Here is a 144,179-nt window from a genome sequence, read left to right as displayed (position 1 = left end):
CTGGCCTAAAAACTCGAGTATAGCGATGAAATTCGGCATAAGTAAGTTTCTTACGAACGAAGACCTCTTTATCAATTTTTTTTAGGATCAGCCCATAAATGACCCTATCCCCCATATAAGGTCCCCTTCTGAAAATGACTTTAACGTTCATTACTGGCACAAAAATACGAAATGACGAAATTCGACAAAAATAAGTTTTATGCTAACCAAAATCTCTCTACCAACTTTAGGGAAGATCGGTCCATAATTTACCCTACAGCCCATATAAGCCCCCTTTAGAAAATTACATTTACGCTAATTACTGGCATAGAAATGCAAGCACAGCAATGATATTCAATGTAAATAAGTTGTATATGGACCAAAATCGGTCTACAAATATAGGATAGGTAATTGACCATACCCCTCATATAATATCCTCTTTCGAAAATTTGATGAGGAAAATTCAGAAAATTACTAGTACAGCGATGAAAATCGACATAAAAAAGTTTATACTTAGGAACATAATACTTCATTCCGAATTTAATGAGGACTGATTTATAACTGACCCTAGACCCTATAAAAGGTTCCCTTCAGAAAAGAGTTTTGGTTATTAAAATAGTAGAGTTTTCCTTATTTAAAATACGAGTATTGCGATGAAATTTGACATAAACAAGTTCTATACAAAATGAATGTACAAAATTTTATCAGTATCGGTTCATAATTGACGCATATAAAGGTCCTCTTCAGAAAATTACTCATACGCTCACGGTTTAAAAATTGAACAAAAATATTTTGTTTTTAAAAATTAATATTTTGTTGGTTCATAAAAGCTCGGTCCATAATTGACTTAAGCCATATTTCAAATATCACCCTGATGTTTGTAGGAGAGCGTTCTTTTTATGGCATACGGTTTGATGGTGGGTATTAGAGTGCCCCGAGGAACAGCCTTTTTTAGAATTTCATGTCGGAATATCACTCAATCGATGCGTATTAATGTACTGAACACGAGAAAAATAAAAAAATCTTTTTTTTCGGAATGGTCCTCAGTACCCTACCAGCGATTAAAAATCCTAACCTTGGGTGTCAAAATTTTCGTAATTTTTAGCTCATACAGAAAAATATTTAATCAATAGTTTGGCATTGATTTAGTCCATTTCAGAATTTTTTTAACTTTTTTAAATTTATATGCCCCTTATAATACAAAAAAGTCCTTTGCGGACCAGAAATATACTAATAAAAATTTTAATTATTTTTCCCGCAACAAGCTCAAAATTACGTAATTTTTTACACCCAATTCGAAAAGATTGCAGAAAAAATTTTTTGAACATATTGTACTGCGATCAAGATTTTCAATCGCAGATAGGGAACTGAGGTCCTTTCAAAAAATCGTTTTTTTATTTTTCTAGTATTTAATACATTGAAACGCATCGTTTTAAAGGTATTCCGCCTAAAAAGTGTTCCACGGGATACCCTAGTGGGTATATGAGATTCGGCACAGCCGAATATAACACTCTCACTTGTTCATAAAAATGTTTTACTTAAACGAAAGTTTCGTTTTATTTATAAAACGATGTGGTTAATCTCAGCAAAATTTTATCATCATTATAATTATTGTTAATATTTAATTAAACTTATACTTTTGTATCAATATTATTTTTTGTTAAATGAATACATTACACAAGTGGATCAGCAAACCAAAAAGAAACTGTGAATAATTAATAACTATAAACATTTAATAACAAAAAAATTTGCATATTAAATTATAAAAATTTTAATTTTTTATACACAATAAAATAATTTACACCAAAAAATCCAAATAATAACACGACGGGGAATTAATAAAAAATGCATGATTTATTATTTAAGCATTTAGTATTGTTTATTTGTTTGTATTGTATTTAATAAATTATTAATTAAAATTTTTAAAAATTAATTTAGTTGTTTTAAAATAACGTTTAAGAGCAAAAAAGAGAACAACTATTTCATATTTAATAGTTTGTTTTTTTTTTTTTTAACCAAAAACGACTTTAAAATAAAATGTGGTTATATTTATATGCATTTATTTATTTATTTATTTATTTATTCATCACGTAATCAAAAAGCCTTTAAGGCCAAAAAAAAGATTATCCAGCTATTACAATTTTAAGCACAAGTTGACTTAAATAACATATAATAATAAAGTATTTATACTACTTAATAACTATATAAAAGGTATCCCTAAGCACGAAAATCGGGAAGAAAAAAATAGGCAATTTTATCAACAGCAATTACAACAACAAAAATATTATATAATGCTCATAAGCAAATTTTTAAAAATTTCAACAGAAGCTGAAAAATTTCTGTTGCTATAAGGTAATAGACTGTTCCATAGTTTTATAACTCTTATTGTTGTATTAAAATGAGGACAAGTAAGAGCACATGTTCTAGATGAGTTAGAAAAATGAAATCGATTCACAAGATATGAAGGGGTACCGAATTTAAATGTTTTATAAAAAAGAGTAAGCAATCTTACATTTACAAAGTCATTAAAACTGCAACCCAAAAAGTCTATGGTGTATCCGGATACATGATCCCAAGGGTGTAAATGGTATACATATCTAATAATTCTATTGAAGCATTCCTTTAATTTACAAAAATTAGTTAAGTTAGTTCCAGAAAAAATTTCAAGACCATATAATATTATAGGCATAAGTATAGTATGACCAACAAGTTTTCTAATTTTAAGCGGTAAACTGTAGCATGTGCAATAAATTCTTCTTATAGATATAACTATTCTAGAGATAACGAAATTAATATGGTTAAGAAATGTTAAACGATTATCCACATATATCCCTAGAATCTTGCAATATGATACAAAATTAATGAATTCGCCATTTATAGAAATTGTGGGTATATCATGTAAACCAGATTCAAATGCTATTGCCTTAGATTTAGAAATATTCAATAAAATAAAATTATCATCACACCATTTTTCTATATTCCGCATCTCGTTATTAATAATATATTGTAATTCACTTGATGAGTTTGAAATAGCAATAAGTTGTAAATCATCTGCATATAAATAACCAGTTAAATGTGTTAAGTGATCCAAAATATCATTAACGTATAGTAAAAACAATTGAGGCCCCAAGATAGTTCCTTGGGGAACTCCTCGATAAATATTTTTACATGACGAAACTCTATCATTTATTTTTACAAATTGACTTCTGTTTGTAATGAAAGTATCAATTAAACGGCAAGCAGAAGTAGAAAAACCATAAAACTCAAATAATTTATTAAGTAACATTTCATGAGAAACAGACTCAAAGGCTCGACTAAAGTCTAAACATATTATTGATGCATGTTTCTTTTTATCGACAGCATTTCTAATTTCATCTGTTATATTCAATAGCAGAGTAGTTGTGTTATGACTCTTTCGAAAACCTGATTGATTATCAGAAAGTATATTGTTATCAAAGACGTATTCAGTCAACTGGTCATTAATTAATAGTTCAAGTATTTTAGAGCAGACAGACACAACACTTATAGGTCGAAAATCAGACATTGTACGTTGATTTTTAATTTTTGGGACAAGAACAACTCTAGCGCATTTCCAAGAAGTGGGATATTCTGAAGTTGTTAGTATACAATTAAAAATGTGAGTAATGTGAGCAGAAATTTTTGTAAAAATAAGCTTTAAAAATTTGATGGATAAACCATCTGGACCAATGCAATTAGATTTTATTTTCATGATTGAATTGAAAACTTCTAAATCGTTTATATTTCTAAAAGAAAAACGATTGTTCAAGTTACTTGCTTCTAGTTGATAAGAAATAGAAGGTGGGTTAGGTAGAGGGGGTAAGATAAAGAAATCATTACATTGCTCGACATCGAAATTACAATTAAAATCATTATTTGTATTAGCTACACCAATATTCTTTAGTTCATCCCATATCTGACGAATATTAGATGATGAAAACAAATTATTACAATATTTAGCTCGAGCTCTTCTAATGCATGATTTCAATTTGTTCCGATATTTGCAATAGACGTTCCAACTTTCATCCGTTCTTAATTCCAGGTAAGCCCTATAAGACATATCCCTATTTCCTTTGGCAAGAAGTATAACCCTACCCTTCATCCAATCACTCCTTGTCCTGTGTTTTATTATTCTTGTTGGAACATGTCTGTCATATAATTCCAATAAGTGCTGAGTTAAATAATTTACTTGAAAATTAGTATCAGAGGTATTATAAATAGGTGTAAAATCAATTTGTTCAATATCTTGTTCACAATTGTTAATATTAAAACGAGAATAATCTCTAATAATTATTCTATTAAAATCTCTAGATATTTCAATATTATACGATAAATATATTGCAGCATGATGAGAATTTAGGCTTGGAAATTGGAACTGACCATTAGTACATACCCTATTAACAGACGAAACCAAAAAATAGTCTAATAGTGAAGTACTGTTATAATGTATATCCAAATGGGTTGGTATCACATTATGAATTAAATGGAGACCAAATGAAGAACACAGTGTTCTTAATGGTGCACTACTTCTAAATAAATTTATATTAAAATCGCCAACAAATACAACATGTTCATAGCGAGATGATAGATCACCCACATCCGCCTCACAATAACGAATATTACCACTAGGTAAATAAATAACACCCACCAGAACCTTCTCCATTTCATTACACGAAATTTCTACAAATAAACCTTGACAGTTAACTTCATCATCAATTGTATGTATTATTTTCGATCTAATGCCATTTCTAATATACATACATACTCCTCCTGCCTTAATAATTCTCCTATCATTTCTATGTATGTAGTATCCCTCAATAGAAACTGCATTATCTTGTATATATGGTCGTAACCAAGATTCGGAAACCGCAATAATATCGAAAGCAGAATTAACAAAAACGTTTCTAATCTCATCTAATTTGGTCGATCTGGGTCCAGGAACTAAGCTCTGAGTATTCATATGAATTATATTCAAGTTGTTTAGATTAAGATTAATATTTCGCAAGGAATCGCTGCTGATAATTTCACCCATATTATCCATCATCACTAAATAGATATACTTCCCTAATTCGTGCAAAAAAATACCATTTAAGAATTATGTAAGTAAATACTAACTTAAATTTAATTTTATTTTCTTTAAATTTCATTATTAATTGACAAAAAACTAAAAAAAAAACTCTCCGTAGAAAAGTAATAAATGAAGAATTAAATTGTAATATAAATTGTAAAGTTATTAAAAAAATATATATAAATAAAAAACCAATTAAGTACAAAAATAATGAACAAATTTAGAAGGTATTATAAACTAACAACCTGTGTTGTACCGATGCATTGTTGTACACATTTTTAATCATGTTTCAAAATATTTAGTTAGAACAATATAACAGTATGACACAGATTGTAAATTAGAGTATATATGAATACAATTTAGATAATAACATAAGCTTCAAAAAAGAAATAAATGCATAAGAAATATAAATCTAAACACTAATTCATAATAAAATGCATAAATATATAAACAAGTGTATAGGAACATAAAAAGTTATTAATAAAAAATTAAGTATATTGGATAAAAATTAAGCAGCAGAAGTAATTGTAACAGCATCTTCAGTCACTGATGACTTAAGCAGCAAATTAATTTTATCGAGGTTTACAAATTTAGAATCTCCATTTGGTAAAAAAAGTTGAGCTTCCGGAACATCTTTATTAAAGAATTTATACTTCACTATTTTGCCATCTTTAAGTAGTTTGCGACATAAATATTTGAGCTTAGACGCATTTGGAGTGAGGTTATCATTGATGTAAATTCTAGATTGGATATCCGTACCAATAATATCGCAAAGTTTTAACTTTTCAGCTTTAAAATATCGTTGCATAAAAACATCCCTCTTGTATACACTGTTGAACTTTACTAAAATTGACTTCTTTTTTCGTATATATGTGCATATATTTATATCATAATGATCAATTTCAAGATTAAAAAATTTTGCAATTTTAAATACTGCATCATATAATTCATCTGCTGACAGATTTTCAGAGAGCCCATATATAATAACGTCGTTTCTGTTGATTTGTCTACGCAGACTGTTATTTTGTTGCTCCAGGTGATTAATCTTTGATGATACAAACTCTTCAGTTGACTTATTTTTTTGGGAACAGCTTGCAACCTCAGCTTTAATATCCTTTAGTTGATTTATGATGTCTTCAGATATAATTTTTGATAATTCTTTTATGGTAACTTCTAGTTCACTTAATTTCATAGAAATTTGATCATCACAAGGTTTAGATTTTTGACACGAAGAACATTTGAAAACGACTACACCTTTGCTTTTATTTATTGTATCAGCAATAGATTCTGTTAAAGTTGGATTTTTTTGAGCAGCACATTTAGTATGAAAGTCTAATCCACAATCATTACATTTAATAAATTTAGAATTTTTGTCAGTTTGTTTACACTCGACACATTGTTTAACAGGTGCCATTGTATATTTTAAAGTTTAATGTAGGCTTATATGAAGAAAATTAAAAATGACTTATTTCTTTTTATTATTTTTCTTTACTTCTTTTCTTTATTCTTATAATTTTAATAAAATATAACTGTATAAACTGGTATTTAATGTCTCACTAAAAATTATTGCAGTATAAGAGTATTTAAAAAATGCAAATTTGCATATTCATATTTAATAAAGTGGGATATTTCTCAGTTCAACACTTATTTTTCTATTCTCTTTATTTCTTTTAATAAGTTTTTTTTTTTATAAGTTTTTATAGATTTGAAATATAAGTTATAAATATATTTAGTTAACTATTATAATTAACAAGTTATTATTTGATTTTTGTAATTCAATTTATATCACTTGTTTTTAGATTTACAAAGCTCCATTTGAACCACTTAAAATACCACTTTAAAACTAATTTTTATTATTTTCTACGGACAGTAAATAAAACACGTCTACTCTCGTGCCATAACAACACACAAGCCCTGGATCTATGTGGTTACAGACAGACTATTGGAAAAAATACTGTACCCAACCTGCCTTTAGGTTGTTTTGTATTTTAGCTAAAAGAAAAACTTGAATATTGAATACATTTGTTTATTTATTCATACATGCAGTTGCAAACTCCCTATACAGGAGAATACGCATTCATTAGGAGTGATATGAAAGACTCTAATTGTTATAAATTTGAAAAATATCAAAAATTTTAACAATATCCAAGCAATAATGCTCAATATTTTCTTTAAATATTCTGATACTTAGAATATGGTAATGTATTTTGGTACCATCCTAACTTTTGTAATATGTATGTATATACAGACGTATGTATATAAATATGCAATGTATTGAAGTAGTTTATGTCCTTTGCAAAAGTTTTAACTGTATTCACTGATCCATCCATTCAATTGTACATTTATTCTCCAACCAAAACCAAAAGCTGTCAATTTAAAAAACATGTAAAAACAGAAAATAATAGATAGATAGATTGGGAGTTGAAAAATAAGCGTATGCCAAAAGAAATGGCTTGAATAGTAGATTTTTTTAAAAATCATATGTATTTTATAAGATTTCTTAGATATTTAAGATTCAAAACTACGAAATCATACACAACAAAGTTAATCGCAGATTTTTACTCTATAAAACAGAATTTTATTGAAAATCCTATAGAAACTAAAACAAGTAAGGGTGTTATATTCGACTATGCCGAATGTCATATACCCACCATCAAACACAGGGTTGATATTTGAAATAGGGCTTAAGTCAGTTATGGTCACATCCCTTTCGGATTAACAAAATATTAATTTTTAAAACCAAAATATTTTTCTTCAACTTTTAAACCATATGGGCGGTCAATCGGGGTCAATTATAAACTTGGATAGAGAGATTTTGGCATGTAAGAAACTTACTTCTGTATATCGAATTTCATAGCTACACTCGCATTTTTAAGCCAGTAATATGTGTTAAAATCATTTTCTGAAGGGGGCCTTACATGGGTGATAGAGTCAATTATGAACCGATTCTCATAAAATTCGCAAATTCAGCAAAATTTCAGCTATCTAGCACCTCCTATGTGGATCTATAACCAATATTTCGATGTGTTACAAACGGAGTGACAAAATTAATATACCCCCATCTTTTTTCGGTGGTGGGTATAAAAGGTATGTCAATTTTCTCTCTCATTATCTCTATTTATTCCTTCAACTTTATAATGATGATACAAATTGTTATTCAACTTTTTTTTTATTTCTCTGTTTATTTTCCGGACGTATATTTTCATTCCATTTGTAACTTTTCCCTGCATTTTATTTTACGTTTTTGTTGATATAAAACATTGCCATTGGACAATACGGATGGAGTTTTAATGGTTTTCTAATGACTTCTTCTCAGCTTCATGCAAAAATAAATATTTGTAATAACTTGGAATCAAAAAAAGAATAATGTCGCTGAAAATAGACAATAAACTAAATTTATGGTAATAAATATATTCTTTGGTAATAAATATGATTTAGTTGAGAGAATTGTGTAATAAAGCCAAATAAATACTATGTTTATGAGCATACAGCAGATTTTGAATGACTTTTAAATGGATTTTTCTTTGTTTGAAATATTTTCAAAAACAAATAAATGTTGAGAAAGTGTGTGTTACTTACGCCAATATCATTTAAGGGGTTTCTTTTTAATTTAAAGCTGTTTTGAAGGTTCCTTTAAGAGAATTGTTTTAAAAAAATAACTGGATTTTTTGTTTGATACTATCTTTAAAAACAGTTTTTAACCTAATTACCAAAATTGAGTGCTATATGACAATGTTAATTTAATTAATTAAAAACGAAATAGCTTTACATTAAAAAAAATTACATGTTTTACAGTTTTTTTTAACCATAAGCATGAAAATCCTTTTGACAAATTGTCTACACTGATTAATTAAAAAACACGTTTGCTTCAAATGTCATAATATAAATACGTTTATAAAAAGTAAAATAATGATTCTGGTGTATTTGTTTATGCAGAGCTGTAGCGTACATGGCCCCTGCAATTAAACTAGAATAACTTTGATTTTATTTTTGAATTAATAAGGGTTTTCACTTAAACGCTTAAGTTTCCCATTTGTGCAAGAGGGCAAGTTTATTCGACTTCTTTCATGAAACCCCTGTTCAAATTCTGTTCAATTACAATATTTATAAACATTTCAAAACAACGTCAAACGAAATCAAAATGTAAAAAATAAATTATTTTAACAAAAAATTGTACAAAATATGTTTAAAATGTGAATATTTAAGTCTATTGATTCAAAAGTGAACAACAGTGAACGGATTTATTAAATGCACAATGCGATTGCTCGAGTTTGCCAGTCTAAATAGTCGCTCAAACTTATAAGGGCTGTGCAAATCAATTCCCATACAATTTAATTGCGAGAATGGAAACATGCACAGGTTGCACAGTTTACGAGGGTTTTGAAAGTTTAAATGAAAACCCTTAATATTTATTATTAAGCATAATTTAATTAAAATTTACAATTGAAGGGCTTATTGCAGTAACTCGATATGCCACCAACCATCACAATTCGATTTTATATGCTTTTTGAGTTGCTAGGAACCATATCTAATGTCCCTAAAGAGATTTTTAGCTTATTATGGTAAATTGGCGATGCCTCTTTTTCCATTTAAACAATTTGAAAAAAAATTTATTTCATAAACTCTATATGCCACATATATTTTTTACACTTTTTAAGAAAGTCCTTTATAATGATGGAGATAAAAGCGGAATTGATATTTTTTTATGTTACTGTGATAGAACAAGTTAAGACAAGTATCATTATACGAAGAGAACAATTTTTTGCTCGAAATATCGGGAGATATAATTTTTTGAAATTAAAGTGGCTTACCTTGTTACTGCATAAAAATAATTTCATATATAATTATGTTGCTTACCAAGTTCTTGCTGATAGGAAAATTTTCGATTGCAAAACATCAAAAAAATCTTATATAATGTTCAAACTATGTGCATAATATAAAGTCATATTTATCATACCAAATTAGCAAAGACATTGCAGCATATCCTATAATCTTTGTAAAACATATCACAATCATCAGCATATACAAAAAGCATAATATTATAACGCCTGTTATATAAAGTGCATATCGAAACCTCTTTTGAACAATGGACTTGAAATTTCTAAAATCCGTGCAAGACTTCTGACACAACATGCTTTGAAATTGGTTCAGATGTTTAAAATGATGATCAAGAAGCAGAAAATCAACTATGCTGAATAAACGCAATATTATCTCAAATTTTAATCCGAATTTTAATCAGTGCAAAACCCAAAACAATGTGTTTTGTCATTATATTTAAAATAAACCACAGGACCTGCCTTTTACTGCAGAATACTTTAGCTAAGTATATTTAGCCAAATTTATTCTCATATAAAAAAATAACTAAAAATATAAATTTCATATTGAAAATAAAATTTATAAACTTTTTTGTAGCAATAACATGATAAGCCACTTTGAAAATGTACTAGAACTTGTTTTTTGAAAATAAAAAATGTTCAAATATTGTTAGGCAATAACTTGATAAGCCACAATTTTTTGCTAAAACAGTGGTTTTCACTTTATTTATTATATCCATCTATTGGCATACGATAGTTATCGACCTTATATGATTATTAGGCGCGTTTAAAGTACAAATTAAAAAAAACATTTTTTTGAGAATTTTTTTAAACTTTAATGTCGATTTGTGGCCTCCGGTAGGTAGTGGCCTCCGGTAGGTTAGTGGTTAGTGTTCTAGTCTGGTAGACCGGAGGTGGTGGGTTCGATTCCCACCTGAGGCACTGGTTAAGGAGCGCACAACAGGCCCGATAGAGGCCTAGGTGTATTTCTTCGGATTTGATGTATATACATCCTCCTTTCAAACTAACTAACTAACTAACTAATGTCGATTTACTCAAAATTTTATTTTTGTGGCATATCGAGTTACTGCAATAAGCCCTTCAATTCATCATCATTTCATAAAGGATTTTGATACACATACATCTAGCCCAATTTGTGCGTGTGTGTAGCTCTATTCATAATAGTGTTGGTTTATCTCTTACACTTTCTAGTGCAATATGTAAATCTTAAATTTCTTTAGAGCTGCTGTATTGTTACACTTTTTGCTAAGTTTAAAAAAAAAAACATTTTTTTCAAAACATTAGCCCTTGGAGTGAAAATTAAAAAAAATATATATATATATATCTAAAAGTTTACAGTTTTTAGGGCTAGATTTGGTGACCAATATATTAACTTAAGAAATTTATCCGGCATTTCGAAACCCACATCTTAGCATTTACTTACTTTTTATATTCTTCACGATAAGGATGTTTAAAAATTTTTTCGATTTTTCGACCAAATACTTTTATATGTATATACACTGGATTCTTGTATATAACGCAGTCATATCTGTCTTTCCGTCCGTGTATCTGTCCGTCTTTCAAGTCATTTTTCTGATTTGAGTAAAATATTTTATATCCTTCACCTTCTTGATAAGGTTTTACTGATTTTCCAATCCAATATATTTATTTATATCCAACATCCTTATATATAACACAGTCTTATCTGTCTGTCCGTCCGTGTGCCTGTCCATCTGTCTTTCAATCAGATACGCTTGAAGGGTAAATAAGATTCGACACAAACTGTTTAATTTTTTTACTCCACATTTTGTCTTATTAATTTCTTTTTGAATTTAATACCTAAATTAATGCAACACACCATATTCTTTTCGCTCTGCTATAAATGCGAGACAACATCAAAAACAAAACATAAAATGGAGTATCAAGTTTCCAAAGAATGTGTCTGTTAACAAACTCATCACTTTTGTCATAATGAGCGAATGAGTGATATATTCGGCTATGCAGAATCTAATATACCCACCATCAAACCGTATGCCGTAAAAGGGATGCTCTCTTATAAACATCCGGGTGATATTACTCATCAAATTTATTGAAGAGGACCTTATATGAGTGGTAGGGTGAATTAATGACCATTTTTCATAAAATTTTTCATAATTTTTTTACACCTTGGGGGTAGGGTCAACTACGGACCGATCCACGTAAAATTTGCTAGAGCGGATTGTGCTCGTAAGAGACTTACTTATGAAAAATTTCATTGCTATACTCGTATTTTTAAGCCAGTAATGAGCGTTAAAGTCGTTTTTTGAATGGGACCTTATATGAGGGGTACGGTCAATTATGGAGCGATCCACATAAAATTTGATAGAGAGATTTTGACTCTCATGACACTTATGTGCGTCCAATTTCATCGCTATATTCGTATTTCTAAGCCAGAAATGAGCGTTAAAGTCATTTTGAAGGGGACCTTATACGGGGGTGGTGTAGGGTCAATTATGAACCGATCCACATAAAATTAAACAGATTTTGACTCGCATGGAACTTATGTATGTCGAATTTCATCGCTATACTCGTATGTTGAGGCCAGTAATGAGCGTTAAAGTAATTTTTTGAAGGGTACCTTATAAGGGAGTGGGGTCTATTATTGACTGCTCCATATAAAATTCGGTAGAGAGATTTTGACTCACAAGAAACTTATAGTGATTTTCCTAAGGGGACCTTATATGTGGGGTAGGGTCAATTATGGACCCATCCTCATAAAATTAGGTATGGAGATTTTGGCTCATATGAAACTTATTCGTGTCTAATTTCGTACTCGTACTTTTAAAACAGATATGCCCGTTAAAGCTGTTTTTCGTGGGTCCACATGTATGGGAGCTATCCGAAAACGTGGACCGATATTGCCCATTTTCAATACCAAACGAAATTTATCAATAGAAAATATTTCTGGAAAATTTCAATCCTCTAGCTCATTCCGTTCGAACTCTATCGTGCTCTCAACAGACAAACAGACGGACGGACGGACGCACATGGCTAGATCGTCTTTAATAAGGACCCAAAATATACATACTTTTGTGGGTCTATGATCAATATTTCGATGTGTTACAAACGGAATAACAAAATCAATATACCCCCATCTTTATATGTATAAAAAACAAATAAGGAAAAATATATTAAATTAGACCCTAAAGGTAAATTAAAACAAGTATACCTTTGTGTACGATACACTGTGTACAACAAATGCTGATGCTTTGAGTTAAAGTAAGAGAGGGAAGGCGTATGAGTATTATTTAAGCGGATTAATACGTATACGTTAGGCAGCTTTTTGTAAATAAAAATTTTATTCGATTAAAGTTGAAACATTTTGTTATTTTTATTAAATTCAGTGGAAATAGATTCTTTTTATAAAACATTTTAATAACACAATTTGAATCAAATTAAAAGATCTTAGATAAACTTTGTTTAATTTGTTATGAATTTTTAATCTTTTTTAAAAAGTAAATTTCATTTATTTCAAATTAATAATAGTTGTGTTTTGTTGCTATCAATGAGTGTTAACGCTTAAAGTTAGCAACAAAACGAACATTACCTGACTTGGCATCACTCCACAGAAGAAATCTGCTAAATCTTGAAATTATTTACATTTTCTTAAAAAAGGTTTTTTAATTTGATATTTTTTTTGATTTAAATTTTATTTTAAAATATTTTTTTATTGTTTGACATAAACACATTAATATTTGTATTTTTATTTTTGAATTGGTAGCACTTTTATCGACGTTAAAATTAACTTGTATAATTTTACACGTTAACTCCTAACGTTTATAAATTTTAAATTTATATGAAATTGCCTTTGAACGTTAGCAACAAAACACAACTAATGTTATAATTTGAAAAATTATATCAAAATACTGTTTATTGAGTTTGTCGCAATTAAACGACTTGATAAGTAAAATAAACCGCTATTTAATTTAAACATAATTTTTAATTTAAATGAATAAATTGTGAGATTAATATCGTTATAATTCAATGTATTTGTTTGTAAATATTAAGATTGCTGTTGTTATGAAAAAATATTTTTTTAAAACATAATTTATATTGTAAAAAAAGTTTATGAAAATCAAAATCTTTAATAAATTTTTAGTGAGCCGATTTAAAAGGTGGTATTTGTTAGTTTTTTTTTTATAAATATTTACTACTGTAGTACCCTACTACTCTTTCGAATTCACTACTTTACCTGCCACATAAATTTCATATTCAACCAAAATAAATTGTATTTTATTTTAATAATAATGAATCCATCTGTCGCAATGATAATTTCCAACGTTTATATAAATCATTTTTATTATGAAATTTTTTAAACAAAATTACAACATTTGGTAATATAAACCTGCCGCAACTACAATGTCATTACACTACTAATATTAATGTTTTTAAAAAAAGACAAAAACACACACAAGTACATGTGTATAAATATTTTTAATAATTATTTATAAACAATAGGATTGCTTCGTACAAAAGTTGTAAATGTTTAACAAACAACTGCGAAATTATTTCACATTGAGAGCCAACTTTTCAATAATTAAGATGTTTCTCCAAACAAACAATAGAAGGGCTTATTGCAGTTAGTTTGTTGTGTAAATGAGTTAAATTAATCCTTTCGGTGAAATTTACATATTGTAAAACTGTAGCATATTTAAGAGATCCTACTATTAAAAATTTTTGTTTTAGAAACAAATACCACAAATAATATAAAATATAAACTACAGCAATAACAACAACAATTTATGAATAATTATAAAAAATCATCAATCAACAGAAATAATGATGTCTCATGACACTGATTTTCATTTTTTACATTTTATTTGTTATAGAATAAATAAAATAAAAAAAAAAACATAAATAAAATGAACAAAAATGTGTCCTTTGAGAATAAGAAACAAAAAAAACTGCAGCAAATAAAGATAGAAACGAAAACGAATCAAAATATAATATCCGTTTGACCTACAAAAAGTGTAAAGAATTCAAAGAACATGTTTGTATCATGATGTTAAAAGTCCAAATGGTAAGAATCCATCAAGGAAGAGCTCAAAGACATAACTGTATTTTCTTAAACAAAAAAACATTACAAAGCAAAAACCCTTAACTACAAAGACAAATGTAAGAAATTGATTTTTCTTTTAATTTTATTTTCGGATGTAAAGAATCTTTTTGAATTTTATTTAATTAAAAAAATATTTAAATTTTTTTTATTTATTGCAAAAATGTTGCTAAAATTTTCGATAATTTTGAAAAATAGGAAATTTTGAAACAATTTTTGTAAAATTTTGTATAAAATTTTTCTTTATTAAAAAAACACAAAATAAATCTACCTTAAATCCCTCACAGTTCTCCAGAACATTATACAAAACTACCAGAAATAAAGGAAACGCAGAATTACAATAAACTCTCCTTAAAAATCCTCTATAACAAGTTTTAAACAAACAAAAGCAAATGATGCCAACCGTTAAAATCAACAATGACATGAAATAATATGAAAACAATATATCTTTGTTAACGGTAAAGAGCCAAGGTTGCCATTAGCTCACCTCCAAAAGAAGCAAAGAAAAACCAACAGAAATATCAACCCAAAGAAAAGCGTAAATAAACAAAAACGAAAAAAACCCTAAAAGGGGGAAATAAAGGAAAACAAAACCTTAAACTAGACAATTTCCCGAAATGCTTTAAAAGAATACAAAACAATATTTTACAAGAAGAACCAAATTTGTTTTAGAAAAACTAAAATACATATTTTCTATGAAAATACAAAAAGAACTCATTAAAATATTTATCTTAAGGCGATCTATTGTTAGTTTAACAAAAGGGTACAGAAACTATATTGTGCACTTAATAGGAAGGTATATTATATACACAAAAAATTACAAAGAACAATTACCCTTATTATAACATAAACAAATGCAGGAAAATAATATTGACAATAGTTAAGTAATTGTTAAGTATATATTTTCGAAATCAGGCTAACCCATTACCCTCTAAGGTCAATCGTCGATTTTTTATAATAAATGGAAAATTTAAAAGATAATACCGAAAAAGCTTTAGGTCGAATTTTGCAGTTCTCCCTAAGTGAAGAAATTTTATTAAGTTTTGAAATTTTTTACTTTTGTGAAATTTCTTCTCTCAGGCAGTTTTTTTAAATTAAGCGTTAATTCTTAATATCTATAGTAAACAACACATAAATTCTAAGTAACTTTTATTCAAAATCCCATTATGCATTCCTATGTCGAGTTTTTTTTTAAATTTTTTTGGCAATAAAAAAAAATAATAATAAAGTTAAAGTCTTTCATATATGTACATACCCAACACTTCTTAGCATTATTAAATACATCTTTCAAAAAATGTCTTTAAATCTCTTCAACTAAAACGAATGATAATATCAAATTTTATGTTACAGACTCAAAGAAAGTTATCAGACTATACTCTCCTATGGGGATATACATTTTTGTTTTATTGTTTGAGTTTTTTAAAGCTTTTATATTGCGGTTTTTATACAAAAAAAAAAAAAAAAAAACAAAAGTGGTCTTTTTATTGTTATATTTTAGCCACTCTACCGTAGAAAAAAATAAAAATATGTTTATCGAAGTATTTAGTATCAAATTAATCGACTTCATTAAAATTGACTTTTCTGTAGGAATTAGGAAAACACATCACTAGATAAAACTAGACATCTATTCAGGACTAGCTAGAAAATAGGACTAGACTAGAAAATAGATAGACATAGACTACCTATAGAGACTAGACTATAGAGACTGACTATAGACTAGACTATAGACTAGACATAGACTAGACTATCGAGACTAGACTATAGACTAGACCTAGAGACTAGAATATTAGACTAGACTATAGAGATAGACTATAGAGACTAGACTATAGAGACTAGACTATAGAGGGGACTAGATATAGAGACTAGACTAATAGAGAATAGACTAAGGGACTAGACTATAGAGCCTCGACTATAGAGAACTATACTATAGGGACTATGACTATAGACTATAGACTAGACTATAGAGACTAGACTATAGACTAGACTATAGAGACTAGACTATAGAGACTAGACTAGAGACTAGACTATAGAGACTAGACTATAGAGACTAGACTATAGAGACTAGACTATAGAGACTAGACTATAGAGACTAGACTATAGAGACTAGACTATAGAGACTAGACTATAGAGACTAGACTATAGAGACTAGACTATAGAGACTAGACTATAGAGACTAGACTATAGAGACTAGACTATAGAGACTAGACTATAGAGACTAGACTATAGAGACTAGACTATAGAGACTAGACTATAGAGACTAGACTATAGAGACTAGACTATAGAGACTAGACTATAGAGACTAGACTATAGAGACTAGACTATAGAGACTAGACTATAGAGACTAGACTATAGAGACTAGACTATAGAGACTAGACTATAGAGACTAGACTATAGAGACTAGACTATAGAGACTACTAGAGACTAGACTATAGAGACTAGACTATAGAGACTAGACTATAGAGACTAGACTATAGAGACTAGACTATAGAGACTAGACTATAGAGACTAGACTATAGAGACTAGACTATAGAGACTAGACTATAGAGACTAGACTATAGACTAGACTATAGACTAGACTATAGACTAACTATAGACTAGACTATAGACTAGACTATAGACTAGACTATAGACTAGACTATAGACTAGACTATAGACTAGACTATAGACTAGACTATAGACTAGACTATAGACTAGACTATAGACTAGACTAGACTAGACTATAGACTAGACTATAGACTAGACTATAGACTAGACTATAGACTAGACTATAGACTAGACTATAGACTAGACTATAGACTAGACTATAGACTAGACTATAGACTAGACTATAGACTAGACTATAGACTAGACTATAGACTAGACTATAGACTAGACTATAGACTAGACTATAGACTAGACTATAGACTAGACTATAGACTAGACTATAGATAGACTATAGACTAGACTATAGACTAGACTATAGACTAGACTATAGACTAGACTATAGACTAGACTATAGACTAGACTATAGACTAGACTATAGACTAGACTATAGACTAGACTATAGACTAGACCTATAGACTAGACTATAGACTAGACTATTAGACTAGACCTATAGACTAGGACTATAGACTAGACTATAGACTAGACTATAGACTAGACTATAGACTAGACTATAGACTAGACTATAGACTAGACTATAGACTAGACTATAGACTAGACTATAGACTAGACTATAGACTAGACTATAGACTAGACTATAGACTAGACTATAGACTAGACTATAGACTAGACTATAGACTAGACTATAGACTAGACTATAGACTAGACTATAGACTAGACTATAGACTAGACTATAGACTAGACTATAGACTAGACTATAGACTGAGACTATAGACTAGACTATAGACTAGACTATAGACTAGACTATAGACTAGACTATAGACTAGACTATAGACTAGACTATAGACTAGACTATAGACTAGACTATAGACTAGACTATAGACTAGACTATAGACTAGACTATAGACTAGACTATAGACTAGACTATAGACTAGACTATAGACTAGACTATAGACTATAGACTAGACTATAGTTTGACTATAGACTAGACTATAGACTAGACTATAGACTAGACTATAGACTAGACTATAGACTAGACTATAGACTAGACTATAGACTAGACTATAGACTAGACTATAGACTAGACTATAGACTAGACTATAGACTAGACTATAGACTAGACTATAGACTAGACTATAGACTAGACTATAGACTAGACTATAGACTAGACTATAGACTAGACTATAGACTAGGCTATAGACTAGACTATAGACTAGGCTATAGACTAGACTATAGACTAGACTATAGACTAGACTATAGACTAGACTATAGACTAGACTATAGACTAGACTATAGTTTGACTATAGACTAGACTATAGACTAGACTATAGACTAGACTATAGACTAGACTATAGACTAGACTATAGACTAGACTATAGACTAGACTATAGACTGACTAGACTATAGATTAGACTATAGACTAGACTATAGACTAGACTATAGACTAGACTATAGACTAGACTATAGACTAGACTATAGACTAGACTATAGACTAGACTATAGACTAGACTAAGACTAGACTATAGACTATAGACTAGACTATAGACTAGACTATAGACTAGACTATAGACTAGACATGACTAGACTTGAAGACTATAGACTAGACTATAGACTAGGACTATAGACTAGACTATAGACTAGACTATAGACTAGCCTATAGTCTAGCCTATAGTCTGTGAGATTTTCGTTTGAAATTTCGACAATAAGTATAATTTGTGCTTGAGAGCAAATGACATTCTGTTGAAGCAATATCGAAATTTATATCCGTCGTTCTGAGTTATTTTTCGTTCTCAATCATTTAAAGTTATTTATTTAAAACTCAGATTAAAAATTCAAAGACTAATCTATAATCAGTTACATAAATATTAGGGAGATCGATTATTCGACTTTTTTCAAAAACCGGTTTTCGGTGTTACCGGAAAATGGCATTTTCAAAAAACCGGTTTTCGGTTTATCATTATACCCTCCACCAACATCAGTGGTGATAGAGGGTATATATAAGTTTGTCGTTCCGTGTGTAACACGAAGAAATATTCATCTAAGACCCAACAAAGTATATATATTCTGGGTCCTTATCAAATTCTGAGTCGATTTAGCTATGTCCGTCTCTCCGTCTGTCTGTCTGTCTGCCTAAAACACGCTCACGTATAAACAAAGCACAGGAAATCAGCTAAATTCACCCAGAATATTTTTTATTATCCTAAGCAATTCGGTATTGAAAATCAGCAAAATCGGTTCACAATGAAAAAAGTTATGAACAAAAACTTCAGACTACCTCGAAAAAAATTACGTTTTTTTCATAAGTCTTTTAAAGTTTTCTCAGAAACTATCAAAGACATTTCGATGAGTTTTGTCACACATCAGGCCAGTGATCAATTATGTGAAGATCTTTACAATCGATCCAATATTTCCCATAGCCCCCATACAAAGGTATATATTCCCGGAAATTAGTTTATCGTTAATAACTCCCTCAAATATATCATACTATCAACGTAGATCTCAGTCGGTCCACAATTGGTCATAGCACCCATATAAGGTCCACTACCGATAATCACATAAACCCAAATATTTCATTGATGAATAAAGCTATAATGATAAAATTCAAGGTAGATATGTTTTGCGTGCATACAAATCAATCTACCATTTTTTACGGATCGGTCCATTATTGGTCATAGCTCCCATATAAGGCCCACTTCCGAAAATCATTTAAAAGCTCATATTTCATTGTCAAATAAAACTATCTTGATAAAATTCGACGCAAATATGATTAGTCTAAATATAAATCACTCTACGAAATTTTTTCCGGATAGGCCCATAATTGGTCATAGCTCCCATATAAAGTCCACTTCCGAAAATCACCTAAACGCAAATATTTCATTGATGAATAAAGCTATTGTGATAAAATTCGAGTTAAATAAGTTTTCTGTACATACAAATCAATATACCAATTTTTTTACGGATAGCCCCATAATTGGTCATAGCTCCCATATAAGGCCCTCTTCCGAAAATCACTTAAAAACACATATTTCATTGTCAAATAAAGATATCGTGATAAAATTCGACATTGATATATTTTGTCTAAATATGAATTACTCTACTAAATTTTTTCCAGATACGCCCATAATTGGTCGTAGCTCCCATATAAGGTCCACTTCCGAAAATCATTTAAAAGCTCATATTTCATTGTCAAATAAAGCTATCTTGACAAAATTCGAAACAAATATGTTTTCTTTATATGAGTCATTCTACGAAATTTTTTCCGGATAGGCTCATAATTGGTCATAGCTCCCATATAAAGTCCACTTCCGAAAATCACTTAAACGCATATATTTCATTAAATTCTTAAACTGTAAGGATAAAATTCGACTCTAATATATTTTGTGTAGATATAAATTATTCTGCCAATTTTTTTTTCCGATCGGTCCATTATTGGTCATAGCTCCCATATAAGTCCCACTTCCGAAAATCACTTAAACGCACATATTTAATTGTCAAATAAAGTTATCTTCATAAAATTCGACACAAATATGTTTTGTCTTTATATGAATCACTCTACGAAATTTTTTCCGGATAGGCTCCCATAGAGGGTACACTTACGAAAATCAGTTAAACGCATATATTTCTTTGAATAATGAAGCTATCGGGATAAAGTACGACTGGAATATGTTTTGTGAGCATATAAATCATTCCGGATTAGTCCATATATGGTAAAAGCTCCTATATAAGGTCCATTTAAAAAAAATCACTTAAATAAAGATATATTGTCAAATAAAGATATCTTGATAAAATTCGATACAAATATGTTTTGTGTAAGTTTTCGAACTGCATATATAGCGATGAAATTTGACATAAACATGTTTTAGAACAACCAAAATCTGTCTGCCAAATTTTGTGAGGATCGGTCTACAATTGACCCTACGACCCATATAAGGCGCCCTGCAGAAAATGACTATAATATTACTAAGTATATAGCTGTGAAATTCGACATTAACAAATTTTATTGGAACATAAAACTCTTTGTCAAAATTTATGCGAATCGGTTCATAATTGCCCCTACCCTTCATATAAGGCCCCCCTCAGAAAATTACCATAAAGCTCATAATTTACTTGAAATTTATTGCACATGATTTGATGATGGGTATATAAGATTCTTCATAGCCGAATATAGCACTCTTACTTGTTTTATTTTAAAAAAAAGGTTAAAAAATCCGGCTTATGCCGGATTTATATATAAAATAAAATAAAAACCTTAATATTATAAACATATTTGAATAGACATATTCATATTGTATGTAATGTACAAAAAAGAGTAAAATATATAAAAACCGGTTTTTTGTCATAAAAAAACGGATTATTCGATATTCGGAAATTGACAATTTTCAAAAAACCGAGTCACCAATGTTCAAAAAACCGATAAAAACCGGTAGAGAAAAACCGAGTCGATCTCCCTAATAAATACCTACATATGTATATACGGTTTCTTTCATACGCTTTCATTTTGTGTTTGTATTAAGTTGTTGTATATGTTTGTAACTGTAATTGTTTTGAATTTTCCACCTGTTTTTATTTTTATACCCTCCACCACCATCAGTGGTGATAGAGGGTATATATAAGTTTGTCGTTCCGTGTGTAACATCAAGAAATATACATCTAAGACCCAACAAAGTATATATATTCTGGGTCCTTATGAAATTCTGAGTCGATTTAGCTATGTCCGTCTGTCCGTCTGTCTGTCTGTGTAAAACACGCTCACGTTAAAACTAAGTAAAAGAAATCAACCAAATTCACCCAAAATATTTATTATTATCCTAAGCAGTTTGGTATTGAAAATCAGCAAAATCGGATCACAAAGTAAGAAGTTATGAGTAAAAATTTCAGACTACCTCGAAAAAATTACGTTTTTTTCCTAATTCTTTTGAAGTTTTCTCAGAAACTACCAAAGATATTGCGATGAATTTTGTCACACTTTATTTTTTTTAGGGCAGTGATCAATTATGTTCAAAATCTTTACAATTGATCCAATATTTCCCATAGCCCCCATACAAAGGTACATATTCCCGGAAATTAGTTTATCGTTAATAACTCAATCAAATATATCGCTATCAACACCAAATTTTGTACATACAAATATAATATAAACAGAAATCATACTACCAACGTAGATCTCAGTCGGTCCACAATTGGTCATAGCTCCCATATAAGGTCGACTTCCGAAAATCACTTAAACGCATATATTTCATTGAATTATAAAGCTATCGGGATAAAATTCGACACAAATCTGTTTTGTATACATACAAATCTTTCTACCAAATTTTTTGCGGATCGGTCCATTATTGGTCATAGCTCCCATATAAGGCCCACTTCCGAAAATCATTTAAAAGCTCATATTTCATTGTCAAATAAAGCTATTTTGATAAAATTCGACAGAAATATGTTTAGTCTAAATGTAAATCACTCTATGAATTTTTTTCCGGATAGGCCCATAATTGGTCATAGCTCCCATATAAGGTCCACTTCCAAAAATCACTTAAACGCACGTATTTCATTGATCAATAAAGCTATTATGATAAAATTCGGGGTGAATATGTTTTGTGTATATACAAATGATTCTACCAAATTTTTTGCGGATCGGTCCATTATTGGTCATAGCTCCCATATAAGGCCCTCTTCCGATAATCATTTAAAAGCTCATATTTCATTGTCAAATAAAGCTATTTTGATAAAATTCGACAGAAATATGTTTAGTCTAAATGTAAATCAGTCTATGAAATTTTTTCCGGATAGGCCCATAATTGGTCATAGCTCCCATATAAGGTCCACTTCCAAAAATCACTTAAACGCACATATTTCATTGATGAATAAAGCTATTATGATATGTTTTGTGTACATACAAATCATTCTACAAAATTTTTTACGGATCGGTCCATTATTGGTCATAGCTCCCATATGAGGCTCACTTACGAAAATCACTTAAAAGCACATATTTCATTATCAAATAAAGCCATCTTGATAAAATTCGACACAAACATGTTTTGCCCAAATATAAATCACTCTGCAAAATTTTTCCCGAATAGGCCCATAATTGCTCATAGTTCCCATATAAGGTCCACTTCCGAAAATCACACGCATATATTTCATTGAATTCTTAAGCTATAGGAATAAAATTCGACTTGAATAAGTTTTGAGTACATACAAATCATTTTACCACTTTTTTCTCGGATCGGTCCATTATTAATCATAGCTCCCATATAAGGTCCACTTCTGAGAATAACTTAAACGCACATCTTTCATTGTCAAATAAAGTTATCTTGAGAAAATTCGACACTTATATGTTTTGTCTTTACATAAATCACTCTACGAAATTTTTTCGGGATAGGCCCTTAATTGCTCATAGCTCCTATATAAAGTCCACTTCCTAAAATTACCTAAACGCACCTATTGGAGTAAAATTATACTTGATCTTTTTCGGCATTATACGAAATTGTTTCCTGATCGGTGCATAATTGGTAACAACTCCCTTATAAGGACCATTTCTGAAAATTACTTGAACGCACATTTTATACATAGGTATACAATTTTTTCTGAATCGGTCCGTATTTGGTCACAACTCCGATAGAAAGGCCATTTCTGAAAATTATTTAAACGCACATTTTATACACATTTAGGTATAAAATTTGACGTAAATGTGTATTTTGTATATATGTATATAAATCATTGTACGGAATTTTTTCCGAACCGGTCCATATAAGGTTAATTGTTGAAAATCACTTAATACCACTTAATTCGTTATTAAATTATTATATCCGGATAAAATTCGACATAAGTATGTTCTGTGTATAGATAAATAATTCTAAATTTTTCTGGACCTAATCAAAATTAGTTCGACAAAAATTTTGGCGAGTTATCTAAAAAATAGATAGTTAGATGGGTTTCAATATAAAGTAGCTTGCTGGTGGAGGGTATTTAAGATTCGGCATAGCCGAATATAGCACTCTAACTTGTTTTGGTTTTGTTTTATTTTTTGCTGTTATTCTCGTGGTAGAGTGATTTTTTGTTTGTTTTGTTGTCAAAGTTATTGTTGTTGTTGCTGCTGTTGTGTTGTATTGTCTGTTATGAGGGCTCCCCAATGATTCAACAGTGGTTGCAATCGTCAACAACAATAATAATAACAGCAGCAGTGAAAAATTCAGCAGCGGTGTGAGTAGCAAACAAAAAGTTGTTGAATGTTTTGTATACTCCACACAGTGTTAGACCCTGCAGTTGGGGGTAGCTGTCTCAAAATAATAAAATAGATGAATGCTTTACTTCGATAACTAATGGAGAGTTGGCTGGGTAATTGTAAGCAGACAGTTAGTAACTTAATGCTAGGTTAATTGCTCTTTACATATCATACTTTGCATACGACAAGTAAAACAAATATTAAGCAAACAGTAAAGTGATTATTCCTTGAGAAACTGCTGATAAACTGAGAGCTCCTTTACATTCATATTTACCAGAATAACATAACATATATATGCATATTTGTTGAAGGGATATTTTGTGTTGCTTAAAAAGTCATATACATTTACATTTTAATTTATCAAAATATTTAATACATAAGAAACTGACTGCTTTCCTGTTACAGCCTTGCTGTTTAAAAAATGAACATAAATTAAAAATAATATTAAAATATTAAAAAGAATACAAATACACTTAGTATAAATTCAAATTTAATGAGTACCTATGTATATATTTATTAATTGTTTAAATTTCCTTTTCCTTGTTCCATTTGTAGGTGGTTTAGCTGATGGTGGCCGTATTTGTTTTGGTGATAGCAGCGATGTAGGACATGGCGGTATTATAGCCACACCAAATGTATTATGTTCTCCGGCATAATTTCGTTGCAATGATGGTAAATGCATCCTCAATGTGGGTGTGTAATTATCAAAAAGATTGCGAGGGTGGTGAAGATGCACAGCAATCGCGTCTTAAGTTTTAAACATAAATATTTGATTAATGTCTGTTATTTGTAAAAAAAAACTCTTTCATATTTTATTTGTTTTGTTTTGCAGCACCCCCTGAATGTGAGCCGGGTCAAATAAGTTGCGGCCAATATGTGTTTAATAAAACTTATTGTATACCACCGCATTTTCGTTGTGATATGATAGAAAATTGTGGCAAATCGGATGAGGCACAGTGCAGTAAGTGTGACTCTTTGTATTTTTTTTATATTATACATAAATCATATTTATTTTTATTGAAAAAGTTGAAAAGTTGAAAAGGAATCTTGAATCTAATTCAAAAAATAAAATCCTAAAAGTATGATATGTGCAAGTACATGATGCAGTACATCGTGCTAAGGGGCGTATAATTAATAATTATAAACAAAATAAATAATACGTATAGAGGGTCTTCAATAAACGTATATGATGATTTGGATGGTATAGTATCCTACTCGAGGATTATCGATTGTACTCAGTTCTTTGTCCTGGTATAAATATTCCGTACTTACCAGAGTGTTTATATGATAGAACTTGCTCTCTTCTATATTTATTATCTTATAAATTTACAAATGCTTAATAATGAATTAATTAAACAAAAAGTTATGACCAATTTCAATTACATTCAACTTAATACCATTTCCTTTAAAGTTGCCTTTATTGATTGTACTTATGGGAAACTTATAAAAAGGGGTTAATTTCTTTGAAAATTTATTATTGTTTAATGACTGCAAAAATGTTTTCTTCTTACGTGCTGCTTTCAACAAAATATAATAAAGTTTTATAAAGGTTGTTGTTTGTTTGCTATAAACTTTATTACTTTCATCTTTCTTAAAACCTTTAAGGGTGGCAATACTTCTTTTAGTTCATGTGGCTGTCATTTCAAGTGAATTCTTATTTTAGAAATACATAATTCTTGGTATTAAAAACCCTTAATGCAGTACATTTTATTTAAGGAGCTAAATAAATTACTTGTTTTATTATTATTTAAAATTATATAAATTGTCTTTTATTTTAGCACGTAAATTTAGATAAACCTAAAAAAACATATTTACAATTAGGGATGTTTCTTATGATTTGAATCTAAAATCTTAATGAATCTCTCAACTCTCTCTTCTTTGATTACTAAGAGCCAGTAGAGTATACTTTTCTGGCTCTAAAACTCTAATTGACTTGTTTATTAACAGTTACCTTAAATTGTAATTTCATTAGTTACATATTTGTTTACCTGGGAACAGTTAAGTATCAAGCTAAAGTTTTGTATATATTAAAAGTTTTGAATTGTAGAGTTTCAGAAGGGGTTCATTCTTAATAACGACTAAAGCTAAAGTAAATCTGTATAAAAATATTTCTTTGGGATTTATTTTAAAATAACTAAAATTTTCAACAACAACTTTTCTACGTTTCTTTCATTACAAATGCAACATCCTCTAACATGTTCTAAAAAATAAGCAGAATTGTGTAAATAATGGTGTTACATTTAAATAACAACACGTAAAATAAAGTATAACAATTGAAAAACCTTTATCCAAGATTTTCCAACAGATCTTCCCTCCACACTGTACAACATTTTAATATTGTATATTTTTTTCATTATTTATTCTAAAAAGCTTAAAGCAGAACATTAAGAAATCTTTACGTTTTTCACAATAAAGAATAAAAAGTAGAAAAATTTATTTATTTTTGCAAACAGCTTGAAATAATTCAAAAAATAAAAGCCCAAAAATATGCTACGTATATGCAAAAATGTAAAAGTAATGCTGTACTTTGTGCTAGGGGGCGTATAATTAACAATTATTTTAAACAAAATAAACAATACGTATAGAGGGTCTTCAATAAATTTTTAATAATTTATTCAAACTCATATCTTCTATTTAATAATCTAATATCTCGACCATTTCGGTCTCTAATTTATTTATAATGTTACAAACTATTTAAACAATGATTATTCTAAAGTAAAGTATTTATAGAAACATTAAATATTTAACTCTAGCAAATATTCAAGTGTTTGACTTTGTTTATTTATTTACTCATATAATTTACTCGAATAAAATCTTATTATTGTTACAAATTGTTTAAGCAAATAAACAGTTATTAAATAATACATTTACAATATGAAAATTTCATTATTTATTTTGATATTTACAAAAATAAAATAAAAGAAAATATTACTTGACAAAACTTTATTTATTTACTTAAAGACAGTACAGAAGCAACTTTTTTTACGTTATTCAACCAGAATAAGAAGATGAGACAAAAGAACAACAATATGTATGACAATTGTCTTTTTATTGCTGCTGCTGTTCCTATAAATTTCATTGTTGACAATATGTGTATGTCTGCCTGCCTTACATGAGTACTATATACTGGCATAAAGTATTAAAGTCTGCAACAAAGATAAACTTTTAAGGAATATTTTTACAAATACATAATGTTGTAGATATTCCTGCAACTATGTAAACAGTAGAAGATAAATACAAGACAAACAATAACAACAACAGGAAGATATTGTATGCAATCAATCCTTTAAGTTTGTAAATGTTGACTGCACTGTTACATCCATATGGATGTAAACTATAAACATTGTTATCCATGTATATATATATATGTAAGTATATATGTATATGTAGATAAAGTAATGCGTATATGCGATATTCAGTAGCATAGACTTACCTTCACCTGTTTATCGGTTTGCATTTCATGAAATCATATCAGTTACTTCTTTGTATTTGCTGCCTTTCAGAAAACATTTCTTTTCACAAGCATAAATATGTATTGCCCATCACTGCAAACAGTTGTTTATAAATGTATCATAATTTATGTATAATGTTTGTGTGCAAACATTTGTCTTAGCAATAGATGCGTGAACTTATTCTACAGGATGTTGAAATATTAAATATGTTAAAGCTTTTCCGTAGGAATAGTATTTCTCCATAGCTATAGCATTACTTTAGAAGAAATACCACCGCCCCTTTGTGAGTCTTGTATGCAGGTGGCAATTTGCGTACCTAGTTCTGTTTGTCCCTGTACAAGCACTTTGCTCGAGAACTCGAGCTATCTAATCTCTGATCATTGCTGCCCCGTTGGGTAACTTCCGAGATGGCATTTTTACAACCTCGAGGAGAGGATGGCCTCTGTTGATTCGGCAAACAGCACATAGAGACGTGATTCAAAACATGACCGAAATAGGAATCCATCAAATATGCCTAGGACTTGTTCTCACCCAGACTGTGGTAAATCTGGTATGAACAGAGTAAAACCTAAACATACCCAGACAAGGAAGGAAAATTCAAAGATTTGTATAATTTCTATAAGAAACCTTTCATCCATCACCCTTCAAAGTAATACACTTCTTATATATCCGACATATTCACTCTAGTTATCATGGTGGATTAAGGTCGTATACCCTTTCATCCGTGTCATATACACTTGACACCAACACATTTCTAACGCTTAGCTCCATAGTCATTCCTCTGCTGTGTAATTTACCGACCCTATATGTATACTCTAGATCCTTATAGATAGCGGTGCCGATTAAGCCACGTCCGTCTGTCTGCCTGCATGTCTCTTGAAATCAATTTTCTGAAGACTCTAGATATTAATTTTATAAGACATCAGCAAAATATCCGAGCACCCTCATAAAATGTTGCAAGAAAACTACAACAACCCACAGCTTCTTATGGTATATGTTGTTATACCCGTCAGCAAAAGAGGTATATTGATTTTGGGGGGTATATTGATTTTGTCATTCCGTTTGTAACACATCGAAATATTAGTCATAGACCCACAAAAGTATATATATTATGGGTCCTTATTAAATTCTAAGACGATCTAGCCAAGTCTGTCTATAGATAAGAATTGTTTGACATTCAAAACGGCAAAATCGGTCGAGGATTTTGGATAGCGCTCATACAAGTGGACCCCCGAAAAGAGCTTAAAGGGACATATCTGTCTCAAAAGTACGAGTATAGTGATGAAATTCGACATTATTATACCAAATTTTATGAGGATCGGTCAATAATTGACCCTACCCCGTATAAGGTCCCCTTCAAAAAATTACTATAACGCTCATTACTGGCTTAAAAATAAGAATACAGCGATAAAATTCGACACACATAAGTTTCATGCAAGTCAAAATCTCTCGACCATGTTTTATATGGATCAGTCAATAATTGACCCTACCTCCTTATAAAGTCCCCTTCAGAAAATTTAACCCTTATTACTGGCTTAAAAATACGAGTAATTTGACATAAGTCTCTTACGAGCAAAATCCTCTTTACCAAATTTTGTGTGGATCGGTCCAAAATTGACCTTACCCCCCCATATAAGGTCCTCTTCAGATAATTACTTTAACGCTCATTACTGGTTTAAAAGTACGAGTATAGAGATGAAATTTGGCATAAGTAATTTTATTACGAGCCAAAACCTAAGAAAATTTTATAGGAACGTAAATCATTCTACCGAATTTCTTGCGGAAAATGTCCGGAAGTCATATTCTATGTAAACTTCAAGCTTGGGGGTAATGACTACATTTTCAATTACAATTACATGTAATTGTAATTGAAGTTTTGCCAATTACAATTATTTTTAATTGTAATTGAAGTTTTGCCAATTACAATTACTTCCGACTGTAATTGAAGTTTTGCCAATTACAATTACTTGTAATTGTAATTGAAGAAATTCCAATTACAATTACTTGTAATTGTAATTGAAGAAATTCCAATTACAATTACTTGTAATTGTGAATTTTTTTCCTTATAATTACATGTCATTTGTAATTAGTAATACCTAAATTACAATTACAAGTAATTGTAATTGAAAATTTCAATTACAAATACAAGTAATTGTAATTGGCAAAACTTCAATTACAATTACAAGTAATTGTAATTGGTTATTGTTCAATTACACATTACAAGTAATTGTAATTGACCTTTTAATTAATTGCTTTGTGTAATCATTACCCCCCATGTTTAAAAAACATGTTTTATATAAACCAAAATCGGTCTAAAAAAATTATGAAAAATTTAATGGTGGGTATATGAGATTCGGCACAGCCGAATTTAACACTCTCACTTGTTATACCCTCCACCACCATCAGTGGTGATAGAGGGTATATATAATTTTGTCATTCCGTGTGTAACACCAAGAATTATTCATCTGAGACCCAACAAAGTATATATATTCTGGGTCCTTATGAAATTCTGAGTCGATTTAGCTATGTCCGTCCGTCTGTCTGTCTCTCTGTCTGTGTAAAACATGCTCACGTTAAAACGAAGCAATATAATTTAACCAAATTCACCCAAAAATATTCATTATTATCCGGTACAGTTTGGTATTAAAAATGAGCAATTCGGTTCACATTGGGAAAAGTTATGAATCAAAATTTAAAACAACTCTGAAAAAAATAAGCATTTTTTACACATTCTGATGTAATTTTCCGGTTCAGTTTGGTATTGAAAATGAGCATAATTGGTTCACGTTGGGAAAACTTATGAATCAAAATTTAAAACAACTCCGAAAAAATAAGCATTTTTTACACATTCTGATGTAATTTTCTCGAAAACTATGCAAGATAATTTCAGTCAGAAAGTCATCATAAATTCGTTTCTACACAAGATCTTGATTCCTGCTGAAAATTGCCAGAATCGGTCCATAATTTCATATACTTCCCATACAAAAGTACATATTTCCGGAAAATGAGTTTTTTGTTAATAACTTCCGTCAGAATGGTCCATGGATCGGATGGATCGGTCCATAATTGGACATAGCTCCCATACAAGGTCCCCTCCCGAAAATCACTTAAACGCGCATAACTCATTACTAAATTGAGATATCCATATAAAATTTGGAATAAGTATTGCTCATATCCACAGAAATATTACTGAACAGAAATTATCCGATCGGTCCATAATTGGTCATAGCTCCCATACAAGGACCCCTCCCGAAAATCACTTAAACGCACATAACTCATTACAAAATATTGATATCCATACATTTAGCACAAATATTGCTCTTATATACATAAATTACACTACAAAATTGTTTTGCAATCGGTCGATATTTGGTCATAGCTCTCATACTAGGTCCCCTCCAGTAAATCACTTAAATGCACAATATTCATTGCCAAATAATGATATAGATACAGAATTTTTAAATTTTGTCTTTAATTGGCCGTAACTCCCATACAAGGTCCTTTTACGAAAATCTCTTAAACGCACATTACTCATTACCAAATAAAGCTATTGATACAAAATTTGGCACAAATATTAGTTTGGTATACAAAAATTCTATTTCAGGATTTTTTCACTATCGGTCCATAACATGGGTGCTGTCGGTCCCATGCAAGTGTCCCTTCTGAAAATCACTTGAACACACATTACTTATTACTAAATTACGATATTGATACAAAATTTGACTGAAATTTATGTACAGAAATTTAGCTTAAAGAATATTTACGATCGGTCTATAATTGGTCATATCTCCCACACTAGGTCCTGGCCCTAAAAGCAATTTAACCGTATTTAACTAGTTGCATTATCAATTTGTGTATAACAAAATTATATATATGTATTTTGAAAATCCTTAAATCTTTCACACACATGCATACATGCACATTATTAAATATCGTTAAAGCATATCTAAGGGCGCTATAAAAATATAAAAGAAAATGGCTTTTGTAATGTTCAATAAATCTTGGAATTGTAACAGATTTAAGCTGTTTAAATCTTGGGGTTTTTCTATTTAGGACATGAGAAAACTTATTTCTACAAATATTTGATCAATTAAAAAAGTATTAATATAAAAGTAGCTGGTGGAGGGTATTTAAGATTCCGCTCAGCCGAATATAGCACTCTAACTTGTTTTTGTACTTAGTTTGCTGAAAACTGAAAACAGCAAGAAGAATACGTAACGTTTGTTGTTATTGTTTTGTTATTGCTAAGTTACGGAACGGGAAGTTGTGTAGAGTTGGAAAAATTTTAGCACACTTAACTCTGGTGAAGGGTATGTAAGTTTCGGCATAATCTGATATAGAACTCTTACTTGTCCTCATTCCATTTATGTTCACTCTTCGAAAGGATGTTAATCGTTTTTGGCAATAAAAGCATTCATATATGCAAATAATTATGTAGACATTTCCATACGTTTCAACTGTTTTCAATTGTTATAGTTTAAATAGCGTAATGTATTATACTCTTAATAAATTTAATATGCTTATTAAGAAGTTTATAAATTCCGTAGATACACACATACACATATTTGGATATAAATTATTATACTTCCCCTATAAAATATATGCAATACTAAATATATAACTTTATGCCTAGAAATATGTGTTAAAATTAATATTTTATAAAGCATTATAATTATTAATACTCTGCTGTTTTGCAATAAAAATGCCCTAAAGTATGTTAGCAATACACATCACTTATAATAAATTAATGATTTTATGCATAAACTTTAATACAGAAAACATTTTAAAATTGCATACTATTAAAATTATTTAATTTTTACATAATCACATACATACATACTTATGTTTTGTTTATACATACATATTATTTGTGTGGGTTCTTTTTGTCTAAGTATGAGTTTTTTGTTTTTTCTTATAGAGCAAATTATTTTGCATTCTTTGTTGCCTGCTTATGGGTATTATTTTCCAATAACAATAATTTATGATCAAAAGGATATTTAACATTTTTTGTTGCTTCTTTTGTATTGTAAATTTAAATTTCATTTGAATTTGTTTGATAATTTTTATTATTTAATTTTATATTTTCATAGGCCCAATGGGATGTTAAATGCAAAGGACCAAATATGTTGCTATATGTTGTGATTTTAAATTAATTTATTTTTAAATTGAGTAAAGTCTGTTAAATTTTATAAAATTAATTTAATATTTATAAAATTTTTAATATCTTACTTTATTTAAAAGTAATTTTCAAAGTTAAAACTTTTTTCTACAATAAAAGGTTATAACTCTCACTAACAACAAGTTTCTTACATTTAATTATTCTCTCAAACACTGATTTGTTACTCTCATAACTCATTTGTTACTCTCTGCCTATACTTGATGTAGGGTATTATACTAACAAACATATATTTTTCCTAAAAACGATTTAAAAAAGAGTTTTATCTTGTTAAAAATTACACATAATGTTTATTTCTGTCCGAAATCCTAGGTCTCAGCATACAATTTTGGTTACAGCCCTAATATATAGACACTTATACATTTAAATAAACTCTGAAAATCTTCGAACAAGTCTACCATGTTTAATTACGTTTTTTTCAAAATGTATGTAGGTATTTCATGTCCTGTTTGTTAAGCTGTACATATACAATTTCATGTGGTAAAGTGGGTGAAAATGACAAAGCGGGACATTAACTCTGAGGAGGTAAGGGACAGAGTTATTGTGTCAGAGAGAGTTAAGTAAATTTATTATCATTTAGACATATGCCTGTCAATGATACTATAGCATACAAACAAACAAACACACATTTCAGAAGACAGAAAATTGTACAGCTTGTTGCTACTGATATTTGATTTTGACCATCTACTTTATTTACTCTTACACGCACATACTTAAACTTAATATGGAAATGTAAATATGTACATAAACTCTCATATATGAGTATGTTAAAACATGGTACATTACATGTTTGGTTTAATGTTTATTATGTTCGATACTTATTATGTACAAGCACTTCAACACGCTTTGTAATGAACGTATATGCCCTCTAACTATCTAACACTATTTATTGAGGAAAATGTAGAACAAAAATACTTACTAGGCCCCAAACTACAAATTAGTCCAAAGGAAAAGTTTAGCCAAAATGATCCTCTGTAGATTTTGATGAAATTTTCCTCATTTTATATTATATGATTCTATTTTGACAGCATATAATAAACGCACTAATTAGTACTATCTGCAATCGATAGTCATTTTCATATTTTTCACAATTTTTTCCAATTTATTAAATTTTTTATTTATTTTAATAAATTTTCTTATTTTATAAATTTTCTTATTATTTGATCTTCACAATCATATGGTCGTGAAGGTAATTTTTTGTTTTGATTTTGTTGTTTTGATTAATGTATAAGAATGATTGATTAAGCTGGAGTATAAGAGTTTTTGTCTTAGCTAAATACAGTCAGGGTACGGAACTTTCTATGGAAGTTTAAATGTCTCAAACAGTGGAAAAAAATAAAAAAATATTAAATATAAACTTATGTTAAATTTATCGAATTTTACATATTTCACCTTTATATTATGAACCGCATACATTATTTTCATTATAAAAATGAAATGAGTAGATGCATTTTTTTTTTGTCAATCAGTCTGAAGACTGAAGAAACAGACAGCATGAATGATTGGAGTTTTGTGTTTATTAGTAAATTATTTATATGGCAACGTGATAAAATATGACAATGTATTGACATTTATTGTCAAAAATGTACTAAATCTTATGAACAATAAATTTCTTTGTAAGAAGAATCTTTGGAATAATCCTTTTCCGTTGAAACTTTGACCTGAAGACATCAAACAATCATATTATTGGAGATAATCAAAATTTTCCGAAAGCATCTAATAATAATTTGATCAAACATTTAAATAAAATTGTCTTCAATCCCAAAAAATACTCAGGAACAGGTAAATTTATTACATGTATTGGTATATAAAATAGGAAAATTAATATATACTTAAATGTAATAGGAAAAGAAAATTGTCCGGAAAACTCCATCCAGCTGCCTTTGAAGCCACACTGTTTGCTTTGTTTTTTTTTTGGGGTAAAAGATACCACATTTTTATGAATGCAAACTTTTAAGAAAAGTTCATTCAACAACTCCAATTTAAGACCACAATTCCCAGACCTGACTGGGGAATCCTCTTCCAGGGGATTCCTTTGAATGACTCATCTTATTTATCTTTTGCCGGCAATTGCGGGGTAACCTCACTTTCCACACATTATTCTCATATGCTACACTCATCTTTCATCACGAAACTCATCCGAACAACAACAAATACAACCTTAACAAGACCAACACCATAATTACAATAGTTCAACAAATACTCAATTTCTCCAGCTTCACGGTTCTCATTTAACCAACAAAAAAATCAAAAAAAAAGAAAAAAAATTGTTCCAATAAAAAAAATGAAACAAAACAACAGATCAGATCAGAAAGAAAAATGAATTGCTAAAATAACCAAAACAAAATAGTGTTTCCCAAATGTGTAAAGGAACCTAAAAAAAAAAAAAAACTGTGATTCCCAAACTTTCTCTGAAAGTAATTCAAGTGTTTTAGAAAAAAAAATTTAAATATATTAATCTTGATAGAAATTTTTGAACAAACTTATAAATGATTTATTAACTAAACGCTTTAAGTGTTAAGATATAAGATTAAAGTAATTAAATAAATAATTTGGTTCCGAATGTGTTAATCAAAAAGAAAAAGAAAATCAAACAATATCAATGAACAAGAGAATTGTGCACCCTATGTTCGGTGTTACTTGCCGTGGTGAAAACCATAATTAATGATATTTAATTAATATTTAAATTAAATATTTAAATTAAAATTTGCTAAAAAAAATAAATTTTTAATTAAATTTGTGTTACTTAACTCTAATATCACAGTTAAACATGTAGGCTACTATCACAGAAGAGAATGTTTTCCAAAGATAAAATGTGAAAATAAAAAAACCATAATGATTCTAAACCATTTAAAAGATTACGCATTATAAATGTAAAAAAATTAAAAAGATAAAGTTTTAAAAGTTTATTAGAAATATAATTGATAGATTTGATGTTAAAATTTTTATTATTACCAAACATTAAAACAAATTATTAATAATTTCAACTGAAAAAAAAAACCATTAAACAGATTAAAAATCAACCCCATTGTCTAAGTTAATAATATGCAAGAAAATATTTTATAAAAGAAAAAAAATCCACAAACAATTATAGCGCACCTAACGATGCTGGAGAAGGCCTTCTACAGACTGTGTATTTGGTGAGTGATGTAAAACCTTTTGTTTTCCTTTTGGTATTATTTATATTATTTCCAAATTTATTTTTTTGCATTCCTTCCAAGATCAAAAGAAAGTAAACAAACAACCAAGAGCAAAGTTTATTAAATTTCGATCAAACATGTTGTGTTAAACGTAAATCAAACTAGTTGTAACCTAAATCGGAGTTAAAACCAGCACACAAAAGAGAATCAAACTTAACCTACTTTTGAATGCAACTTCACTGATCAAACTAAAGTTCAATGAACTTTATACAATCTTTGCTTTGTTTATTTGTTTGTTTTCTTTGACAAAATTCCACAATGGGTCTGATCATTTTAAAATGATATTATTTTTAAAATTTTTCTATTGTTAAAATTTGATTTATTTGTTATTATTTGAAATTTATATTTCATAAATTAATTAAAATTATTAAATAGTCCATAAAATATGTTTATTTCTTAATAATTAATTTCTTTCAAACTTTTAGTATCGAAATTTTTTTTGTTCAAATTTAATGAATTTTTATTGACACAGATAAAAACGAAAATTTGGATATACATATATATATATATATATATATATATTATTCTTTTGTTTAGTTTTAATTTAATTTATTTCAAAATGCATTTTTTTTTATTTTCTTTTCTTAAATGAAATTTTGTTAGAAAAAAACAAAATTATATAGTTATATAATCTTAATTCAGTACTTATGATGAATTAATTGTTGTAAAATAAAGTTCCAATATGAATAAGTAAATTTAAACCTTTTGGTCTTCTTATTTGTTGCGAATGTGAGAATTTTAGGATAAGAGTTTAGTTTAGGGGTTCTAAGAATTTTATAAATGCTATTAGAACTATGGTTGGCGAGGGTTATGAGGCATTGGTACCCATTAATATCTGGGTAGCCGAAAGTTTGGCAACTATGTAGAAAACGTCAACAATCTCTTTGAGTAAATTTCACTTTTAACTAGATTTGGGGCATTTGATAATTTGTAGTTTAATTTTATAATCTAGTTTTATTGTTTTATTAAATTCCAATGGTTTTCTTTGAGTAATTTTTTTCTCGGGAGTCTGTAATACAGAGCATGTAATCAACATTGGAAGCTAATGAATTGGACCCGAACCTCCCCACCCGACTCCTAGCTAGCTTATCGATGGCTCCCATTGTCCATTTCTTTAGTTTTCACCTACCGGAAATCGAGATATTAAACTTTTATTGACAACAAGAGCCTTGCTTAAAATTATATTCAATGACACTTTTGATTTCCTGGGTTTGGATAGGGCCTTTTAGTATAAGTTGAATTTTTTCTTAATTTATATTATTTTGGTTCATGTCTAAATATATGAAAATACAGTCTTATTTTAAGATTTCGTTTGTGAACATTACATATAAATGGCGCCCAACGTGGGCCCGAAGGAATAGCTCGATTCTTTCTGGCTCAAAATATATATTTTTTTTAATTTCGTAGATTTCATGTTTTTCTTAATTTTGAAAAGTTTTGCATTACTGTACACTTCATAATGAATAACTGTTGGAGCTTTACTGGAAATTTAGCTATTTGAGGTTTCAAGGTTTCGAATAGGCTAACCGTTTTGTGTAAAATAGTACTTTCTTTATCCTGTGTGAAGCAAGGCATAAAGTTTCAATTTTAAAATGCTCTATATTAGTTTCTTATAGTTTAGTATTTGTATTCCGATTTTTAGCCCATATTTTATTCAAGGACTTCATTAATTTGCTGCCTGCAGTTGGTGACCGGATGTAAATATGATATACCTGTAGGAACAAATGTATATTGCTAGTGGTATCAATTTTCTAAACATATTTACCTAATAAAGAGCTCCATAGACTATTTGTGTTTTCCATTTAGTTGATAGTTTTCTTATTTTGCCAAATTTAACCAATTCTTATCCTTTCTCCATTTTAAACTTTAAGAAGACCATCTACTATTAACATTTTCATTACTTTGATTTGGAATCCGAATCTTTAATTATATTTAAAAAGTTTCTTTGAAATTGTTTGATTTTTTTTTTCTTAAAAAGAAAAGGAAAAATAAAGGGAAAAGAAAAGCTACTTATTGTAAGGGAATATAAACATTTCAACTGTTAGAATTTTTTTAAACCGATTTTATAGATATCTAATTTCATTACTTGAAATTCATTAATGAATTCATTACTTTAAAAATCAATCTTGAGTGGTTCGATTATTATAGATTAATAAATGATTTTCTTTTATTAAATATTTAAATTTTCTATTGTATTATTTAAAACGCATTTTAATAATCTTAATCTCTCATCTAGTGGAAATTTTTTTTTAAATAAATTTCGTTTTTCTATATTTTAACTAATTTGCATTTGCTTGTTTAATCTATTTGGTTTGAAACCTAAATCTTAAATGTTAAGACCAATATTCTTTTTCGGAAATTGTTCTGATTTCAAAAAAAAAAAAAAATAACGATTATATTGATATAAAAAATTTTATGTGTTCTATTAAACTTTACTAACTCTGTTCGGTAAATGAATTATATGAATTCACCTCCTCCTTAAGATTGAGAAACTATTTTTGCTTTTGTTTAAGAGTTTCAAATTAGTCATACAATTTAATATTTAACTACGTTATAGAATTGTTTAGATTTTGGTTATATATTGTCCATTATGGCATCCGAGCCAACTTCTCCCGCAGGTGCAATACCACCACCTTTGCCTACGGCTCCAGTGGTCATAGAACCTTCTGTTTGCCATATTTGCAAGAAATCTATGGAAGAAGGCCAGGAATGTCTGATTTTAAACCAATGTAGTCATCCTTTTCACGGCTTGTGTATTGAAACTCATTTAGCTACCTCTTCCGAATGTCCTGTGTGCAACCGTAATTGTCAACTGTCAGAATTAAGAAAATTGGTAATACAACAAAGAGGTTCTTTACCAAGACCTTCGGGTACAAAACCAAGAGGTGCAATGGCACGCCATTATCAAACGAGAAGCGTTAGTAGGAATTTAGGACAGGAGAATTTTGACACGAATCAGAATGTATATTCTACAGATCAACAAGTCAGAGCTCCTGAAGCTAACAACCAAAACGTAGCAATTGAGAATTCTGCTCAACAAAATATTAACTCAGCTAATGTTAACAATAGTGGTGTAGACTACAGTGAAATCAATAGATTAATTGAACAAAACCTAACACGACTTTTAGGCAATTTAAATATACTTCCAAATACAAATCCAGATCAGTCACAAAACCCTAATCGACCACCTAGTTTGAATAATTCCAATTTACACTTATTTGATCAGCCAAATGTAAACATTTTAAATTCCCCTATACGTCCCAATTCAGCCGGTAATTCATACCATAGTACATTAAATGCTGATAAGATATCTTTAATTATTCAGAATTGGAATGTCAAATTTGACGGCACTTCTAACGGATTAAATATCGAGGAATTTTTATACCGCATTAGGACTCTGACCAAGGACTATTTTAATAGTGATTTTTCAATTATTTGCCGAAATTTGCACATTTTATTGACAGGGAAAGCAAGAGAATGGTACTGGCGTTATCATAAACGGGTACAAATAATAGAATGGAACGAGTTTTGTGAAGCGATTAGATGCCAGTATCGAGAGTTCAAGTCGTCATTTGATATAAGAGAGGAAATTCGTAACCGAAAACAAAAACCTGGTGAAACGTTCGATTCCTTCTTTGAAGCCGTTTCTACCATCATGGATAAACTTCCTACTCCTATGTCAGAACTTGAGCTTATTGAAATTTTAGCTAGGAATTTGAGACCTGAGACCTTTTCCACGTCGTATCGCAGAACTTTCAACCGACGATTTTAATGAAACTGTACAATTTTCTGAAGAATTAGATCCCAATTTATCTGTAAATGCAATCCATAATGCGGAGTTTAATGGCAAGTGTTGGAACTGCGATGAAATTGGCCATCACTGGCATGATTGCATGAAAGACAGAACAGTCTTTTGTTATGGGTGTGGTGAGAAACAAATTTATAAACCGAATTGTGTAAAATGCGCATCAAGAAAACAAACACTGTCAAAAAACTTAAAACCTCCATTTTCAAAAGAGACCAAACCATAACAAATGAACATTTCTCTACTCAAAACTTTCCTGATATTGAACTCGGCAACACTAAATTGGACAATGACTTGATCTGTGAAAATGATAAAATTGAAACTCGGCATAAAGGCCATGATGATATCCCAAATATACCAGATAATGACCCATTTGAAACTAAACATGACTATGACTTAGATTCTGAATTTGATAAAATTGAAACTCGGCGTAAAGTCCATGATAACCACAATAACCTTGATGAGGACCTTTGCAAAACGGAACACGACAAGGAAATCGATTATAAATTTGGTAATGTTGTAATTCGGCGAAAAGACCAGGATACAAATAATAACTTTAAAGACCACAGATCTATAGCTCCTTATCCTCGGTTACCATACCACAAACGTTGGGAATTATATATAGAGAAAAGAAATCAAATTTTTAATGGTTCATCCAGTTCACTACCTTTATACAAAAAAAAGCAAACGTGCAACAATACGAATGAGGAATTTTTATAAACTTAGGAGATTTTGTAGAAAATATTTGGTATCAACTATAGTGTCAAATGGCAAAGACATGAGATATTATGCGAAAGTTAAATTTTTGAATTTTGAGGAATATGGACTGTTAGATACAGGTGCAAACATTAGTTGTATTGGTGCAGAGCTGGCAATGTATGATTTCTCGAAATTTACTAATTTCAATAAGTGCAAATCGTATGTCAAAACTGCTGATGGTAAATTACAACCTGTCATAGGCTGGCTAGATGCAATTATTTCATTCAAAAACTTGACAAAGCCGTTAAAATTATTTATAATCCCCAGTATTTCACAACGTCTTATACTTGGGTTAGATTTTTGGCGTTTATTCAACCTCTGTCCAGATTTTATTGGATCTCCTAACGTGATTGCACTTAATAATTCCACAAATAGTCCGGCAGAACTTCATAGTATGACTGATGTCTTATCTGATTTTGCCAAAAGTAATGATCCTCTAGTTGCAAATTTTTATCCTCTAAGTTTAGAACAAAGAAACCAGTTAGATTCTATAATAAGTTTATTCCCAAATTTTGATAAACAAGGCCTAGGTAGGACGAAGTTAATTGAGCATAAAATCGATGTAGGTAACGCTACTCCTGTTAAGCAGAGATTTTACCCCGTTTCTCCGGCCGTAGAGAAGCTAATGTTCGGGAAAATTGATAGAATGCTAGCTCTAGGCGTAATTGAACCATCATCGTCTCCTTGGAGCTCACCTATGAGACTAGTAGTTAAGCCCAATAAGGTGCGATTATGCCTAGATGCTAGAAAATTGAATCAGGTTACTAAAAAGGATGCTTATCCGCTCCCTAATATTAATGGAATATTTGCCCGGTTGCCTAAGGCAAACTTAATTACCAAGCTCGACCTTAAGGACGCGTATTGGCAAATTGGCCTGAACGAAAGTTCAAAACATTTAACTGCGTTTACTGTACCTGGACGTCCTTTGTACCAGTTTGTGGTAATGCCCTTTGGGCTTTGTAATGCGCCACAAACAATGTGCAGATTAGTTGATGAACTCATTCCCCCAGATTTGAAAAATTCAGTTTTTGGTTATTTGGATGACATTATAATCGTTTCTGAAGATTTTGAAACCCATATCGAGATTCTGGTAAGACTAGCATCCCAATTTCGAAAGGCGAATTTAACGTTAAATGTTGCAAAAAGCCAATTCTGTGTGACTAAAGTAAATTATTTAGGGTTTGTGATAGGGGATGGTGGAGTTACAACGGATCCTGAAAAAATCAGTGCGATTGTCAACTGGCCTGTTCCTAAAAACCTGAAACAAGTGAGAGGATTCCTTGGATTGGCGGGATGGTACCGCAGATTTATCAAAAACTTTTCATCGGAAGTAAGTCCTATTACTGATGTAGTGAGCACTAAAAAACGATTTTCTTGGACGAGTGAAGCTCAAGTTGCCTTTGAGAAAATAAAAAATCTGCTCACAACAGCTCCAGTCCTCACTAATCCTGACTTCTCCAAAAAGTTTTTCCTGCACTGTGACGCGAGTGATTATGGCATTGGCGCAGTTCTGGTGCAATTGGATGCCCAAGGAGAAGAAAAGCCCATTGCATTCATGAGTAAAAAGCTTAATGCAGCGCAGCGTAATTACTCCGTCACAGAGCGGGAATGCTTAGCGGCTTTGGAAGCGATTAAGAAGTTTAGGTGTTACCTGGAGATGCAGGAGTTTGAGGTTGTGACAGATCACTCAAGTCTTCTATGGCTTATGAAACAACCCGATTTAAGTGGCCGTCTTGCTCGATGGGTATTCAAATTACAACCATATAAGTTCACAATTAGCCACAGAAAGGGGAAAGAACATATAGTACCCGATGTGTTATCTAGAATACTCATTGATGAAATAAACGCGTTAGAAATTATAGAACCGGAAGTTGATTTAAATTCACCCTATTTCAATGACGCTGAATATAATGATCTTAAGGCAAAAGTAAAGGATAATCAAACCAAATATCCGGATATAAAAGTAGAAGAAAAGTATGTATATATTCGCACAGAACATTATTCAGGTGAAGAAGAGCAAGAAAATCGTGCATGGAAGTTATGGATACCTTACCGGCTCCGGGAAGAAACCATTAAACGAACCCATGATACACCAACAACTTCACATGGAGGAATGGTAAAAACGTTGGAGTTGCTGCGACGAAATTTCTATTGGCCCGGTATGGTAAGAGATGTCCGGAATTACATCAGAAACTGTGATGTTTGCAAGATGACTAAAGCTCCTAATGTAATAATGAAACCGCCTATGGGGAGCCATATTATTTCTGAAAGACCTTTTCAGCGATTATATATCGATTTATTGGGACCCTATCCTAGAAGCAAGTCAGGATATATAGGATTGTTAATAGTGCTTGATCACCTTAGCAAGTTTCACTGGCTATGTCCTCTGAGAAAATTTACATCAATTAACATTCAAAATTATTTAGAACACAACATTTTTCATACATATGGTGTTCCAGAGGTCATAGTCAGTGATAATGGCAGCCAATTTAAAGCCAACGATTTGAATGCCTTTTTTACAAAATATGGTATCAAACATGTTTACACTGCGTATTATTCCCCCCAATCCAATGCGTCTGAAAGGGTTAACCGTTCACTGATAGCTGGAATAAGAGCCTACCTCAAAAATGACCATCGACTTTGGGATGAACAACTCAGTGCTATAAGTTGTGCTCTACGAAACTCCTATCATCAGGCCATAAACAATTCACCCTACCATGCGCTTTTCGGTTTTGATATGATCACACATGCTTCATCCTACGACCTCCTTCGAAGATTACAGCTATTAGATGAACCCTTTGCCAAAATCTCAAGGGATGATAATCTTCAGCTTATTAGGAAAAATTTGCGAAAATATATAAAGGAAGCATATGGGAAAAACCAAAAACAATATAACCTACGTTCAAAACCACAAACATTTGGCATTAACCAGGAAGTTTTTAGACGTAATTTTGCTCACAGCAATATGGAAAAAAACTTTAATGCTAAATTGTCTCCATTATTTGTCAAGGCTAGAATTCGGGAAAAATTAGGAAACCATTATTACGTCCTAGAGGACTTACAGGGAAAATTAGTTGGCACATATCACGGAAAGGACATTCGGGCATAAACTTTAGTTTCTATCTATTTTGCTAAGTGAAAACTTGCAAAATATATAGTTTTGTAATGAACGTATATGCCCTCTAACTATCTAACACTATTTATTGAGGAAAATGTAGAACAAAAATACTTACTAGGCCCCAAACTACAAATTAGTCCAAAGGAAAAGTTTAGCCAAAATGATCCTCTGTAGATTTTGATGAAATTTTCCTCATTTTATATTATATGATTCTATTTTGACAGCATATAATAAACGCACTAATTAGTACTATCTGCAATCGATAGTCATTTTCATATTTTTCACAATTTTTTCCAATTTATTAAATTTTTTTATTTATTTTAATAAATTTTCTTATTTTATAAATTTTCTTATTATTTGATCTTCACGATCATATGGTCGTGAAGGTAATGTTTTGTTTTGATTTTGTTGTTTTGATTAATGTATAAGAATGATTGATTAAGCTGGAGTATAAGAGTTTTTGTCTTAGCTAAATACGGTCAGGGTACGGAACTTTCTATGGAAGTTTAAATGTCTCAAACAGTGGAAAAAAATAAAAAAATATTAAATATAAACTTATGTTAAATTTATCGAATTTTACATATTTCACCTTTATATTATGAACCGCATACATTATTTTCATTATAAAAATGAAATGAGTAGATGCATTTTTTTTTTGTCAATCAGTCTGAAGACTGAAGAAACAGACAGCATGAATGATTGGAGTTTTGTGTTTATTAGTAAATTATTTATATGGCAACGTGATAAAATATGACAATGTATTGACATTTATTGTCAAAAATGTACTAAATCTTATGAACAATAAATTTCTTTGTAAGAAGAATCTTTGGAATAATCCTTTTCCGTTGAAACTTTGACCTGAAGACATCAAACAATCATATTATTGGAGATAATCAAAATTTTCCGAAAGCATCTAATAATAATTTGATCAAACATTTAAATAAAATTGTCTTCAATCCCAAAAAATACTCAGGAACAGGTAAATTTATTACATGTATTGGTATATAAAATAGGAAAATTAATATATACTTAAATGTAATAGGAAAAGAAAATTGTCCGGAAAACTCCATCCAGCTGCCTTTGAAGCCACACTGTTTGCTTTGTTTTTTTTTTGGGGTAAAAGATACCACATTTTTATGAATGCAAACTTTTAAGAAAAGTTCATTCAACAACTCCAATTTAAGACCACAATTCCCAGACCTGACTGGGGAATCCTCTTCCAGGGGATTCCTTTGAATGACTCATCTTATTTATCTTTTGCCGGCAATTGCGGGGTAACCTCACTTTCCACACATTATTCTCATATGCTACACTCATCTTTCATCACGAAACTCATCCGAACAACAACAAATACAACCTTAACAAGACCAACACCATAATTACAATAGTTCAACAAATACTCAATTTCTCCAGCTTCACGGTTCTCATTTAACCAACAAAAAAATCAAAAAAAAAGAAAAAAAAATTGTTCCAATAAAAAAAATGAAACAAAACAACAGATCAGATCAGAAAGAAAAATGAATTGCTAAAATAACCAAAACAAAATAGTGTTTCCCAAATGTGTAAAGGAACCTAAAAAAAAAAAAAACTGTGATTCCCAAACTTTCTCTGAAAGTAATTCAAGTGTTTTAGAAAAAAAAATTTAAATATATTAATCTTGATAGAAATTTTTGAACAAACTTATAAATGATTTATTAACTAAACGCTTTAAGTGTTAAGATATAAGATTAAAGTAATTAAATAAATAATTTGGTTCCGAATGTGTTAATCAAAAAGAAAAAGAAAATCAAACAATATCAATGAACAAGAGAATTGTGCACCCTATGTTCGGTGTTACTTGCCGTGGTGAAAACCATAATTAATGATATTTAATTAATATTTAAATTAAATATTTAAATTAAAATTTGCTAAAAAAAATAAATTTTTAATTAAATTTGTGTTACTTAACTCTAATATCACAGTTAAACATGTAGGCTACTATCACAGAAGAGAATGTTTTCCAAAGATAAAATGTGAAAATAAAAAAACCATAATGATTCTAAACCATTTAAAAGATTACGCATTATAAATGTAAAAAATTAAAAAGATAAAGTTTTAAAAGTTTATTAGAAATATAATTGATAGATTTGATGTTAAAATTTTTATTATTACCAAACATTAAAACAAATTATTAATAATTTCAACTGAAAAAAAAAACCATTAAACAGATTAAAAATCAACCCCATTGTCTAAGTTAATAATATGCAAGAAAATATTTTATAAAAGAAAAAAAATCCACAAACAATTATAGCGCACCTAACGATGCTGGAGAAGGCCTTCTACAGACTGTGTATTTGGTGAGTGATGTAAAACCTTTTGTTTTCCTTTTGGTATTATTTATATTATTTCCAAATTTATTTTTTTGCATTCCTTCCAAGATCAAAGAAAGTAAACAAACAACCAAGAGCAAAGTTTATTAAATTTCGATCAAACATGTTGTGTTAAACGTAAATCAAACTAGTTGTAACCTAAATCGGAGTTAAAACCAGCACACAAAAGAGAATCAAACTTAACCTACTTTTGAATGCAACTTCACTGATCAAACTAAAGTTCAATGAACTTTATACAATCTTTGCTTTGTTTATTTGTTTGTTTTCTTTGACAAAATTCCACAATGGGTCTGATCATTTTAAAATGATATTATTTTTAAAATTTTTCTATTGTTAAAATTTGATTTATTTGTTATTATTTGAAATTTATATTTCATAAATTAATTAAAATTATTAAATAGTCCATAAAATATGTTTATTTCTTAATAATTAATTTCTTTCAAACTTTTAGTATCGAAATTTTTTTTGTTCAAATTTAATGAATTTTTATTGACACAGATAAAAACGAAAATTTGGATATACATATATATATATATATATATATATATATATATATATATATATATATATATATATTATTCTTTTGTTTAGTTTTAATTTAATTTATTTCAAAATGCATTTTTTTTTATTTTCTTTTCTTAAATGAAATTTTGTTAGAAAAAAACAAAATTATATAGTTATATAATCTTAATTCAGTACTTATGATGAATTAATTGTTGTAAAATAAAGTTCCAATATGAATAAGTAAATTTAAACCTTTTGGTCTTCTTATTTGTTGCGAATGTGAGAATTTTAGGATAAGAGTTTAGTTTAGGGGTTCTAAGAATTTTATAAATGCTATTAGAACTATGGTTGGCGAGGGTTATGAGGCATTGGTACCCATTAATATCTGGGTAGCCGAAAGTTTGGCAACTATGTAGAAAACGTCAACAATCTCTTTGAGTAAATTTCACTTTTAACTAGATTTGGGGCATTTGATAATTTGTAGTTTAATTTTATAATCTAGTTTTATTGTTTTATTAAATTCCAATGGTTTTCTTTGAGTAATTTTTTTCTCGGGAGTCTGTAATACAGAGCATGTAATCAACATTGGAAGCTAATGAATTGGACCCGAACCTCCCCACCCGACTCCTAGCTAGCTTATCGATGGCTCCCATTGTCCATTTCTTTAGTTTTCACCTACCGGAAATCGAGATATTAAACTTTTATTGACAACAAGAGCCTTGCTTAAAATTATATTCAATGACACTTTTGATTTCCTGGGTTTGGATAGGGCCTTTTAGTATAAGTTGAATTTTTTCTTAATTTATATTATTTTGGTTCATGTCTAAATATATGAAAATACAGTCTTATTTTAAGATTTCGTTTGTGAACATTACAGCTTGGCGTACAAACTCTAGACAATATTTTTAACCAGTATTTATTCTTTTGCAAGTTTTTACATATTTTTTTTTACCACTATAAAAACATACAACTACAAAAGCAATCTGTTCATAATATTGTGTATATATGTACATAGAAAATTATTTACATTCATTGTCCTTTTATACAGAGAGGAACCCATATATACACACAGTTTAACATGTATGACAATGTTTTAACATACATATCCATACATATCTGTGCATATTAACACACTTAACGCACATATATTTACCTATTTATATTGTACATTCATGTACACATAGAATAGTTAATATGTGTATGTACAATGTACTTAGTATATGCCAACCATATCATTTCCTATCTGTCGTGTTGACATAATATAAACTTGATTAATTTTCATGTTCCTCCCTAGGGAGTTTTTGTGGTGTTGAAGGGAGGTCATTTTAAAGCTTCAGTTTTTATAATGCACTTGTATTTGTATGTACTGTGAATTATGCTCAAAGAAAAAATGCAGTAAATAAGCACAAAAACTAAAGCTTTACTACAGAAACTTACTTTCGCTAGTTTAAGAACACATACATTAACTCATTCTATCCTACAGAAAGACACGTTTGTTACCTCAGACTTTTTTTACAGGAGTTTCGCTACCTACATCGCTATAGTGGGGAGGGTATTATGCGTTTGTGCTGATGTTTGTAATACCCAAAAATATTGGTCTTACACCTTAAAGTATACCAATCGGCTCAGAATCACTTCCTGAGTCGATTAAGCTATGTCCGTCCGTCCGTCTGTCCGTCTGTCCGTCTGTCTGTGTGTCCATGTAAACCTTGAGCGAACTGTACAGGTCGCAATTTTTGAGATAATTTGATGAAATTTGGAACGTATACTTCTCTTGGTCCAAGGAATGCTATTAACAATTATTGAAATCGGTCCATTATGAGTTGAATTACCAAAATTCACTTATAAATATTAGTAAAACGATGTAATTCGGCACAAATAAGTTTTATATAAACATAAGTCCCGACATTAACCTTTATAAGGATCGGACCAATATTTGCCTTAGCCCCTATACTATATAATTATAAATAACACATGTCGGTTCAGGCCGACATGTATACCGTGTAAACCTTGTGTGCATGCAACAGCTCGCAATTTTGAATATAATTTGTTAAAATGGGTCACATATTATACTCTGGATCCAATAACGAAGGCTGTTGAAAATTATTGAAATCGGTTTTTTATTTCTCCTAGTCAGCATACAATCGTACATGAACAGACATTATTTGAAACCTATATAAGATTCGACATAAATGCTTCATTATTGAAATTAATCACATTTAATATTCGAAATTGGTGTAGGGTATCATATGGTCGGCCACGCTCGACTATGATTTCATACTTGTTTTTAATAATCCTGTGTTTTGGTTTCATATTATAGAACATACAAAAAGTACCATTTGATGAAAGTAAAAGTACCAAAGATTCACTTCCGATATATTATCATTTAATAAGGACCAAGTTTCATATGTTTCGGTTCTCTACAATAGAAAATTCATAAGGTACCATTTGAAGAATGAAAAAGTTCCAAAGAGTCCCTTTTCTAATTCAGTTAAAACATATGTTACTGGGTTTAATATTATAGTACCATTTGAGGTACGAAAAAGTCCCAAAAAGTTCTCTTTTAAATAATATATTTCAGTGTATGTTCAATAATCTTGTGATTTGGGTTCATTATATAGAATATTCAAAAAGTATCATTTGAAGAAGAGAAAAGTACCAAAAATTTACCTCTGATAGATTTTCATTTAGTCATGTTAAATTTTATGTTCCTAGGTTCAATATTAAAGAATGTACAAAAAGTACCATTTGATAAAAGAATAAGTACCAAAGATATCCCTCTTATAGATTCTTATTCAATCATGGCCGCGTAGAATAAATATGTACACGTAATTTTCAATGATCGTTAAAGTAATTTTCTAAAGGGGACCCTATATGCGGGTAGGGTCAGTTATAGACCGATCCTCAACAAATTTGGTAGAGAGATTTTGAAGGGGACCTTATATGGGGGGTAGGGTCATTTATAGACCGATCTACATAAAATTTGGTGGAGAGGTTTTGGATTGTAAGAAACTTACTTATGTCAAAGGCTCATTTATAGGCCGATCTACATAAAATTTGGCTCCTAAAAAACTTACATATGTCAAATATCGCTCGTATTTTTATGCCAGTAATGAGCGTTAAAGTAATTTTCTGAAGGGGACTTTATATGGGGGGTAGGGTTTTATGAACCGATCTTCATAAAAATTGGTAGATAGATTATGGCTTATATAAAACTTATTTATGTTGAATTTCAACGCTATACTCGTACTTCTTAAACAGATATGCCCATTAAAGCCGTTTTTCGGGGGTCCACTTGTATGGGGGCTATCCGAAAACATGGGCCAATGTAGCTAGATCGTCTTAAAATTCAATAAGAATCCAGAATATATATACTTTTATGGGTCTACAACCAATATTTCAAAGTGTTACAAATGGAATGACAAAATCAATATACCCCAATCTTTTTTGGTGGTGGGTATAAAAAGTGCGAAACAGTCTCTCTCATTTACTCAAACTGTCTTTTGAGAACTCTCATTTTCCTTATATTACATATTTTATTTTTTCTCGAGTGTATTTAACAACTTCCTGCATTTTATAACCTATAATCGAGACGTTTGTAGATTTTGCTAACGTTTGTAGACTTACTTATTCTCAATGTAATATAGTTGAATGTTTTTGTCCTTCAATCCAGTAGTAGTCATTTACAGTTGTGAGTAGTTGTTATTAAAGAGAAGATAATATATTTTGCATAAATGATTATCAGCGTAAACGGATATCCTTTTGTCTTGATTTTAACACCATCTTATACTACTTAATAACAAAACTTTCTTTTACTTCCTGCCATGAATTTATATGTATTCCCCACTGGCAACACCATTTGTCTATTTGTGTGAGTGTTATAATGAGAATTACTTACATATATGAGTTTGTATAATTTTGGATTCTATTAAAGGCAAATATTTTTTCATTTCTATCGTTATTGCTCTTTTTGAAAACCGGAACGAATACTAATGAAATTTATTATGTTATAGGCTAAAACACATACACTCACCTATCATTTCATTAAGTCGCTGAAAATTCAGAGGGAAACAAAAAATATTGTTAAATCATTTTTTAAAATTTTTACTCAAAACAAATTCATGTCTAAATTGCTAGAAGTTTAGTGTTAAACAAATATGGGGGAGTTGCTTGTTATTTGAAATTAAAATTAACCCTTTTAAGCAAAATATTAAACAAAATGTTACTTTGACTTATTATTATTTCAGCAGCTTAAAAGGTTGGTAAACTTATTAAGAATTTTCCCAACGTTTTAGTCATTTAACAATTTTTATATTTCGTTTTTCTTCATTAAATCCTTGGGGTTATTTACCACATTTTTTTGCAAAGAATTTACGTATGCCACACTAACTTTTAACCACTATTTACTTTAACGTCTAGCTCTTGGCAACGCAACCTTTTTTAGATTGCCACACTTGGGTGTATTTATGTTGACAATAATTAATGGTATTAGGGTTAAAGAATGTCACAAACAATTAGTGTTCTCGTAGTCAGTAATAGGAAAATAGTGTTTGTTGGATTTGCTACTATTGCTTTTGTCACCAGCTGTTGTTGGATATTACTACTGTCTGCCTTAACCATAGTTATGCAGTCGGTCTGACAATCAGCCAAGCCAACGTTTGAGTGACTGACATTCAAATTGTATTTAACTGTATTAACAGATGTTACCAGTGGTAAAATTTATTGTTTTTTTTAATGTATGAATATTTTCAATACGCACTATAGAATTAATTTAAATTCATAAATGAGTAAAAAAAATATATTTTAATAAAATTTTAATGTTTTTAGACAAACTATTTAGTTTCAATAAACTGTGGAATTTTATGCTAAATTGATTTTATAGAATTTATTATTTATTTAGAATAATATTATTATAAAATTATTATAGAGAAATTATTTAAAAAATTATTTAATTGATATAATAGATTTTGAAAAAAAAAACAAAAATATTTATGTTATTTGATATTAATAACAAATGGAAATACATATTTTACAAAGTGAAAACTTTGAAAAAAATTTGTCTCAGCTTTGCTCACTATCTCGTTTTGTTAAACATTCCTAACGGAAAAGACTCTCAGAAACTTTCCTATGGAAGTAGACTTTCACTGACTTATTCTTTTCTATATGATTATACTCTTACCAACTCAAACTTTTTATACCCACCATCAAAAAAGATGGGATAGCCCCCATACATGTGGACCCCCGAAATAATAAGTTTCATGCGAGTAAAAATCTCTCTGTCAAATATTATGTGGATCAGTCCATAAATGACCCAATCCCCCTTTTAAGGTCCCCTTCAGAAAAAGTTACTTACAAGCCAATACCTCTTTACTGCATTTTATAAGAATCGGCTCATAATTGACCCTACCCTCCACATATGGTCCACTTCAGAAAATTATTTAAACGCTCATTACTGGCTTACAAATACGAGTAAAGCGATGAAATTCGACATACATCAGTTTCATATGGGCCAAAATCTCTCTACCAAGAGTAAGGAAATACAGTTATGAAATTCGACATAAGAATTTTTTATACGAACGTTAGTCTTTCTACCGAATTTCATGCGGAATGTGTCGGAAAATTACTTTAACGCTAATCACTGGCACAGCGATGATAGCCCAGGTAAACAAATTTAATATTAACCATAATCAGTCTACAAACTGTTATGAGGATCGGTCGATAAATGACCCTACCCCTCATATAAGCTCCTCTTTAGAAAATAACATTCGGCATAGCCGAATATAATACTCTTACTTGTTCAGATTAAGATTTTTAGAAAAAGATTATCGCTACTTCAAGCTTTTGCTATTGGACTCTTTCTTGCAAAAAATGCCTCCATAATATCTTTCACATAGGAATAGAAACATTACTTGTTCAACCTTTTAATAGAACAGAATATCGCTGACTCAAGATTCCTATAAGAAAAATTTCGCTAACTCAATCTTTCCTATTTAGTTAGTTAGTTAGATTGTTCGTTAGTTAGTTAGTTAGTTAGTTAGTTAGTTAGTTAGTTAGTTAGTTAGTTAGTTAGTTAGTTAGTTAGTTAGTTAGTTAGTTAGTTAGTTAGTTAGTTAGTTAGTTAGTTAGTTAGTTAGTTAGTTAGTTAGTTAGTTAGTTAGTTAGTTAGTTAGTTTGTTAGTTAGTTAGTTAGTTAGTTAGTTAGTTAGTTAGTTAGTTAGTTAGTTAGTTAGTTAGTTAGTTAGTTAGTTAGTTAGTTAGTTAGTTAGTTAGTTAGTTAGTTAGGTAGTTAGGTAGTTAGTTAGTTAGTTAGTTAGTTAGTTAGTTAGTTAGTTAGTTAGTTAGTTAGTTAGTTAGTTAGTTAGTTAGTTAGTTAGTTAGTTAGTTAGTTAGTTAGTTAGTTAGTTAGTTAGTTAGTTAGTTAGTTAGTTAGTTAGTTAGTTAGTTAGTTAGTTAGTTAGTTAGTAGTTAGTTAGTTAGTTAGTTAGTTAGTTAGTTTGAAAGGAGGTTAGTATATATGTATATACATCAAATCCGAAGAAATACACCTAGGCCTCTAGTGCACCTCAGGTGGGAATCGAACCCACCATATCCGGAACCCACCATATTCGGCCCTTTATAACGATTTAACTAATAAACATATTAAGACTTTTCTTAATATATTAAACATGTCTCTCAAAATTATCAGACACATATTTCGTACCTTTTTAAAATTCAGTCCTTTTTGGGTGTAAACGGGAGAAAACAGTATTTTTGGTATTTTTTAGCACATAAAGAAAACAAAGAAGTTAGAGTGCTTTATTCGGCTGAGCCGAATCTTAAATACCCTCCACCAGCTACTTTTATATTAATACTTTTCTAGAAAAAATCCCAAGATTTAAACAGTTTAAATCTATTACAATTCCAAGATTTATTGAACATTACAAACGCCATTTTATTTATATGTATTTTTATAGCGCTTAGCGATATTAAATAATTTGCATGTATGCGTGTGTGAAAGATTAAGGATTTTCCAAATACATATATATAATTTTGTTCTACACAAATTGATAATGCTAATGATAACTAGTTAAATACGGTTAAAGCACTTTTAGGGGCAGGACCTAGTATGGAAGATCGTGAAAATTCTTGAAATAGAATTTTTGTATACAAAACTAATATTTGTGCCAAATTTTGTATCAATAGCTTTATTTGGTAATGAGTAATGTGCGTTTAAGAGATTTTCGTAAAAGGACTTTGTATGTGAGCTATGACCAATTATATATATAAAGACAAAATTTAAAAATTCTGTATCTATATCATTATATGGTAATGAATAGTGATTTTCATTTTCATTTAAGTGATTTTCTGGAGAGCTATGACCCAATATGGACAGATCGTAAAACAATTTTATAGTTTAATTTATATATATAAGAGCAATATTTTTGCTAAATGTATGGATATCAATATTTGGCAATGAGTTATGTGCGTTTAAGTGATTTTCGGGAGGGAACCTTGTATGGGAGCTATGGCCAAGGATAGACCGATCGTGACAAAATTTTGAAATAAAATTTATGTGTACAAAAATAGTATTTATGCCAAATATTTTATGGGTAACACTATCTGGTAATGAGCTATGTGCCTTTAAGTGTTTTTCTGAAAGGGACCTTGTATGGGAGCTATATTTAATTATGGACCGATAGGAAAACAATTTCACAGTAATATTTCTGTCCATATAAGCAATACTTGTACCAAATTTTTATGTGGATATCTTAATTTAGTAATGAGTTATGCGTGTTTAAGTGATTTTCGGGAGGGGAACTTGTATGGGAGCTATGACCAATTATGGACCGATCCAAAAAAACTTTCTTAGTAAAATTTCTGTATATAAGAGCAATACTTGTACCAAATTTTATATGGATATCTTCATTTACTAATGAGTTATGTGGTTTTAAGTGATTTTCTGGAGGGGACCTTGTATGGGAGTTATGACCAATTATGGACCGATCCGAAAAAACTTTCATAGCAATATTTCTGTATATAAGAGCAATACTTGTACCAAATTTTATATGGATATCTTAATTTGGTAATGAGTTATGCGCGTTTAAGTGATTTTCGGGAGGGGACCTTGTATGGGAGCTATGACCAATTATGGACCGATCTGAAAAAAATTTCATAGTAATATTTCTGTTTATAAGAGCAATACTTGCACCAAATTTTATATGGATATCTTCATTTACTAATGAGTTATGTGGTTTTAAGTGATTTTCGGGAGGTGACCTTGTATGGGAGCTATGACCAATTATGAGCCGATCGGAAAAAAATTTCGTAGTAATATTTCTATATATAAGAGCAATACTTGTACCAAATTTTATATGGATATCTTCGTTTGCTAATGAGTTATGTGGTTTTAAGTGATTTTTGGGAGGGGACCTTGTATGGGAGCTATGTCCAATTATGGACCGATCCAAAAAAGTTTTTCTTTGGATCAATTCTGTTGACATAAGATTTTAATTTGTAAAATTTTGTGAAGATGTCGACATTGTGACGGAAGTTATTAACAAAAAACTCATTTTCCGGGAATATGTACTTTTGTATGGGAGGTATATGAAATTGTGGACCGATTCTTACAATTTTCAGCAGGAATCAATATCTTGTGCAGAAACGAATGTGTGGTGATTTTCATGGAAGTACCCTGCATAGTTTTCGAGAAAATTACATCAAAATGTGTAAAAAATGCTTATTTTTTTTGCTTAGGGCGATGATGAATATTTTCGGTGAATTTGGTTGATTTACTTTGCTTCGTTTTAACGTGAGCGTGTTTTATACAGAGAGACGGACAGACGGACATAGCTAAATCGACTCAGAATTTCATAAGGACCAAGAATATATATACTTTGTTGGGTCTCAGATGAATATTTCTCAGTATTACAAACGGAATGACAAACTTATATATACCCTCTATCACCACTGATGGTGGTGGAGGGTATAAAAAGGGGAAAGAGAAATTTAGTCTTATTCATATTCATTGTTAATTTATTCCCAAACAACAAGCTAATGGTGAATTATTTTAGAATTCGGGTACTAAACACGTGAAACCTATTCCTTATTAAATGAGAATTTATAAAACGGAGATTTTTGGTTCATTTTTGTCCTTCAGATGGTACTTTTTGAATTTTCTTTAATATTGTGTATAAAAATATAAAATTTAATATATAGAGGCCTGATTGAATGACAATCTAAAAGGAGAAACTTTTTCATTCTTTAATAAATACTTTTTGAGTTTTTTATAACTAACCGTAAACTGACTTAATTTCCTCTTAAAGCCCTCATTAGATAACAACAATACTTTTAGTTATAAAAACTTAGGTATAATTTATATTTATAGTACTAAATAAATTCCAGAATAGTTTAAAGTAATCCTACACTAATAATTTATTTTCTATTTAATTATAAAGACTAATAAAAAAAACATATATTACATTAATTGTGTTAATTACTTCTCTTTTTAATGACATTAAAACGTGATTTGAAAACAAATAAAAACACCAACCTCAAACATTTAATTTTAATATTATTTATAACAATTCACAAAAAAATACACCACCCTCTATTACTATTTGTACAACTAAACGTATGAGTGTTTTTTAATTCATATTTACATTTCATTCAAATGTATGTTACACATACGTCTATATAGTTGCTACTTTTAATTATAATTAATTATTATTTCTGCTGAGTAATTAACTTTAACATTATCTTATTAAGTGTCTTTTTATTATGTATGTACTTCATACTTCATACATATTGCTTTCATTTTTCTTATTTCGTAAACACCAAAACATTTGTTTAACAATAAAAACTCACAAATGTGTTTTATTGCAAAAATATAATATAAAAAGCATTTGAACAAAAAAAGTAAAAGAAAATTCTTAAAAAAGTTTTATTTAGTTTTTAAGTATAGAAACTCTTAAAAAAGCTCGATTTTCAAAGGAGAAACAAGACAACTACTTAACTATAATTTATTAGACTCTATATACTTATTTCTCATGCCCGCCCATTAAATGATACTAAATTCTTCTTCTTTTACAATATTCGAAAGTATTTATTTCATTGACTTTAAGGTCAACATTATAAAAAGTTTGCTTTCTTACTGCGTTTGAAACTTTCAAACGCTTTTTGTGTGGGAGTTTGAGTGTCTCCTGAAAAGTATGTACATTTGATGACAGACAACTTAAGTTGTTATATGAGCTTAAAATGTAATGATTATTTACTTGAAAACAGTCATAACTAAAAAATATAGTTTTTATACCCTCCACCACCATCAGTGGTGATAGAGGGTATATATAAGTTTGTGATTCCGTTTGTAACACTGAGAAATATTCATCTGAGACCCAACAAAGTATATATATTCTTGGTCCTTATGAAATTCTGAGTCGATTTAGCTATGTCCGTCACAATGTCGATATCTTCACAAAATTTTACAAATTAAAATCTTATGTCAACAGAATTGATCAAGAGAAAAACTTTTTTGGATCGGTCCATAATTGGACATAGCTCCCATACACGGTCCTCTCCCGAAAATCACTTAAACGCACATAATTCATTACTAAATTAAGATATCCATATAAAATTTAGTACAAGTATTGCTTTCACATACAGAAATATTGTTATGAATTTTTTTTCCGATCGGTCCATAATTGGTCATAGCTCCCATACAAGGTCCCCTCCCGAAAATGACTTAAACGCGCATAACTCATTACTAAATTAAGATATCCATATAAAATTTGTCACAAGTATTGCTCTCATATACGAAATTTTGTTCTGGTCGGTCCATAATTGGTCATAGCTCCCATACAAGATCCCCTCCCGAAAATCACTTAAAACCACATAACTCATTAGTAAATTAAGATATCCATATAAAATTTGGTACAAGTATTGCTCTTATATACAGAAATATTACTACGACATTTTTTTCCGATCGGTTCATAATTGGTCATAGCTCCCATACAAGGTCCCCTCCCGAAAATCACTTAAAACCACATAACTCATTAGCAAATGAAGATATCCATATAAAATTTGGTACAAGTATTGCTCTTATATACAGAAATTTTTCTAAGAAAGGTTTATTTGGATCGGTCCATAATTGGTCATAGCTCCCATACAAGGTCCCCTCCCGAAAATCAAATAACTCCCCAGTAAAAATTGGAGCTTACATGTAAGCAGGTTTGTAAGGGAACGAAGCTATTTTCTCCCAAACCTGCTTCGATAAGGCATGATTTTTATATAGCGAATTCCCACTTGGAAGCATTCCCACTAGTAAGCTTAAATATTATTTAAATATTTCACTTACAATCTGCTTCTCTGTAAGGGATAGTAGTAAGCTTTTAATTTTTTTCAGCTTACATTATGAAATTACTCCTATCATTGGTATTCCCTTATTTCCTGCTTCTCAGTAAGGCTGAATAGTAAGCGAATACAGATGCAGTTACTTCCCTTTTTAGCTTCCTAAAGTATAAAAATTTTTTACTGGGTCATTACTAAACAAGTAAGAAAGTATAGTCGGGCTTGGCTGACTATATGATACCTTACACCAGTTATTAATGTGGGTATATTGTTTTTGTCATTCCGTGTGTAACACATCGAAATATTCATCTAAGACCCATAAAAGTATATATATTCTGGATCCTTATTAAATCTAAGGCGATCAAGCTATGTCCGTCCGTTCGTCTGTCTGTCTGTTGAAAACACGATAGAGTTCAAATGGAAGTAGCTAGCGGGCTGAAATTTTGCACAGTCATTTTATATTGATGCAGCTTGTTCGGTATTGAAAATGGGCAATATCGGTCCCCCCAGGAAATTACTTTAACGCTCATAACTGACTAAAAGAAACATCTATAGCGATGAAATTCGATGAAATTTAGCACAGTCATTTTATATTGATGCAGTTTGTTCGGTATTGAAAATGGGCAATATCGGTCCCCCCAGGAAATTACTTTAACGCTCATAACTGACTAAAAGAAACATCTATAGCGATGAAATTCGACATGAACATATCTTATAGAAACCTAAATCGCTCTGTAAAATGTTTTAAGGATTGGTCCATAATTGACCCTACCCCCCATATAAGGTCCCCTTCAGAAAAAGACTATAACGCTCATAACTGCCTTAAAGAAGCAGCTATAGCGATAAAATTCGACATTAACATATTTTGAAGGAACCTTAATATCATTGTAAAATTTTATAAGGATCGGTTCATAATTGACCCTATCCCGCATTTAAGGTCCCCTTCAGAAAATGAAGGTAGCTGTGACGCTCATTACTGCCTAAACTAAAATCGTTCTAGAAAATTTGACGAGGATCGGTCCATAATTGACCAAAAAGAGCAATTTATTGGCGAAAAACTTATTTTCTAAAAGAGGCTTTATATGGGGGATAGGAGCAAATGTGGACCGAACCCGATAAAATGGGCTGGATAGATTTGCATTTATATAATATTTATATAAAATATATAATATTTGTCTGTGCTAAATTTGATTGCAATAACAGTGCTAATAAATGAATTGCGGATATTCAAGTCACTTTCTGAAGGGGGCTTTGTGTGGGGGCTAGGGTCAAATGAAGTCCGATCATTTCGAAATTCGGCAAGGTCATCAAGGCTTGTATAAAACTTAGTTGTGCGAACTTTCATCGAGATACATTTATATTATACATAATTATGAGCTCAAAAGCCCTTTTCGGGTGGTTCAGTTGTATGGGGGCTAGGTGAAATAATGGACCGATTTTAACCATTTTCAATAGGCTTCGTCCTTGGGTCAAAACAAACGTGTATTCTAAAATAAATCGACTCAGAAAGTGATTCTGAGCTCAAAAGTGCAAGATGTCTACTTTTAAGAAAAGTAAAAAAATTGTTAAGAATATGGAGAGAACTATATCAAGTCATTGGAATGTAAAAGTAAATCTAGCCAACAATGTAGGGGAAATTATATGTATATTTTTTGAAGCATACTTTTATATAAAAGAAAAATTAAACCAAAACTATTAACACGTTGAGTGTGCGTTTAATTGAAAGAGATACAAAAAGATTTTCATTAAATTGGAAATAAATTGAATTTCTTGTTAACATAAACTTGTTTTCAAAAATGTACAATTTTTCAATTTTGAGCCCAGAAATTTATCACAAGAATTTGAAGAAAATCAAATATCTTTGCCTTAAAGTAGACAATTGTTTTCATTTGTAATTAAACTAAAATAAATTTTCTTTCGTTCGTCTGCTGCCGCAATTAAGCAACAATGTTTCTTCAGTATTATTCTGTAAATGGTTGAAAATTTTTCAAATACTACACTCAAGCATTGACAGCAAAAAAAAAAAAAAAAAATAAAAAAAAAATTTTTATTTTAAAATTGCAATTTTCAGTGCATTTTGTGTTAATTACAATTTCGTTAATTTTATTCCTACAATTCTCATTCGCAAAACAATGTAGTTAAACACTGGAAGTGTCTAAACGTCTTTAGTGTACTAGAGTAGTGTTGTTTTTTTATATGGGTCTTTTTTATTACATAGTTGTTATTTTAGTTTCCTCTTTATTTTCTCCTTTAAACACAATTCCACTCAACACATTATTGTCATTGTTTAAATGTTAGTTTTTTGGCTCTTTTTTCCGGTTGTCTGTCCTTACACATATATATTTATTCTGTAAAAAATATACATTAAAGTTAACAAAAACAAAACATTAAACATAATAAGACAAAGACAAACTTTGCATATTTATAGTAATTTAAACCTTGCTTAAAATTCTTTGAGTATGTTGGATTAAACTGGTAGAAAAGGTTTATGTCTTTACTTTTCTCTCTATACATACATATCCCTCTCTCTCTCTCTCCTTGTCTATTAAGTTTACTATGTAATGGAGTAGATATGAGAATGTAAAGTGTAAAAACCGCATTTCTTTACACTTATTTTAAAGGTTGTTAAATTATTCAGACAACAACAATGAAAACAAGTAAGAAATTATAGTCGGGCGAGACCGACCATATAATACCCTACACCTTTGACAAAAATATAATGTGGTTTATTTGCCATAATAAAGCATTTAAATTGAATTGTACCTTGCTTCAGATATAAATACTTAAGCCGTTTATTGTTGAATAAAATTGTGGACATTTAAGTGAAATTTTGATGGGGGCTTTTCATAGGGGCTAGGGTCATATGAGGACCTATTATTATTCGTGAGGGTCATCAAATCTTGTATAGAACTTGGTTTTTGCAGCTTTTTGTCGAGATATGAGTATATTAAACATAATTATGAACTTAAAAGCCCTATTTGGCGGGCTTAGTGAAATAATGGACCAATGTAAACCATTTTCAACAGGCTTCGTTTACGGTACCATAAAAGATCATGTGCCAAATTTCATTGAATTATCTCCAAAATTGCGACCTGTAGTTTGATTACAAAGTTTAAAAGCCCTATTCGGGGGGGAAATAATGGACCGATGTTAACCATTTTCAATAGACTTTGTCTACGGTACCATAAAAGATCATGTGCCAAATTTCATTGAATTATCTCCAAAATTGCGACCTGTAGTTTGATTACAAAGTTTAAAAGCCCTATTCGGGGGGTTCAGTCGTATGGAGTCTAGGTGAAATAATGGACCGATGTTAACCATTTTCAATAGACTTTGTCTATGGTACCATAAAAGATCATGTGCCAAATTTCATTGATTTATCTCCAAAATTGCGACCTGTAGTTTGATTAAAATGTTTAAAAGCCCTATTCGGGGGTTCAGTTGTATGTGGGCTAGGTGAAATAATGGACCGATGTTAACCATTTTCAATAGGCTTCGTCTACGGTACCATAAAAGATCATGTGCCAAATTTCATTGAATTATCTCCAAAATTGCGACTTGTAGTTTGATTACAAAGTTTACAAGCTATTGGGGGGTTCAGTTGTATGGGGGCTAGGTGAAATAATGGAACGATCTTAACCATTTTCAATAGGCTTCGTCCCTGGAACAATAGAAGATCATGTACCAAATTTCATTGAAATATCTTCAAAATTGCGACCTGTAGTTTGATTACAAAGTTTACATGGACGGACGGACGGACAGACGGATGGACAGACGGACATAGCTAAATCGACTCAGAAAATGATTCTGAGCCGATTGGTATACTTTAAGGTGGGTATAAGACCAATATTATTGTGCGTTACAAACAACAGCACAAACACAATATACCCTTCCCACTGAAGTGGTGTAGGGTATAACAATGAAATTGTATTAAAATTTATAATACATTAAGAACAAGAACAACAACAGGAATAAACAAGTAAGAAATTATAGTCGGGCGAGGCCGACCATATAATACCCTACACCTTTGACAAAAATATAATGTGATTTAGTTGCCATAATAAAGCATTTAAGTTGAATTGTACCTTGCCTTAGATATACATACTTAAGCCGTTTATTGTTGAATAAAATTGTGGACATTTAAGTGAAATTTTGATGGGGGCTTTTCATAGGGGCTAGGGTCATATGAGAACCTATTATTATGGAATTCGTGGGGGTCATCAAGTCTTGTATACAACTTGGTTATTGCAGCTTTTTGTCGAGATATGAGTATATTAAACATAATTATGAACTTAAAAGCCCTATTCGGCGGGTTCAGTTGTATGGGGGCTAGGTGAAATAATGGTCCGATGTAAACCATTTTCAACAGGCTTCATCTACTGTAACATAAAAGATCATGTGCCAAATTTCATTGAATTATCTTCAAAATTGCGACCTGTAGTTTGATTACAAGTTTTAAAAGCCCTATTCGGGGGTTCAGTTGTATGGGGGCTAGGTGAAATAATGGACCGATGTTAACCATTTTCAATAGGCTTCGTCTACGGTACCATAAAAGATCATGTGCTAAATTTCATTGAATTATCTCCGAAATTGCGACTTGTAGTTTGATTACAAGTTTTAAAAGCCCTATTCGAGGGGTTCAGTTGTATGGGGGCTAGGTGAAATAATGGACCGATGTTAACCATTTTCAACAGGCTTCGTCCCTGGAACAATAGAAGATCATGTACCAAATTTCATTGAATTACCTTCAAAATTGCGACCTGTAGTTTGATTACAAATTTTAAAAGCCCTATTCGAGGGGTTCAGTTGTATGGGGGCTAGGTGAAATAATGGACCGATGTAAACCATTTCCAACAGGCTTCATCTACGGTACCATAAAAGATCATGTACCAAATTTCATTGAATTATCTTCAAAATTGCGACCTGTAGTTTGATTACAAGTTTTAAAAGCCCTATTCGGGGGTTCAGTTGTATGGGGGCTAGGTGAAATAATGGACCGATGTTAACCATTTTCAATAGGCTTCGTCTACGGTACCATAAAAGATCATGTGCTAAATTTCATTGAATTATCTCCGAAATTGCGACCTGTAGTTTGATTACAAGTTTGAAAAGCCCTATTCGAGGGGTTCAGTTGTATGGGGGCTAGGTGAAATAATGGACCGATCTTAACCATTTTCAATAGGCTTCGTCCCTGGGACAATAGAAGATCATGTACCAAATTTCATTGAATTATCTTCAAAATTGCGACCTGTAGTTTGATTACAAGGTTTACATGGACGGACGGACGGACGGACAGACGGACGGACAGACGGACGGACAGACGGACGGACATAGCTTAATCGACTCAGAAAATGATTTCGAGCCGATTGGTATACTTTAAGGTGGGTGTAGGACCAATATTATTGTGCGTTACAAACATCAGCACAAACCCAATATACCCTCCCCACTAAAGTGGTGTAGGGTATAAAAAGCAACAACTTTAACTATTATGGGAAAAAATTGCACACACAACTCATGTTGCATGAAATATTGTTAAAAGATACACATTTAACTGCTTTAACAGCTAAAATGGAATAAATGACAATATTTTAATTAAGGAAAACATGTAAAATGAGTTTTGTTTTGGAAAAAGTTTTAAAATACTTTAAAATTTCGAAAGTAATATTTAAAGAAGTAATATTCTAAAGTAGATTATTAAGACAGTCGACCAAAGAGTCAACTCACTTGGTTCCATATACTTGTCTCGTTGTACCTCTCATAGATTTTCATTTAATCAAAAATTTAATGTTTCTATTTTCAATATTATAGAAAACTCAAAAAGTATAATTTGAAAAACGAAAAAGTTCCTTCTTGTATATTCATATTCACTCAAGTTCCTACATGTTTAATTTTATATTTCTATGTTCAATACATAGAAAATTTAAAAAATTACCATTTTAAGAATAAAAACAAGTAAGAAAGTATAGTCGGCCGTGGCCGACCATATGATTCCCTACACCAGTTGTGAATATTAAATGTGATTTATTTTTCATAATAAAGCATTTATCTTCAATATTTCCTTTGGGGCCCGATCTTTATGAAATTTGGCAGGGTCATCAGGACTTCTATAAAACTTAGTTGTGCCGCATTTTATCGATATACCTGTATATTTAACATAATTATGAGCTCAGAAGCCCTTTTCGGGGGGTTCTGTTCTATGGGGGCTAGGTGAAATAATGGACCATTTTCAATAGGCTTCGTCCTTGGGTCAAAAAAAGCGTGCATGCCAAATTTCATCCAATTATCTTGAAAATTGCGACCTGTACCTTGCGCACAAGGTTTACATGGACAGCCAGCCAGCCAGACGGACGTCCGTCCGACTCAGAAAAGATTCTAAGCCGATTGGTATACTTTAAGGTGGGTATAGGACGAATATTTTTGTATGTTACAAACATCAGCACAAACCCAATATACCCTCCCCACTAAAGTGGTGTAGTGTGTAAAAAGTACCAAAAATCTCACTCTTAAAATTCGTATGTTTCGGTTCTCTACTATAGAAAATTTGCAGAATGCAAAAGTACCATAAAATCCCATCTTACAGATTTTTATTCAGTAAGTATCCTGCATGTTAAAATTTACATATGTTTCAAGATTCAATATTATAGTATTAAGAGCAATACTTGTACCAAATTTTATATGGATATCTTCATTTACTAATGAGTTATGTGGTTTTAAGTGATTTTCTGGAGGGGACCTTGTATGGGAGTTATGACCAATTATGGACCGATCCGAAAAAACTTTCATAGCAATATTTCTGTATATAAGAGCAATACTTGTACCAAATTTTATATGGATATCTTAATTTGGTAATGAGTTATGCGCGTTTAAGTGATTTTCGGGAGGGGACCTTGTATGGGAGCTATGACCAATTATGGACCGATCTGAAAAAAATTTCATAGTAATATTTCTGTTTATAAGAGCAATACTTGCACCAAATTTTATATGGATATCTTCATTTACTAATGAGTTATGTGGTTTTAAGTGATTTTCGGGAGGTGACCTTGTATGGGAGCTATGACCAATTATGAGCCGATCGGAAAAAAATTTCGTAGTAATATTTCTATATATAAGAGCAATACTTGTACCAAATTTTATATGGATATCTTCGTTTGCTAATGAGTTATGTGGTTTTAAGTGATTTTTGGGAGGGGACCTTGTATGGGAGCTATGTCCAATTATGGACCGATCCAAAAAAGTTTTTCTTTGGATCAATTCTGTTGACATAAGATTTTAATTTGTAAAATTTTGTGAAGATGTCGACATTGTGACGGAAGTTATTAACAAAAAACTCATTTTCCGGGAATATGTACTTTTGTATGGGAGGTATATGAAATTGTGGACCGATTCTTACAATTTTCAGCAGGAATCAATATCTTGTGCAGAAACGAATGTGTGGTGATTTTCATGGAAGTACCCTGCATAGTTTTCGAGAAAATTACATCAAAATGTGTAAAAAATGCTTATTTTTTTCGAGGTTGTTTTAAATTTTGATTCATAACTTTTCCAGGTAAGAACCGATTTTGCTCATTTTCAATACCAAACTGCTTAGGGCGATGATGAATATTTTCGGTGAATTTGGTTGATTTACTTTGCTTCGTTTTAACGTGAGCGTGTTTTATACAGACAGACGGACAGACGGACATAGCTAAATCGACTCAGAATTTCATAAGGACCAAGAATATATATACTTTGTTGGGTCTCAGATGAATATTTCTCAGTATTACAAACGGAATGACAAACTTATATATACCCTCTATCACCACTGATGGTGGTGGAGGGTATAAAAAGGGGAAAGAGAAATTTAGTCTTATTCATATTCATTGTTAATTTATTCCCAAACAACAAGCTAATGGTGAATTATTTTAGAATTCGGGTACTAAACACGTGAAACATATTCCTTATTAAATGAGAATTTATAAAACGGAGATTTTTGGTTCATTTTTGTCCTTCAGATGGTACTTTTTGAATTTCCTTTAATATTGTGTATAAAAATATAAAATTTAATATATAGAGGCCTGATTGAATGACAATCTAAAAGGAGAAACTTTTTCATTCTTTAATAAATACTTTTTGAGTTTTTTATAACTAACCGTAAACTGACTTAATTTTCTCTTAAAGCCCTCATTAGATAACAACAATACTTTTAGTTATAAAAACTTAGGTATAATTTATATTTATAGTACTAAATAAATTCCAGAATAGTTTAAAGTAATCCTACACTAATAATTTATTTTCTATTTAATTATAAAGACTAATAAAAAAAACATATATTACATTAATTGTGTTAATTACTTCTCTTTTTAATGACATTAAAACGTGATTTGAAAACAAATAAAAACACCAACCTCAAACATTTAATTTTAATATTATTTATAACAATTCACAAAAAAATACACCACCCTCTATTACTATTTGTACAACTAAACGTATGAGTGTTTTTTAATTCATATTTACATTTCATTCAAATGTATGTTACACATACGTCTATATAGTTGCTACTTTTAATTATAATTAATTATTATTTCTGCTGAGTAATTAACTTTAACATTATCTTATTAAGTGTCTTTTTATTATGTATGTACTTCATACTTCATACATATTGCTTTCATTTTTCTTATTTCGTAAACACCAAAACATTTGTTTAACAATAAAAACTCACAAATGTGTTTTATTGCAAAAATATAATATAAAAAGCATTTGAACAAAAAAAGTAAAAGAAAATTCTTAAAAAAGTTTTATTTAGTTTTTAAGTATAGAAACTCTTAAAAAAGCTCGATTTTCAAAGGAGAAACAAGACAACTACTTAACTATAATTTATTAGACTCTATATACTTATTTCTCATGCCCGCCCATTAAATGATACTAAATTCTTCTTCTTTTACAATATTCGAAAGTATTTATTTCATTGACTTTAAGGTCAACATTATAAAAAGTTTGCTTTCTTACTGCGTTTGAAACTTTCAAACGCTTTTTGTGTGGGAGTTTGAGTGTCTCCTGAAAAGTATGTACATTTGATGACAGACAACTTAAGTTGTTATATGAGCTTAAAATGTAATGATTATTTACTTGAAAACAGTCATAACTAAAAAATATAGTTTTTATACCCTCCACCACCATCAGTGGTGATAGAGGGTATATATAAGTTTGTGATTCCGTTTGTAACACTGAGAAATATTCATCTGAGACCCAACAAAGTATATATATTCTTGGTCCTTATGAAATTCTGAGTCGATTTAGCTATGTCCGTCACAATGTCGATATCTTCACAAAATTTTACAAATTAAAATCTTATGTCAACAGAATTGATCAAGAGAAAAACTTTTTTGGATCGGTCCATAATTGGACATAGCTCCCATACACGGTCCTCTCCCGAAAATCACTTAAACGCACATAATTCATTACTAAATTAAGATATCCATATAAAATTTAGTACAAGTATTGCTTTCACATACAGAAATATTGTTATGAATTTTTTTTTCCGATCGGTCCATAATTGGTCATAGCTCCCATACAAGGTCCCCTCCCGAAAATGACTTAAACGCGCATAACTCATTACTAAATTAAGATATCCATATAAAATTTGTCACAAGTATTGCTCTCATATACGAAATTTTGTTCTGGTCGGTCCATAATTGGTCATAGCTCCCATACAAGATCCCCTCCCGAAAATCACTTAAAACCACATAACTCATTAGTAAATTAAGATATCCATATAAAATTTGGTACAAGTATTGCTCTTATATACAGAAATATTACTACGACATTTTTTTCCGATCGGTTCATAATTGGTCATAGCTCCCATACAAGGTCCCCTCCCGAAAATCACTTAAAACCACATAACTCATTAGCAAATGAAGATATCCATATAAAATTTGGTACAAGTATTGCTCTTATATACAGAAATTTTTCTAAGAAAGGTTTATTTGGATCGGTCCATAATTGGTCATAGCTCCCATACAAGGTCCCCTCCCGAAAATCAAATAACTCCCCAGTAAAAATTGGAGCTTACATGTAAGCAGGTTTGTAAGGGAACGAAGCTATTTTCTCCCAAACCTGCTTCGATAAGGCATGATTTTTATATAGCGAATTCCCACTTGGAAGCATTCCCACTAGTAAGCTTAAATATTATTTAAATATTTCACTTACAATCTGCTTCTCTGTAAGGGATAGTAGTAAGCTTTTAATTTTTTTCAGCTTACATTATGAAATTACTCCTATCATTGGTATTCCCTTATTTCCTGCTTCTCAGTAAGGCTGAATAGTAAGCGAATACAGATGCAGTTACTTCCCTTTTTAGCTTCCTAAAGTATAAAAATTTTTTACTGGGTCATTACTAAACAAGTAAGAAAGTATAGTCGGGCTTGGCTGACTATATGATACCTTACACCAGTTATTAATGTGGGTATATTGTTTTTGTCATTCCGTGTGTAACACATCGAAATATTCATCTAAGACCCATAAAAGTATATATATTCTGGATCCTTATTAAATCTAAGGCGATCAAGCTATGTCCGTCCGTTCGTCTGTCTGTCTGTTGAAAACACGATAGAGTTCAAATGGAAGTAGCTAGCGGGCTGAAATTTTGCACAGTCATTTTATATTGATGCAGCTTGTTCGGTATTGAAAATGGGCAATATCGGTCCCCCCAGGAAATTACTTTAACGCTCATAACTGACTAAAAGAAACATCTATAGCGATGAAATTCGATGAAATTTAGCACAGTCATTTTATATTGATGCAGTTTGTTCGGTATTGAAAATGGGCAATATCGGTCCCCCCAGGAAATTACTTTAACGCTCATAACTGACTAAAAGAAACATCTATAGCGATGAAATTCGACATGAACATATCTTATAGAAACCTAAATCGCTCTGTAAAATGTTTTAAGGATTGGTCCATAATTGACCCTACCCCCCATATAAGGTCCCCTTCAGAAAAAGACTATAACGCTCATAACTGCCTTAAAGAAGCAGCTATAGCGATAAAATTCGACATTAACATATTTTGAAGGAACCTTAATATCATTGTAAAATTTTATAAGGATCGGTTCATAATTGACCCTATCCCGCATTTAAGGTCCCCTTCAGAAAATGAAGGTAGCTGTGACGCTCATTACTGCCTAAACTAAAATCGTTCTAGAAAATTTGACGAGGATCGGTCCATAATTGACCAAAAAGAGCAATTTATTGGCGAAAAACTTATTTTCTAAAAGAGGCTTTATATGGGGGATAGGAGCAAATGTGGACCGAACCCGATAAAATGGGCTGGATAGATTTGCATTTATATAATATTTATATAAAATATATAATATTTGTCTGTGCTAAATTTGATTGCAATAACAGTGCTAATAAATGAATTGCGGATATTCAAGTCACTTTCTGAAGGGGGCTTTGTGTGGGGGCTAGGGTCAAATGAAGTCCGATCATTTCGAAATTCGGCAAGGTCATCAAGGCTTGTATAAAACTTAGTTGTGCGAACTTTCATCGAGATACATTTATATTATACATAATTATGAGCTCAAAAGCCCTTTTCGGGTGGTTCAGTTGTATGGGGGCTAGGTGAAATAATGGACCGATTTTAACCATTTTCAATAGGCTTCGTCCTTGGGTCAAAACAAACGTGTATTCTAAAATAAATCGACTCAGAAAGTGATTCTGAGCTCAAAAGTGCAAGATGTCTACTTTTAAGAAAAGTAAAAAAATTGTTAAGAATATGGAGAGAACTATATCAAGTCATTGGAATGTAAAAGTAAATCTAGCCAACAATGTAGGGGAAATTATATGTATATTTTTTTGAAGCATACTTTTATATAAAAGAAAAATTAAACCAAAACTATTAACACGTTGAGTGTGCGTTTAATTGAAAGAGATACAAAAAGATTTTCATTAAATTGGAAATAAATTGAATTTCTTGTTAACATAAACTTGTTTTCAAAAATGTACAATTTTTCAATTTTGAGCCCAGAAATTTATCACAAGAATTTGAAGAAAATCAAATATCTTTGCCTTAAAGTAGACAATTGTTTTCATTTGTAATTAAACTAAAATAAATTTTCTTTCGTTCGTCTGCTGCCGCAATTAAGCAACAATGTTTCTTCAGTATTATTCTGTAAATGGTTGAAAATTTTTCAAATACTACACTCAAGCATTGACAGCAAAAAAAAAAAAAAAAATAAAAAAAAAATTTTTATTTTAAAATTGCAATTTTCAGTGCATTTTGTGTTAATTACAATTTCGTTAATTTTATTCCTACAATTCTCATTCGCAAAACAATGTAGTTAAACACTGGAAGTGTCTAAACGTCTTTAGTGTACTAGAGTAGTGTTGTTTTTTTATATGGGTCTTTTTTATTACATAGTTGTTATTTTAGTTTCCTCTTTATTTTCTCCTTTAAACACAATTCCACTCAACACATTATTGTCATTGTTTAAATGTTAGTTTTTTGGCTCTTTTTTCCGGTTGTCTGTCCTTACACATATATATTTATTCTGTAAAAAATATACATTAAAGTTAACAAAAACAAAACATTAAACATAATAAGACAAAGACAAACTTTGCATATTTATAGTAATTTAAACCTTGCTTAAAATTCTTTGAGTATGTTGGATTAAACTGGTAGAAAAGGTTTATGTCTTTACTTTTCTCTCTATACATACATATCCCTCTCTCTCTCTCTCCTTGTCTATTAAGTTTACTATGTAATGGAGTAGATATGAGAATGTAAAGTGTAAAAACCGCATTTCTTTACACTTATTTTAAAGGTTGTTAAATTATTCAGACAACAACAATGAAAACAAGTAAGAAATTATAGTCGGGCGAGACCGACCATATAATACCCTACACCTTTGACAAAAATATAATGTGGTTTATTTGCCATAATAAAGCATTTAAATTGAATTGTACCTTGCTTCAGATATAAATACTTAAGCCGTTTATTGTTGAATAAAATTGTGGACATTTAAGTGAAATTTTGATGGGGGCTTTTCATAGGGGCTAGGGTCATATGAGGACCTATTATTATTCGTGAGGGTCATCAAATCTTGTATAGAACTTGGTTTTTGCAGCTTTTTGTCGAGATATGAGTATATTAAACATAATTATGAACTTAAAAGCCCTATTTGGCGGGCTTAGTGAAATAATGGACCAATGTAAACCATTTTCAACAGGCTTCGTTTACGGTACCATAAAAGATCATGTGCCAAATTTCATTGAATTATCTCCAAAATTGCGACCTGTAGTTTGATTACAAAGTTTAAAAGCCCTATTCGGGGGGGAAATAATGGACCGATGTTAACCATTTTCAATAGACTTTGTCTACGGTACCATAAAAGATCATGTGCCAAATTTCATTGAATTATCTCCAAAATTGCGACCTGTAGTTTGATTACAAAGTTTAAAAGCCCTATTCGGGGGGTTCAGTCGTATGGAGTCTAGGTGAAATAATGGACCGATGTTAACCATTTTCAATAGACTTTGTCTATGGTACCATAAAAGATCATGTGCCAAATTTCATTGATTTATCTCCAAAATTGCGACCTGTAGTTTGATTAAAATGTTTAAAAGCCCTATTCGGGGGTTCAGTTGTATGTGGGCTAGGTGAAATAATGGACCGATGTTAACCATTTTCAATAGGCTTCGTCTACGGTACCATAAAAGATCATGTGCCAAATTTCATTGAATTATCTCCAAAATTGCGACTTGTAGTTTGATTACAAGGTTTACAAGCTATTGGGGGGTTCAGTTGTATGGGGGCTAGGTGAAATAATGGAACGATCTTAACCATTTTCAATAGGCTTCGTCCCTGGAACAATAGAAGATCATGTACCAAATTTCATTGAAATATCTTCAAAATTGCGACCTGTAGTTTGATTACAAAGTTTACATGGACGGACGGACGGACAGACGGATGGACAGACGGACATAGCTAAATCGACTCAGAAAATGATTCTGAGCCGATTGGTATACTTTAAGGTGGGTATAAGACCAATATTATTGTGCGTTACAAACAACAGCACAAACACAATATACCCTTCCCACTGAAGTGGTGTAGGGTATAACAATGAAATTGTATTAAAATTTATAATACATTAAGAACAAGTAAGAAATTATAGTCGGGCGAGGCCGACCATATAATACCCTACACCTTTGACAAAAATATAATGTGATTTAGTTGCCATAATAAAGCATTTAAGTTGAATTGTACCTTGCCTTAGATATACATACTTAAGCCGTTTATTGTTGAATAAAATTGTGGACATTTAAGTGAAATTTTGATGGGGGCTTTTCATAGGGGCTAGGGTCATATGAGAACCTATTATTATGGAATTCGTGGGGGTCATCAAGTCTTGTATACAACTTGGTTATTGCAGCTTTTTGTCGAGATATGAGTATATTAAACATAATTATGAACTTAAAAGCCCTATTCGGCGGGTTCAGTTGTATGGGGGCTAGGTGAAATAATGGTCCGATGTAAACCATTTTCAACAGGCTTCATCTACTGTAACATAAAAGATCATGTGCCAAATTTCATTGAATTATCTTCAAAATTGCGACCTGTAGTTTGATTACAAGTTTTAAAAGCCCTATTCGGGGGTTCAGTTGTATGGGGGCTAGGTGAAATAATGGACCGATGTTAACCATTTTCAATAGGCTTCGTCTACGGTACCATAAAAGATCATGTGCTAAATTTCATTGAATTATCTCCGAAATTGCGACTTGTAGTTTGATTACAAGTTTTAAAAGCCCTATTCGAGGGGTTCAGTTGTATGGGGGCTAGGTGAAATAATGGACCGATGTTAACCATTTTCAACAGGCTTCGTCCCTGGAACAATAGAAGATCATGTACCAAATTTCATTGAATTACCTTCAAAATTGCGACCTGTAGTTTGATTACAAATTTTAAAAGCCCTATTCGAGGGGTTCAGTTGTATGGGGGCTAGGTGAAATAATGGACCGATGTAAACCATTTCCAACAGGCTTCATCTACGGTACCATAAAAGATCATGTACCAAATTTCATTGAATTATCTTCAAAATTGCGACCTGTAGTTTGATTACAAGTTTTAAAAGCCCTATTCGGGGGTTCAGTTGTATGGGGGCTAGGTGAAATAATGGACCGATGTTAACCATTTTCAATAGGCTTCGTCTACGGTACCATAAAAGATCATGTGCTAAATTTCATTGAATTATCTCCGAAATTGCGACCTGTAGTTTGATTACAAGTTTGAAAAGCCCTATTCGAGGGGTTCAGTTGTATGGGGGCTAGGTGAAATAATGGACCGATCTTAACCATTTTCAATAGGCTTCGTCCCTGGGACAATAGAAGATCATGTACCAAATTTCATTGAATTATCTTCAAAATTGCGACCTGTAGTTTGATTACAAGGTTTACATGGACGGACGGACGGACGGACAGACGGACGGACAGACGGACGGACAGACGGACGGACATAGCTTAATCGACTCAGAAAATGATTTCGAGCCGATTGGTATACTTTAAGGTGGGTGTAGGACCAATATTATTGTGCGTTACAAACATCAGCACAAACCCAATATACCCTCCCCACTAAAGTGGTGTAGGGTATAACAAGAACAACAACAGGAATAAACAAGTAAGAAATTATAGTCGGGCGAGGCCGACCATATAATACCCTACACCTTTGACAAAAATATAATGTGATTTAGTTGCCATAATAAAGCATTTAAGTTGAATTGTACCTTGCCTTAGATATACATACTTAAGCCGTTTATTGTTGAATAAAATTGTGGACATTTAAGTGAAATTTTGATGGGGGCTTTTCATAGGGGCTAGGGTCATATGAGAACCTATTATTATGGAATTCGTGGGGGTCATCAAGTCTTGTATACAACTTGGTTATTGCAGCTTTTTGTCGAGATATGAGTATATTAAACATAATTATGAACTTAAAAGCCCTATTCGGCGGGTTCAGTTGTATGGGGGCTAGGTGAAATAATGGTCCGATGTAAACCATTTTCAACAGGCTTCATCTACTGTAACATAAAAGATCATGTGCCAAATTTCATTGAATTATCTTCAAAATTGCGACCTGTAGTTTGATTACAAGTTTTAAAAGCCCTATTCGGGGGTTCAGTTGTATGGGGGCTAGGTGAAATAATGGACCGATGTTAACCATTTTCAATAGGCTTCGTCTACGGTACCATAAAAGATCATGTGCTAAATTTCATTGAATTATCTCCGAAATTGCGACTTGTAGTTTGATTACAAGTTTTAAAAGCCCTATTCGAGGGGTTCAGTTGTATGGGGGCTAGGTGAAATAATGGACCGATGTTAACCATTTTCAACAGGCTTCGTCCCTGGAACAATAGAAGATCATGTACCAAATTTCATTGAATTACCTTCAAAATTGCGACCTGTAGTTTGATTACAAATTTTAAAAGCCCTATTCGAGGGGTTCAGTTGTATGGGGGCTAGGTGAAATAATGGACCGATGTAAACCATTTCCAACAGGCTTCATCTACGGTACCATAAAAGATCATGTACCAAATTTCATTGAATTATCTTCAAAATTGCGACCTGTAGTTTGATTACAAGTTTTAAAAGCCCTATTCGGGGGTTCAGTTGTATGGGGGCTAGGTGAAATAATGGACCGATGTTAACCATTTTCAATAGGCTTCGTCTACGGTACCATAAAAGATCATGTGCTAAATTTCATTGAATTATCTCCGAAATTGCGACCTGTAGTTTGATTACAAGTTTGAAAAGCCCTATTCGAGGGGTTCAGTTGTATGGGGGCTAGGTGAAATAATGGACCGATCTTAACCATTTTCAATAGGCTTCGTCCCTGGGACAATAGAAGATCATGTACCAAATTTCATTGAATTATCTTCAAAATTGCGACCTGTAGTTTGATTACAAGGTTTACATGGACGGACGGACGGACGGACAGACGGACGGACAGACGGACGGACATAGCTTAATCGACTCAGAAAATGATTTCGAGCCGATTGGTATACTTTAAGGTGGGTGTAGGACCAATATTATTGTGCGTTACAAACATCAGCACAAACCCAATATACCCTCCCCACTAAAGTGGTGTAGGGTATAAAAAGCAACAACTTTAACTATTATGGGAAAAAATTGCACACACAACTCATGTTGCATGAAATATTGTTAAAAGATACACATTTAACTGCTTTAACAGCTAAAATGGAATAAATGACAATATTTTAATTAAGGAAAACATGTAAAATGAGTTTTGTTTTGGAAAAAGTTTTAAAATACTTTAAAATTTCGAAAGTAATATTTAAAGAAGTAATATTCTAAAGTAGATTATTAAGACAGTCGACCAAAGAGTCAACTCACTTGGTTCCATATACTTGTCTCGTTGTACCTCTCATAGATTTTCATTTAATCAAAAATTTAATGTTTCTATTTTCAATATTATAGAAAACTCAAAAAGTATAATTTGAAAAACGAAAAAGTTCCTTCTTGTATATTCATATTCACTCAAGTTCCTACATGTTTAATTTTATATTTCTATGTTCAATACATAGAAAATTTAAAAAATAACCATTTTAAGAATAAAAACAAGTAAGAAAGTATAGTCGGCCGTGGCCGACCATATGATTCCCTACACCAGTTGTGAATATTAAATGTGATTTATTTTTCATAATAAAGCATTTATCTTCAATATTTCCTTTGGGGCCCGATCTTTATGAAATTTGGCAGGGTCATCAGGACTTCTATAAAACTTAGTTGTGCCGCATTTTATCGATATACCTGTATATTTAACATAATTATGAGCTCAGAAGCCCTTTTCGGGGGGTTCTGTTCTATGGGGGCTAGGTGAAATAATGGACCATTTTCAATAGGCTTCGTCCTTGGGTCAAAAAAAGCGTGCATGCCAAATTTCATCCAATTATCTTGAAAATTGCGACCTGTACCTTGCGCACAAGGTTTACATGGACAGCCAGCCAGCCAGACGGACGTCCGTCCGACTCAGAAAAGATTCTAAGCCGATTGGTATACTTTAAGGTGGGTATAGGACGAATATTTTTGTATGTTACAAACATCAGCACAAACCCAATATACCCTCCCCACTAAAGTGGTGTAGTGTGTAAAAAGTACCAAAAATCTCACTCTTAAAATTCGTATGTTTCGGTTCTCTACTATAGAAAATTTGCAGAATGCAAAAGTACCATAAAATCCCATCTTACAGATTTTTATTCAGTAAGTATCCTGCATGTTAAAATTTACATATGTTTCAAGATTCAATATTATAGTATTAAGTGAGGGACAAAAAAGTACCAAAAAGTTCATTCAATAAGGACAATTTATGTTGGGCTAATAGAACATACAAAAAGTACTTTTTGAAGAACGAAAAAGTACCAAAGATTAACCTTCAATAGATTCTCATTTAATAAGAACCGTTTTATGTATTTCGGTTCTGTACTATAGAAAATTCAAAAGTTACCAGGACCCTGCATGTTAAAACATATGTTTCATATTATAGCATCATTTGAGGGACGAAGAAGTACCAAAAAGTCCTCTATTAAATAATCTCTTTCAGTGTATGTTTAAAATCATGCGTTTTAGCTTCGTATTATAAAACACTAGCTATACCCAATGTGCTTTGCTACCCTAAAAGCAATATAAATAAAAAATCTTCTTAATAATTTTGAAGATTCTAACTGTAATGTTTTCCAGAGATACATTTTTTCCGAACGTTAATTAAGATTTTAATGTAATCGATGACAAATTAAAAAAAAACTAATATTTTTCCGGATATACGAAATTTTGTATTTAATTCATATAGGCCAATACCCCATTGAAAGTCCGTCCGTTATTCTCTAAATATTCACATTAATGTCAAAGATCTTCATGTAGAATTTTGAAGATTCTAGCTCTAATAGTTTCTCAGATATACGAATTTTTCTATTTAATTCATATAGGAACTCACAGCCCCCAGATGAAAGTCCGCCCTTTTTTTCTCCAAAATGTTCATATGTATAATAAAGTTCTTCTTGCAATATTTGAAGAATCTTGTTCTATTAGTTTCCCAGATAAGCGAAATTTTGTACTTAATTCATATGTGAGGTGCCAAACCCCCCATTGAAAGTCCTCCCGTTATTCTCTGAATGTTCACATGAATGTCAAAGTTCGTCAATTAAAATTTGAAGATTCTAGCTCTAATAGTTTCTCATATATAATAATTTTCCTATTTAATTTCTATGGGGGCTCCAAGCCCCCCATGACGAAAGTCCGCTCTTTTTTCTCCAAAATGTTGAGATGAATATTTAAGTTCTTAGTGCAAAATTTGAAGAATTTAGTTCTATTAGTTTCCCAGATAAACCAATTTTTGTATTTTGTTAATATGGGAGGTGCTGCTCCCCTCATGGATAGTCCGCCAATTTATTTCCCAAAATGTTTACATGGATATTAAAGTTACTCGTGCAAATTTTTAATATTCTAACTGTAATAGTTTCCAAGATAAACGAATTTTTGTATTTAATTTATATGGGAGGTGCCACGCCCCCTAATGCGAATCCGCCTACTTTTTGTCTTAAATAATTATATTGATACTAAAGTTGAAGACTCTAACTATTATATTATCTCAGATATACTAATTTAATATTTTCTTAATATGGGCGTGGCACGTCGCCCACATGAAATTTCAACATAAAAAGTAGCCTATAGTTCCTTCCAGATATACAGGAAGAAACTGTGAAAATTTCAGGAAAATCGGTCCAGCCGTTTAGCAGTCTATAAAGCACAAACAAACATATATACATACAAACACACTTTCATTTTTATATATATAGATTCATATGGGAGGTGCCTCGCCCCCTATTGCTAGTCCGCCTATTTTTTGTCCTAAATATTCATGTTGTTAATAAAGTAGCTCCGAAAAATTTGAGAACTCTAACTGTTATATTTTCTCAGATATACTAATTTAAGGTTTTATTATATGGGAGGTGTCACGCCCACTATAGATAGGCCGCCCATTTTTTCCACATATGTTCATATGGATGTCAAAGTTGTCCATACAAAATCTGAGGACTCTAGCTGTTGCAGTTTCTGAGATATGCAACTTTTAATTATTATTTTGGATGTAGGCGTGGCACCTCGCCCACTTAAAATTTCTAAATAGATAGTAGCCTATAGTTCCTTCCAGACATACAGGAAGGCACTGTGAAAATTTCAATAAAATCGGTCCATCAGTTTAGCCCTCTATAGACTTCAAACAAACAAACAAACCCACAAACAAATCCACAAACAAACCCACAAACAAATAAACACACATTCATTTTTATATATATAGATGTACCTATAGATTATCCATCCCCCTTATTTAAAAAAAAATTATTTCATAAAAGGTTTATAAAACAAAATTTTCATACAAATTTTATTTTATAAACCTTTTTTTAATAAGGCCTTATATCTTTATGTACCAAACTTAGTATCCGATATTATTCTAAAGTCAAATTATGAACCGATATTTCTGATACATAATAACATAATTTTTCATCATATACATATCTAATAGATTAATCCATGATTTAGGTTTGTGAAATAAAAAAGCTTTACGAAATCTTGATTTGATATATGACTCCGTATAACTAATGAACTTTGCTTTATCGACTGCGTTAAGACTCAAAAGTATTCATATGTGGATGTTAATGCTTTCTGGAATTGCACAGTGGTTTAGCATCATTTTTTGGAAATAATCGGATATCTCCCGAACTATTAGAGATATTGTAATGATTTAAAGTAATGAACGAACCAAAAAATGGTTCTTAATTCCTTTAACACTATATGTATGTAAACCGTTTGGTTTATTTCAAATAATGACAAAAGTACTTGTTTAAGGTAGGTGGTTTTTGGTATTAATATTTTCACCGCCTTAGTTGCAACATAAATATTTGATTAGCACACGTAGTAGCTTAATGACAAAAGTTTAAAAAATAGAGCTTGAAAAAGTTTCTTTTATAAAACTTAAAAAACAAAAAGTTGGTCACCTTTAAAATAGTTTTACTTAAAATTTTTCATTTGGGTATTTCTTGTTTTTTCTACATTTAAAAACTTTTATAATCCAATTACCTTTATGTTGTGTGTGTGCAAAAGAAGAAAGAAATAAAATATTTTTGCAATTTTGCATTTTCATTTAAATTTTTCTTGTTTCATTTTAGTAAATTTCCGTTTCCGTCTTAGTTTTCAGTTTAGCTTTTTCCGTTATTTGTTTAATTTATTTTGCCAAAAACTAAATGGTTGAGTTAAATAGGAGGTTAAGTGCAAAGTTAAAGGGAATTTGTGATGCGTTTTTTCTTTTCACTTTAATAGAAAGGAAGACAAAATAAATGTATATTCTGCTATTTAAATAAGATTTCCAAATGTTTTATAAAATTTGTTAATTAAAAAAAAGTGATAAAATTTGGTTAACTAAATTTTACAATAATTTCAATAGCTTAATTAATTAATTGTAATTGTTTAAACTACTTGCCTACTTTTAAAAATTATGTTAAATTTGCTATAGCATATGTACTTTTGTATGTCTTGCAATAATTTATATTGCCTACTTTTAGACTGCTAAAACAACTTTCAACGCAATATTTTAATTAATAATGACTTTTTCAACTACTTTTATTCTTAGTAATTTTTAATATTTTAAATTAACTACATTAGCGTGCATTTCAACAATTTATATTGCCTACTTTAAGGCAGCTAAAACACAACTTCCAACTTAATTACAGTCATTATTTTATGGTTTCAATTATCTTTTTTGCAGCTGTAAGTTAATTTTCTTTAAAACTTTTTTAGTGCAATTTATAACTAACCCCCCTCCTCCTCCCAAAATTCACATATCGTTAGAGTTAATTATGTTTGACTAGTACATCCATCTTTAATAAATAGCTAAATGTTTATTTTCTGCAATTAAACTTTAATTTAATAAATTCGTATTTTCCATTTTTTCTTTCAATATTTGTTACATAAAACTTTTGCGCATTTTTTCCATGTAGTATTTCTAAATTGAAAAGTAAAAATTATTTTTCGTAGAACCAACAAATCTTAAAGTGAACAAATCATAATGACGTCTGTGTTGCTTATACACAATTGCAATATGTGTGTTTTGGAAAAAAATAAGTAATATTTTGTTTTATAAAAAAAAAACTAAGAGTGTTACATTCGGCCATGCCGAATCTTCTATACCCACCATCAAATTTTGTGCCGTAAAAGTAAAGTAATTTTTGGAAGGACTTTTCATTTATTTGATGTATAGTGAATTTTACTATTCAAAAATTAATATAGACATAGAGTGATTTTCGGATATGGACCTACATAGAGATTTTTGTTGCTATAAAACTTGTTTATGAAAAATTTCACCACTACGTAATTTTCTGATCAATTATGAACCGATCTTCATAAGATTTAGTAAAGATTTTGGCTTGTAATAAACTTAGTTATCTCGAATTTCTTCGCTGTACTCGTACTTTTAAGACGGTTAGCGCTTAAGTAATTTTTTAAGGGGACCTTATATGGGGATAAGTTCAATTTTAAACCGATCCTTATAAAATTTGGCAGAGAGATTTTGTCTTGTAAGAAACTTATTTATATATGTCAAAGTTCATCGCTATACTTGTTTTTTAAGCCAGTATAGCGTTAAGATTACTTCCTGAAGAGGACCTTATATGGGGGATAGGGTCAATTATGTATCGATATTCATAAAATATGAGAGATTATGGTTTGTATGAAACATATTTGTGTGGAATTTCATCGCTGTACTCGTATCTTTAATACAGCAGTGAGCGTTAAAGTTTTTTTAGGGGACCTTATATGAAGGGTAGGGTCAATAATGGACCAATCCTCATAAAATATAGCAGAGAGATTTTGTCTTGTAACTGAAGGGGACCTTATATGGGGTTTAGAGTCAATTATGTGCCGATCCTTATAAAATTTGACAAAGTTATTTAGGCTAGCGCTATAGATGCTTTTTTATTCAGTTATTAAAAGCTTAAAGGTAATTTTCTGAAGGGGACCTTATATGGCGGGTAGGGCCAATTATGGGCCGATCCTTATAAAATTTTACAAAGAGATTTAGATTCCTTTAAAACATTTTTATGCCGAATTTCACCGCTACAGATGCTTCTTTTAGACAGTTATGAGCGTCAAAGTCAATTTCTGAAGGAGCTCTTATATGGCGGATAGGGTCAATTTTCGGCTGCTCCCTTTAAAAATTCACAAAGAGATTTAGGTAAAACATATTTATGCCGAATTTCACCGCTACATATGCTTCTTTTAGACAGTTTTGAGCGTTAAAGCCATTTTTGAAGAGGACCTTATATGGGGACTACGCCCATTTGCAATACCAAACAACCTGCGTTAACTAAAAATATTTGTGCAAAATTTCAGCTCTCCAGTTGTTGCCGTTTGGACTCTATCGTATTTTCAACAGATAGACAGACAGACGGACATGGCAAGATCGTCTTAGAATCTAATAAGAACCCAGAATATATATACTTTTATGGGTCTTAGACGAATTTTTCGATGTGTTGCACACGGTATGACAAAAACAATATACCCCCATCTTTTTTGATGATAGGTATAAAAAATTTTGGAAAAAATGTGAAAACAAATATCGAAGAACTTATGGCAGACAAACGCATGATATGTCAGGATGAAATTGCAATGTAAACGAAGCAGAAAGTTGTAAAGAACATTTAAATGGTGAATGGTAAAGGACGACTTTAGTATAACGTTGCAAATAGTTTTTTATAAAAAAACTAATAAAGCCAAATTATTTTTGGGCTTCAATGATATATGGAGACTTCGCAAAAACAATCACAGCTAACGTTTAGATGGATGGACTTCACTTAACGATATAGAATATACATATGTACATTTACACTCCGGATCCTTTAATGAAGTCCATCTCTATGTTGTTGTAATTAATTTAGCTTTTCTTCTAAAATATCAGGGTCAAAGGTCAATTTATTTTAGGAATACAAACCAAACTTAGTTGACTTACTATAGCATGCAATCATTGTTTCTTCTTTTTTATACCCTCCACCACCATCAGTGGTGATAGAGGGTATATATAAGTTTGTCATTCCGTTTGTAACACTGAGAAATATTAATCTGAGACCCAACAAAGTATATATATTCTTGGTCCTTATGAAATTCTGAGTCGATTTAGTTATGTCCATCTGTCCGTCCGTCCGTCTGTCTGTATAAAACACGCTCACGTTAAAACGAAGCAAAGTAGATCAACCAAATTCACCGAGAATATTCACTATTGTCCTAAGCAGTTTGGTATTGAAACTGAGCAAAATCGGTTCACACCGGGAAAAGTTATGAATCAAAATTTAAAACAACCTCAAAAAAAATAAGCATTTTTTACACATTTTGATGTAATTTTCTCGAAAAATATGCAAGGTACTTCCATGAAAATCACCACACATTCGTTTCTGCATAAGATCTTGATTCCTGCTGAAAATTGTCAGAATCGGTCCACAATTTCATATACCTCCCATACAAAAGTACATATTCCCGGAAAATGAGTTTTTTGTTAATAACTTCCGTCACAATGTCGATATCTTCACAAAATTTTACAAATTAAAATCTTTTGTCAACAGAATTTATCCAGAGAAAAACTTTTTTTGATCGGTCCATAATTGGACATAGCTCCCATACAAGGTCCCCTCCCGAAAATAACTTAAACGCGCATAACTCATTAGTAAATGAAGATATCCATATTTTGGTACAAGTATTGCTCTTATATACAGAAATATTACTATGAAATTGTTTTCCGATCGGTTCATATTTGGTCATAGCTCCCATACCAGGTCCCCTCCCGAAAATCACTTAAACGCGCATAACTCATTACTAAATTAAGATATCCACATAAAAATTTGGTACAAGTATTGCTTATATATACAGAAATATTACTGTGAAATTGTTTTCCTATCGGTCCATAATTGATCATAGCTCCCATACAAGGTCCCTTTCAGAAAAACACTTAAAGGCACATAGCTCATTACCAAATAGTGTTACTCATAAAATATTTGGCATAAGTACTAGTTTTGTACACATAAATTTTATTTCAGAATTTTTTCACGATCTGTCTGTCCTTGGTCATAGCTCCCATACAAGGTTCCCTCCCGAAAATCACTTAAACACACATAACTCATTACCAAATATTGATATCCATACATTTAGCAAAAATATTGCTCTTATATATATAAATTTAACTATAAAAATAAATTTGTCTTTATATACATAATTGGTCATAGCTCACATACAAGGTCCTTTTACGAAAATCTCTTAAACGCACATTACTCATTACCAAATAAAGCTATTGATACAAAATTTGGCACAAATATTAGTTTTGTGTACAACAATTCTATTTCAAGAATTTTCACGATCTTTTCATAACACGGGTGCGGTCGGTCCCATACAAGTTTCCCTTCAGAAAATCACATAAACATACATTACTTATTACTAAATTACGATATAGATACAAAATTTGACTGAAATATAGCTTTTATGTACAGAAATTAAGCTTAAAGAATATTTTACGATCGGTCTATAATTGGTCATATCTCCCATACTAGGTCCTGCCCCTAAAAGCGCTTTAACGGTATTTAACTAGTTATCATTAGCATTATCAATTTGTGTAGAACAAAATTATATATGTATATGTATTTGGAAAATCCTTAAATCTTTCACACACGCATACATGCAAATTACTAAATATCGCTAAGCGCTATAAAAATACATATAAAGAAAATGATCTTGGAATTGTAATAGATTTAAGCTGTTTAAATCTTGGGATTTTTTCTATTTAAGACATGAGAAAACTTATTTCTACAAATATTTGATCAATTAGAAAAGTATTAATATAAAAGTAGCTGGTGGAGGGTATTTAAGATTCGACTCAGCCGAATATAGCACTATAACTTGTTTATAAAAAAATTTACCAAAAGATAAAGTTTTAACAGCCCAAGAAAATAAAGCTGAAATGGGCAAAAAAAAGAGTTAATACAACTTGACAGTCATTGCAAAGAATTGTATAACAATAAATCAGAAAAAACTCTTAGAAACATTTTATCCTTAGCAACATTTTATCTACAGACAATAACTTAAACAAAACGAAATAATCGTATATGTATGTGTGTCTCTCTGTATAATTGTGTAATGGTAGAAGCCCTACAAACATTTAGAAGATATCTTCCATAGAAGATAAAAAAGCAATAACTTATTTTTGTTATTTGGAAGAAAATCACCAAAGCAATATGTTTTTAATATCGTAATTATAGCCTTTAAAAGATATAAAAGCAATAATTAAAATTTAAATTTTTTTCTAAACTTCAAAATATTTTCATATTTTTCTTACAAGAAAAATTGAAAAAAGATTGATAAATTATGAACGTTATCCATAAATCAAGAAGATCTCGATACATTGGACAAGGAATTCTTTAAAAAAGTAAGTTTACCTTTGATACAAAGTTTGCAGTTAAAAATTGGTTAACATGATCTAGTGTTTTCAGATATGCACATACGAATGTCCCTAAAATTCAAGAACATAAAAAGTTATCCTGTGATCGGTTATTATGTTGTAAATATGCGAATTTATAATGTATTTTTAAATGTTTTAATAAATTGTTGTTATTTTTTCATCATAAAGATATATGTTTTTATCTTCCAGAAGATTATTTGAAGATATCTTCTTTTTTCCACACAACTGATTACCTAGCAATTTCGCTTTTTTATCTTCTAGAAGAATTGCTTTCGTATTGCTTAGACGTTTCGCCCTAGACGCACAATCTCTCCCGAAGGATGTATCTTCCGCAATAGGAATATGATTGTTGCCGCAACAACATTTTTCTTCTAAGCAATACGAATTCGTATCATTTTCGTATCCTCTTGCTGGTAGGGAGGAAATGATTGAAAAATATTTACTTCCTGACAACAAATATGAAGTTGAAATTGAACAAAAACAAACAGAGAAGAAAAACTAATGAAATTAACATGACAAAGAATTATCTATTTTCCGGTTAAGTTTAAGCAGAGTTTCAAGATTCTTTTAATTAAATTACTAAAAGTTTAATTTTAAATGTTTTTAATCATATGCATTTTTTTGCTGCTTGCAAATTTAATTGTATTTACTTGTATTTAATCCTTTACTTATCTTTTGTTTTTCTTTTCATGTATCCACTTCCGGCTGGCTATGTTGTCTCCAATTTTTTATTTCAACTCAACAATGTGTTTTAATTTCAATCTTTATTCTTTATGATCTCGTGTGTGTGTATATATGTGTAACTTTGCTTGTAAATAATTGTATTCGTTTCCTGTTGACAATTTCTTGTTGCATATTATTTTCTTGTGTCAACAAACATTTTCTCCTTTACTGCTTTACTCTGCTGCCCATTGTTGTTGTCCCTTCTTATATAGCCTCTCTCTCATCAATGGCTGCACTTGCAATGCAAACATTCTGTCATTACCCAACGTTAAACAACAATTTGATCTTTTTACCCTATAACATACATACATACATACAGCCACACAACGATGAACAATAAATTGTCAATATAAAATATTTTATCCTTTTCAATTTACGCTTTTCATTCACAATATTATTATTATTATTTCTTTTTTCCTTTTTCCTCTGTGGCTCTGTTTTTTAAATAAATAAATCGTTTGCTGCTGTTCCCATATTCACTCATGTGACCTTTATCTATCAAATATGTTTGTCTTCTTTGAAACACGGTATTCCTTTGATGCACACACACAAGCATCCTTCGCCCACTATTGTACATACGTCCACATATTCCGAACCCTTAGCATATAGAAAATGTCAAATAACCGATGTATTTTGTAATCAACCTGGTGGTCTAGCTCCCTCTGATGGCAGCCGTCTGTCCGGTCCCCAAAGAGAAACGTTGTGATGGCTATTTAGATTGTCGCAATGGTCGTGATGAGGAGAATTGTAGGGGTACTGCCTGTCGTTTGGATCAATTTCATTGTGCCCATGGTTTAAAGTGTATTAGTGCTTGACTCAAGTGCAATCACAAAGATGACTGTGGTGATAATTCTGATGAACTTACTACTGCATTATTTTTCTTAATTTATCTTTGTGTGTGTGTTGGTTTTTTATTGTTACTGCACTTTGCATAAAAATGCAAATAGTAACGGGTTTGTAAGAGTGAGGGTGAGGGGGGTGCAACAACATTTTGTATGCAAATTTACATATATTCTGCCGCATTAAGCTAGAACAAGGTTAAAAGATAAGGGACGATAAGATTAAATGAGATGAGTAGTCGAGATACATTTGCTAGAATTCGGCTTAAGTAATGTGGCTGCTTAAGAGATTTTTTTCTACAATTTAACCAAGTGAAATATTTAGTTTAACTTTATATGGCTTAAGTAGGCATTTGTAAAGCAACCTGTTGGCTAGATGGTCATTAAACATTTCTTATTTAAAAAAACTTAAATTTCATTATTTAAAGAGAACATGTATCGTCAAAGTTTTTTAAATTGTCATATACACGAATTGGCCGCCAAAAATGAAGAAATAAACAAGCTATATTTTTAAAAGAGAAAAGTTAATTCAAATACTAAAAATGGAATCTTCCAAAAAAAAAAGTTTAAGTTCTTCCTTAAACTTGGTTGACAACCTAAATCACAACTTAAGTATTTTCAACTACAAAATATTCTTATAAATTGCAACAAAAAATATGTTTGTATTTCAATTTTATTTAGTAAATACTTCCATACCATTACAATTTTTCTTACAAACTTTCCCACCATAAAAATAAGCTAAAATTTTCCCAAATTTTGTAAAAATTACAAAAATTACTAGGTTTTTTAAAGTATTTTCTACCTTTACGAAAAATCCCCTATTATTTCCTGTCACCCTTCTACATATGCAATTAACTTTTTTCTAGTAGATTTCTCCTCTTTCATTCTCATTCTCATCATCTTACGGTTCGTGCAAAGCAACTTTGAACATTTCCTTAACATAACACACTCTAATTACTCTGTTCACAATATATTACAATCATCACCATAAATTCTTTACGTTTCCTTGCATCATTTTAGATTCTCTACCTTGTCATCATGATCAATTCCGTTGTACAAACGCATTATGTATACCCTCGAATTTTTATTGTGATGGTTATCGTGACTATGCTGATGAAAGTGATGAAGCCAATTGTATTGCCGTACAATATGTCCTGATAATAAGTTCCTTTGTCCACGCGGTGGTGCTAATGGGATACCGAAATGCAAGTATTAAAATGCGTGAGAACACACATATGCAGATTTTCATTGCATATATTACATACATAAGTCTGAGATATAGGGTTTAAAGGAATGTTCTAAAATCAAGTAAATTCCTTAATATATATGTTATAACATATGTTTGAATATTTTACAATATGAAATAATTCCTTTAAGTCTTCTACGGTCTCTACAAAACAGTTGCACATTTCTATGTAAATTTCATTGTAAAATACATTATTTATATGCGTATGTATGTGTCTATTACATCACTATTTCCTGCCCGGCCTTAACCTGTGAATATAAATGTGGTCCCTCATTAACGGGAGGTATCTGTTACTTTCGTCCTGACCGATCTTTGGCTCCTAACAATCGTACTTGTGTAAATTTAGATGAATGTGCAGAATGGAGATCATTGTGAACAATTGTGTACGAATGCCGAAGGCTCCTATTCCTGTTCCTGTAGTCACGGTTATACATTAATCGAAAATGCTAACTGTATAGCAATGGATGATAATAACTTACAATTGATTGCTCATAATCGTGCAGTGGTTAAGATGTCGGCCCATGGCAGTGATAGCTAATGCTAGTGCTGCCTCAGGTGTGGCCTATCGTTATCAAAGGAATACCCTGTACTGGTCAGATATTAAGACATATACAACCATTAAATCTTACCTTACCCGGTACCTGTGCCCCCGTTGCCCTGGCTGTAGATTGGGTAGGTGATAAAATATATGTAGCCGAATTGAGTGGCAATTGGAATGCTGTAGTTTTGGGTTCCAATTTGACCAGTACTGCTGATTTGGCTTAAGATCTCACCACTGGTTTAAAGTTTGTGGCCGATGGTGGCCAAGTTTTAAGAGCTCATATGGAATGTACTTTTGGTCATTGTATACCTGTCAACTTCTGTTGTGATCAGAAAAATGATTGCGGTGATAATTCCGATGAATTTGAATGTGGCAATGTTACTTGTGGTGCCGCACAGTTTGCCTGTGCTAATTGCCGTTATATACCCATTATGTGGAAGTGTGATAGTGAAAATGATTGCAGTGATGGCTCCGATGAGGGTGATTTTTGCGATGAAAAAACTTGTGCCTACTTCCAATTCACTTGTCACGCACTGGTTACCGTAAACCTCAAAGTTGGGTGTGATGATGATTGTTTCGATATAACAAGATGAAAAAGATTGTACTCCCATTAGCGCAGTGATGCCAGGAGATTTTTTTCAGAAATCCCTACGCTTATGAGAAAAAATCCCTTTTTTCCCTACACCCACTTTTTATTTTCCCTACACTACTTTTTTCCATTTTTTTCAAAGTTTATCTTAAAAAAATACAAAAATAACATCAAAAACTAAAATATTAGCTCCGTTTTATAATATACATATATGTATGTATTTTTTTTTTTAATTTTTAGGAATGAAATTTCTAGAATTTAAATTTTATTTTTTTTTTTCTTTCAATTTTACATCATACAAATCTTCCAACCCTGACTCTTCAGTTAAGATTAAAAAAAAAAACAATTGAAAGATTTATGGCAGTATATCGAATCGTGATAAAAATTTATTTTATGTGCCTCCAACAAAAAAATTTTCATAAAATAATTATTTTAAATAAGGTTTACTTTTGCGTTTACTTTTTGCGGTTTACTTTTATAAATTTTCAGAACATTAAATTCATTTTTTCAGTCCTGAGTTACTGCATTAAGCCCCCGACTACTCTATCTATAAGGAGTCAGAATATATCGCCCTACAGGATTGGCATAATCCAAAAAGTCGTTTCAAGAAAAATGGATATGAATATTTAATGACATTTAACTATTTTTTAATAACTTTTAAACAAATCAAGGGGTTTTAAAAATCCAGATTCAGATAGTTGAGGTTAATATGTTTCTCATCTAAATTGAAATTAAATTTTTAGTTGTCTACTATTCACAAAAACGTGGGTTTTAGTTTTTACGTTTACAAAAAACCGATTTCACATCGAAAATAATAGACATATTTGAAATTTCATAAATCTATATGAAAGATTTTAGTATGTCGCATGTTTTGAAGACCTTAGTTCAAGAAAGCCGAATTTTGGATTATGCCAGTCTTGTAGCGATATGTAGGTACATATATTGTAGAAATTACAAGCGGAATTTTTACTAACGATACACTTAAAACTGATTTCATTTTTAATTTAAAAGTTTAATACATGAAAGAGTATATTTTTAGTTGTTAAAAATTATGAAATTGAAAAATCCCTACAATTTGACAATAGTAAGAAATCTTTCCCTTTTGCCCTACACGTGATATTTTTGAAAAAATCCCTACAAAAAGGGAAAAATCCCTACACTTGGCATCACTGGTCTGGCGTATCAGTTCAAATGTGCGGATCTCCGTCAGTGCGTAGAGGAATTGGATAAATGTGATGGTATACCCAATTGTAATGATGGATCCGATGAATTAGGTTGTCCCTCTGTGAGTCCAAATCAATGTAATTTGGAGAAGCACTTTAGATGCAGGTCTACTGGTTTCTGCATGCCCATTGCCTGGCATTGCGAGGAAGATTGTGGTAAAATCACTTATGTAACCAATTTCTTCAAATGTAACCATACCAACTGTGATTTCAATGCGTATATCTGTGATGGAAAATATGATTGTGGTAATGTTTCCAATGTCCTTTAAATGTTCTCATGGTCAATGGCAATGTCCGGGAGTAAGTGAACGTTGTGTCGATATGACCTTGGTGTGTGATGGTACTCCTGGTTGTCGCAATGGTGCAGATGAGGGTGAAGGTTGCGATTTGGCCGATTGTGAACATCAAACAGGCTTATGTTCGAATAGCTGACAGAAGGCTCTATTGGCTGCTACTTGCGTTTGTCCCCCTGGATCCGAAATTGATGCCGATAAATTGTACTGAGATCAAGATTTTCAATCGCTGGTAGGGAACTGAGGCACTTTTGAAAAGAGGTATTCCTACAAAATGTGGTCCACGGGACACTCTAGTGTGGTTTTATAGACATACTCTCATACAAACTAATTCAACATGGCATATAAATACCAGTGTATGTCATGAGCGTTAAAGTCATTTTCTGAAGGAGACCATATAGGGGGCTAGGCAAAATCGTGGACTAATATTGACCATTTTCAATACCAAACAATCTGCATCAGCTAAAAACATCTGTTTCCTTTTGGACATTATCATGATTTTAACTGACAGACAAACGAACATGGCTAGATCTTCTTAGAATCTAATAAGGACCCAGCATATATATACTTTTATGTATCTTAGACGAATATTTCGATGTGTTACAAATGGAATGACAAAAACATTCATCTTTTTTGATGGTGGGTATAAAAAAGCGTAGAAAAGGTCTCAATTATAAATGCCAATGTTTTAAGAAAAGTAAAATTATTAATAAGAAACTTTTTTCCTTGTAAATCTAAATTTTCTATAAAAATTAAAAACATATTATTTAACCCCAACAACAGCAGAGTTCCCCAAGTCCAACACAAATATCCATACAAATTAACTAGCAAACCTAGAAATATAAAATAAGTAAATATTGCTTTTTTAAGTTTTTTTGACAGTGAAATTTGTAATTTGCCTAAGGTTTTTACAAAGATTGTAACCTAATAAAATTGCGAAACTTCAAAAAAAGAATATCTAATAAAAAGCAAACAACTGATTTAGTCTCCGTAACAAAGTAGTATTGTTTTTTATTTATTCGTTCCGTGTAACAATTCGAAAAAAATGTAAATGTGTGATTTGTGTTAAATTTCCATAGAATAATTAATTTATATGCATATTTTATGAAAAGGTCCTTTTAAGGGCCAGGAGCATCAAAAAGAGAGAAAAAATTTATTCTCAGAAATACTAATAAATAAGTGCCCGTGTTCTGTATATTTCGAGTCGTGAAAAAAATATTGAAATATTAGAGTCTTCCACTTTTTAGTTGTGTGATTCAAATAATTTTTAAACTGAACACATTGCAATTAACCAAAAAATATTTATTTATTTACGTTCACTCTATTTTAAACAAGACGATTATAAATTTTCCGAATTTTTTTATCGATTCGCAAGTATGTTCTAAATTATATTGTTGAAATATTTACAAAATATATGTACATATGTATGTATTAGGGTGATCGACTCGGTTTTTCAACCGGTTTTAAAGCCGGTTTTTTCTGCTTTACCAGTGTCGGTTTTTTCTAAATGTTGATTTTTCGGTTTTCTCACTTTTTAAAAACCGGTTTCGAATTCTTTTATTTGCTTTGTATTCTAAGATTACTTAAATTAAATTTTGAAAAAAATAATAATACAGCCCGTCTAAAATTTAAAAATATTCGACTCGAGGAACTAGAGTTTATTTTTCTAACGCACCTTTGGTTAAACTTTTTTATTTTCCTAATTAATTAAAAAAAATTATTTGTAAAATTTATTGTAATAATTTTTTGATAAAATTTTAAAAATCTTAAGATTATTCCAATTACAATAATAATTTTGCGGCTGAAATGTTATGGAAGTGTTAGAATGCCTATGAAAATTGCCAGGGACTTTAGAAAGAAATAAAGTAAATCGGACGACTAGATCTAGAGTTATAATCTTTTAAACTGTTAAAAATCAGTTCGGACCATGTTTTATTAATCAAATTTAAACATAAACATTAATTTTTTCAAATTAAAATAGATTTTTTTAGTTATAATAAAAACCCGGTTAACCGGTTTTTTTCCGAATTTGAAAAATATCAACCGGTTTTTTTCAAATGTCAACTATTCTAACTATTCGAAAACCGGTTTTTGGAAAATTTCGAATAATCGATCACCCTAGTATGTATGTATGCAATTTTTATTAGTATTTTATCTTTCCAATACGTATGTGCAATATTAAATACAAATGTATAACGTATACGTACGTAGGTATTTTGAAAATCACAGTCATTGTTTCACATATATTTTTTATCTCGTCCTGAAAACAAAAAATGACAATGATCATTATAGTCATATATAGTCATATTATCTAGTCTTCGAAAATTTATAGACGACAATTTAAAATCAACAATAACATTTGGTGAAATTGTAAATTGAACATTAATTAATGTTTTGCTTAACTATGCATATATTGTTACATAATATCTCACTACAAACTTTATGTATATGACTATGATACTGCAGTATCACATATTAAATTCATCAACTCTATTTAAGCTATATTATTATGATTTAAATAATGTAGCACGGGTGTGATGTTGATGAGGTTGGCATCTCAACAAGTCAAATCCAAAGAGCGTGAGGGCGATATTAGATTCATGAACTCTATTGAAGTTCAATTATTAAGATTTAAAAAATATAAGCACAACCGTAATGTTGGTGTGATTGTCATCTCAACATGTCAAGTCCAAAGAGCGTGAAGGTGATCACCAACATGCTAGAAAACAATTTAATGGGTGGCCTTGGTTGATGTTGTCCAAATAAACTACCATCGGACCGAGAAAAAATTTACATCTGTCTGTTATGCAGAATATGTCGTAATACTTCTAAGGGGAAAGGATCCAAATCTGTCTTTTTATAAGAAAGATAAAAAGGTTTATGTATATTGAACCCTGTTTCCTGGGAAAAAGGAAACCGGTTGCCGACAAAAAGACGAAAACCGTTGTAGGACACGACATCAAGGTATAATGGACACATTGGAAGACTTTACACAAACATCACACCAGAAAATGAATATATCGGAAAATTTAAAACATTTGAGTAAATACCCGTAGGAATCCATTGCTTCAGGGATGGCTCTAAGCTAGGGGACACAACGGGCATGGGGTTCTATTGTAAAGACACAAACACATGGACGTATCTAAGGAGTAATCGAGTTAAAGATTTGAAATTAAAATCCTCAACGGGCGGCGCATTTAGTTTGTCTTTATAAATTAAATGGTCAATATTACATTATAATGTGATCTAGCCAAGAAATATTGTCTCCGAATGGGTTGAGTGACATTTTCCAAACATTGTCTTTAAAAACGAGTTTTGTAAGGGATCAAAAATGAATAATATAGATCTACGGTTTTACATAGTCTACATACAAATGTCCTATTAAAAGTTGATAAATATATGAATCATGATGAAATTCTACAACTTAAATTAAAATTACATTTTGGGTTGGTGACAGTATATCAATAAAATTATACACAAAATAGCCATAATTAATACAAGAAGGTACGTCCATGAAATACAAGGGCTAATGATTACATTTCAAATTACAATTACATATGAATTAAATGTAATTGGTTATTGCTCAATAATACATTACAAGTAATTGTAAGTAAAATGACTTAAGATATCGACTTAAATGAAAAAGTGAAAAACGTGTTAGTTATGTCTATTTTGTGGATCCGATATATACATAGTACGTAAACAAATGCATACATATTTACACAAAAAATAAATAAAAACAAGTAAGAAATTATAGTCGGGCGAGGCCGACCATATAATACCCTACACCTGTTACAAAAATAAAATGTGATTTAGTTTTCACAATAAAACATTTAAGTTGAATTGTACCTTGCCTTGAATTATACTTAAGCCATTTATTGTTGAATAAAATTGTGTACATTTAAGTCAAATTTTGAAGGTGGCTTTGTATAGGGGCTATGGTCAAATGAGACCCTATAACTATAAAATTCATGAGAGTCATCAAGGCTACTATAGAACTTGGTTTTGCCACTTTTTGTCGAGATACGAGTATATGAAACATAATTATGAACTTAAGAGCCTTATTCGGCGGGTTGAGTTGTATGGGGGCTAGGGAAATAATGGACCGATGTTAACCATTTTCAAAAGGCTATGTTTCCGGTACCATAGAAGATCATGTACCAAATTTCATTGAATTATCTTCAAAATTGCAACCTGTAGTTTGATTACAAGACGGACGGACATATCTAAATCGACTCAGAAAATTATTCTAAGACGATTGGTATACTTTAAGGTGGGTATAGGTCCAATATTATTGTGCGTTACAAACATCAGCACAAACCCAATATAGGGTATATTGGTGGTGTAGGGTATAATTACCACAGCATTTGCACTCACAAGATGGTTCTTATCTACATATGTATGTTTACTCTCGTGCAATGTCATCAAATAAGCTGCCATGGAAAACCCCTAAGGATAATTCGTAAAAAATTCTTTCTGTTTGTTTTTGTTTATTGTGTTTTAACACATAGAAATTTGTTGAAGTTATTTTCTACTTATGTTTTGCTGCTCTGGTCTGCAGTTCTTTTTGCATTTATTTTGTTTATTTGCCATTATTTGACCACTTTAATCCTCTCATTCTTCGTTTCTGTCCTTTTATGAGCCTATATGACAGGACTTCCATGTGTACTTTTGCTTTTTTTCTAGAGTTTTTGTTGTTTAGCATATGTGAATGAAAAAGGTTAGCTTAAAAGATTTAAATAAGTGCAACAACATACACATCAATATAAAATATATATATTATTGCAGCAATATGGTTGGAAAGTAGCAAAAATAGTTGATACAGAGTTCAGTAATTGGCATTGATAGTGAAAGGATATGTTCACACAATTTCTTAAACATTTTAAAAAATTTTTAAAGTTATATAATATTTTTTTTAATTAATGTTTGGAATTTTTATAAACAATATTACTTAAAAATTAATTAAAATACGTATATCACACTATTGAGGCTAGGTAACTCCTTTTCCCAATAGAGTAGGGTGTGTTTCCAAATAAAACACAAACAGGTTTTCTAATAAACCTAAGTACAAGCTTCTTGCTTTATTGAGTTCTTACTTATAACTAACTTATTAACTAAAAAACAATATTCAAGAACATAATTCTGGCAAAGTAAATAAAAACAGTAATATTGAAAAACGGGTCGCTATTTAAAGCGAATTAAGTTTGTTCATGGGGAACTATATAAAAAATTACATTATCTCTTCGAAAAATTATTAAAAAGAGAGAAAAGGGATGAAAAGTAAATTTTAGGAAAAAAAATCAAATTAAAACACTCAAAAAAAAAATGTATGAAAATGAAAAGAAAAATTAATTTGTTGAACAGGGTTCAACATACTCCCGCACTAAGATTTGTGGCAAATACAGCCATGCCACTGTCCGGATATAACCCATCCAAAAATGGAGCGTTGCGCCTTTGGAATTGTGGCAGCAGGTTGAATTATTTGGTGGGACATTATGACGGCTAAAGTTTTTTGGCCAATAATACTGTCAACTTCGCGACATTTTGAAAATTGTGGATGAGCTTTTGGAGTTATGGATTTGAAGTGTTCCTCTAGCTGCGGTGGGGGAACAATTATATCCGCATCTTTTAACAGCATCTTCCAACGTGCTATTGGGCCATAGTGTGAACGGGGTTCATATGTGGGGGCGATTTCGAATACACCAAACTCCTTTGTTCCCTGATAGCAATCAGGTGTAAATTCTGGGAACAAATTTGCCACACTTCTTATTAAATAGGAACATTCGCTTTTTGGGTACAACAACAAGTTGACCCACATAGGGTTTCCCTTATGAATTAAATTTACTCATACGAGTGGTGGTATCATTAAATTCCAATAAGGAGGAAATGCGGGCAACTCTGACAGCGAGTATGACAAATCATGGGGACCGTCTTTTGAGAATTGGCTTATATCCTTCGCAGTTTTTTCAAAAACAGCAGATGCAGTCTCTTCAACAGCTTCAGGAGCGCTATCAGCAACAGGCAAAGTCTCTTCAAAAACTGCAGGTGCAGTCTCTTCAACAGCTTCAGGTGTGCTATCATCAACAGCAGTAGGCATATTCTCTTCAAAAACTGCAGGAGCAGTCTCTTCAACAGCTTCACCAAAGCTGGAGGACGTGACGTCATGGGGACGATCACGATGTAAAATCGAATGATGTTTGGCACCACAAATTGCGCAACGGTTGGTAGATTCGCATGTAGAACGTGAGTGTGTTTGTGCTAAGCAATTAAGGCAGTACTTCCATTTAATAATATATTCTCTTCGGGCTTCCATTGACTTAGCAACAAACACTGAGCAATATCTGAGAGCATGATTCTTTAGGCACAAATTACACCGTGGCATAGTGTTGGCTAGAGAGAAAGAAAAGAAAATGTATATATATATATATATATATATATATATATATATATATATATATATATATATATATATATATACTGTGTTATTAGATATTTTGTATTGCGACTTATTTCTCTTTTCTAACATGGCATTTAAATTTAAATCAGGTGGATTAATTTGAACATTTGTCTGGAATTTTATCTTCTGTATGGGATGTTGGTAAAATACACAATTTTGCTATAGAACGTGTTATAGTTCCATTTTGGGTTTTGATCTCGGCAACTCGTACTTTGTTGTCTTTTCCGTAGGTGGTAATAAATCGTCTTTCACTATGACGAAGTCGTTTGGCTTAATATTGTGTTGTTCTGATTTCCATTTTACTCTTCGTTGAAGCTCTGTGATGTATTCGTTTTTCCAACGACGTGCAAAGATGTGTTGTAGAGCTTTTAGACGGTCCCAGCGTTTAATAAAACTCAAGCTTTCTAACGGAGGTCCTTCAGGAGCTTCAGGTGGAGCTATAATTGGTGCACCTCTCAAGAGATGACCTGGAGTCAAAGGAAGTAGTTCTGATGGGTTTTCGGTCAATGGGGACATTGGGCGCGAATTTAGTACAGCTTCTATTCTGATTAGTATTGTTGCAAATTCCTCGTAAGTAAAATTGAGGTTACTAGCTACTTTCTTAAGATGAGATTTCATGCTTTTTACGGCAGCCTCCCAGAGGCCACCCATGTGGGGTGCATAAGGTGGGATAAATGACCAGGAGAATCCGTGAGCACTATATTTTTCTACGAGTGCTTTCTCAGTCTGTTTTAAGAATTCATTATGAGTTTTTAGAAGTGATAAACTGGCTCCAAGGAAATTTCTGCCATTATCAGAAAACATGGTTTTTGGAAAACCTCTACGTCCAACAAATCTGTCGAAACAAGCTAGGAATGCATCTGTCGAGAGATCTGAGCAAGCTTCCAAGTGCACTGCTCTCGTGGAGAAGCATACAAATATGGCTGCATAGCCTTTTATTAGTTTAGCGTTGCGTAAATTGGAGGATTTTAGGTTAAACGGACCGGCGAAGTCAACACCGGTATATGTAAACGGCAACGAAAAGTTTACTCTTTCCGGGGGGAGTGCGGCCATAATTTGATGTTGAACTTTATGTTTGTAGATAGTGCAGGTTTTACAATTTCTTATACACTTTCGTACCAAATGTTTAACTCTAGGCATATAAAATCCTTGCCTTATAGCTCTCAGCATAATGTAGTGTTCCGCGTGAAGCAAAATCTTATGCGTGAATTCGACAAAAAGTTCAGCAAAGTATGATTTTTCAGGGATTATTACAGGATGGCGTTCGTTGTAACTAAGTCCTGAATAACTTAATCTACCTCCAACACGTAATAAACCATTTTTGTCCAGAAATGGATTCAGCGTTAGTAGTCTGCTTTTTTGGTTTATAGGCCGTTTATCTTGAAGACATTCGTATTCTTTAGAAAAGTAATGGATCTGAGCTATTAGGATCAAACGATTTTTCACAAATTGAATTTCCTTTGCTATAATAAAAGGTTCGGTTTCAAACAGACGTTTTCGAATGCGATTAATGAATCGAAAGCAATAACTAATAACTCTAAGGGTTCTGGCGAAAGACGAAAATCTTTTTATTATGACGTCAGCATCAATTTCTTCGTGGGGAATGAGATTTTTGCTGCTTGTATCCACAAGTTTAGCTTTTAGATGAAACGTTGAAACCTTTTTTGTCTCCAAGTCGATTGGATCAAATTCTCGAGGTTTCGGCCAATATTCACAGGGCTGGGTTAGCCAGGTAGGTCCATGCCACCATATGTTACTCTCAATGAGTTCTTGTGGGGAACAACCACGGGTACCAAGATCCGCAGGATTGTCTTTCGTTCCTACATGTTTCCAATGACTATTACTGACAATACTTATGATTCTTGTTACACGATTTGCAACAAATGTTTTTAGGGTTTGTGGCGGTTTTTGTAGCCAACCGAGGACAATAGAGGAGTCCGTCCACAAATGTAGTTCATAGGGGAACTTAGTAGTCTGCTTTTTTGGTTTATAGGCCGTTTATCTTGAAGACATTCGTATTCTTTAGAAAAGTAATGGATCTGAGCTATTAGGATCAAACGATTTTTCACAAATTGAATTTCCTTTGCTATAATAAAAGGTTCGGTTTCAAACAGACGTTTTCGAATGCGATTAATGAATCGAAAGCAATAACTAATAACTCTAAGGGTTCTGGCGAAAGACGAAAATCTTTTTATTATGACGTCAGCATCAATTTCTTCGTGGGGAATGAGATTTTTGCTGCTTGTATCCACAAGTTTAGCTTTTAGATGAAACGTTGAAACCTTTTTTGTCTCCAAGTCGATTGGATCAAATTCTCGAGGTTTCGGCCAATATTCACAGGGCTGGGTTAGCCAGGTAGGTCCATGCCACCATATGTTACACTCAATGAGTTCTTGTGGGGAACAACCACGGGTACCAAGATCCGCAGGATTGTCTTTCGTTCCTACATGTTTCCAATGACTATTACTGACAATACTTATGATTCTTGTTACACGATTTGCAACAAATGTTTTTAGGGTTTGTGGCGGTTTTTGTAGCCAACCGAGGACAATAGAGGAGTCCGTCCACAAATGTAGTTCATAGGGGAACTTTGCATTTTCCATTATCCCTTTTGCTAACTTTGAGAGTAAGACCGCTCCACACAGCTCAAGTTTCGGGATTGTAGTCTTTTTTATTGGGGCAACTTTTGTTTTAGCTACTAACAAACTACAATTTATTTCTCCATGAGACGTTGATGTTCGCATGTAAATTGCGCCGCAATAAGCCTTTTCTGATGAATCGCAGAAACCGTGAATTTGTATTTGATGAGTCGGTGTGAAATATACCCATCTAGGTATTCTCAGTGAAGAGATTTGTGGTAAATTTTGAAGAAATGTGTTCCATTTTACATGTATATGCGGTGGGACACCCTCATCCCAGCCTTCCTTAAGTTCCCATAACTCTTGCATCAAGAGCTTTGCTATTACCACAATTGGTCCAATTGCCAACCTAGAGGGTCAAATAACTTTGCAATAACCGATAATATTTGCCTTTTTGTAGGGGAAGGCGAAATTTGGTTCGGTTCTACCACGTAATAGAAAAAGTCTGACTTTGCATTCCAGCGTATTCCCAAGGTTTTAATGGTGCTAGAATCATCAAACTTTAAGAAATCTTCATCAAGAAGATCCTCCCGGGCCAAGTTGTTCAGTAGGAAACTGTCATTGGCGGTTATTTTCTTCATGGGGAAGCCAGCTGAGTTTAAAGCTTGTTTAACTTGAGTTTGCTTTGACTTCGCTTCCACAAGACTATGTCCTCCAGACAAGATGTCATCCACATATATTTCATTTTTTAAAATCTCGGATGCTTGCGGAAATATTTGTTTGCAGTCTTCACTTAACTGCTGTAGCGTTCTTATTGCCAGAAATGGCGCACAATTCACTCCAAAAGTCACTGTTTTCATTTGGAATGATTTCACAAAACTATCCGTCTCATTACGGAATAAAATCTGCTGATATGGGCGATCAGCTTCATGCATCACAATTTGGCGGAACATTTTTTCGATGTCGCCGGTGAAAACGTATTTGTAATAGCGTCAACTAAGCACTATCTGCATCAAATCGGATTGAAGCGTTGGGCCTTGGTGAAAACGTCATTCAATGAAAATCCACTAGTTTTCTTAGAGGCATTGAAGACTACCCTAACTTTTGTTGATTTACTTTCCGGTCGAATAACCGCATGGTGTGGTAAAAAAAATAAGAAAATTGTTTTTCAGATTTGTTTTCTTGGGGAAATACTGGTTCCATATGATCCAAGTCGATATATTCTTGGAGAACTTTTCGATAATTTTCTTTTAATTCAGGGTTTTTTCCATTCTATAATATTGACCCAAAGCACTGTTCCTTGAAGGACCCAAAAAAATATCGGTTGGAAACTGTTCTTTAAACGGTAAACGTACAACGTTACGACCATCTGATTGTCTTGTAGTAGACGTTTGGAAAAAATTTTCACAAAATGAGTCTGCTTCAGTTATTAAATTATCCTTTTCGACCTCCTCAAGTTCCCAAAACTTTTTTATTTGATCATGGAGAAGAAAATTTTCGGATGTAGATACCGTGGTCGAAAAAGCGTTTATATCAGATGTATTAACTTGTCCTGACAAGTACCAACCAAAATGAGACTCCCTTGCTTCTAAATCACCAGATATATTTTGTCTCACACCCTCAAGGTTAATTAATGGCAAAAAATCGCTTCCTATTATCATATCTATCGCTGCAGGCTGATAAAAATAAGGATCTCCGAGAGTTAAATTTTGTATTTTATCATAATTTTGGAGCTCAATAGGATGGGAGGGTAAAAAATTTGCTATTTTTGATGCTACTACTGCCAATATTTTTACTTTGAAGTCTGAAATTCTCGATTTTACACTTCCCTTTAGAATTTCCTACAAACCTGATATTTGACGTGGATGTTTTTCAAGTGGAATTCCAAGTTTTTGTTGAATTCGAGTGGTAATGAAACTCTTTTCTGCACCAGCATCGAGAAGAGCTCTTACGGTAAATAATTCTCCAGAATTTTCTATGTGAATCAGTGCGGTAGGTAACACTGTAGTTCCTTCACGACGAACAAAAAATGCCTTGATATTATCGTCAGGTACAGGCGAAATTTCGACGTGGGTATTAAAAGCATTGGTTTCTGTTTGAGTACTTGAAGTAGAGCTTTTGTCACTGTTTTCTGAGAATGGCCAGTAGGCAGACTATTGGGTTTTGAATTTTCAGATTTTTCTAAATGGAGCATTGTGTGATGCTTTTTGTGGCATACAAAACAGGTATTTGTGCTCAGACATTTTGATTTGAAGTGTGTAGGCGATAAACAATTAACGCAGTATTTGTTTGCAAAAACGAATTTTACACGATCACTTGGTGACAGGGACTTAAAAGACTTGCAAACTCTTAAAGGGTGATTTTGTTTGCATTTTTTGCAACTTGAAGTTTTCTCACTCTGAGTGTAAAATGCATGAGTTCTTGGAGACTGGCTATCTTTAGGCACTGGCTTTTTCCTATCGGTCATGGTTTCTAGAATTTCTATTCTTTCCGAGAGAAAACCATTTAATTGGGGCCATGTGGGCAATTCACGATGATTTTTTAAAGAAACTTCCCACTCTTTAATTGTTTCATCCGAAAGTTTTGAAACAACTATGTGAATTAAAAATGGATCATAATCGGGCAATTCGATCTTATAATTCTTTAAAATCGCTAAACAGTCGTTAACTGTATTCTGAATCTGCCGAAGAGATTTGATGTTTTCATTTTGAGCTGGGGTCACCGAATGAATCCTTTTAACTTGATCCTGAACCAAGAGCCTTCTATTTTCGAATCTATTCTTTAATTTATCCCAAGCCAGTTGAAAGTTCTCATCTACCAAGTCAAAATCCTTTATGCCTTGGTAGGCCTCCCCCCTCACTTTGCTTCGCAAGTAGTATAGTTTTTGGGCTGGAGCCACAGATGAATCCTTTCCGATAACTGCCTGGAACATATCTCGGAACGCAGGCCACTTGGAGTAACCGCCTTCGAAATTTTGTATTTCACATGCTGGTAACTTTAATGTTGATCTACTAGTAGAGGGCCTATTATCTTCAACTGTTGCCTCTTTCATTTTCTCCAAAATTTTTGTTTTTAGGGCCTGATACAAATCGCTAGCTTCCTCGTACCTCAAAGAAACTTCATCCTTGTGGTCATCACCTTCAGATTCTTCACCTTCTAAAATATATTCTTCGTATGACTCGACTAACTTGACCCATCTTCTCTCTAATTCTTGTTTTTTAACATAAAGAAATGCGAACGAGCAATCTACGGGACATGTTCTCTCAAAGTTCGTGCAGAACACCAACAATTGTGTTAAATAAAACTTGCATCTTCTTTTTGATGCCGCCATTTTTTTTTCACCCTGACCGAAAAAAATAACTGTTCCAATAACTCAGATCAAGTCTTAAAGGCTTTTGTGAAAAAACAGATAAATTGCTCACTGAACCTTAAACTTCCTTAAAAGTCAACCTCGTTATGGAGCTACACGTCTTCTTGAAGAAGCAATTGTTTTTATTTGATAAAAAAAATCAAAAAAGCACAAAAATATTGTTATACAAATTTCCAATAATAATTGTCTCGCACAGTTATTTGTTTGGAAACCTCTGACTTCGATCACTTAGTGACGTCACACAATGTTTTACAAAATTAAAATGTTTTATGGAATGTAGGAATTTGCCAAAAATTCTAATTTCAAAAAATTTTCCAAAAATAATTTTTCAATTTACGTAATTTTGTTGCAAGTTGCTTAATTATCCCAAATTAACCTGTAGATGATGACGTCACGCAACGACTGGTTGTTTATTATTTGTAGGCACCGGTTGATTTAATGATGTTGTTGTTTTTATATATTTTTTTTGAAACACTTGTTTCTTGTTCTTTAGTGTTGTTATAGTATAACGGTGTTTTTTGTCCAGGTTTTATTTTTAACTTTTTATTGTTGAATATTTGCAATTTTTTCTTTGAAAACAATATTTTTCCACAATAATGTCTTTCTCACAACTTGGAGTTGTCTTTTGTTTTTAATTGTTTTTATTTGTTTAAATATTTATTGTCTTTCACAAAATTATGTTTTGCACAATTTGGAGTGGGTTTTTTTTACTTTTTTTTTTGCAGTTGCGGACTGTCTATTATGATTTTGTGTGTGTTTTTATTATTGTTCACGATTTTAGTTTGTTGTATTTTATTTATTTTTAATTTTATTATAAATTATTTAATTTTTGCACCGATGTAGCACTATTGAAATTTTATTTCTTCTTTTTTATTACTTCATACGTGAAGTTGGTTGCAAATAATAGGAACAAATGGAAATGAAACGTTTGCCGGTATTAGGTGGTGTGAAGATGACAATGCTATGGTTGATTAATTGTTGCATACGTTCATCTCTTTTTATTTTCTTTTACTTTTCTTGTGGAAATTCGTTAGTGGTGACAATTTTAGTGGTATAAATTTTAGTAGTTGTTAGAGATGATACAATTTAATGGTAATTTTAAATTGTAATACTTTTTTTATGTATTTTTAACTGGATAATTTTAGGTTAAAAATACATATAATTTTGTTATTGTAAATTTTGGCTCTTTTATGTATGTAGTTATAATGATTCCTCTTTTTTTTTTTTTTTTTTTTTTTTAATTAATTAGCCAACCATTAATTTTTATTTTTCGAGAAAACAAAATGTCGCACAAAATAACTAATAAACACAGTACATACCTTTCTTTTTCCTGTGTTTTTGCCAATCTTCCTTTACCATGTAATGCTTTTGTTTCGAGTGATGCAATCTTCCAGGATGGGATGTGCAAAAAGACTTCTTGTTTGTTGACTGCACCTTACTTCCTCTGCCGTAAGCACGATGAAGTACCCTTTTTAGACAACCTATTGTCTTTGTGTTGTTGGAGTTGCCGCCGGAGGTGCAAACTGCCAAAATTTTTTTTTTTTTAATTTAGTGGACTCCAAGTCACTAATTCTTTCCTGTCCTAGCCTATTCTAGGACTTATCGAAGGACCATATATTGAGGCTAGGTAACTCCTTTTCCCAATAGAGTAGGGTGTGTTTCCAAATAAAACACAAACAGGTTTTCTAATAAACCTAAGTACAAGCTTCTTGCTTTATTGAGTTCTTACTTATAACTAACTTATTAACTAAAAAACAATATTCAAGAACATAATTCTGGCAAAGTAAATAAAAACAGTAATATTGAAAAACGGGTCGCTATTTAAAGCGAATTAAGTTTGTTCATGGGGAACTATATAAAAAATTACATTATCTCTTCGAAAAATTATTAAAAAGAGAGAAAAGAGATGAAAAGTAAATTTTAGGAAAATAAATCAAATTAAAACACTCAAAAAAAAATGTATGAAAATGAAAAGAAAAATTAATTTGTTGAACAGGGTTCAACACACACTTTAAGTCCTACTGTTCTCCATAACATGCACTTATATATTTTTGTATTTTAATCCTGTTACTATTTTTCTATTTTCAATTAAATATTTCTTTAAGCTGCTCTACTTTTCAATTTTATTTTAGGGTCTTTGAGAATTTTACACAATTTACTTTGTTTGCAACATGTGCTTGTGTAAAAAAGACCAGCCAACACTTTTACCTCTGTTAAACAAACTACAACGTGGACGTTTTCACTTAAGGTGTCCTTGTTGGGAAAACAGAAGCAAACAATAACAACTAAAATCTCTGTTAAGTATTAGAAAAAAAAAGATTTATTTCCCATACTTAAATTCACTCAAAAGTACTTAAAAAAAGTATAATGTACGTGAATACTGTTCATTGAAAAGATTACTTACAACGAGTAGTAGCAAAATGCTTGTGCAACCTATGAAGCAACACCTACAATAAACAAAGCCACAGACACAAAGAGTAGCAATCAGTGTGTTTACACATTTTGTAGAAAGTAATACATACAAACGACCCTATAATAGCATGACACATTTAGCCAACAAAATATAAATAATACTTAAAAAAGAACTCTATCCCCCCCTGATATTTATATGGAGAGAAAAAATAAATAAATCGAGCTCTATTCAAATACAATAGACGTGCGAGGAAAAAAATTCAATTGTCGTATGATTATAAACGTTTACTTTTAATGACAATTGAAACATTTAGGATTACTCGAACATTCAGAGAATATCCCCTCTCGTCGAATATTTGCTAGGAACAAAAAATACATTAAGTTTTTAGATACAAATGTTTTAGGACTCAAAAATTGTTTAAAGTAAGTAATTTAACATCTATTAAAGTTGAACAATTTAATTTTAAGGACCATCCTAATGCTCATATTTCCACAGACGTAATAACCGACCATCCTTTATATGTATGTATCAGTTTAGTTAATATACAGTACTAACTATGTTCTTTTTACTGGGTAATTCCACAGACATTTCGACCACTTCAAATTTTCATCCCTTTCGATTTAGTTATAACTCGAAACATACATTCTACTCTTAATTGTGGTTTCTTTGGCGTATAAATTGGATCCTTAACTCATTCAGTTCATGTTTTATGGGTCTTTAAAGTAGGGCATCTCGGGTATTTTTGTTCAAAATTAGAAATGTTGATGACTGAATAACTTTGGAACCAGTTATCCGATTTTAACAAATGATGCTTCGTTCGACAGGTCTTTGATTACTCGTTTTTGGCATTTCAATAAAATTACATGAAGTCCTGGCGCAAGGACCATATAGTGGAAAATGTCCTTTATCCTTGAATATCATAAAAAGGGATATTCTGTTTTTCTTAATTTTTTAATGACAAATAGGCAAAATTATTCTTATCGCTGTGTAAAAATTTTATAATGGGATCTCAAGGGGTTTGGAAGTTATAGGAGTTTTTATTTAGCTACATTTACAATTTCCATAGTAAATGAGTGCTTTTTATACATTTTAACACATTTATAGTCTAGTAAATTGAGGTTTTAATGCCGAATAAAGTAAAAATTACCACAGACCATCAAATTAATGTTATAAATATGATGGTGAATAATATATGAAATCATGTCTTATATAATTGAAATATTGGAGGTCATAGGTCAAAATAATTAATTTTTTGAAATATCTCCTTTTTCATACATCCTACGGATTTAGGAGTCATTACAAAATTTGTAGAAAATCAAATTTACGGCATTTTGGTTTCAGACAATTTTTCCCTGTTTTGGAGTTATAGTCATTTTTTGTCCATTTATTATATGGTTTTCTAACCTCAATATATTTTGAACTACAAACGTAATTGTGATATTTTTATATACAGCCAATAGTAATAACAACATGTCATTATTTAATTATACTTTTCGCGCCTCTGTGACCCATAGTGCGATCTCTTGTAATGTAAATTTTTAAATTAAATTAGAGGCTATAATAATAAATCGAAATTAATGAAACTTAGTGGATATAATATAACTGATCAAAGCTTTAAACCTACCAAAATTTATTGATATCGGAGCAAGTTTTCATATTGTAAAATACATACGGATTAAACTGCATAATGAAATGCAATATATAATACTGTGAAAAAACTTTCATGTTGTATGTATGTATGAACAGATATTTGTTAAAATCGGCGATGCTGATTCTTTAACCAGACGAGTTATGCGTACCAAGTTTAATTTCGATTCATCATTACAGCTTCTAAATTAATTTTAAAATTTACATTACAAGAGATAGCACTATGGATCAGAGAGCAACTCTGGCGCGAGAAGTATAATTAAATAATTATATGTGTTCCTTATTAAAGGCTAAACGAACAATTATCACAATTACGTTTGTAGTTCAAAATATATTGAGGTTAGAAAACCATATCTTAAATGGACAAAAAATGACTATAACTCCAAAACTGCTGATAATAGGGAAAAATTATATAAAACCAAAATGCCGTAAATTTGATTTTCTACAAATTTTGTAATGACTCCTTAATCCGTAGGATGTATGAAAAAGGAGATATTTCAAAAAATTAATTATTTTGACCTATGACCTCCAATATTTCTACTATATAAGACATGATTTCATATGTTATTCACCATCATATTTATAAAATTAATTTGATGGTCTGTGGTAATTTTTACTTTATTCGGCATTAAAACCTCAATTTACTAGACTATAAATGTGTTAAAATGTATAAAAAGCACTCATTTACTATGGAAATTGTAAATATAGCTAAATAAAAACTCCTATAACTTCCAAACCCCTTGAGATCCCATTATAAAATTTTTACACAGCAATAAGAATAATTTTGCCTATTTGTCATTAAAAAATAAAGAAAAACAAAATATCCTTTTTTATGATATTCAAGGATAAAGGACATTTTCCACTATATGGTCCTTGCGCCAGGACTTCATGTAATTTTAATGAAATGCCAAAAACGAGTAATCGAAGACCTGTCGAACGAAGCATCATTTGTTAAAATCGGATAACTGGTTCCAAAGTTTTTCAGTCATCAACATTTCTAATTTTGAACAAAAATACCCGAGATATCCTACTTTAAAGACCCATAAAACATGAACTGAATGAGTTAAGGATCCAATTTATACGCCATAGAAACCGCATTCAGGAGTAGAATATATGCTCCCCACTTGAAAAAAATCGAAGGAGACAAAAATTTAAAACACCGTTTTTTGGTCGATTTATTTTGGAATTACCCTATACCTAACAATATATTGCTTGGCTCACTTTAACTTTGATATTACTTGTAGTTACACAATTTACTTTTCAAAGACTATTACATGTGTTCTACTAACGACTTACATATAATTAGTTACATAGGTGCTTTCTGTTAGGCAATTTAATTTTTAGATTTTTCTTAATCTAATCTGCAATCTAGTCTAAATAAACCAAAAATAGCGTCTATTTTTTAAATACTGTTTTTATTTTTAAGAAAAAAAAAAAAAAAAACAAGTAAGAGTGTTATATTCGGCTGTGCCGAATCTTGTATACCCACCATCAAATCATTGCCAAAAAGGAATGCTTCCTTGTAAATAAACTTTGATATTTAAGAATCCATGCTTTTATTATCCAAACAATTTTCTCATTTATTACATCTATGTATAGAGAAATTTTTGTCGAATTTTGTCGCTATACTTGCATTTTTAAGGTAGCAAAAAGCGTTTAAGGTATTTTCTGAGAGGGACCTTATTTAGGGGGGGACGTTTGGTCAATTATGGACCGATCCTCGTCAAATTTTCTAGAACGATTTAAGTTTAGTCTAGTAATGAGAGTTAAGCCATTTTCAGAAGGAGACGGGTTAATGTCATTTATGGACCGATCCTTATAAAATTTTACAATAATATTAAAGTTCCTATAAAATATGTTCGTGTCGAATTTCATCGCTATAGATTTTTTAGACAGTAATGAGCCTTAAAGCCATTTTCTGAAGGGGACCTTATATGGGGGGTAGGGTCAATTATGGACCGATCCTTATAAAATTTTATAAAGATATTAAGGTTCCTATAAAATATATTTGTGTCGAATTTCAACGCTATAACTGCTTCTTTTAGTCAGTTATGAGCGTTAATGTCATTTTCTGAGGGGGGCCTTATATGGTGGATAGGGTCAATTATGGACCGTTCCTTATAAAAATTTACAATGATATTAAGGTTCCTATAAAATATGTTTATGCCAATCATGGACCGATCCTTATAAAATTTTACAAAGATATTGAGGTTCCTAAAAAATATGTCTGTGTCGAATTTTATCGCTATAGCTGCTTCTTTTAGTCAGTTATGAGCGTTAATGTCATTTTTTGAGGGGGACCTTATATGGGGGATAGGGTCATTTATGGACCGATCCTTATAAAACTTTACAATGATTTTAAGATTCCTATAAAAATTGTTTATGTCGAATTTCTTCGCTATTGCTGCTTCTTTTAGATAGTTATGAGCGTTAATGTCATTTTCTGAGGGGGACCTTATATGGGGGATAGGGTCAATTATGGACCGATCCTTATAAAATTTTACAGTGATATTAAGATTCCTATAGACATGTTCTTGTGTCGAATTTCATTGCTATAACTGCTTCGTTTAGTCAGTTATGAGCGTTAATATCATTTTCTGAGGGGGACCTTATATGGAGGATAGGGTCAATTATGGACCGATCCTTAAAAAATTTTACAATGATATTAAGGTTCCTGTAAAATGTGTTCATGTCGAATTTCATCGCTATAGATGTTTCTTTTAGTCAGTTATGAGCGTTAAAGTCGTTTTCTGAAGGGGACCTTATATGGGGGCTAGGCGAAATCGTGGACCGATATTGCTCATTTTCAATACCAAACAAACTGCATCAATATAAAATATTTGTGCAAAATTTCAGCTCGCTAGCTGCTTCCGTTTGGACTCTATCGTGTTTTCAACAGACGGACAGACAGACGGACAGACGGACCGACGGACAGACGGACGGACATTCCTAGATCGTCTAAGAATTTAATAAGGATCCAGAATATATATACTTTTATGGGTCTTAGATGAATATTTCGATGTGTTACAAACGGAATGACAAAAACAATATACCCCCCATCTTTTTTGATGGTGGGTATAAAAATAGGAGGATATAAAATAACAAACGGCAATTAGCCAGGTAATCTAAACAAAACTGGCCACCAAAAAGGTAAAACTAATAAATAAGTAACTATAAATCGATATAAAAATAACTAAATTTACCAAAAAATATCCTAGTTACAACCAACTCAAATAAAATTATAAAATTAGCAACAAACTAATCTATATATATAAAAATGAATGTGTGTTTGTTTGTATGTTTATAAGTTTGTATGTTTTTATGTTTGAACGTTATAGACTACTAAACGGCTGAACCGATTTTATTAAAATTTTCACAGAGTATTCCTGTATGTCTGGAATAGGTAATAGGCTACTTTTTATTTTGAAATTCCAAGTGGGCGAGGAGCCACGCCTATATTAAGAAAATATTAAATCCGTATATTTTAGATAATATAACAGAGTCCTCAAATTTTGTCGGAGCAACTTTAGTGTCAATATAATTATTTAGGACAAAAAGTAGGCGGACTATCTTTAGGGGGCATGGCACCTCCAATATAAATTAAATACAAAAATACGTTTATCTTGGAAACTATTACAGTTAGAATCTTCAAATTTTGCACGAAAAACTTTAACATCCATCTAAACATTTTGGATAATAAATTGGCGGACTACCTATGAGAGGAGCGGCACCTCCCATATTAATTAAAGACACAAATTCGTGTATCTGGAAAACTAATGGAACTAAATTCTTCAAATTTCGCACGAAGAACTTAAATATTCATCTGAACATTTTGGAGGAAAAAAAATGGGACTTTCATCTGGGGGGTCTTGAATCCCCCACATGAATCAAATAGAAAAATTCGTATATCTGAGAAACTATTAGAGCTAGAATCTTCAAATTTTACATGGAGAACTTTGAAATTCATGTGAACATTAAGAGCATAACGGGCGGACTTTCAATGGGTGGTTTGGCACAATATATATGAATTAAATACAAAATTTCGTGCATCTTGGAAACTCTTATATTATTCAAATTTTTTTATAGATAGATAGAAATTGGCGATAGATAGAAACTGGCGAACTTGCAATAATTTGCTTGACATCTTTCATATGTAACATATAATAAATCTGGTATTTATTTATACATATTCCTTTTAGGGTAGCAAAGCACACTGGGTATAGCTAGCACAAAATAAAAACAAATTTGCAAATTATAATAAACAAAGTTTCGAACGAAATTATTTGAAAATACCCAGCAAAAATTTTCATTACCTAGTAATCTAGAAAGTAATATTGGAATCACGTGGAAACTAATTACTTTTGGGGTGATTAACTAATTATTTTTGTTCGACGAGGTTCAAATAATACCTACCTTAAACAAATTAATAAATGGTTACGAATTAGATTACAAAAACTTTGCGAAATAACTAGTTACAAATAAACCTACAAATATGTTATTTTGGGCCGACTTTGTATGTAGAAAGCAAAACATAAAAAAAATCCTCGTCCGGGATTTGAACCCAGGCAATTCAGTTGTTTTCTATGTTTCTCACTCCAGCCGCCTACTCGATGCTCCATTAACATGTTGCTTTTTGTAATTTTGAGAACGGTTTTTTACAAACAAATATAAATGAATGTCATTTTGAAAAAATAAACAGTATCCAGCCGGACTCGAACCACGAACCCCCTTTTTGTTAAATGAACGCCCTAGACAATTGAGCCATAACAAATCCAAATTGTTTTGTTCTTTACCAGTAATAATTCAGCTAAATGAAATAATGTGGATGATAATGAACACTCATTACCAAGTAATGTATGAAATAACTACTGGCAATTACCAAAAATTTCAGTTTTTGCAGGGTATTTAACTAGAAACATCAAAAAGTGTAGCATGCCATTAAACAGAATTTTTAAAATTTATTTATAAAAAAATAATTAGAGTGCTATATCCGGCTGAGCCGAATCTTAAATACCCTCCACCAGCTACTTTTATATTAATACTTTTTAATGGATCAAATATTTGTAGAAATAAGTTTTCTCATGTCTTAAATAGAAAAACCCCAAGATTTATTGAACATTACAAACGCCATTTTCTTTTATACTTTTATAGTGCCCTAAGCATATCTCAGCGATATTTAATAATTTGCATGTATGCATGTGTGTGAAATATCAAATATGTATAATTTTGTTCTACACAAATTGATAATGCAACTAGTTAAATACGGTTAAATTGCTTTTAGGGGTAGGACCTAGTATGAGAGATATGACCAATTATAGACCAATCATACAAAATTCTTTAAGCAAAATTTCTGTACATAAAAGCTATATTTCAGTCAAATGTCGTACCTGTATCGTTCTGAAGGGAACCTTGTATGGGACCGACAGCACTCATATTTGTATACAAAACTAATATTTGTGAAAAATTTGTATCAATAGCTTTATTTGATAATGAATAATGTGCGTTTAAGAGATTTTCGTAAAAGGACCTTGTATGGGAGCTATGGCCAATTATGTATATGAAGACAAAATTTCAAAATTCTGTATCTATGTATATCATTATTTGGTAATGAATATTGTGCATTTAAGTGATTTTCTGTAGGGGACCTAGTATGAGAGCTATTACCAAATATGGACCGATTTTATAGTGTAATTTATGTATATAAGAGCAATATTAGTGCTAAATGTATGGATATCAATATTTGGTAATGAGTTATGTTCGTTTAATTGATTTTCGGGAGGGAATCTATCACCAAAGATGAACCGATCGTGAAAAAATTTTGAATTAACATTTCTGTGTACAAAAAAAGTATCTATGGGTATCACTATTTGGTAATGAGTTATGTGCCGTTAAGTGTTTTTCTGAAAGGGGCCTAAAATTGAAGCTATGACAATCTATGGTCCGATCGGAAAACAAATTTACTGTAATATTTCTGTATATAAGAGCAATAATTGTTTATATGGATATCTTAATTAAGTAATAAGTTATGTGCGTTTAAGTGATTTTCGGGAGGGGACCTTGTATGGGAGCTATGACCAATTGACTGACCAATGGACCGATCGGAAAAAAATTTCACAGTAATATTTCTGTGCATATGAGCAATACTTGTTTCAAATTTTATATGGAAATCTTATTTTTGTAATGAGTTATGCGCGTTAAAGTGATTTTCGGGAGAGGACCTTGTATGGGAGCTATGATCAATTATAGACCGATAGGACAACAACTTCACATTAATATTTCTGTGTATATGAGCAATACTTGTGCCAAATTTTATATGGATATCTTAATTTAGTAAAGAGTTATGTGTTTTTAAGTGATTTTCGGGAGAGCACCTTGTATGGGAGCTATGACCTGTTATGGACCGATCGGAAATAAGTTTCATAGTAATATTTAGGTATATAAGAGCAATACTTGTACTAAATTTTATATGGATATCTCCATTTACTAATGAGTTATGTGTTTTTAAGCGAGGGGACCTTGTATGGGAGCTATGACCAATTATGGACGGATCGGAAAAAAAATTCCACAGTAACATTTGTGTATATAAGAGCAATACTTGTACCAAATTTTATATGGATATCATCATTTACTAATGAGTTATGTGTTTTTAGGTGATTTTCGCGAGGGGACGTTGTATGGGAGCTAGGAGCAATTATGAACAGATCGGAAAAAAAATTCACAGTAATATTTCTGTATAAAGGAGTAACCATTACCAAACTTATATGGATATCTTAATTTAGTAATGAGTTATTTGTTTTTAAGTAATTTTCTGGAGCTGACCTTGTATGGGAGCTATGACCAATTATGGATCGATCGGAAAAAAAATATCAAAGTAATTTTTCTGTATACATGAGCAATACTTGTATCTAATTTTATATGGATATCTTAATTTAGTAATGAGTTATGTGCGTTTAAGTGATTTTCGGGAGGGGACCTAGCATGGGAGCTATGACCAATTATGGACCGATCGGAAAAAAATTCGATTCGAAAAATCGATTTTAACTTGCAAAATTTTGTGAAGCTATCAACATTCTGACGGAAGTTATTAACAATAAACTCATTTTCCGGGAATATGTGCTTTTGTGTGGGAGGTATATGAAATTGTGGACTGCTTCCGCCAATTTTCAGCAGTAGTCAAGCTCTCCTATAGAAACGAATGTATGATGATTTTCATGCAATTATCTTTCATAGTTTTCGTGAAAATTACATCAGAATGTGTAAAAAATGCTTATTTTTTTCGGAGTTGTTTTAAATTTTGATTCATAACTTTTCCCAATGTGAACCGATTTTTCTCATTTTCAATACCAAACTGCCTAGGAAAATAATAAATGTTTTGAGTGAATTTCGTTATTTTTTATTGCTTTGCGTTAACGTAAGAATGTTTTATACAGACAGACGGACGGACAGACGGACATAGCTAGATCAACTCAGAATTTCATAAGGTCCAAAAATATATATTCTTTTTGGTCTCAGATGAATATTTCTTGGTGTTACACACGGAATGGCAAAATTATATACACCCTCTATCACCACTGATGGTGGTGGAGGGTATAAAAAATAATTATTTAAAACGAAGCTGAAGTTTTTCTCAGTGGCATTCGTAACAGCATAAAAGCAATATAACTGCTTAAGCACATATGCTGCCACTTTATGCAGAAAATTAGTTTTAAAAGGAAAAACCAACAGCAAAGACATTAGTATATACATATTTTGCATATTCATATATTTAAAAATGTGGCTAATTAAAATTTTTATATCTAAAGCCCACGAGCGCAAATAATACATATATTGGGGAGCCATTTTTTGACGAATTTCATCGATATACTCGAATGTTTAGGCCAGTACTGAGGTTAAACTCATTTTCTGAAGGGGACCTCATACGTGGGCTAGTGTCAATTATGGACCGATCCACATACAATAATTATTCATTGCTATACGCGTACCTAATTCTAAAACAGTTATGCCCGTTAAATCTGTTTTTGGAGGTCCTCTAGTATGGGGGCTATCCGAAAACGTGTACCGATATTGCCCATTTTCAATACCAAACAATCCTTAACAATAAGGAATATTTATTCAAAATTTCTTATGTCTAGCTACTCCCGTGTGGGCCCTATCGTGATTTCAACAGACAGACGGAGAGCCATGGCTAGATCGTCTTAGAATTTAATAAGGACCCAGAATATATATATTTTTATGGGTCTATACCAATATTTCGATGTGTTACAACCAGATTTTTAGAGTGAACTATAAGAGAGAGAGTCAATACAGTGAAAATCTGTGATCACTTTGATTTCGTAAATAAAACCGATTTTTAGAGTGAAAACATAAAAGTCCATTTATCTGAGGAGCTATAAGAGATAAAGCCAAAACAGTGAAAATCAGTAATCACTTTGATTTCCTATATAAAATCGAATTTTATAGTGAAAACATAAAAGTCCATTTATCTGAGAAACTATAAGGATAGAACCAAAACAGCGAAAATCTGTGATCACTTTGATTTCCTATATAAAATCGAATTATAGAGTGAAAACATAAAAGTCCATTTATCTTGGAAACTATAAGGGAGATAGAAACTATAAGAGATAGAACCAAACCAGTGAAAATCTGTGATCGCTTTGATTTCCCATATAAAATCAATCTCTAGAGTAAAAACATAAAGGTCCATTTATCTGGGAAACTATAAGAGATAGAGCCAAAATAGCGAAAATCTGTGATCACTATAAGAGATAGAGCAAAAACAGCGAAAATCTGTGATCACTTTGAATTCCTATATAAAACCGATTTTTAGAGTGAAAACATAAAAGTCCATTTATCTGGAAAACCATAAGAGATAGAGCAAAAACAGTGAAAATCTGTGATCACTTTGATTTCCCATAGAAAATCGATTTTTAGAGTAAAAACATAAAAGTCCATTTATCTGGGAAACTATAAGAGATAGAGCTAAAAGAGCGAAAATCTGTGATCACTTATATTTCCCATAGAAAACCGATTTTTAGAGTGAAAACATAAAAGTTCACTTATCTGGGGAACTATAAGAGATAGAGCCAATACAGTGAAAATCTGTGATCACTTTGATTTCCTATATAAAATCGATTTTTAGAGTGAAAACATAAAAGTCCTTTTATCTGGGGAACTATAACAGATAGAGACAAAACAGTGAAAATCAGTTATCACAAAACATAAAAGTCCATTTATCTGGGAAACTATAAGAGATAGAGCCAAAACAGCGAAAATCTGAGATCACTTTGATTTGCCATAGAAAATTGATTTTTAGAGTGAAAACATAACAGTCCATTTATTTGGAAAAATATAAGAGATAGAGCCAAAACAGCGAAAATCTGTGATTACTTTGATTTCCTATATAAAACCGATTTTTATAGAGAAAACATACAAGTCCATTTATCTGGGAAACTATAAGAGATAGAGCCAAAACAGCTAAAATCTGTGATCACTTTAATTTGCCATAGAAAATCGATTTTTATAGTGAAAATATAAAAGTCCATTTATCTGGGAAACTACAAGAGAAAGAGCCAAAACAGCGAAAATCTGTAATCACTTTGATTTCCCATAGAAAATCGATTTTTATAGTGATAATATAAAAGTCCATTTTTCTGGGAAACTATAAGATATAGAGCAAAAACAGCGAAAATCTGTGATCACTTTGATTTCCTATATAAAATCGATTTTTATAGTAAAAATATAAAAGTCCATTTATCAGGGAAACTATAAGAGATAGAGGCAAAACAGTCAAAATCTGTGATCACTTAGATTTCCCATAGAAAATCGATTTTTAGAGTGAAAACATAAAAGTCCGGTTATCTCGGAAACTTTGAGAGATAGAGCAAAAACAGCGAAAATCTGTGATCACTTTGATTTCCTATATAAAGCCGATTTTTAGGGTGAAAACATAAAAGTCCATTTATCTGGAGAACTATAAGAGATAGAGCAAACACAGCGAAAATCTGTGATCACTTAGATTTCCCATAGAAAATCGATTTTTAGAGTGAAAACATAAAAGTCCATTTATCTGGGAAACTATAAGAGATAGAGCCAAAACAGCAAAAATCTGTGATCACTTAGATTTCCCATACAAAATCGATTTTTAGAGTGTAAACATAAAAGACCATTTATCTTGGAAACTATAAGATATAGAGCAAAAACAGCGAAAATCTGTGATCACTTTGACTTCGTATATAAAACCGATTTTTAGAGTGAAAACATAAAAGTCTATTTATCTGGGAAACTATAAGAAATAGAGACAAAACAGCGAAAATCTGTAATCACTTAGATTTCCCATAGAAAATCGATTTTTAGAGTGAAAACATAAAATCCATTTATCTGAAAAACTATAAGAGATAGAGCAAAAACAGCGAAAATCTGTGATCACTTTGATTTCCTATATAAACCCGAAGAGTGTAAATATAAAAGTCCAGTCATCTGGGAAACTATAAGAGATAGAGCGAAAACAACGAAAATCTGTGACCACTTTGATTTCGTATATAAAACCTATTTTTAGAGTGAAAACATAAAGGTCCATTTATGCGGGGAGCTATAAGACATGGAGAAGAAACAGCGAAAATCTGCGATCACTTTGAGTTCCTATATAAAACCAATCCCCAGATAAATGGACTGTTATGTTTTCGAAAATCCGAGATCACTTTGATTTCAAATAGAAAATCGATTTTTAGAGTGATAACATAAAAGTCCATTTATCTGGGAAACTATATGAGATAGAGCCAAAACAGCGAAAATCTGTGATCGCTTTGATTTCCCATAGAAAATCGATTTTTATAGAGAACACATAAAAGTCCATTTATCGGGGAAACTATGAGAGATAGAGCAAAAACAGCGAAAATCTGTGATCACTTTGATTTCCTATATAAAATCGATTTGTAGAGTGAAAACATAAAAGTCCATTTATCTAGGATACTATAAGAGATAGAGCCAAAACAGCGAGAATCTGTGATCACTTTGATTTCCCATAGAAAATCGATTTTTAGAGTGAAAACATAAAAGTCCATTTATCTGGGAAACTGTAGGAGATAGAGCCAATACAGTGATAATCTGTGATCACTTTGATTTCCTATATAAAATCGATTTTTAGAGTGAAAACATAAAAGTCCATTTATCTGGGAAACTATAAGAGATAGAGACAAAACACTGAAAATCTGTGATCACTTATATTTCCCATAGAAAATCGATTTCTAGAGTGAAATCATAAAAGCCCATTTATCTGGGAAACTATAAGAGATAAAGCCAATGCAGTAAAAATCTGTGATCACTTTCATTTCCCAGAGAAAATCGATTTATAGAGTGAAAACATAAAAGTCCATTTTCTGGGAAACTACAAAAGATAGAGCCAAAACAGCGAAAATCTCTCATCACTTAGCTTTCCCATAGAAAATCGATTCTTAGAGTGAAAACATAAAAGTCCATTTATCTGGGGAACTATAAGAGATAGAGCAAAAAAAGCGAAAAGCTGTGATCACTTTGATTTTCTATATAAACCCGAAGAGTGTAAACATAAAAGTGAAAACAGTGAAAATCTGTGATCACTTGGATTTCCCATAGAAAATCGATTTTTAGAGTGAAAACATAAAAGTCCATTTATCTGGGGAACTATAAGAGATAGAGCCATAAGAGATAGAGCCAAAACAGCGAAAATCTGTGATCACTTAAATTTCCCATAGAAAATTGATTTTTAGATTGAAAACATAAAAGTCCATTTATCTGCGAAACTATAAGAGATAGAGCCAAACAGGGAAAATCTGTGATCACTTTGATTTCTCATAGAAACCCGATTTTTAGAGTGAAAACATAAAAGTCCATTTATCTGGGGAACTATAAGAGATAGAGCCAAACCAGTGAAAATCTGTGATCACTTTGATTTCGTATATAAAACCGATTTTTAGAGTTAAAACATAAAGGTCCGTTTATCTGGGAAACTATAAGAGATAGAGCAAAAACAGCGAAATTCTGTGATCACTTTGATTTCGTTTATAAAACCGATGTTTAGAGTGAAAACATAAAAGTCCATTTATCTGGGAAACTATAAGAGATAGAGCCAAAACAGCGAAAATCTGTGATCACTTAGCTTCCCCATAGAAAATCGATTTTTGGAGTGAAAACATAAAAATCCATTTATCTGGGAAACTATAAGAGATAGAGCCACTTAGCTTTCCCATAGAAAATCGATTATTAGAGTGACAACATAAAAGTCCATTTATCTGGGAAACTATAACAGATAGAGCCAAACAGCGAAAATCTGTGATCACTATGATTTCCCATAGAAAATCGATTTTTAGAATGAAAACATAAAAGTCCATTTATCTGGGGAACTCAGAGATAGAGACAAAACAGCAAAAATCTGTGATCACTTTGATTTTCTATATAAAACCGACTTTTTAAGTGAAAACATAAAAGTCCATTCATCTGGGGAACTATAAGAGATAGAGCCCAAACAGCGAAAATCTGTGATCACTTTGATTTCGTATATAAAACCGATTTTTAGAGTGAAAAAATAAAAGTCCATTTATCTGGGAAACTATAAGAGATAGAGACAACACAGCGAAAATCTGTGATCACTTAGCTTTCCCATAGAAAATCGATTTTTAGAGTGAAAACATAAAAGTCCATTTATCTGGGAAACTATAAGAGACAGAGCCAAAAGAGCGAAAACCTGTGATCACTTAGCTTTCCCACAGAAAATCGATTTTTAGAGTGAAAACATAAAAGTCCATTTATCTGGGAAACTAAGAGATAGAGACAAAACAGCAAAAATCTGTGATCACTTTGATTTTCTATACAAAACCGACTTTTGAAGTGAAAACATAAAAGTCCATTCATCTGGGGAACTATAAGAGATAGAGCCCAAACAGCGAAAATCTGTGATCACTTTGATTTCGTATATAAAACCGATTTTTAGAGTGAAAAAATAAAAGTCCATTTATCTGGGAAACTATAAGAGATAGAGACAAAACAGCGAAAATCTGTGATCACTTAGCTTTCCCATAGAAAATCGATTTTTAGAGTGAAAACATAAAAGTCCATTTATCTGTACAACTATAAGAGACAGAGCCAAAACAGCGAAAATCTGTGATCACTTAGATTTCCCATAGAAAATCGATTTTTAGAGTAAAAACATAAAAGTCCATTTATCTGGGAAACTATAAGAGATAAAGCCAAAACAGTGAAAATCTGTGATCACTTTGATTTCCTTTATAAAATAGATTTTTAGAGTAAAAACATAACAGTCCATTTATCTTGGAAACTATAAGAGATAGAGCCAAAACAGTGAAAATCTGTGATCTCTTTGATTTCCTATATAGAACCGATTTTTAAAGTGAAAACATAAAAGTCCATTTTTCTGGGAAACTATAAGAGATAGAGCCAAAACAGCAAAAATCTGTGATCACTTTGATTTCCTATATAAAACCGACTTTTGGAGTGAAAACATAAAAGTCCAATCATCTGGGGAACTACAAGAGATAGAGCCAAAACAGCGAAAATCTGTGATCACTTTGATATCGTTTATAAAACCGAATTTTAGAGTGAAAAAATAAAAGTCGATTTATCTGGGAAACTATAAGAGATCGAGCAAAAACAGCGAGAATCGTTGATCATTTAGCTTTGTTATGTGAAAACATAACAGTCCATTTATCTGGGGAACTATAAGAGATAGAGCCAAAACAGTGAGAATCTGTGATCACTTTGATTTCGTATATAAAAAAATAAAAGTCCATTTATCCGGGAAACTATAAGAGATAGAGACAAAACAGCGAAAATCTGTGATCACTTAGCTTTCCCATAGAAAATCGATTTTTAGAGTGAAAACATAAAAGTCCATTTATCTGGGAAACTATAAGAGATAGAGCCAAAACAGCGAAACTCTGTGATCACTTAGCTTTCCCATAGAAAAACGATTTTTAGAGTGAAAATATAAAAGACCATTTATCTGGGAAACTATAAGATATAGAGCCAAAACAGCGAAAATCTGATTTCCATTAGAAAATATATTTTTAGAGTGAAAACATAAAAGTCCATTTAACTGGGAAACTATAAGAGATAGAGCAAAAACTGAGATAAATGGACTTTTATGTTTTCACTATAGAAATCGATTTTCTATGAGAAATCAAAGTGATCACAGACATTCGCTGTTTTAGCTCTATCTCTTATAGTTTCCCAGATAAATGGACTTTTAAGTTTTCACTCTAAAAATCGGTTTTATATAGGAAATCAAAGTGATCACAGCTTTTCACTGTTTTGGCACTATCTCTTACAGTTTCCCAGATAAATGGACTGTTATATATTCACTCTAAAAACCGATTTTATATAAGAAATAAAAGTGATCACAGATTTTCGCTGTTTTTGCTCTATTTCTTATAGTTTCCCATATAAATGGACCTTTATGTTTTCACTATAAAAATCGGTTTTATATAGGAAATCAAAGTGATCACAGATTTTCACTGTATTGGTTCTATCTCTTATAGTTCCCCAGATAAATCGACCCTTATGTTTTCACTCTAAAATCGATTTTCTATAGGAAATCAAAGTGATCATAGATTTTCACTGTTTTTGCTCTATCTCTTATAGTTTCCCAGATAAATGGACTTTTATGTTTTCACTCTAAAAATCGATTTTCTATGGGAAATCAAAGTGATCACAGATTTTCGCTGTTTTGGCTCTATCTCTTATAGTTTCTCAGATAACTGGACTTTTATGTTTTCACTCTACATATCGGTTTTATATAGGAAATAAAATTGATCACAGATTTTCGCTGTTTTGGCTCTATCTCTTATAGTTTCCCAGATAAATGTATTTTATGTTTTCACTCTAAAAATCGGTTTTATATAGGAAATCAAAGTGATCACAGATTTTCGCTGTTTTGGCTCTATCTCTTATAGTTTACCAGATAAATGGACTTTTATGTTTTCATTCTAAAAGTCGGGTTTATATAGGAAATCAAAGTGATCACAGATTTTCACTGTTTTGGCTCTATCTCTTATAGTTTTCCAGATAACCGGACTTTTATGTTTTCACTATAAAAATCGGATTTATATAGGATATCAAAGTGATCACGGATTTTCACTGTTTTGCCTCTATCTCTTATAGTTTCCTAGATAAATGGACTTTTATGCTTTCACTCTAAAAATCGGTTTTATATAGGAAATCAAAGTGATCACAGATTTTCACTGTAAAAGTCCTTTTATCTGGGAAACTATAAGAGATAGAGCAAAAACAGCGAACATCTGTGATCACTTTGATTTCCTATATAAAATCGAATTTTAGAGTGAAAACATAATAGTCCATTTATCTGGGAAACTATAAGAGATAGAGCAAAAACAGCGAAAGTCTGTGGTCACTTTGATTTCCTATATAAAATAGATTTTTAGATTAAAAACATAACAGTCCATTAATCTGGGGAACTATAAGAGATAGAGCCAAAATAGTGAAAATCTGTGATCACTTTGATTTCCTATATAAAACCGATTTTTAGAGTAAAAAAATAAAAGTCCATTTATATAGGAAACTATAAGAGATAGAGCCAATACAGTGAAAATCTGTGATCACTTTGATTTGCTATAAAAAATCGAATTCTAGAGTGAAAACATAAAAGTAAATTTATCTTGGAAACTATAAGAGATAGAGCCAATACAGCGAAAATCTGTGATCACTTTGATTTTTCATAGAAAATCGATTTTTATAGTGAAAACTTATTAGTCCGTTTATCTGGGAAACTATAAGAGATAGGGCAAAAACAGCGAAAATCTGTGATCACTTTGATTTCCCATAGAAAATCGATTTTTATAGTGAAAACATAACAGTCCATTTATCTGGGGAACTATAAGAGATGGAGCCAATACAGTGAAAATCTGTGAACACTTTGATTTCCCATAGAAAACCAATTTTTAGAGTGAAAACATAAAATACATTTATCTGGGAAACTATAAGAGATAGAGGCAAAACAGTGAAAATCTGTGATCACTTAGATTTCCCATAGAAAATCGATTTTTAGAGTGAAAACATAAAAGTCCAGTTATCTGGGAAACTGTAAGAGATATAGCAAAAGCAGCGAAAGTCTGTGATCACTTTGATTTCCTTTAAAAAACCGATTTTTAGAATGAAAACATAAAAGTCCATTTATCTGGGGAACTATACGAGATAAAGCCAATAGAGTGAAAATCTGTGATCACTTTGATTTCCTATATAAAATCGATTTTTAGAGTGAAAACATAAAAGTCCATTTATCTGGGAAACTATAAGAGATAGAGGCAAAACAGTGAAAATCTGTGATCACTTAGATTTCCCATAGAAAATCGATTTTTAGAGTGAAAACGTAAAAGTCCATTTATCTGGGAAACTATGAGAGATAGAGTAAAAACAGCGAAAATCTGTGATCACTTTGATTTCCTATATAAAATCGATTTTTAGAGTGGAAACATAACAGTCCATTTATCTGGGGAACTATAAGAGATAGAGCCAAAACAGTGAAAACCTGTGATCACCTTGATTTCTCATATAAAACCGATTTTTAGAGTGAAAACATAAAAGTCAATTTATCTGGGAAACTATAAGAGATAGAGCCAAAAAAATGAAAATCTGTGATCACTTTGATTTCCTATATAAAACCGATTTTTAGAGTGAAAACATAATAGTCCATTTATCTGGGAAACTATAAGAGATGGAGCAAAAACAGCGAAAGTCTGTGGTCACTTTGATTTCCTATATAAAATAGATTTTTAGACTAAAAACATAACAGTCCATTAATCTGGGGAACTATAAGAGATAGAGCCAAAATAGTGAAAATCTGTGATCACTTTGATTTCCTATATAAAACCGATTTTTAGAGTAAAAAAACAAGTTAGAGTGCTATATTCGGCTATGCCGAATCTTAAATACCCTCCACCAGCAAGCTACTTTTTATTGAAACCCATCTAACTATCTGATTTTTAGATAAGTCGCCAAAATTTTTGTCGAACTAATTTTCATTAGGTCCAGAAAAATTTATAATGATTTATCTATACACAGAACATACTTATGTCGAATTTTATCCGGATATAATAATTTAATAACGAATTAAGTGGTATTAAGTGATTTTCAACAGTTAACCTTATATGGGAGCTAAGACAACTTATGGACAGGTCCGGAAAAAATTCCGTATAATGATTTATATACATATATACAAAATACACATTTATGTCAAATTTTATACCTACATGTGTATAAAATGTGCGTTTAAGTAATTTTCAGAAATGGCCCTTATATGGGAGTTGTAACCAAATATGGACCGATCCAGAAAAAATTGTATACCTATGGATAAAATGTGCGTTCAAGTAATTTTCAGAAATGGTCCTTATATGGGAGTTGTGACCAATTATGCACCGATCAGGAAACAGTTTCGTATAATGCAGAAAAAGATCAAGTATAATTTTACTCCAATAGGTGAGTTTAGGTGATTATAGGAAGTGGACTTTATATAGGAGCTATGAGCAATTAAGGGGCTATCCGGAAAAAATTTCGTAGAGTGACTTATGTAAAGACAAAACATATAAGTGTCGAATTTTCTCAAGATAACTTTATTTGACAATGAAATATGTGCATTTAAGAGATTCTTAGAAGTGGACCTTATATGGGAGCTATGACCAATAATGGACCGATCCGATAAAAAAGTGGTAAAATGATTTGTATGTACACAAAACTTATTCAAGTCAAATTTTATTCCTATAGCTTAAGAATTCAATGAAATATATGCGTGTAAGTGATTTTCGGAAGTGGACCTTATATGGGAACTATGACCAATTATGGGCCTATTCGGGAAAAATTTCACAGAGTGATTTATATTTGGGCAAAACATATTTGTGTCAAATTTTATCAAGATAGCTTTATTTGACATTGAAATATGAGCTTTTAAGTGATTTTCGGAAGTGGGCCTTATATGGGATCTATGACCAATAATGGACCGATCCGTAAAAAATTTTGTAGAAAGGTTTGTATGTATACAAAACAGATTTGTGTCGAATTTTATCCCGATAGCTTTATAATTCAATGAAATATATGCGTTTAAGTGATTTTCGGAAGTCGACCTTATATGGGAGCTATGACCAATTATGGGCCTATCCGGAAAAAAATTCGTAGAGTGATTTATATTTAGACTAAGCATATTTGTGTCGAATTTTATCAAAATAGCTTTATTTGACAATGAAATATGAGCTTTTAAATGATTTTCGGAAGTGGGCCTTATATGGGAGCTATGACCAATAATGGACCGAGCCGCAAAAAATTTGGTAGAATGATTTGTATGTACACAAAACATATCCAGCCCGAATTTTATCACAATAGCTTTATTCATCAATGAAATATGTGCGTTTAGGTGATTTTCGGAAGTGGACCTTATATGGGAGCTATGACCAATTGTGGACCGACTGAGATCTACGTTGGTAGTATGATTTCTGTTTATATTATATTTGTATGTACAAAATTTGGTGTTGATACCGATATATTTGATTGAGTTATTAACGATAAACTAATTTCCGGGAATATATACCTTTGTATTGGGGCTATGGGAAATATTCGATCGATTGTAAAGATTTTGAACATAATTGATCACTGCCCTAAAAAAATAAAGTGTGACAAAATTCATCGCAATATATTTGGTAGTTTCTGAGAAAACTTCAAAAGAATTAGGAAAAAAACGTAATTTTTTTCGAGGTAATCTGAAATTTTTACTCATAACTTTTTACGTTGTGAACCGATTTTGCTGATTTTCAACACCAAACTGCTTAGGATAATAATAAATATTTTGGGTGAATTTGGTTGATTTCCTTTACTTAGTTTTAACGTGAGCGTGTTTTACACAGACAGACAGACAGACAGACGGACATAGCTAAATCGACTCAGAATTTCATAAGGACCCAGAATATATATACTTTGTTGGGTCTTAGATGAATATTTCTTGGTGTTACACACGGAACGACAAACTTATATATACCCTCTATCACCACTGATGGTGGTGGAGGGTATAATAAAAGTCCATTTATATAGGAAACTATAAGAGATAGAGCCAATACAGTGAAAATCTGTGATCACTTTGATTTGCTATAAAAAATCGAATTCTAGAGTGAAAACATAAAAGTAAATTTATCTTGGAAACTATAAGAGATAGAGCCAATACAGCGAAAATCTGTGATCACTTTGATTTTTCATAGAAAATCGATTTTTATAGTGAAAACGTATTAGTCCGTTTATCTGGGAAACTATAAGAGATAGGGCAAAAACAGCGAAAATCTGTGATCACTTTGATTTCCCATAGAAAATCGATTTTTATAGTGAAAACATAACAGTCCATTTATCTGGGGAACTATAAGAGATGGAGCCAATACAGTGAAAATCTGTGAACACTTTGATTTCCCATAGAAAACCAATTTTTAGAGTGAAAACATAAAATACATTTATCTGGGAAACTATAAGAGATAGAGGCAAAACAGTGAAAATCTGTGATCACTTAGATTTCCCATAGAAAATCGATTTTTAGAGTGAAAACATAAAAGTCCATTTATCTGGGAAACTGTAAGAGATATAGCAAAAACAGCGAAAGTCTGTGATCACTTTGATTTCCTATATAAAATAGATTTTTAGATTGAAAACATAACAGTCCATTAATCTGGGGAACTATAAGAGATAGAGCCAAAACAGAGAAAATCTGTGATCACTTTGATTTCCTATAAAAAACCGATTTTTAGAATGAAAACGTAAAAGTCCATTTATCTGGGGAACTATACGAGATAAAGCCAATAGAGTGAAAATCTGTGATCACTTAGATTTCCCATAGAAAATCGATTTTTAGAGTGAAAACATAAAAGTCCATTTATCTGGGAAACTATAAGAGATAGAGGCAAAACAGTGAAAATCTGTGATCACTTAGATTTCCCATAGAAAATCGATTTTTAGAGTGAAAACGTAAAAGTCCATTTATCTGGGAAACTATGAGAGATAGAGTAAAAACAGCGAAAATCTGTGATCACTTTGATTTCCTATATAAAATCGATTTTTAGAGTGGAAACATAACAGTCCATTTATCTGGGGAACTATAAGAGATAGAGCCAAAACAGTGAAAACCTGTGATCACTTTGATTTCCTATATAAAATCGATTTTTAGAGTGAAAACATAAAAGTCAATTTATCTGGGAAACTATAAGAGATAGAGCCAAAACAGTGAAAATCTGTGATCACTTTGATTTCCTATATAAAACCAATTTTTAGATTGAAAACATAACAGTCCATTTATCTGGGGAACTATAAGAGATAGAGCCAAAACAGTGAAAATCTGTGATCACTTTGATTTCCTATATAAAACCGATTTTTAGAGTGAAAACATAAAAGTCCATTTATCTGGGAAACTATAAGAGATATAGCAAAAACAGTGAAAATCTGTGATCACTTAGATTTCCCGTAGAAAATCGATTTTTAGAGTGAAAACATAAAAGTCCATTTATCTGGGAAACTATAAGAGATATAGCAAAAAACAGTGAAAATCTGTGATCACTTTGATTTCCCATAGAAAATAGCTTTTTAGACTGAAAACATAAAAGTCCATTTATCTGGGAACTTAAGAGATAGAGCCAAAACAGTAAAAATATGTGATCACTTTAATTTCGTATATAAAATCGATTTTTATAGTGAAAACATAAAAGTCCATTTATCTGGGAAACTATAAGAGATAAAGCAAAAACAGCGAAAGTCTGTGATCACTTTGATTTCCTATATAAAATAGATTTTTAGATTGAAAGCATAACAGTCCATTAATCTGGGGAACTATAAGAGATAGAGCCAAAACAGTAAAAATCTGTGATCACTTTGATTTCCCATAGAATATCGACTTTCAGAGTGAAAACATAAAAGTCCATTTATCTGGGAACTTAAGAGATAGAGCCAAAACAGTAAAAATATGTGATCACTTTAATTTCGTATATAAAATCGATTTTTATAGTGAAAACATAAAAGTCCATTTATCTGGGAAACTATAAGAGATAAAGCAAAAACAGCGAAAGTCTGTGATTTTTAGATTGAAAGCATAACAGTCCATTAATCTGGGGAACTATAAGAGATAGAGCCAAAACAGTAAAAATCTGTGATCACTTTGATTTCCTATATAAAACCGAATTTTAGAGTAAAACAAGTTAGAGTGCTATATTCGGCTATGCCGAATCTTAAATACCCTCCACCAGCAAACTACTTTTTATTGAAACCCATCTAACTATCTAATTTTTAGATAACTTGCCGAAATTTTTGTCGAACTAATTTTGATTAGGTCCAGGAAAATGTATATTAATACGCCAGTTCGAAAACATTTTAATAGAATGATGTATCTATACACAGAATATGGGAGTTGTGACCAATAATGGACTGATCAGGAAACAATTGCGTATAATGATTTATATGCAGACAACGATCAGGTCTAATTTTACTCCAATAGCTTTATTAATCAATGAAATATGTGCGTTTAGGTGACTTTAGGAAGTGGACTTTATATAGGAGCTATGAGCAATTAAGGGCCTATCCGGAAAAATTTCGCAGAGTGATTCATATGTGCACAAATCATATTTTATCAAGATATCTTTATTTGATAATTAAATATGTACGTTTAAGGGATTTTTTGAAGTGGACCTATTACCAAATATGGACCGATCCAGAAAAAATTTGGTACAATGTTTTATATGCCTATCCGCAAAAAATTTCGTAGAGTGATTTATGTAAAGACAAATATATTTGTGTCGAATTTTCTCAAATTAACTTTATTTGACAATGAAATATGTGTGTTTAAGTGATTCTCAGAAGTGGACCTTATATAGAAGCTATGACCAATATTCCAAAAAAAAGTGGTAGAATGATTCATATGTACACAAAACTTATTCAGGTCGAATTTTACCCCTATAGCTTTAGAATTCAATGAAATATATGTGTTTAAGTGCTTTTCGGAAGTGGACCTTATATGGGAACTATGACCAATTATGGGCTTATTCGGGAAACATTTCGCAGAGTGATTCATATTTGGACAAAACATGTTTGTGTCGAATTTTATCAAGATAGCTTTATTTGATAATGAAATGTGTGCTTTTAAGTGATTTTCGTAAGTGGACCTTATATGGGAGTTATGACCAATAATGGACCGACAGGTAAAAAATTTATAAAATGATTTGTACGTACACAAAACATATTCAAGTCGAATATTATCCCAATAGCTTTAGAATTCAATGAAATATATGCGTTTAAGTGATTTTCGGAAGTGAACCTTATATGGGAGCTATGACCAATTATAGGCCTATCCGGAAAAAATTTCGTAGAGTTATTCATGTTTAGGCAAAACATATTTGTGTCGAATTTTGTCAATATAGCTTTACTTGGCATTGAAATATGTGCTTTTAAGTGATTTTCGGAAGTGGGCCTTATATGGGATCTATGACCAATTATGGACCGATCCGTAAAAAATGTTGTAGAATGATTTGTATTTCGACTAAACATATTTGTGTCGAATTTCATCAAAATAGCTTCAGTTGACAATGAAATATGAGCTTTTAACTGATTTTCGGAAGTGGGCTTTATATGGGAGCTATGACCAATAATGGACCGATCCGGAAAAAATTTTGTAGAATGATTTGTATGTACACAAAACATATCCAACTCGAATTTCATCACAATAGCTTTATTCATCAATGAAATATGTGCGTTTAGGTGATTTTCGGAATAGGACCTTATATGGGAGCTAAGACCAATTGTAGACCGACTGAGATCTACGTCGACAGTATGATTTCTGTTCATATTATATTTACATGTACAAAATTTCGTGTTGATACCGATATATTTGAGGGAGTTATTAACGATAAACTAATTTCCGGGAATATATACCTTTGTATGGGGGCTATGGGAAATATTGGATCGATTGTAAAGCTTTTGAACGTAATTGATCACTACTCCGAAAAAATAATGTATGACAAAACTCATCGAAATATCTTTGGTAGTTTCTGAGAAAACTTCAAAAGAATTATGAAAAAAACGTAATTTTTTTCGAGGAAGTCTGAAATTTTTACTCATAACTTTTTACGTTGTGAACCGATTTTGCTGATTTTCAATACCAAACTGCTTAGGATAATAATAAATATTTTCGGCGAATTTGGTTTATTTCCTTTGCTCAGTTTTAACGTGAGCGTGTTTTACACAGACAGACAGACAGACGGACATAGCTAAATCGACTCAGAATTTGATAAGGACCCAGAATATATATACTTTGTTGGGTCTTAGATGAATATTTCTTGGTGTTACACACGGAACGACAAACTTATATATACCCTCTATCACCACTGATGGTGGTGGAGGGTATAAAAATAAAAGTTCATTTATATAGGAAACTATAAAAGATAGAGCCAATACAGCGAAAATCTGTGATCACTTTGATTTCCCATAGAAAATCGATGTTTAGAGTGAAAACATAAAAGTCCAGTTATCTGGAAAACTATGAGAGATAGAGGAAGAACAGCGAAAATCTGTGATCACTTTGATTTCCTATATAAAACCGATTTTTAGAGTGAAAACATAAAATACATTTATCTGGGAAACTATAAGAGATAGAGCCAAAACAAAGAAAATCTGTGATCACTTTGATTTCCTATAAAAACCGATTTTTAGAGTGAAAACATAAAAGTCCATTTATTTGGGGAACTATAAGAGATAAAGCCAATAGAGTGAAAATCTGTGATCACTTTGATTTCCTATATAAAACCGATTTTTAGAGTGAAAACATAAAATTCCATTTATCTGGGGAACTATAAGAGATAGAGCAAAAACAGTAAAAATATGTGATCACTTTAATTTCCTATATAAAATCGATTTTTATAGGGAAAACATAAAAGTCCATTTATGTGGGGAACTATACGAGATAGAGCCAAAACAGTAAAAATATGTGATCACTTTAATTTCCTATATAAAATCGAATTCTAGAGTGAAAACTTAAAAGTCCATTTATCTTGGAAACTATAAGAGATAGAGCCAATACAGCGAAAATCTGTGATCACTTTGATTTCCCATAGAAAATCGATGTTTAGAGTAAAAACATAAAGGTCCATTTATCTTGGGAACTATGAGAGATAGAGCCAATACAGTGAAAATCTGTGATCACTTTGATTTCCTTTATAAAACCGATTTTTAGAGTGAAAACATAAAAGTCCATTTATCTGGGAAACTATAAGAGATAGAGCCAAAACAGCGAAAATCTGTGATCACTTTGATTTCCCATGGAAAATCAATTTTAAGAGTGAAAACATAAAATACACTTATCTGGGAAACTATAAGAGATAGAGCCAAAACAGAGAAAATCTGTGATCACTTAGATTTCCTATATAAAAACGATTTGTAGAGTGAAAACATAAAAGTCCATTTATCTGGGGAACTATAAGAGATAAAGCCAATACAGTGAAAATCTGCGATCACTTTGATTTCCCATAGAAAATCGATTTTTCGACTGAAAACATAAAAGTCCATTTATCTGGGAAACTATAAGAGAGAGAGCCAAAGCAGTGAAAATCTGTGATCACTTTGATTTCCTTTATAAAATAGATTTTTAGAGTAAAAACATAACAGTCCATTTATCTTGGAAACTATAAGAGATAGAGCCAAAACAGTGAAAATCTGTGATCTCTTTGATTTCCTATATAGACCGATTTTTAAAGTGAAAACATAAAAGTCCATTTTTCTGGGAAACTATAAGAGATAGAGCCAAAACAGCAAAAATCTGTGATCACTTTGATTTCCTATATAAAACCGACTTTTGGAGTGAAAACATAAAAGTCCAATCATCTGGGGAACTACAAGAGATAGAGCCAAAACAGCGAAAATCTGTGATCACTTTGATATCGTATATAAAACCGAATTTTAGAGTGAAAAAATAAAAGTCGATTTATCTGGGAAACTATAAGAGATCGAGCAAAAACAGCGAGAATCGTTGATCATTTAGCTTTGTTATGTGAAAACATAACAGTCCATTTATCTGGGGAACTATAAGAGATAGAGCCAAAACAGTGAGAATCTGTGATCACTTTGATTTCGTATATAAAAAATAAAAGTCCATTTATCCGGGAAACTATAAGAGATAGAGACAAAACAGCGAAAATCTGTGATCACTTAGCTTTCCCATAGAAAATCGATTTTTAGGGTGAAAACATAAAAGTCCATTTATCTGGGAAACTATAAGAGATAGAGCCAAAACAGCGAAACTCTGTGATCACTTAGCTTTCCCATAGAAAAACGATTTTTAGAGTGAAAATATAAAAGACCATTTATCTGGGAAACTATAAGATATAGAGCCAAAACAGCGAAAATCTGTGATCACTTAGATTTCCATTAGAAAATATATTTTTAGAGTGAAAACATAAAAGTCCATTTAACTGGGAAACTATAAGAGATAGAGCAAAAACTGAGATAAATGGACTTTTATGTTTTCACTATAAAAATCGATTTTCTATGAGAAATCAAAGTGATCACAGACATTCGCTGTTTTAGCTCTATCTCTTATAGTTTCCCAGATAAATGGACTTTTAAGTTTTCACTCTAAAAATCGGTTTTATATAGGAAATCAAAGTGATCACAGCTTTTCACTGTTTTGGCACTATCTCTTACAGTTTCCCAGATAAATGGACTGTTATATATTCACTCTAAAAACCGATTTTATATAAGAAATAAAAGTGATCACAGATTTTCGCTGTTTTTGCTCTATTTCTTATAGTTTCCCATATAAATGGACCTTTATGTTTTCACTATAAAAATCGGTTTTATATAGGAAATCAAAGTGATCACAGATTTTCACTGTATTGGTTCTATCTCTTATAGTTCCCCAGATAAATCGACTCTTATGTTTTCACTCTAAAATCGATTTTCTATGGGAAATCAAAGTGATCACAGATTTTCACTGTTTTGGCTCTATCTCTTACAGTTTCCCAGATAAATGGACTGTTATGTTTTCACTCTAAAAATCGATTTTATATAGGAAATCACAGTGATCACAGATTTTCGCTGTTTTGGCTGTATCTCTTATAGTTTCCCAGATAAATGTACTGTTATGTTTTCACTCTAAAAATCGATTTTATATAGGAAATCAAAGTGATCACAGATTTTCACTGTTTTGGCTCTATCTCTTATAGTTTCCCAGATAAATGGACTTTTATGTTTTCACCCTACAAATCGATTTTATATAAAAGACATCAAAGTGATCACAGATTTTCACTGTTTTTGCTCTATCTCTTATAGTTTCCCAGATAAATGGACTTTTATGTTTTCACTCTAAAAATCGATTTTCTATAGGAAATCAAAGTGATCACAGATTTTCGCTGTTTTGGCTCTATCTCTTATAGTTTCTCAGATAACTGGACTTTTATGTTTTCACTCTACATATCGGTTTTATATAGGAAATAAAATTGATCACAGATTTTCGCTGTTTTGGCTCTATCTCTTATAGTTTCCCAGATAAATGTATTTTATGTTTTCACTCTAAAAATCGGTTTTATATAGGAAATCAAAGTGATCACAGATTTTCGCTGTTTTGGCTCTATCTCTTATAGTTTACCAGATAAATGGACTTTTATGTTTTCATTCTAAAAGTCGGGTTTATATAGGAAATCAAAGTGATCACAGATTTTCACTGTTTTGGCTCTATCTCTTATAGTTTTCCAGATAACTGGACTTTTATGTTTTCACTATAAAAATCGGATTTATATAGGATATCAAGGTGATCACGGATTTTCACTGTTTTGCCTCTATCTCTTATAGTTTCCTAGATAAATGGACTTTTATGCTTTCACTCTAAAAATCGGTTTTATATAGGAAATCAAAGTGATCACAGATTTTCACTGTAAAAGTCCTTTTATCTGGGAAACTATAAGAGATAGAGCAAAAACAGCGAACATCTGTGATCACTTTGATTTCCTATATAAAATCGATTTTTAGAGTGAAAACATAATAGTCCATTTATCTGGGAAACTATAAGAGATAGAGCCAATACAGTGAAAATCTGTGATCACTTTGATTTGCTATAAAAAATCGAATTCTAGAGTGAAAACATAAAAGTAAATTTATCTTGGAAACTATAAGAGATAGAGCCAATACAGCGAAAATCTGTGATCACTTTGATTTTTCATAGAAAATCGATTTTTATAGTGAAAACTTATTAGTCCGTTTATCTGGGAAACTATAAGAGATAGGGCAAAAACAGCGAAAATCTGTGATCACTTTGATTTCCCATAGAAAATCGATTTTTATAGTGAAAACATAACAGTCCATTTATCTGGGGAACTATAAGAGATGGAGCCAATACAGTGAAAATCTGTGAACACTTTGATTTCCCATAGAAAACCAATTTTTAGAGTGAAAACATAAAATACATTTATCTGGGAAACTATAAGAGATAGAGGCAAAACAGTGAAAATCTGTGATCACTTAGATTTCCCATAGAAAATCGATTTTTAGAGTGAAAACATAAAAGTCCATTTATCTGGGAAACTGTAAGAGATATAGCAAAAGCAGCGAAAGTCTGTGATCACTTTGATTTCCTATATAAAATAGATTTTTAGATTGAAAACATAACAGTCCATTAATCTGGGGAACTATAAGAGATAGAGCCAAAACAGAGAAAATCTGTGATCACTTTGATTTCCTATAAAAAACCGATTTTTAGAATGAAAACATAAAAGTCCATTTATCTGGGGAACTATACGAGATAAAGCCAATAGAGTGAAAATCTGTGATCACTTTGATTTCCTATATAAAATCGATTTTTAGAGTGAAAACATAAAAGTCCATTTATCTGGGAAACTATAAGAGATAGAGGCAAAACAGTGAAAATCTGTGATCACTTAGATTTCCCATAGAAAATCGATTTTTAGAGTGAAAACGTAAAAGTCCATTTATCTGGGAAACTATGAGAGATAGAGCAAAAACAGCGAAAATCTGTGATCACTTTGATTTCCTATATAAAATCGATTTTTAGAGTGGAAACATAAGTCCATTTATCTGGGGAACTATAAGAGATAGAGCCAAAACAGTGAAAACCTGTGATCACTTTGATTTCTCATATAAAACCGATTTTTAGAGTGAAAACATAAAAGTCAATTTATCTGGGAAACTATAAGAGATAGAGCCAAAAAAATGAAAATCTGTGATCACTTTGATTTCCTATATAAAACCGATTTTTAGAGTGAAAACATAATAGTCCATTTATCTGGGAAACTATAAGAGATGGAGCAAAAACAGCGAAAGTCTGTGGTCACTTTGATTTCCTATATAAAATAGATTTTTAGATTAAAAACATAACAGTCCATTAATCTGGGGAACTATAAGAGATAGAGCCAAAATAGTGAAAATCTGTGATCACTTTGATTTCCTATATAAAACCGATTTTTAGAGTAAAAAAATAAAAGTCCATTTATATAGGAAACTATAAGAGATAGAGCCAATACAACGAAAATCTGTGATCACTTTGATTTTTCATAGAAAATCGATTTTTATAGTGAAAACGTATTAGTCCGTTTATCTGGGAAACTATAAGAGATAGGGCAAAAACAGCGAAAATCTGTGATCACTTTGATTTCCCATAGAAAATCGATTTTTATAGTGAAAACATAACAGTCCATTTATCTGGGGAACTATAAGAGATGGAGCCAATACAGTGAAACTCTGTGAACACTTTGATTTCCCATAGAAAACCAATTTTTAGAGTGAAAACATAAAATACATTTATCTGGGAAACTATAAGAGATAGAGGCAAAACAGTGAAAATCTGTGATCACTTAGATTTCCCATAGAAAATCGATTTTTAGAGTGAAAACATAAAAGTCCATTTATCTGGGAAACTGTAAGAGATATAGCAAAAACAGCGAAAGTCTGTGATCACTTTGATTTCCTATATAAAATAGATTTTTAGATTGAAAACATAACAGTCCATTAATCTGGGGAACTATAAGAGATAGAGCCAAAACAGAGAAAATCTGTGATCACTTTGATTTCCTATAAAAAACCGATTTTTAGAATGAAAACATAAAAGTCCATTTATCTGGGGAACTATAAGAGATAAAGCCAATAGAGTGAAAATCTGTGATCACTTTGATTACCTATATAAAATCGATTTTTAGAGTGAAAACATAAAAGTCCATTTATCTGGGAAACTATAAGAGATAGAGGCAAAACAGTGAAAATCTGTGATCACTTAGATTTCCCATAGAAAATCGATTTTTAGAGTGAAAACGTAAAAGTCCATTTATCTGGGAAACTATGAGAGATAGAGTAAAAACAGCGAAAATCTGTGATCACTTTGATTTCCTATATAAAATCGATTTTTAGAGTGGAAACATAACAGTCCATTTATCTGGGGAACTATAAGAGATAGAGCCAAAACAGTGAAAACCTGTGATCACTTTGATTTCCTATATAAAATCGATTTTTAGAGTGAAAACATAAAAGTCCATTTATCTGGGAAACTATAAGAGATAGAGCCAAAACAGTGAAAATCTGTGATCACTTTGATTTCCTATATAAAACCGATTTTTAGATTGAAAACATAACAGTCCATTTATCTGGGGAACTATAAGAGATAGAGCCAAAACAGTGAAAATCTGTGATCACTTTGATTTCCTATATAAAACCGATTTTTAGAGTGAAAACATAAAAGTCCATTTATCTGGGAAACTATAAGAGATAGAGCCAAAACAGTGAAAATCTGTGATCACTTTGATTTCCTATATAAAACCGATTTTTAGAGTGAAAACATAAAAGTCCATTTATATGGAAAACTATAAGAGATAGAGCCAATACACTTGATCACTTTGATTTGCTATATAAAATTGAATTCTAGAGTGAAAACATAAAAGTCCATTTATCTTGGAAACTATAAGAGATAGAGCCAATACAGCGAAAATCAGTGATCACTTTGATTTCCTATATAAAACCGATTTTTAGAGTGAAAACATAAAAGTCCAGTTATCTGGGAATCTATGAGAGATAGAGGAAGAACAGTGAAAATCTGTGATCACTTTGATTTCCTATATAAAATCGATTTTTAGAGTGAAAACATAAAAGTCCATTTATCTGTGTTCACTTTAATTTCTTATATAAAACCGATTTTTAGAGTGAAAACATAAAAGTCCATTTATCTGGGAAACTATAAGAGATATAGCAAAAACAGTGAAAATCTGTGATCACTTAGATTTCCCGTAGAAAATCGATTTTTAGAGTGAAAACATAAAAGTCCATTTATCTGGGAAACTATAAGAGATATAGCAAAAACAGTGAAAATCTGTGATCACTTTGATTTCCCATAGAAAATAGCTTTTTAGACTGAAAACATAAAAGTCCGTTTATCTGGGAACTTAAGAGATAGAGCCAAAACAGTAAAAATATGTGATCACTTTAATTTCGTATATAAAATCGATTTTTATAGTGAAAACATAAAAGTCCATTTATCTGGGAAACTATAAGAGATAAAGCAAAAACAGCGAAAGTCTGTGATCACTTTGATTTCCTATATAAAATAGATTTTTAGATTGAAAGCATAACAGTCCATTAATCTGGGGAACTATAAGAGATAGAGCCAAAACAGTAAAAATCTGTGATTACTTTGATTTCCCATAGAATATCGACTTTCAGAGTGAAAACATAAAAGTCCATTTATCTGGGAACTTAAGAGATAGAGCCAAAACAGTAAAAATATGTGATCACTTTAATTTCGTATATAAAATCGATTTTTATAGTGAAAACATAAAAGTCCATTTATCTGGGAAACTATAAGAGATAAAGCAAAAACAGCGAAAGTCTGTGATCACTTTGATTTCCTATATAAAATAGATTTTTAGATTGAAAGCATAACAGTCCATTAATCTGGGGAACTATAAGAGATAGAGCCAAAACAGTAAAAATCTGTGATCACTTTGATTTCCTATATAAAACCGAATTTTAGAGTAAAACAAGTTAGAGTGCTATATTCGGCTATGCCGAATCTTAAATACCCTCCACCAGCAAACTACTTTTTATTGAAACCCATCTAACTATCTAATTTTTAGATAACTTGCCGAAATTTTTGTCGAACTAATTTTGATTAGGTCCAGGAAAATGTATATTAATACGCCAGTTCGAAAACATTTTAATAGAATGATGTATCTATACACAGAATATGGGAGTTGTGACCAATAATGGACTGATCAGGAAACAATTGCGTATAATGATTTATATGCAGACAACGATCAGGTCTAATTTTACTCCAATAGCTTTATTAATCAATGAAATATGTGCGTTTAGGTGACTTTAGGAAGTGGACTTTATATAGGAGCTATGAGCAATTAAGGGCCTATCCGGAAAAATTTCGCAGAGTGATTCATATGTGCACAAATCATATTTTATCAAGATATCTTTATTTGATAATTAAATATGTACATTTAAGGGATTTTTTGAAGTGGACCTATTACCAAATATGGACCGCTCCAGAAAAAATTTGGTACAATGTTTTATATGCCTATCCGCAAAAAAATTTCGTAGAGTGATTTATGTAAAGGCAAAATATATTTGTGTCGAATTTTCTCAAATTAACTTTATTTGACAATGAAATATGTGTGTTTAAGTGATTCTCAGAAGTGGACCTTATATAGAAGCTATGACCAATATTCCAAAAAAAAGTGGTAGAATGATTCATATGTACACAAAACTTATTCAGGTCGAATTTTACCCCTATAGCTTTAGAATTCAATGAAATATATGTGTTTAAGTGCTTTTCGGAAGTGGACCTTATATGGGAACTATGACCAATTATGGGCCTATTCGGGAAACATTTCGCAGAGTGATTCATATTTGGACAAAACATGTTTGTGTCGAATTTTATCAAGATAGCTTTATTTGATAATGAAATGTGTGCTTTTAAGTGATTTTCGTAAGTGGACCTTATATGGGAGTTATGACCAATAATGGACCGACAGGTAAAAAATTTATAAAATGATTTGTACGTACACAAAACATATTCAAGTCGAATATTATCCCAATAGCTTTAGAATTCAATGAAATATATGCGTTTAAGTGATTTTCGGAAGTGAACCTTATATGGGAGCTATGACCAATTATAGGCCTATCCGGAAAAAATTTCGTAGAGTTATTCATGTTTAGGCAAAACATATTTGTGTCGAATTTTGTCAATATAGCTTTACTTGGCATTGAAATATGTGCTTTTAAGTGATTTGTGTCGAATTTCATCAAAATAGCTTCAGTTGACAATGAAATATGAGCTTTTAACTGATTTTCGGAAGTGGGCTTTATATGGGAGCTATGACCAATAATGGACCGATCCGGAAAAAATTTTGTAGAATGATTTGTATGTACACAAAACATATCCAACTCGAATTTCATCACAATAGCTTTATTCATCAATGAAATATGTGCGTTTAGGTGATTTTCGTAATAGGACCTTATATGGGAGCTAAGACCAATTGTAGACCGACTGAGATCTACGTCGACAGTATGATTTCTGTTCATATTATATTTACATGTACAAAATTTCGTGTTGATACCGATATATTTGAGGGAGTTATTAACGATAAACTAATTTCCGGGAATATATACCTTTGTATGGGGGCTATGGGAAATATTGGATCGATTGTAAAGCTTTTGAACGTAATTGATCACTACTCCGAAAAAATAATGTATGACAAAACTCATCGAAATATCTTTGGTAGTTTCTGAGAAAACTTCAAAAGAATTATGAAAAAAACGTAATTTTTTTCGAGGTAGTCTGAAATTTTTACTCATAACTTTTTACGTTGTGAACCGATTTTGCTGATTTTCAATACCAAACTGCTTAGGATAATAATAAATATTTTCGGCGAATTTGGTTTATTTCCTTTGCTCAGTTTTAACGTGAGCGTGTTTTACACAGACAGACAGACAGACGGACATAGCTAAATCGACTCAGAATTTGATAAGGACCCAGAATATATATACTTTGTTGGGTCTTAGATGAATATTTCTTGGTGTTACACACGGAACGACAAACTTATATATACCCTCTATCACCACTGATGGTGGTGGAGGGTATAAAAATAAAAGTTCATTTATATAGGAAACTATAAAAGATAGAGCCAATACAGCGAAAATCTGTGATCACTTTGATTTCCCATAGAAAATCGATGTTTAGAGTGAAAACATAAAAGTCCAGTTATCTGGAAAACTATGAGAGATAGAGGAAGAACAGCGAAAATCTGTGATCACTTTGATTTCCTATATAAAACCGATTTTTAGAGTGAAAACATAAAATACATTTATCTGGGAAACTATAAGAGATAGAGCCAAAACAAAGAAAATCTGTGATCACTTTGATTTCCTATAAAAACCGATTTTTAGAGTGAAAACATAAAAGTCCATTTATTTGGGGAACTATAAGAGATAAAGCCAATAGAGTGAAAATCTGTGATCACTTTGATTTCCTATATAAAACCGATTTTTAGAGTGAAAACATAAAATTCCATTTATCTGGGGAACTATAAGAGATAGAGCAAAAACAGTAAAAATATGTGATCACTTTAATTTCCTATATAAAATCGATTTTTATAGGGAAAACATAAAAGTCCATTTATGTGGGGAACTATACGAGATAGAGCCAAAACAGTAAAAATATGTGATCACTTTAATTTCCTATATAAAATCGAATTCTAGAGTGAAAACTTAAAAGTCCATTTATCTTGGAAACTATAAGAGATAGAGCCAATACAGCGAAAATCTGTGATCACTTTGATTTCCCATAGAAAATCGATGTTTAGAGTGAAAACATAAAGGTCCATTTATCTTGGGAACTATGAGAGATAGAGCCAATACAGTGAAAATCTGTGATCACTTTGATTTCCATTATAAAACCGATTTTTAGAGTGAAAACATAAAAGTCCATTTATCTGGGAAACTATAAGAGATAGAGCCAAAACAGCGAAAATCTGTGATCACTTTGATTTCCCATGGAAAATCAATTTTAAGAGTGAAAACATAAAATACACTTATCTGGGAAACTATAAGAGATAGAGCCAAAACAGAGAAAATCTGTGATCACTTAGATTTCCTATATAAAAACGATTTGTAGAGTGAAAACATAAAAGTCCATTTATCTGGGGAACTATAAGAGATAAAGCCAATGCAGTGAAAATCTGCGATCACTTTGATTTCCCATAGAAAATCGATTTTTCGACTGAAAACATAAAAGTCCATTTATCTGGGAAACTATAAGAGAGAGAGCCAAAGCAGTGAAAATATGTGAACGCTTTGATTTCCTATATAAAATCGATTTTTATAGTGAAAACATAAAAGTCCATTTATCTGGGTAACTATAAGAGATAGAGCCAAAACAGCGAAAATCTGTAATCACTTTGATTTCTTATAAAAAATCGATTTTTAGAGTGAAAACATAAAATCCATTTATCTGGGGAACTATAAGAGATAGAGCCAAAACAGTAAAAATAATTTTAATTTAATTTCCTATATAAAATCCAATTCTAGAGTGAAAACATAAAAGTCCATTTATCTGGGAAACTATAGGAGATATAGCAAAAACAATGAAAATCTGTGATCACTTTGATTTCCCATAGAAAATCGATTTTTAGAGTGAAAACATAACCGTCCATTTATCTGGGGAACTATAAGAGATAGAGCCAAAGCAGTGAAAATCTGTGATCACTTTGATTTCCTATAAAATAGATTTTTAGATTGAAAACATAACAGTCCATTTATCTGGGGAACTATAAGAGATAGAGCCAATGCAGTGAAAATCTGCGATCACTTAGCTTTCCCATAGAAAATCGAATTCTAGAGTGAAAATATAAAAGTACATTTGTCTTGGAAACTATATGAGATAGAGCCAATACAGCGAAAATCTGTGATCACTTTGATTTCCCATAGAAAATCGATGTTTAGAGTGAAAACATAAAAGTCCATTTATCTTGGAAACTGTAGACATAGAGCCAAAACAGTGAAAATCTGTGATCACTTAAATTTCCCATAGCCAAAACAGCGAAAATCTGTAATCACTTAGATTTCCCATAGAAAATCGATTTTTAGAGTGAAAACATAACAGTCCATTTATCTGGGGAACTATAAGAGATAGAACCATAAGAGTGAAAATATGTGATAACTTTGATTTCCTATAAAAAATCGAATTCTAGAGTGAAAACATAAAAGTCCATTTATCTTGGAAACTATAAGAGATAGAGCCAAACAGCGAAAATCTGTGATCACTTTGATTTCCCATAGAAAATCGATTTTTGGAGTGAAAACATAAAAGTCCATTTATCTGGGAAACTATAAGCGATAAAATCAAAAAAGTGAAAATATGTGATCACTTTGATTTCCTATAAAAAATCGAATTCTAGAGTGAAAACATAAAAGTCCATTTATCTTGGAAACTATAAGAGATAGAGCCAAAACAGCGAAAATCTGTGATCACTTTGATTTCCCATCGAAAATCGATCTTTGGAGTGAAAACATAAAAGTCCATTTATTTGGGAAACTATAAATGATTCGGCCGAAACAGCAAAAAGCTGTGACGACTTAAATTTCCCATAGAAAATCGATTTTTAGAGTGAAAACATAAAAGTCCATTTATCTGGGAAACTATAAGAGATAGAGCAAAAACAGCGAAAATCTGTGATCACTTTGATTTCCTATATAAAATCGATCTTTAGAGTGAAAACATAACAGTTCATTTATCTGGGAAACTATAAGAGATACAGCCAAAACAGCGAAAATCTGTGATCACTTTGATTGCCTATATAAAACCGATTTTTAGAGTGAAAACATAAAAGTCCATTTATCTAGGAAACTATAAGAGATAGAGCCAATACAGTGAAAATCTTTGATCACTTTGATTTCCTATGTAAGCGCGAATTCTAGAGTGAAAACATAAAAGTCCATTTATTTTGGAAACTATAAGAGATACAGCCAAAACTGCGAAAATCTGTGATCACTTTGATTTGCCATAGAAAATCGATTTTTAGAGTGAAAACAAAAAAGATAGAGACAAAACGGTGAAAATCTGTGATCACTTAGATTTGCTATATAAAATCGAATTCTAGAGTGAAATCATAAAAGTCCATTTATCTGGGGAACTATAAGAGATAGAGCCAAAACAGTAAAAATATGTGATCACTTAAATTTCCCATAGCCAAAACAGCGAAAATCTGTAATCACTTAGATTTCCCATCGAAAATCGATATTTAGAGTGAAAACATAAAAGTCCATTTATCTGGGAAACTATAAGAGATAGAGCCAAAACAGTGAAATCTGTGATCACTTTGATTTCCCATAGAAAATCAATTTTAAGAGTGAAAACATAAAATACACTTATTTGGGAAACTATAAGAGATAGAGCCAAAACAGAGAAAATCTGTGATCACTTTGATTTCCCATAGAAAATCGATGTTTAGAGTGAAAACATAAAAGTCCATTTATCTTGGAAACTGTAGACATAGAGCCAAAACAGTGAAAATCTGTGATCACTTAAATTTCCCATAGCCAAAACAGCGAAAATCTGTAATCACTTAGATTTCCCATAGAAAATCGATTTTTAGAGTGAAAACATAACAGTCCATTTATCTGGGGAACTATAAGAGATAGAACCATAAGAGTGAAAATATGTGATAACTTTGATTTCCTATAAAAAATCGAATTCTAGAGTGAAAACATAAAAGTCCATTTATCTTGGAAACTATAAGAGATAGAGCCAAACAGCGAAAATCTGTGATCACTTTGATTTCCCATAGAAAATCGATTTTTGGAGTGAAAACATAAAAGTCCATTTATCTGGGAAACTATAAGCGATAAAATCAAAAAAGTGAAAATATGTGATCACTTTGATTTCCTATAAAAAATCGAATTCTAGAGTGAAAGCATAAAAGTCCATTTATCTTGGAAACTATAAGAGATAGAGCCAAAACAGCGAAAATCTGTGATCACTTTGATTTCCCATCGAAAATCGATCTTTGGAGTGAAAACATAAAAGTCCATTTATTTGGGAAACTATAAATGATTCGGCCGAAACAACAAAAAGCTGTGACGACTTAAATTTCCCATAGAAAATCGATTTTTAGAGTGAAAACATAAAAGTCCATTTATCTGGGAAACTATAAGAGATATAGCAAAA

The 144,179-nt window shown here is 31.3% G+C and overlaps 1 protein-coding gene across 1 annotated transcript; it reads left to right on the top strand.

Annotated features, from left to right (window-relative positions):
* Positions 1-25,456: 25,456 nt before the first annotated feature.
* On the top strand, positions 25,457-88,973 carry LOC119606405 (low-density lipoprotein receptor-related protein-like; the record flags this gene model as incomplete). The annotated part of the gene is given in 11 exon segments (XM_037959909.1): positions 25,457-25,482; positions 25,484-25,539; positions 25,627-25,755; positions 86,357-86,438; positions 86,440-86,625; positions 87,594-87,738; positions 87,741-87,802; positions 87,971-88,202; positions 88,204-88,367; positions 88,369-88,511; positions 88,606-88,973. Coding segments are annotated over 11 exon segments (1,593 nt in total), but the record flags the coding sequence as incomplete, so codon positions are not given.
* Positions 88,974-144,179: the final 55,206 nt, after the last annotated feature.

The sequence above is a fragment of the Lucilia sericata genome, unplaced genomic scaffold (genome assembly GCF_015586225.1).
Source record: "Lucilia sericata isolate MDLA Ls3-8-SP2 unplaced genomic scaffold, ASM1558622v1 Contig000580F_arrow, whole genome shotgun sequence".
Lineage (NCBI taxonomy): Eukaryota > Metazoa > Arthropoda > Insecta > Diptera > Calliphoridae > Lucilia > Lucilia sericata.
The sequence above is the reverse complement of the archived record's forward strand: the minus strand, read 5'-3'. Positions and strand labels throughout refer to the sequence as shown.